At 41.8% G+C, this 144,179-nt stretch overlaps 3 protein-coding genes and 1 long non-coding RNA gene across 7 annotated transcripts; 1 reads left to right on the forward strand and 3 right to left on the reverse strand.

The window, feature by feature from the left end:
* Positions 1 to 31,268: 31,268 nt before the first annotated feature.
* LOC131489942 (serpin B8-like) lies at positions 31,269 to 49,445 on the reverse strand. 4 transcript variants are annotated; one of them, XM_058691859.1, is made up of 8 exons: positions 49,154 to 49,445; positions 45,916 to 45,968; positions 41,398 to 41,575; positions 39,738 to 39,875; positions 37,864 to 37,981; positions 36,142 to 36,284; positions 34,623 to 34,775; positions 31,269 to 32,863 (listed from the first exon to the last, which is right to left on the reverse strand). In XM_058691859.1, the coding sequence occupies exons 3-8, from the start codon at positions 41,563 to 41,565 to the stop codon at positions 32,459 to 32,461; spliced, it is 1,125 nt and encodes a 374-aa protein (XP_058547842.1). In that variant the 5' UTR covers positions 41,566 to 41,575; positions 45,916 to 45,968; positions 49,154 to 49,445; the 3' UTR covers positions 31,269 to 32,458. The 4 variants fall into 4 exon arrangements, with proteins under 4 accessions (XP_058547842.1, XP_058547841.1, XP_058547843.1 ...); XM_058691858.1 differs by having other exon boundaries at positions 45,916 to 46,074; positions 49,154 to 49,444; XM_058691860.1 differs by lacking the exon at positions 45,916 to 45,968.
* A 5,111-nt stretch (positions 49,446 to 54,556) lies between these two features.
* On the reverse strand, positions 54,557 to 72,756 carry SERPINB10 (serpin family B member 10). Its single transcript, XM_058691863.1, has 7 exons — positions 72,561 to 72,756; positions 71,940 to 72,002; positions 71,112 to 71,249; positions 69,281 to 69,398; positions 60,538 to 60,680; positions 57,472 to 57,627; positions 54,557 to 55,637 (listed from the first exon to the last, which is right to left on the reverse strand). The coding sequence occupies exons 1-7, from the start codon at positions 72,726 to 72,728 to the stop codon at positions 55,233 to 55,235; spliced, it is 1,191 nt and encodes a 396-aa protein (XP_058547846.1). The 5' UTR covers positions 72,729 to 72,756; the 3' UTR covers positions 54,557 to 55,232.
* Positions 72,757 to 80,952: 8,196 nt separating this feature from the next.
* Positions 80,953 to 96,655, reverse strand: SERPINB2 (serpin family B member 2). Its single transcript, XM_058691862.1, has 8 exons — positions 96,527 to 96,655; positions 92,337 to 92,513; positions 88,182 to 88,301; positions 86,737 to 86,865; positions 86,111 to 86,228; positions 83,550 to 83,692; positions 82,521 to 82,685; positions 80,953 to 81,937 (listed from the first exon to the last, which is right to left on the reverse strand). The coding sequence occupies exons 2-8, from the start codon at positions 92,502 to 92,504 to the stop codon at positions 81,533 to 81,535; spliced, it is 1,248 nt and encodes a 415-aa protein (XP_058547845.1). The 5' UTR covers positions 92,505 to 92,513; positions 96,527 to 96,655; the 3' UTR covers positions 80,953 to 81,532.
* A 38,850-nt stretch (positions 96,656 to 135,505) lies between these two features.
* Positions 135,506 to 138,455, forward strand: LOC131489946 (uncharacterized). Its single transcript, XR_009250839.1, has 3 exons — positions 135,506 to 135,636; positions 136,350 to 137,217; positions 137,791 to 138,455. It is a non-coding gene; the product is annotated as an uncharacterized LOC131489946 (long non-coding RNA).
* The last annotated feature ends 5,724 nt before the right edge of the window (positions 138,456 to 144,179 follow it).

Genomic DNA, 144,179 nt, shown 5'->3' on the forward strand with positions numbered 1-144,179 from the left:
TAACTGCAAGGCCTCTGTCTTTTTTTTTATGTTTTATTTTATATTTGAGAGACAGAGCGCTAGCAGGGGAGGGGCAGAGAGATGGAGACAGAATCTGAAGCAGGCTCCAGGCTCTGAGCTGTCAGCACAGAGCTTGATGTGGGGCTCGAACTCACAAACCAGGAGATCATGACCTGAGCCAAAGCTAGATGGAGGCTTAAGCAACTGAGCTACCCAGGCACCCCCAAATTTTGTAATTTTTAAAGTTGAATAGTTGAAATTTTGATGATGTCAACTAAAATGTAGAGTGAAACATTTTTAGAGGCAATGGTACATTCAGCTTTCTCACCTCTTGCCAATTTATTTTACATAAACTTCTTTTAGCTCCATCTTTTATTATGACTATTTTTAATGTTTATGTATTATTTTTAAGACAGAGAGAGAAAGAGAGAGAACACGAATGGGAGAGGGACAGAGAGAGACAGAGACACAGAATCCGAAGCAGGCTCCAGACTCCGAGCTGTCAGCACAGAGCCCGACACGAGGCTCAAACTCACAGACCATGAGATCACGACCTGAGCTGAAGTCGGACACTTAACCGACTGAGCCACCCAGGCACCCCAACTTTACATGACTCTTAAAAGTTGGGGTCTACTCATGACATTTACTCCTCCTAGTATTCACTCACTCTGCTGCCAGAGACTGAGTTACTACCTCTATTGCTTCTGATGCCGTAATTTTTTTTCTCATCTGCAGGTCTCCATGGATTTCTGATCATTACTGGACTTACGAATCCGCAAGTACCACAGCACCCCAAATCCAGCACGTTTAAAATTTACCTTACAATACCTACATACCCCTAAGTTTCCTCCATTACCAATGTTTCCAAACATAGTGGTGCCATACTCTTCTCACTCGCTCAGGCCAGAACCATGGGACACACACATGCCCCCATACACATATTTTCAGTAGGTCTCTTTGGATTCAGCCTACTGACCATCCTTCCATCCTGTCCCATTTCTACTGCACATGACTGTCGTAGTTGAGTCTATCATCGTTTATTGCCCGGAATATCACAACTGCTCTCCCTGTTCTTATCCATTGTCTACATAGCATCTAAGGTGATTGTTTTAATAAGACAAACATAATTGGGTCAAAATTCAGCTTTAATTTCTCCCTACTGCATACAGAATACAGTGCAAACTCCTTAGCATGCATATGTGATCCTCCTTATGCTCTCGGCTACAATTCAGGTCAATTGTGCAAACTCATTCCATGAAAAGACTCACTAAATCATGCGGACTTCCACTCATGGCAATGACACTTTGCTTTTTTTTTATTCTCTTTACTTGCATACCTTCTTATCTTTGTGCGGTGAACTCTTACTCACACCCCGACTCAAAATGACACTATCATCTCTTCTGTGAATGGGCCACAAGAGACAGAAGCTCCCTTCTCCCTAATGCCTATTTTATTATAGATACACGTGATCACAGCAATGACTACTCTGTTTTGGAACTCTTTCGTTATTGTGATTGCTGGTTCCCCAGTGCTCTTCTCACTTTAGAAAAGAGGATACTCAGTAAGAGGATTACAAGTAAATAATTAATAGCTGTGACGTGTATACATGTATGAGGACTTTAAATGGCTGTCTTGTTGACAATGGCTTTATGTTATTTATTGTTGTTCCTCTAACAACTTCTAAAGTGATTTTTTTCAAGTAGTTATTCATTAAATGTTTATTGACTGAATTTCTCAGGGGCCCGTTACTTCTGTGGGAAGAGAAAGAATAATTATATCTCTTCCTTTTTAGTTTTATTTATTTGTCTTTATTCAATTTCTTCACCACTGGCTTTCACAATTTTGTAGACAGTGATAAGTTGATAAAGAGTCTATGTTTGGATTCAACTAAAATTTCCTTGCTATTTAAGAGACTTTCAAGAAGAAATTAAAGCTTGAACTTTTGAAAATAAGCCGAGTTTAATATACTCACACCTCACGATCACTTTTTAAAGCTCTCGAGAAACAAGCTGAAAATATCATATAGTATGTAGAGGCTAAGATTAAAGCCCCGGTGTTTCATTCTTGAACTCTCCTGGATTATAAAACATTCTAGATTTATTGATAAAAAGTACGTGGCATATTTGCAAATTTAGTTAATTAAGAAAAAGATTATAAGAAGCCCTAAGTGTGCTAATATTGCTTTGTGTTTTGTAGATGTAGTGAAGTAACCATAATGCCCTCTAGGTTATTTGAGAGAACAGATCAACATCCTCCTGTGGTTCTTACGGCATCTCCCACCATGCTGATTAACCAGTGCTGTGCTGGTACTTGCTATAGCTCCTGTACATGATAATGATGATGATCTCTTGGATGATTATCAGCAGACTCATACATCAAATTGTCAGACATTCTGAAAAATGCTCTTTTCTTTTTTTTTTTTAGTTTTTTTTTTAACGTTTATTTATTTTTGAGACAGACAGAGACAGAGCATGAACGGGGGAGGGTCAGAGAGAGGGAGACACAGAATCTGAAACAGGCTCCAGGCTCTGAGCGGTCAGCACAGAGCCCGATGCGGGGCTTGAACTCACGGACCGCAAGATCATGACCTGAGCCGAAGTCGGCCGCTTAACCGACTGAGCCACCCAGGCGCCCCCAAAAATGCTCTTTTCTAAATGCCTCATGAGTACCCACTTTTGATCATAGTTTCCAAGCAAAGTCAGCCAAACAATGCCAAAAGACCTCTACTCACTCGAACAAAACCACCACAGACTTTAATGCCTGGAAACTGTTGAGGCCAATAATTTCAAAACCCACTCTTTTTTCTCTGGTTTGTATAAAAGCCACTTTTTAAAAAAATGTTTATTTATTTTTAGAGAGAGAGAAAGAGTGAATGAGAGTGGGGGAGGAGCAGAGAGACTGAGTGAGAGAATCCCAAGCAGGTTCCATGCTGTGAGCCCAGAGCCCAATGCGGGGCTTGATCTCCTGAACCATGAGATCATGACCTTGAGCCAAACTCAAGAACCAGACACTTAACCAACTGAGCCATCCAGATGCCCCTGAAATCCATTCCTTTTAAGGGCAACTTTTAAAAGTTTTATATCCTTCTGACCCCCAGGGCATCATCACAGTAATGAGCAAGAGTTAGAAAACTCAAAGTTAACTGATACTATTTCACCAGAAATAGTCAACAACTAGGGGAATGTGACTATCAGAAAATTGTATTAAGGATATAGCTATTACTTTGAAGGTACAGATACTTTCTTTATTTTGCAACATATAAAGAAAATACCCTTTATCTTTATGGCTTTCTGACATATTCATCGTTGTAATAGAACCCAAAGGACTCTGAAAAGAGAAACCTTTGCATGTGGAGGTAACACGTGTCCTCTGAAGGGGAAACAACCCAGACTATTCACTCTGCCATTCATCGCACCATTGTCCATTTTCGTATCACACCAACTATATTCTCATCCCCTTCAGCTACACAATGGATGGCACTCAGAGTTTCCTAATTTCAAAGGCATATTGAGTAAATAAACCTTGACAGGCTTTCAGTGCTTTAGAAATAAGGCAAAAGATTGCTATTGTCAGAAGATTAATCTCATCCTATAGCTGGAGCTCAGATCCCATGTGCACTGGAGTCCCTGAATTTAAACCATGGGGAACATATATACAGTCAAACTTTGGTTTGCAAAAATAATTCATTCCAGAAACATACCAAAGCAATTTTTCCTATTAGAAATAATGGAGGGGCGCCTGGGTGACTCAGTCGGTTGAGCGTCCAACTTCAGCTCAGGTCATGATCTCACAGTTCTTGAGTTTGAGCCCTGTGTCAGGGTCTGTGCTGACCGCTAGGAGACTGGGGCCTGCTTCAGACTCTGTGTCTCCCTCTCTCTCTGCCCCTCCCCCACTCGTACTGTCTCTCTCTCTCTCTCTCTCTCTCTTTCTCTCTCTCAAAAATAAACATTAAAAAAATTAAAAAAAAAGAAATGGTGGAAACTCAGATGATTAGTTCCATAACCAAAAAATATTCATATAAAAATGATTACAATACTGTAACATAATAAAATACTAAGGAAAATACAAAATATGAAGAAAAACGAACAAATTAACCTGCATGTACCTTTGCAACCTTTGTGGCTGGTGTAAGGGAGGCAAAGAGAGAGGAGGGTTATTGTGTAGGACGCCGTTCACTATCACTAATGGAATTATTGTTATCTATTGGCTCAACGGAATCTTCTTCTTTTTGTGCACCTTTAACAAGGAACCTATCCAATGACACTTGCTTTTGCCTCCTTTTGAGAATTTTGCAGACATGTGACATTGCATTGTCGTTAAACAGATTTGTCGCTTGCACTGCTACAGTCTTATTCGGCTGGTGATTTTTTACAAAAGTTTGCACTGTTTCCCACGTTTTACACATCTCCCTAATCTCATTTGAAGTGAGGGATTCCTCTGCCTTTTTTTCCTCCTTCTTCTCTACAGACAAGATACAGACGTAGACTTCTTATAAAATCTTGCAATTTCAGCCACTCGTAAAACTCATTTGTATTTCTCGATTTCCATAACTTCCACTGTAATCATCTCCTTCGTCTTATCTCTTTTTTTTCAACCTTTTTCTGCATGGGGGCCATTGTCTACATTCACATGAATGTTGACTACAGTACAGTATTAACAAACTATTGTCATATACTGTATTGAATGTAACTGGCAACAAGGCAGCAGAGGAAAGGGTCTAGATCTGCAGGCGGCCGGACCTAGAATGAAGCAAAGCATTCCTAAGCTTCCTCTTGTACGGAAATACAAAGGACAGTCCATAGGTGCTTTGAAGTGACAAAAAATATACTAGTGCCAGTTGTGGGCACCTCCCAACGTTCCAAAAAATCACTGATTTCTGCCAAATACCACAGCCTGAGACCAAGCATTCGAGAATGGGAGATGATCACCCACAATCCAGAGAGAGAGACAGAGAGAGAAGAACCATTGGCTAGTTGTGATCATGTGACGTTCCACATCACGTACTACTTGAATTGTAAGACATCACTCACTTATCAAGTTGAAATCTACTGGAAATATTTGCTCATCTTGCGGAACACTCGCAGAACAAGTTCCTCGCAATCCAAGGTTGTACTGTATATATTTGTAATGGTGACCTCTGGTGGTGATTTTATTTTACTATTTTTTTGCTTGTCTTTTCTATATTTTATACTAATTATTTTTGCAATTACAAACACAAAAACATTTTTAAAGTCAGTCTGAATACCAAGTAAGACCTTCAACTGTACACATGAAACTGGGACAGATGACCTGGCAACATACTGTCATTTGCTCCTTACTTAACCTCCAGCCACCCACTAAAAGTATTTTTACTGTCTTTTAACTCTAATCACCATGCAAAAGATTGTAACAGTGGATATTGATTTATGCCTGGTGTGGCCCATTTAAGCATCTCCCATAATCATTTTAAAGCAGTTAATTCATGTCTATTTACCTATCCACAGATAGATTGCCATTAGTGAAATGTGTTTGTCAAGCATTTTCCCTCCCATTCATCTTTGAAACATTCTAACATTAAAATTGTGCCAGCTGGTAAAATCTGGTGACTACAAAATACATTTTGTTTGTTTGTTTGTTTGGGCATGCCAGTTAGAAAACGCAGTCCCAATTTTCATATTGAGTTTACGTTTGAGGTATTAATCGAGTCTGTGTCCCATGGTTTGCAGAATATGAAACATAGTGTGAAATGCAAAGCTCCACCACCCATATGTAATGACAATTGGTGACCCCAGTGGAAGCTGCATTAGTAAATTTTCACTCAGCAAACCTGGAAGTGGGCCCTTCATACATTAAAGAAATAGAATAGTGTTAATCTATCTGAATCTAATCTTAAAACACACACACACACACACACACACAGAACCTCTAGGTTTTAAATTTTTTATTGGAAGGAGAGAGATTTTTCTCATATCAATTTTCTTTTTATTTTGAGGGCATTCTAATTTCTACTGTTTCAGTAATTTTGGACAAGTCACTAAACATCTGTAAGTCTTAGGGGTAAAGAGATACAGAGTTCTTCCAGGTAAAAAGAGGTATGTTTTGGGCAGGAACTACCTTCCTAGTATTTAATATTTGTACAGAGACCAGAATGATGACAGAACCTAACCAAGGGGAGAGAAAGGAGAAAGGCCCAAGGCAGGATGTGTTATTAGGGGGCCACTAGGTCAGTGGCCTAGAGCACAGGAATAAGAATGGTCAGGGAAGACATTGAAGAAGTAGGCAGGAGTCAGAACAGAAGAGTTTCTGTAGACCACACAAAGAGTTAGGATCTCATTCTAAGTTTAAAATGGAAGCCATTGGAGGGTTCGAAGCAAGGGAATCATGTGATCAGATATAATTTTTAACGTTTCTATCCTGGAAGCAGGGAGGATGGTCAGGAGTTTACTGAGGTAGGTCAGTCAAGAGATGAGGGTGGCTTGATCTTAGCTGCCATGACATAATTAACAACTAAGTACGGTAAATAATTAATAGTCAAATTTAAAATTCATTTTCAAATGAATTACATTATTGCCTGCTCATCCCAGTCCCAAAGCAAACCTCTCATCTCATTCCCAGTTTTCAGATGACCAACCTAAAACTTAGACAGTATGTGATGTATCCAGTGTCACACAAGCATTTGGCTCAAGATTCAGAATTCAGATCTAGGCTTTATGGCTCCATGACTACTATACCTGTGGCTCTATGACAACACCTAACAGTATTGATTTAACATTATCAGGGGCGCCTGGGTGGCTCAGTCGTTTGAGCGTCCGACTTCGGCTCAGGTCACCATCTCGCGGTCCGTGAGTTCGAGCCCCGCGTCGGGCTCTGGGCCGACGGCTCGGAGCCTGGAGCCTGCTTCCGATTCTGTGTCTCCCTCTCTCTCTGCCCCTCCCCCGTTCATCCTCTGTCTCTCTCTGTCTCAAAAATAAATAAACGTTAAACAAATTTTTTTTAAAAACATTATCATTGGGCCATTGGTTGCTTTACAGAATTATATCATTTAGTTGGTAGGGACTTTTAAGACTGTCTCTTTTGACACTGATTCTACGGATTGATGAAACCAAGAGTTTTTTTTCAAGTTTGCTCAACAAGTAGCTGACAAGGATGGCAGTATGTTCAAGTATCTTGGTTCTTAGACTAACATTCTTTCCACAACAGAGTAATAAATCCACTCTAGGGTGCCTTCTGTGACAGGAAATAAATAGGAATTTTGAGAGTACAGAGGAGATTTCACTTAGTTCCCAGGTATATCTGATTTACCTTGTTCATTTTTCATACATCTGTTGAATATCCATTCTAAAGCATTATAATAGATTATGGATATTTAGAAATCGATGTTACAGTCCCAGTTCTCCAGAAGATCATAATCAAAAAAGAAAGCCAGAAATAACGTAAAATATATTTCAATACAGCATGGTAAAGTCCAAAACACAAAAAGGGATAGAATTATGGGAGCACAGAAAATACAACAATGGATACTTGTGCCTGGAAGCATGAGGAAAGATTAAAAAATGTAATTTCTTCTGAAACCTTTACCAATGAGCCAATGACAAGATTGGGAAGGGTGTTCTAGGTGGAAGGAAAAGCATGGACAAGGCTTGGATTTATGAAAACAAGTAGCATGTCCAAGGGACAGTGAGCCTGTCAGTGAGGACCTGACTGGTGTATAAGGGTAAGAATGACAAGAAGTTGGGGTAGACTTTGCAGCTTTCTGTAACGAAGCCATGGGCTTTGATCTTGCCCTATGGGCAGTGGGTGCTGGAAAAACAAGAATAAATCCCCTCTCTTGACTTTCTCAAAATAGAAAAACAAAACTGTTTCCAAAAAAGTTGAAGGAATAAAGGAATAAAGCTTATCTAAAGCCTCTTCTACCAATCACATTGGAAGGTCATGACAGCAACCTTCTCAGGTTATATAATGGTAGCTCATTCTAGATTCTTTTGTGTGTTACACTGAAAGTAGTGACTTAAGAATTGTGGTTTGCATCCCCAAATCTGTATCATTCTACAGTCAGTAGATACTTTTCTACCCTTGGAAATAAAACAACCTAAAAGTACACATGGACCAGTGAGTCCCTACTATTGTTGACTATTGTTTGGTTCTCTTTTCTCCATTTTATCTCCTATCCCAGAAAAAGCCCACCCTTTCTCATTATTCCAACCCCACCTACACTACTAAATCTCAAATAGTATCTACAGGTAGTCTTACTAGGGGAAGTCAGTTTCCTGTTGGGTGGCAGTGAGGAGTGTCCTTTCCCCTTGATTGCTATTTACAGACCTGATATCCAGAACTGGCCCAGAAAAAGCTAGTGCCTGAATTAGAATATTCAAAACCAAAGAGTAGGCCAAATAACAAAGAAATCAAGCTATTAAACCAAAACAGAAAGCACGAATTACCTCCATGTGTGCATATAGAGTCTTCCAACATAACATCGGTCAAATTTTATTGCCTTTTCTATTTTACATGTGTCCCCCCTTGTCAGACTATTAGCTCATCGTGAGGAAGGAATATATCTTACTTATATCCCTATTACTGCTTAGGCTAGGGCCTAGTAGACACACACACACACACACACACACACACACATACGCACGCACACACACACACACACACACACACTAAATGAATGAGTAGTATGTAAAAAATGCATCCTGAGGTTTTTGGCTCCTCCATGGCACCATTAAGTCTTAGCAGATTCATAGGATCTCTGAAGCATAGTGTCTTAGCACCAAGAGAGTTATTAAAAGTCTTCAAGTGTAACCCTGTGCAACAAAGAACTTCTTTCTTCCCCGTGCACCTGAAAACCTAGGATGATAGAAGATTCACTACCTTCTGAGACTGTTGTTCATTCTTTAAACAGCTTAAATTGTTGGTGAGTTGTTTCTTTTATTGAGCTGATATCTCTGGCTTCCTCCCACACATTCTAGTCGTGCCTTAGGACATATAATCTCTCAGAAGATTCTTTACCATTGATTTGAGAGCCATGTCTAGGTCATATATGATTTCAGACTGAACTTGTTATTAGTCTTAAGTATTTTCGTTCACAAATCCCAACAAAGGATTAATCGAAACCCAACTGAAATGTGCTCAGTGCAACAATAGCAAAGTGATGTCTTCTTTCTTAGGATCTTACCCTTGTTTAATAAAGAAGGGAGAAAAGGCCTATAAACCAGTTAGTATCAACAATGCTCAGCGAGTTTCCACATTCTTCTTACTTCAACTCAACTTGCCTCACCAATTATGGTACAAATAGTATCATTATTCTCCTCTTACAGACATGCTAATAGATATTGTTAAGGGAGCCAATTGTCTCAGGTTCAAAAATATAATGATCTGTATTTGATTTTAGATAGATCTGACTGGAAAATTATCATAAATTAATGCATTAATTTAAAAACATGAATCCATCATTGGCAGAGAAATTGCCTTCCTCTGAGTAGGCACCATGGATTTCAGAATCAAAGGGATCTTGGCTCCGTTTCCTGGCTCTGCCTCTTCATAGCTAAGTAATCCGGAGAAAGATGTGTAACTTCTCTGGGATGTAGTATCCTCATCTGTGAAATGATGCTAATAATATCAACCTGGAAAGGTTGGAGTCAGGATACACTGGCACCATGTGTGTAAATGTTGAATACGATGCCCAGGACGTAGCAATGAAGATTATGATGAAGATAATGTCAAGATCTAGCTGAAGAAGAACCCATAAGTTTTCAGAGCCAGGTAGCACTTTAGCAATCACTTAGTCAAACTCTTTCTCTCTGTCTCTCTCTGTCTCTGTCTCTGTCTCTCTCTCTCTATATATATATATATATACACACAAACATACATACATACGTATGTTTCTATACATTTCTAATAAATTTTAACTTGATAAACAAGCAACGTCTTGACACGGAATGGCTCATGATCAAAGTGAGCCAATGGTTCTTGAAATGTGCTTTGACATATGAGTGCTTTAGATTACAAGCATGTTTCTAGAATTAATTATGCTCACAAACCAAGGTTTCACTTGGAGATATATATATATATATATATATATATATATATATATATATATATAAAATGCAGGCTCCATTCAACGTCATTGAGCAAGTCAGTATGGGTTGCCTGTTCCCCAGATCTCTGCTCCTCCCTGTAGTCCACAGAGTCCCCCAGGCTTAGCATCTCCTCACTAAGTTAGGACAGAAACCAGTCTGCAAGGCAGCCCCTGGCACTCAGCTTGTGCTCTAACCCTCGTGAGGGGTGCAGGAGAAAGAGAAGCCCGGCCTCCTCCCTTCCTCACACTCTTCCCGGTGTTCCTTTCATGTGTAATCACTAGAGACAGTCACAAGAAAAATACATCTTCATTTCTATGGGGTCCAGATGCCAGCTCATGAATGCATCTCAATTTTAAATGAACAGTCGAATAAAATGCTACCATCAAGGCTGCGTCACAGGGGGTTACAAGTCACAATGACGGAGCCCCTCCCGAGGCACCAAGCTGATGGCTCTCCCTCATGCCGCAGCCCTGCTCCTGTTAGTGAGAAGGGTAAAAAGAGCCTGTCAAAGCTGCTTCCCCAGGACATGGGGCCCTCAGGCAGACAGATGTGCTGAGTCTGAAAAGTTTTCAAATGAATTCCTTGCTCCTAGTCTGGGGCAGAGCAAACAAGGCTGGGGAGCAACATTACCAGAGCTACTAGCCTCCAGGGCAGATGCCCCAGATCCTGGATTTTAACTTCACCTTCTGACTTCCCCTGCTGCAGTTCATTTTGTTTATGTTTTTCTGTTTTTCATTTTAATACATGTGTAAAATTATTTTTCTTGGATCCTCCCCATCAAACCTATGTGCGGCCATGACATAGAATCAAGAAGGTAGGCTCCAGTCTCATCATGACTGAGTGAAGAACACATAAGATTGGCAGGGAAGGGCTGGAAAGAGCTGAATCCTGTTTCTTAGTAGCTCCCACTTTTCATTATACCACCATTTACTCTGCCCAATCTAAACAGCAGAGTGATGGGTGGAAATCATTCCTCTACTATTCTGAATTTTCTGTGGGAAACCACATCTCCCCCATTTCAACCCATTTTTAATGCTATGGTGGACATGTGACTCATATCCAGCCCATCAGAACAGACAATGTGGGCACAGCAATGTGACCCAGTCACGATCCATTGGCTACACCAGGCTTGTTCTGAGACCATTGGAAAAGAATTCTGTTCTCACATCTACAAATTTTAATCTGAAAATGTATAAGCCTAGAAATGTTGGGAGCCACCACAAGAAATCAGAGAATGAAGGCTCCTCAAGAGAAGTCAGAGCCCAGAAATGGAGAAAAAGTCTATTCTGATGAAGTCAGTTGAAAGCCTAGATCAAACAACGATTGAAACTATGATTTTCCTTTTTGCCAGTTTCTGCATCCTGTCATTAGTGAGTAAAAGAAAACCTGACTGATACTCCTTAATTTGATAATCTACATTAATAAAGATTTTGGTAAGACAGGTGCAGTGTGAAGATAGGTGAACTTGTTAGCACAAGATGTTGAAATAAAAACCTCATGGGTTACTTCCTAGCATAATCTGATTTCTCTGGCAAGCACAAAACAAGAAGAAAAATATCCAGGGAAAAGTTTGTTTTAATGATTTAGTCACTGATATGTCTTGAGCAGTACAATACAGTGCCCACCCATTTACTACTCTGATTAAATTTTTCTGAACTCCAACTCCCACCTTATAACATGTCTTTCTTTCTTTCCTACACAGTTAGCACCTTCTTTGGGTTCCCTCAAATCCAGTGAGTCGATCTGACTGACGGTCCTCCAAGCAGAGAAAATGAACACATGCCCAGTGCCAGAGGATCATGTGTTCCCCCATTACAGCTGTCACTGACACATGGGGCTGGCAGTTTCAAGCCCTATAGGGACAGAAAACCACCCTGCAACCTCTGGCTTGGGAACAGTTTCTCTAGATGTCAGAAGGAGAGAATGGTCTTTCTTCCTCACATTGATGCTCAAATATTGTCACTGCGTGCCAACATCGGCATGAGCTTCCCATGACAAAACATGCCGGAATCTTGATCCCCTTGGTGTACACATAGTCATTGTTTGAGGCACACCCAAGTTGCCAGGACGCCTGGATTAGATAGAATTTGACCACGAGACTCATATTGTGTCTAGAGATAACTCTCTTTTAAGATACACACACACACACACACACACACACACACCAAGAGACACACAGAGAGAGAGAGAGAGACCTAGGGAGTGGGGAAGAAAGGGACTTTACTTGGTTCAAAAGGTAGGTTCTGGTTCCTCTCACTGATCACTGAAAAGACTGGAATTCTCTAGGCACATGGTGGGGTGACTGTGAATGGAGGGAGGCTGAGAGGTTCTGGGCAGCAAAAACAATGCCTTTTCCAATGCCCCCCCCCCTATACACTACCACACATTCTCATTCTAGCCTGACATATATATTTTTCCAAGGCAACTGTCTTAGAACTAATTCAAGTTCTTCTAATAACCTCCAGAGCAGGATATTATTTTCTATAAGGAGTCAGCTCTCTACCACACTATACACTGGTTTCCACTAACATTAGCCTCTGCATCTGGTGGTACTTTGTGCTTCATCACCAATAGTGCATTCCTATTTTAGAACAGCATTGACATCCAGTATGCGCATGAAAGTACCTAACCCACTTTCCACCCTGTGGTATCTATGGAAATAACACATCTGCCAACCACTCTAAGATATTAATAGCAATAAAAAAAACATATCCCTGCATGCCACCCTAGGCATGCTATTTACAATAAAATAAGTATTCAAACTTTCCCAGACCACACAGTCCTTCCCCACTGTCAGGAAAGGACTGGGCTTGCCATGCATTGCTCTGATTCTGTATGATAAACAGACACCCAAAGGGTCAAACCCCACTAACAACCAACTTGGATCAGAATAGTAAAACCTACGTGCCCTAGAATGGGGGCAGTGGGAGTCACTGCCTCCACACCAAGGTTTTCTGAGCTCCCAGATGAAATGCTTCTGATATAGCATAAATGACTATAAAGTTTCACCCAGGATTCCTCATTCCACGTTTGGGAAGTAAATGGAGAACATGGATCTGACAACCAGGCAATAACCAGCCCTCAGCAGCAGCAGGACCATCACAGATTGGCTGACCCTGAGGAACTGCAGACCTCTCGAAAGTATGAGGAGAAGGGAGAGAAAACAGCATAGGGCTGGCCACAGACCCAGGAAACCAGTGACAGAGAACTGAGAGTTGTCAAGGAAATCGGTGAGGGGAGCTGGCCATCGCTCCCTACCCAGTAACTTCTGTTTCCCTGTAGAAGTGACAGAAATACAAGAGCAAACAAGAGACACCCAGGGGCACAGAAACATACGCTCCATTCAGATGGCCTCACTCTGGACATCCCGTGTGCCCTCAGGATTCTACGACTAAAGGTGTCCTTGAGACTGTGCCATCCTAAAGAATTGGATTGGAGAAATGGGTCAAAGGTGATTCTGGGACCATGGAAAAGGGGGGAAGGGTATGTGTTTAAATCACAGCAAAAAGTTGAGCGGCTGTCAAGTGAATGAGAAGACAATGAAGGCTTCAAGTGTTCTCATCCCCTGCTAGGGGCAATGAGCGCACAGCCTGCAGGAGAAAACACAACGGGTCCAACATGCAGGAGAGGCTCGGGTATGTCCTGCGTGGTGCTCTATGAGGAGATGTATTTCGTGTGTGTTCATTTGTTTTGTTTTTAGTTTGGGGCTTTGTTTGTTTGTTTGTTTGTTTTTAGTGAAACTGACAATTCTCAGAGAAGCTGTGAGGGAAGCAGAATCTGGTCCTCCAGATGGAAAGGCAGGAGCCGCACTGGGAGATGTGTGGGAGTGAGAAGAGAGGAACAAGGTGCAAGTTGGAGGGTGGGGGAGGCCGGATGGGCAAAGAGGACAGGTCTGTGCTGGAAATAGCCAGTACAAATAGAAATCAAGGGGTCCTGGGTGTTCTGTCAAAAGCACTGAGTAAGACCTACCTTTGACTTGTAGCAACAAGGAAAGTGAATCTGGGACCCCAAGATGGAAGGAGTCTTGTGCAGGAATTCAGAGCCTTCCACCCAGGCTTGAAATTGCAGGATGGAGACTGGCCCCAGCCTCCTCATTCACGGTCGATGCAACGTAAAAATAACAAAGGAAAAAAATTATCATATTTAGCACTATTATAAACCTCATTGACTACACACCAAGACTTAATCGGGTTTTCTGGAGACAATTATTTGATGGATTTAGGTATTCAGACCTTGCCCCCCTACAATGTACAAACTATAAGAGAAGGTATTTTGCAAGGTATCTATCAAATTCAAAGTATTCTTTTTTTCATATTAGAATACATTCTGGATGCAAATATTAAAATAGAGACAGGGGTGCCTGGGTGGTTTGTGGGTTGGGGCCCTGCTGTGGGGCTCTGCACAGAAAACAGTAGAGCCCACTTAGGATTCTCTCTCCCCATCTCTCTCTGCACTTCCCCCACTTGCAAGCACTTTCTCTCTCAAAAGTAAGTAAAGAAACCTCCTGGGTGGCTCTGTAGGTAAAGCGTCTGACTTCAGCTCAGGTCATGATCCCATGGCTTGTGGATTCGAGCCCCACGTCGGGCTCTGTGCTGACAGCTCAGAGACTGGAGCCTGCTTCGGATTCTGTGTCTCTGTCTCTTTGCCCTTCCCCCATATGACTCCATCTCCCAAAAATAAATAAATATTTTTTTAAATTTTTAAGTAAATAAACGTTTAAAATAAAAAAAATAAAATAGAGACAAAGATGCAGATGAAAAAATTTTAAAACACCGAAGACCAAAAACTTTCCATGAAGACAAAAAAAAAATTGTGAGTACTTTGCATTTGTTTGTTTGTTCTTTCTGTTTGCCTAAGTACTTTCAAAGCATTAAAACATCATTACTCAGGACCACATTTTCTAGATGGGTGGTAAGAAAATCCTCTAGTATGGAAGCTAGAGTAAATCGTCTTGGTTTGACTGGTAGTAAGATATATTTAAAACAAAAGCTAGGTGAGTTACTTTTAGTTATTATATGTTATGCCAAATACACATAAAGTATTTTTTTAGCTGTTCCCAAAACGAAAGGCAAAATATACTGGAATAACTTAATTCCTGCAATAAACAAAGGATATAAGATACAAAAACAACTCTAAAATAGCAGGGAAAATGAACTCATTTTAAAATAGGTCTTTAGCAGGTATAATGAAGAAGATAAATTTGAACAATTAGGAACTAATGCAGACTTTGTAAAAATTGCTATTTTCAAAGAGTAAGTGAAAAAATGGTTGGAAAACATGGACATATTTTAAGCAATAGGTCTGAATGACAAATGCCCTAGGCTATTAAGGAAATTAGTCAAGAAACTTAATTAACTTACAATGATTTTTCAAAACTCTTATAACGGATTGGATACTGGCAACATGGCACCCATCTTCAGAAAAAGATGAAAAAGAATGAGCTCAGAAATTAACGGGTGGTAATTTTTCCACTAATCATATTAATCACCAGTAAAATCATAGAATATAGCTCATGACAAAAAGATGTTGGCACCAGAATCATAACAATCATGAAATCCTGAAAAAGAAAACACAAAACAAAACAAACTTTAATCTTTTCCCCTCAATACCACTGAAATACAGAGGGGGGGGGAAATGAAATTGACAGTGACTATTGAATATGTATTCTTTAAAATAATTTTGGAATGTGAGAAATCAAACATTCACCTGCCAAATGACTTTTAATTGACTTATTCAGAAGTTCAGCTATGTAAAATGAAATGTCATTGGTGAGGGAAACTGATCATTAATCTTCACATAAAAGAAGTCTCTAGGGAGGGGTCGCAGTAGTTGACCAGTCTATGCCCTATACTCAAGATGTCAAGACTGAACATTGTGAAATTTGGTTATGTCTCAACACTGAGAGCAATTTTCCGATTTAAACGTTCATTGCATTGGGAATTTGTGGTTAGCGCTGGTATGGGTGGAAAGAGAGTGAATCTAAAAACCTCAAAGCCAGGGGAAAAAAACAGCTTTAAATGAGAAAATTGGAGACAAGTATTTGAGAGGAAACAAAGTCTTTAATGAAGATAAATGGGTGGATAAAAGCAAGTAATCAGTGAAAGAAGGATGTTCCCCAGCCAGTGGCAATCCTAATGAATTATTCACTGGAACCAGGCGAGGGCCTGCTGGGAGCTGTCCTCTCCTCACTATGCGGTTACCAGCAAAGGCAATGGCTGCACCGAGACCTGACTGCCTCCAAGCGGGGCCCAGCCTTCAGGGGAGTCAGACTGTGGCAGGTTTGGGGGGATGACCTTCATGTCGTTGACGTAGACAGTAGCCTATGTCCACATACTTAACCAGAACATTAGACACAGATGGTCCGGACTGATAAACACAGTTTTAAATCACATCCTTGTGAGGTTCAAGACTAATAGTAACTTTCTTCCCATCTCCAAACAATGCAAAGTAGACTCTCTCCACAAAACAAAATGAAACAAACCCCAGTTGCAAAATAGAGATGATTTTTTGCAAGACCTACTTAACACGGTGAGAAGATCAGTTACATAAGATAACATGTGCTAAAGTTATTCATAAATTTTATGTGCCATATACATCTGTTACGATCCCCACATTCTGGCTAGATCATATTTGTACCTGTCCCCAGAGTATGAACATGTACATGGACCCATTTAACAAACATTTATTGTGCCTCTCAATACTGTGCTACTATAACAGGTTCAAGGAGAGCGTGATAAACAGTTCTCTGCCCTCTAACTTCCCAAGGGGGAGAGTGATATTGCAACACAATGGATCTAATTTTTAAAAAAATAATTAATTGATTTTTGAGAGAGAGAGAGAGAGAGAGAGAGAGTGAGCAGGGGAGGGGCAGAGAGAGAGGGGGACAGAGGATCCGAAGCGGGCTCTGTGATGATAGCAGAGAGAGAAGTCGGATGCTTAACCGACAGAGCCACACAGGTGCCCTGAATTTTTTTAATGGGTGTCCGTGGGAGGCACACTTATTCCAGTTTTGGGTCAAGGAAGACTTCCTGGAGGAAGTGATATCAAAGATAAGAATTCATGTATACATGAAATTTAGAGAAGAGAGGTTTTGAGGAAGGAGCATAACCACCCAGAATAAACAACACATCAAAGACCTGGAGGAGACATTCACTGAAGATTTCTGAAGCTGCACACAGTCCAGTTGAGATAAACTGAATAGTGTAGCCCTGAATGTAAGGAGAGATGAGACTGGGAAAGTTTATAGAAACCAAATCTTGAATGGTCTTATATAGCATGGACTTTAGAGATTCTGGACTTTTCCCAGTGGGTGAAAGCAGGTGTTGAGGGTTTTAAGCAGGCTATGGCATGATCAGATTAGCAGTATTAAGGACTGGACTAAGGATTTAAATTAGAATTGTTGCAGTAACCCAGATGAAATATCAGAGCAAAATGTTCATAAAGTTCTACTGGAACACAACCACATTCACTTACATATTGCTTATGTCTGCTTCAGCACAACAATGTCAGGGCTGGATATCATGACAGAGACTGTTCGTCCCCCAAAACTGAAAATATTTACCATCAGGTACTGACCAAACATCTTTGCCACCCTTTGATCTAAGGAAAAAAATGTTAGGAATGGAGAGAAGGAGAAGGCATTGCAGAAATAACAAAGAGCTAAAATTGATAGGTTGTGACTGATTAAACATGGAGCAGGAAGAAAAGTCAAAGATGTCTAATGTGGGTTGAGTGAATAGGTGATAAATAAGCTATAGGGGCGCCTGGGTGGCTCAGTTGGTTGGGCGTCCGACTTCGGCTCAGATCATGATCTCACGGTTTGTGGGTTCGAGCCCCGCATCGGGCTCCGTTCTGACAGCTCGGAGCCTGAAGCCTGCTTTGGATTCTGTGTCTCCTTCTCTCTGCCCCTCCCCCACTCGTGCTCTGTCTCTCTCTGTCTCTCAAAAATAAATCAATGTAAAATAAAGAAATAAATTAAATAAGCTATATATAATAACATATTTATAAATGTTCAACTGTGAGGAAGGAATCATGCTCTCTGATAATCACACATCAGGGTAGAATACACATACTATAGAATCTTCAACCTACAAAAATGTTCATTCATATGGTTCAACACATAAATGTAATAGACCAGTATTTTATTTTGAATCAAAGTTGGAATGAATATTATTTTCCAAATATAGATGAACTTGTGCTTTCAAACCTGATTTTGTTTTTCTTGATTGAGTCTCATAGCTATTTGTGGCACTAACTATGCATCTTGGGCAAATCCTTTCAAGTCTCAGTGTTCTCGTTTGGAAAATCACTACTTCTATCACCCCAACATCTAAAGGTTCACACATTAATGATTCTGTATCATGATGTTTTCAATTAATTTGCAACAGAGGAAAAGAGCCGAAAGATGGTTGAGGTGGCCGTAAATCTGAGAAATAAAACATTGAGAGAGGGAGCCATATTTTAAGGGAGAGATTACTGAGCTAAAAAGGGAAAGTTCCAGACTAGATGCTTGGGAGGCATGTGTCCGGTCTAGTCTTCCCCTGGACTGGATACAGGCAATGGTTAGCTGGTTTATACTTTTTTTTTTTTTTTAACGTTTTTAATTTATTTTTGGGACAGAGAGAGACAGAGCATGAACGGGGGAGGGGCAGAGAGAGAGGGAGACACAGAATCGGAAACAGGCTCCAGGCTCCGAGCCGTCGGCCCAGAGCCTGACGCGGGGCTCGAACTCACGGACCGCGAGATCGTGACCTGGCTGAAGTCGGACGCTTAACTGACTGCGCCACCCAGGCGCCCCTGGTTTATACTTTTAAAAGGAAGAATATGGAGGCCTTTTTAGTGGCCTATTTCCGGACTTTCTAGTATTTCTAATGCCATGATGATTCATCTCTATTGAGAAACTCAGTATAACTACTGATTTGTTTCTCTGTCTTTATGGTGTAGAATCAGTCATTGTAGTTGTTTTGTCAACTGACTGAGGGGGTATATTGGAAAGATTGAGTCAGTCCACTACGATATAAACCTTGGTAAGCCACTTTGCTTTTTGATGTTCTAGAGACACTTCTGAAAGTTTTCTCTGTCTTACTTTTTCCTTTGCAAGTCCTGATGGGTGGAGAGAGAAGGGAAGGATATGTTGTGGTATGATACACACGGTTGATTCCAAAGGCAGTGTTTGTCTTTCAGAAGAGGAGATTGAAGTGAAAGTTGCATATACGTAGGTAGTATAAGGGTTATATTGTCTATTACTTCAGCACTTAGGCATTTGCATTTAAAACCAAGAGCACAAATATTCTGAGTCAGGATCAATTTTTCTGTGAATCAGTTGGGTAGATCCAGAGCCAAGACACTGGCAGCCAAGGTACCTGTTAAAGGAGATGATAAATTGAGTCCTTAAGTCCTTGGCAGAGGAGCTGACTTGGAGATAAGAGATAAGAAAATGAGTTTGCAACAGAATCTCTAATGATTCGTTGGGATGGAAATCAGAAGGTCTTCTGTAGTCTTGATTACATTTTTTTATGATCTTGGCAACTTATTTGGTACATCAGCATATTTTACAACTTTTCCCCCCTTGATCCCTTCACGAACGTCTTTTGCTTGAACGAGCAGTAAATAACAAGGAGAACTAGGGACAATTAACTATTATTGTAGCCCTATGACTAATGAAAACTCGTACATTGCACTTTGGGGGGAAATGTACTTATTAACATGCCTGTGGGGGGTAGGTTAATGTTGCTCTTTTAACTTTGCTTAGGAGAAACCCAAGTAGAATAACTTGCCCAAGGTTAGCCGGCTGTGGCAGTCAGAATTCCTTGAGCAGGTTTCTTCCCAGCAATGGCCGGTGAAGAAAGTCAAGGGGACCCGCAGCATCCTCCAGCAACGCCCCATACTCGAGCCACAGGACTCATCTCTGCACCGCAAAACACCACTGGCTCACCAAAAAATGTACGTATAAACTAAAAAAAAAAAAAAAAAGAAAGAAATCACATCCTGACACTCCCAAATCTTTTCACATGCACTCACACATTGATTTAATCAATCATTTTTGAGGATTTTTGAACCCAAGAAAAACTCCACGACCCAAAGAAGAAAGTTTTAATAGTGATGTGCCAATTGGCAGGTTGGGGTGCGAGTCCATTGGCCATCAAATCGCGCTGTCAGTTATTCTTTATTAATTCGACCAAAATTGATCGAACACCTGCTGGGTAGCTCAGTGTTGCTATAGCGCAAACCTTAAGGGAGTCCTGTGCTTACATGACATGGAAAAAAGGATTTCATTCTCTAGTTAAGGGTTAGCTACTAGAAAATCGGAACAGGGGTTTCACTTGATTAGATTTTCTTGACTGGTTCTGGCAACAATCTAAAGCAGAGAGGAGAGGAGAAGCTGGGTGAGTAGCCCTTTTCTGAGAGAGAGAGAGAGAGAGAGATGGTGAGAACTTGAACTTGGAGAGATGAAGACAGATTATGAGAGACATCAGTGTTCACAGGACAACGAGGCAGGGAGGCCTGAGTGACAGGATGTGGGAGGCAAAAGAAAGAGGAGGTCTAGGGTGACTTCTGGGTTTTCCAGCTTGGAGAACATGGTTGGAAGGTTGGTGCCATTTGGTGAGATTGGAATCACACGAGGGAAATCAGGTGAGTGCTGGGTGGGGTGCAGTAGATACAGGGATGGAAACGGCTTTACATTGAAATACGTGCAGTTTGGATAACTGCGGATGTCTAAGAAATAATTTCCAATAGGCAGTTTGATATACAGGTCTAAACCCCAAGGCTCAATCTGTGTAACATAAAGATTTGATAGTCATGCGGGAGTGGGCACTCACGTACCGTGGCTGACCTTGATTCTTCACCCAGCCAGGACATGATCCTCAGTGAAGGTTATCATCTTTAGAACTGAAAAACTGAACATGGTCATTCATTCGCTCTTTGACTTTGTTTTTAATTTTTTTTTTAAGCCATGAAGAAATCGAATGATCTTAGCAAGTACTGTGGAAAATACACAGTCAAATATCAACATGTGCCTAATAAACTCTGATATATTTTTTATGTGTAACTTGTAGATGCTTCCCGGTCTTTCCTCTATTTCTAATGGTTTCCCTGAGTATTTTTGACATTTGCCCTCTGCCTCATGGGAATCGTTAAGATAAAGTGACTTGTAAGCTGCAGAGCGTTACACGAAAGTAAAAAATTTGAATGGTTGTAATGATGAAGATGATGAGATTTTATATACTTTATAGACTTTATAAATCATTTAACACAATGTCTTCACGCCACAAATATCCAATCGATATTATTTGTCTTAACCCATTTCAATGGACCCAAGTACTTAACGGCATCTCCAGCACAACAAAACTAAACTGGCACTAATAATCAAATTACTAGTTGTAGGAAATCAATTCTAAAAATTCCATTCGCTTTGCATTGATTTGCCCTTGACAGTATTTTAAGGGTTTCCTTCTGGTGCCGTTATTTCTGTTTAGTGCACCAAGATGAGGCTTTTTATTTTTAATACAAGACTTGTTCGTTGGAATTTGTCTACTGAAATGCACCCAAAGTCGCTTGATATTAAGTTTTGAAAAGTAAAATTAAAAATGAAGAATTTAAGCTGAATTCTGATAGATCTCTTCCAGTTTAGCCCTAAAGTACTTCTTTAAAGTAAACAAGCTGTCGTTTGTCTACAATTCAGAAAGAAACGGCAGTTCAGTCAACTACATACAAATAGCGACACCAAGTGGTGCCATTTGGGAAATGTTTTTAGACTGCTTTTTAAACATCTGAAATTACCTGAGAAAATGGTTGTCAGTGACCAACTTAGTCTGTAATTTGGCTCTGAAATGGATGGAGTTTTTCAACTATAATTACAACCATTGCTTCTATATTGAAAATTTGTCTCCAGCCCAGACTCAGAGTCAAATAAAAAAATTCCATAGGGACAACCATGATTAAATGAGCATAATTAGTTCTGTTTGTCGTTTTGGAAATAAGGACGAGACAGGTGTTGTGCATTCTGCAGAGGTAGCTGCTGCCCCTAATGATGAGAGATACTGATGGGAAGGTTAATTGAGTAATGTCAAATCCTTCTTTGCTGCCTATTAGGCATATGATTTGCAGCCCATTATTTAAAATCTCTCAGCGAGGTTTTTTTCTCATCTCTAAAATGGGGATAACTAAACTTATTGGTATGAGGGGAGACTGGTTACAGAAGGATATGTTATCACTATTAGATAGACGAGCTCCTCTCAGTACCTTTACCAGGGGACCCCTTGCAAACTCCTCCAGGTTGCAAGGTGCTCCCTGGGAGGGTAGGTGATGGCAAGAAGCCGAGCAGAAACACCTGGGCGGGTTTGACCAATAGCCACAATGCAAACACAAACGACGGGCTCCACTATAGTCGAACTGTTATGTGCAAGTGAAAGGGAATGGGAAGCAAAGAGCATCAAGAATAGTGAGGGGACAGACCATAAAAGGTCACATCACTTGAACAAGGTAGGATTTTATCACGAAGGCACTGAAAAGTGGGGAACGGTATGAATGTATTTGCTTGCATAAATCATGACCCTAATAGTGTAAGGACTAGACTCAGGAGAGGGTGGATAATAAGCCTGGAGCAGAGGAACCAGGGAAGGGTTGGGGGCGTGGCAGGCGTACATGGGTGAGGCGTTTAATTGATTGACTATGGGGGTACCAGAGAGGTGGAAACCAGGGACGGTGCCCAGCTTTCTCCTGGTGTGCGTTGGCAGACGATATTCTATACCTGGGGAAGGAGGCGCCGAAACAGCTCTCTCTTGCTTTTTCTAAAGGCCAAAGTCTCAAGTCCTAGAGCAAGACTCAGAACGGGCCATGGGAAAGGAGGGGCTGCCAGCGCCAGAGACTCTCCTGTAGCTCTCTGCCTTCCCATTCTCCCGCACCCAGAATTGAGGGGCTGTCCCCACTTAACCCAAAACTGTTTAATAAACTGCTCTAATGTGTAAGGCAATATGCTGGGTGCTAGGCAAGGCATACAAACTCTCTGGTCTCAGATTCCATAGAGCGGGGGTGGTGTTTTGAGTATTCCTAAAATCGCTCCCCATTCAAATACTGAATCTCTGTGATTGCCCAATAAATCCCTTCTTAAATACTTGTCACCCTTATCAATGACAAAATTTGTTTATTTCTTGCACTCATCACCCATAGTATTTCTCTCTGCTATCTACCTACAGGTAAGAACATGATCCTTCCTTCAATCTCCCCTTCAGAGCAGAAGTATCAGAGGTTCTGGGTTTTCTAGAACAATCCTGATTTCAAACCTATTTCTCAGACAACACGCTTGCCCCGATTCAGGATCTGGGGGCAATGACCTAAGTGGAGGCAGTTAGAATGCTTTCCTTATGCACCTCCGGGAAGGCTCTGTGACCCACGGAGTTGGCAAGGCCTCTCCCCCCCACCACACTCCACTGGCCAGCTGTGCGCTCGGGAAGGGATAACCGGGTCAGCTGTCCCTTCTGCCTCCAGGCCCGGGACCCCCAGGCCTCTATCGGGGAAGATACACGGCGGATCTGTTGAATATAAATAAGCTTACTTCCAAACAGCAGCACTAAAGCAACAGCAGCCCCCGAGCCCCAGGCGGGTTTTCTCCTCCAAATCCTGGTCCTCTAATTGAAAGCTGCTCTATTTATGGGGAAGAGGAGACTGCCCAGAGACCTTGATTAGCACGTGAGCAGGCTTGCCAGAACCTCCTTCTCTGTCAGGAGCAGCAGCCCCGGAGGACTGTTAGCAAAGGCCTTCATTCTGTCGGGAGAAACTTCAAAGGCCCCAAATGAGGAGAGACGTGTCACTGGAAAATGTCGAAATGACAAATAGCAATATTTCCGCTGACAAAAGATAAAGATGAAACAAATGTTAGAACAGAAAACATGATTTTATTTTGCCATGCTCTCACTGGAAACTGTCATCAAAGTCTTTAACTGAAATGAAAAAGGTGTCGAAATAACAAGCACACCAGAGCCAACTTAGATTTCTAACCACGAAAAGTCATCTTCGAAATAACAAAAGCTTACAAAGTAATGAAAAATCTCAATGAAGAAAGTAAAGCTTACGGCCCCAAATAGTCTCGTGCTGCGCGTTTATTAGACAGCGTGAGAGCTGGGAGATACTTAGGGATCTTCTGGGCAAACCCTTTCTCCTTACCAAGGAGGAGACTCTGAACCCAAAGGCCTCTAAATAACTTGCTCAAGGTCGTGCAACTAGTTAGTGGCGTCCGAATTGCTAGCAACTGCTTCCTCTCCAAGCACACAGCCAATCTCTGAAGTCTTCTGGCTGCAAATCCAATCCATCTTTGCCCAGTTATTGAGGCGTCCCTGATCTGGGCTGAAGGTCAAGGTCACCAGACGCCGGGGCTTAGTATTGGTCTCACTGTCTTTGATCCACGCTGTACCGTGCTCCTTGAGCACAGACTTGCCCAGACAGACCCAGTATTCTGAGGCAGCAGATACTGAAGGAGAGAGGTGGTTCCCGCTGGCTCCCTCTCTCCCACCTTCCCGCTACAGGGTGATCGGCAATCTAGAACTGTCCTCTGGAGAATCACTAATAGTGTGAGCTTTTTTGTAAAGAAATGTTTAAAATCTGGCCTGAGAGAGAAGAGGATTTTAGTATGGATACTGGAGTCCAAGAGCAGAATTCATCTTCGTCTGAGATTTGAGAGAGAATTAAGGTAGGAGGCAGGAGGGTAGAGTTGGTGGTTAACGGAGCAACCATGCCAAGCTTCTCTGCCTGTATGCCCTCTGGCACAGATGCAGGTTGACTTGCTTTTCCAGAAAACATGAGGCATCTCAATTAAGCATGCTTTTGGAAGGGAGGCCTATTGAGGAGATAGAGTTACCTATACCTATACACAATAGTAGAAATGATGTAAGTGAGTTGCCTACACCAAGAATCGAAACTTTTCATTACTAGACAGGAATGGGCAAGCCTTACAAGGAGCTTTGAAGAATATCATTGGTTTACTCTCCAAAGAACAATACTGATACTCAGAAGAGTTGACCTGGAGGAAACAATTTAAGCAAGAACATTTAAAAATTCCAATTAGTATTCGTAGCTAACTCAAGAACTCATCATACACGCTCACAAACACACACACCCACACACAGACTGATACAAAAAAGAAATCATCAAAAGGCAAGAAAGTATGCTTATGAAATTTAAGACATAATTCCCCCCCCCCAAAAAAAATTAAGAGAAGGACTAAGAGAAAATATTCAGGAAATCTCTCTGGATTTAAGAATGGAAAAGTTGAGCTGTCCGTGATCAATTCAGAGGGCTCAGCTGTAGATGCTCATACGCTCTAGCCAGTAAGATAGGAAAGGAAGAAATAATCAAATCAATTGTACCACATTTTGTCAATTCTAAAATGATCTCAGCTCTAAAACATTATTATTTCACATATCGCCAAGGAAATAAAGGCTGTGCCAATCGCATTATGAGACAATACTTTATTTCACTTGAATTTTTATTTTATAAATATGTAAAGAGTTCTTTTAGCTGTACTTAGATGTATGTTTTATTATATTTTATTCTTTTTCATATGTAAAATTAAATATTTGCAAAATAAATTTCAAAATAACCTTGAAACCAGTTCAGAAACTGTCTCAATAGTTATGGGGCTGAAAAGCATAGATGTTCATGTTTTTTGTGGGGGTTTTTTTGTCCAAGTATTATTTATTGTGCCATCAGGAAATGTGGTATGTGGGCATTACCAAACATGTGAGCAGACAGAGCACTAGTGTCTCTAGGAATTTTTTTTGCAAACTGCTGGCACCCTTTCTGCAAGCTTTGATGCTGGTGAGTGATGGGTAATCCTATAGCATAGCTTCTTCTCAGGTTCTATAAATCATGGCTGGTGCTTTGCAACAGAATAGGGAATTTTACCCCTTCCTCTAAACCTAAGGATTTGCTTCTCTAAGATCAAATTTCACATCATTATTCTAGCTTAATAATTTTTGGCATTCACAATAATTTTTTAGCGCCAAATGATAATATGATCTTCAAAAATTAATGGCAACTATAGTCAACATAAAGATGTACAAAAATGGGTCTTAGTGTGAAGTATGGTGTAATATTGAGCTTTTTCACTGAGTTTTTACTGTTTTTTCCATGTTATTTGTCCAGTAGTGAAAGGGGCACATTGAAAATATTTTTGTCTTTTAATAGGGAAGTTACATTTATTGCGATTATTAAATTTAACAGTATTTGGTCTTATTTTTCTCAGCTTATTGTAGTTCTTATCACACCATACTATACCATGATTTCTCCATTCTTGTGTCAAATTTCTTTTTATTGTGAAATGTATCAGGCATATAACACAATGGATATACCAATGGGTATATTTAAATGTATATTTTTAAAGATTAATAGTAAATTTAATAAACATCAAATATCCACTACCCAGCTTAAGAAACTATCATGAATAACTCTGAAGCTTCCTGTTGGCCTAGCTGATCACATTCTTTTCCTGCCCTGGATTTAATAGTAGCTTGTATTTTGCATTAATAATTCCTGTATTTTTCTTATAGCTTTACTACACGTATACATCCTTCACAGCATAATGATCAGTTTGCTTACTGTTTAACTTGGTGCAAATGTAATTGACTCTTGCTATTTTTGTTCTACATTATGTTTTATGCTGATAGCTAGGATTAATTCACTTTCCCCAATATGTGGTATTCCATACAAATTTGTACAACTTCCAGAAGATATCACTCCATGATGATCTATATGAAAGGTGCTAACAATGTGAATAGTGCCCCAGAGCTCAGCAAGGTTATGACCCTGATTCTGCTAAATGCCTACAACAGAATTTATTCATTTTAATAAGTCAGCATTTTTCCTACAGGTTTTTTTTCAACATTTTTTCTTGCCATGAGGAACAATATTGCTATGAGCATTATTTTACATGTCTCTCAAACATACAGCTGCTCTAGTGGTGAACTAGGAGTGGGATATCTGATCATAGTCTATACAGATGCATGCAGTAGTAAACTGTTTTCCTCTTGCTAATTTGTCTTCATGTTAAAGGGTCTCGGTGAAAACCCAAGATGGGTAGAGGTAAAGATTTCCTCCCCTACAAAAGCATAAGATGGACTGGACTGCCATTGCTGGCTTGGAAAATGGAAGAAGGAGGAGGCCAAGAAGCTGGGAAATGTCCCACTGACCGCTAACAAGGAAACACGAACTTGGTTCCACAAAGAGCTCAGTGTTGTGCTCAGTAACCTGAATGTCCCTGAAGTGTATTCTACTTTGGAGCCCCAGAAAGGAGGTGGGTAGTCCTGCCGGCACTCTGACTTTAACCTGGTAAGACTGGGGCAGGCAAGTCAAGTCTACTGACCTACCAAACTGCGAAATAACAAATCCACATTGCGTGAGCCTCTGAATCTGGGGTCATCTGTCAAGGCAGCAACAGAAAACCAATACGGTAGGTGAACTTTGCTCGTGATAATGTTGTTGGTCCAAATGCTTTAATTTTTTTTCTAATTTTTTAATGTTTATTTATTTTGAGAGAGACAGAGACAGAGAGTAAGCAGGGGAGGGGCAGAGAGAGAAGGAGACACGGAATCAGAAGCAGGTTCCAGGCTCTGAGCTGTCAGCCCAGAGCCCGATGCTGGGCTCGAATCCACGAACTGTAAGATCATGACCAGAGCGGAAGTTGGATCCTTAACCGACTGAGCCACCCAGGCATCCTGGTCCAAATGCTTTTAAATAACTGGATCAATGTTCTTTTTAGTTAATCTTTTCTGGTTGTGTTTATCTCTGACTGATGGATGGAAGCTCAATTAAGGCCAAAACAGGTTGAGTAGGATACAGACACTTGATGATCTTCCAAGCTTCATATTATAAAAACTTTTCTCTGGTTCATCCCTATGGTTTCCCAGGGAGGCAGGATGTCGGTACATCCTAGCCCCTTTGGCCTTGTTGTTCGTTCTAGGGTAAGTAAGTTACAAAATGGCCAATCCAAGACGATGGTTGATGGTTAGAGAGGTGGATATCCACCTCGAGTTCCGTGGGGAAAGAAAAGGAAGCTGACACTTAAGAGAAACAACAAAGCCAGAGATGGGGAGTGAGCCTAAGCCAATGGAGTCCACGGTCCTAGTTATTCCTCAGGTACTTTTCTAAGCTTGATATGGGATAATAAATTACTTTTTTCTTAAGTTAGACAGAAATGTGTTTGTCATTTGCAAAAGAAAAGCAACAGTATTGAATACTTTATTGATTTCTTGCTGATACTGTGATAAATTATTACAAACTGCAAGATCTGAAACACGAATTCACTATGTCACAGTTCCGCTGGTCGGAAGTCCAAGGCAGGTAGGTCTCAGTGGACTAGAACCAGGGTACCCGTGGGGCCATATGCTCCTCTCTGGAGGCTCTAGGGCAGAATCCATTTCCCTGTCTTCTTCAGCTTCTCCATCTACATTCTTTGGCTCCGTCCCCTTTCCTCCATCTTCAAAACCAAAAACATTGCATGTCTCTGCCTTTCCTCCATGGCCCCACCTCCCTCTGACCTCTAATTCCTATTTTAATTTGCTTTCATTAATGACATTGAGCATCTTTTCATATGTTTATTGACCTTTTCTGTTTTCTCCTTTGTGACTTAGCTCTTCAAGTCTTTACCCATTTTTCCATTGGCTTACCATTTTCTTAGATTCTTTCATGAAAGTATTTTGTTTTTGGATATTTCGCTTTTAATATCTTTTAAATGTGTTACACTATCATCTCCTGGTTTGAGCCTATGTTTTTATAATCTTTACGATGTATTTTAAAGTACATTTTTTAAAGTAGGCTTCACACCTAGTGGAACCCAGTGAGGGGCTTGAACCCACGACCGTGAGATCAAGACCTCAACTTAGATCAAGAGTCGGATGCTTAACCGATTGAACCACCCCGGTGCCCCTAAAGTACATGTTTTAATGTAGCTGATTTTGTCAGTTGTTTGCCTTAATTATTGCTTTTGTGTATTGTTTAAGAAATCTATCCCTTCCTGAGAGTCATAAAATACTCTGCTGTATTTTCTTGAAAAGCTTACAAAATTTGTTTTTCATATTCTGGTATTTAATCGCTCAGTAATCAATTTTGTTTTCTTTTATATAAGGAAGTTGTCCCAGCACATTATCTTGGGTTGGCATTTCCCTATTGCCCTCTAATGCCAGTTCTATCCCATTTCCATTTTCATATGTGAATATGCTTTTGAGCTCTATTCTGTACCTTTAATCTGTTTGTCTATCCCCGTGTAAACACCACACTGAATTATTAAAACTTTATCATAAGCTACAATATCTGGTACAGAGGTGCTCTGCAACTTGATCTTTTTCTGCAGGAGGGTGCTGGGTATTTTTGGCCCTTTGCTTATTCATATAAATCTTTCTTTTTTTTTTTTTTAATTTTTTTTTCAACGTTTTTTATTTATTTTTGGGACAGAGAGAGACAGAGCATGAACGGGGGAGGGGCAGAGAGAGAGGGAGACACAGAATCGGAAACAGGCTCCAGGCTCCGAGCCATCAGCCCAGAGCCTGACGCGGGGCTCGAACTCACGGACCGCGAGATCATGACCTGGCTGAAGTCGGACGCTTAACCGACTGCGCCACCCAGGCGCCCCATTCATATAAATCTTTCAATGTACTCGTCAAGTTCCACAGAAAACATTGCTGGAATTTGGATTAGAATCACATTACATCCACAGGACAAGTGAGGGAAAACTGATGACTTTTCAACTCAAGGTCTTTCTATTCATGGTACGAAATCTCTCCATTTCTTTTGGTCATCTCTGATGACTTTCTATAGCATTTTTTAAAATATTTATTTATTTTTGAGAGAGAGAGAAAGAGAGAGAGAGAGAAAAGAGAGCACGAGCATGGGAGGGGCAGAGAGAGAGGGAAGCAGGCTCTAGACTCTGAGCTGTCAGCACAGAACCTGACACGGGGCTCGAACTCACCGACAGCAATATCATGACTGGAGCCGAAGTCAGATGCTCAACTGACTGAGCCACCCAGGCGCCCCTCTCTAGCATTTCTTAATTTTCATTGTAACAGCCTTACTTATCTCGAATTAATTATTATTACTGAGAACACTATATTTTTTAGTGCAAAATTAACTACATTTCTCATTATTGCTTTTTAGATGCACAAAAATGCAAGTGAGACTTGTCTAATAATGAGTCACCAATTATATGCTGTGTCCAGTATACTATGCCAGGCGTGGTTCCAACCTCTTTACATGCCCAGTAAGTTCTCTCAACAACTCTATGGAGTTGGATCCTGTTCTCATCATCACTTTTCATGTTAGTTCCTGGGTGTTATGCTTGGGACACAGAGGGGCCCTCCGAGGACCTTTGCAGTTTTGAGACCCCATCTGGGCCGGGTTTCAGCTATATGGAACATCAGCTGTATAGAACATTTCCACTTTACTAGAGAGAACTCCCAAGCTAACCCCTGCCCAGAGATTTGAGGCCACTGACCTCTGACCTTGACATCCTGCTTCTGTCCCCTCTGGGGGCAGAAGGATCTCAACCTGACCCCTACTCTGCTTTATTTGGAAAGCAAGGAGGTCTGGGTAAAAGTTGGCGAGTCTCCCTAAGTCACCTCCTGGCCCAGTCATAGGGACTGTCAGTGTGGAGACCTTAGAGGACTGCCCGACAGGCCTCCCCTGGCCTGGTACCTGGCCATTTGTTCATTGGTTCGGTTTCATGGGTACCTACATGTGTCAAAACCTATCAACCTGTACATTGTAAATATGGAAAGTTTTTTCTGTGTAAATTGTACCTCAATAAAGATTGCAGTTTTTTTAAATTAGAGGTGGAAATGAGATTAAAACTAAAAGATGCAGGCCTTCTAGTCCCGTGGATTAACTTTCGACCAAGTCTTCTTTGGAAAGTATAGCCCCTAAAATGAATGTGACCTAACAGAGAACGTACTCTAGCTTGATGAATCGTTAAGTAAGAACTATAATATGGATGGTTCATATTACAGTAACTGTGAACTGTGAATCCAAAACAGAAGTCAGGAATAACCAATCATTAAAAAAAAAAAGGAAGAGAAAATGGCCATCCATAGCTAGTGGTAGTGTAAATGGTAATGAACGGGGGGTTATAAATCCTTACGGCATTCTGGAGACTAATTTGGAACAAGTCTCAAGATGTGCCCAACTTTTATCTTGACAGTACTTTTTAGGAACATTTCTTTTAAAATATGAAGGATGTGAGCAAATATTTAGTATGTTCACATAAGAGTACGGTATACAACATAAATCATTTCGGTTATCTAAATTGTCTAAAAGCAGATCCAATAGAAGAAAATAGAGCCTTAGAATAGGACACATGAAATTGATGACATAATTATCTTGAGGAAAGTTTATACCAAGTAAGGGTAGGAACAGCTACCAAAGTATATGATTAACTTGTGCTAACACGTTTCTAAATTTGCATTTGCATACACAGAATAGGGAAGGATATATGTCACTCATTGTGATTTAACAGTGCTGATTTAACAGTGGTGATTATGGGTGACTCCAGTTTTCTTTGGGACTTTTCAACAGCTTCCAAATTGCTACCATAATACAAATTTATTTTTTGAGTCAAAAGAATACTGCAGGGAGGCCCGTTTGTAAGCTAGATGGGCTGGAGACACATGTGAGCACAGGTGATGAACTAGAGGGACTCTGCTCCCGGCAGGTGCTTCCTGCGAAGGTCCCTGCAGGGCAGGGAGAGGCGGGGACGGTGCTTCAGAACGGAGAGGACCACACGGCACAGTCAGAGCTCTGCCTCCAAGCGCAGGCCTGAAGGGTTATGGCAAGAAGATCTGAAGGTGTTGCCTTCGTGAGGGACTGTGTGAGACGTGAGATACGCAGGGCGGTCCGTGCGACGTTGGGGGAGAGACACTTCATCTCGGCTGCTTATCTGAGACTGGCTGGCTGCAGGGTTTCCTCTGTGGTGTTGGTCCCTGGCTGTGTGTGCAGCGGGGCTGGGCCCTGGCATCTCCACGTGGGCCCGGCAGCAAAGGTGGGCAGAGCTTCGAGGTCACTGAAGGACGGGAAAGCGTACGGAGGGCTGGTTTGGGAATCCTTAACACCCACAAACAGCGAGAGCAGACTGAGAGGAGCGGGCCATCCTCCGATAAGCAGATGTGGGCAGAGTCACTGAGGCAGAGGAGCTCCCCGAACCCTCCAGAATAAGCATGGCCTTCTCACCCCCAAATGTCACACACCTGATCCCTCAGTTTTCCCAGTGCCTGGGGAATATTCGGTAAGAACGTTCACACACTTCCCGGGTGCACGCACTTTATTTTGGCATTCAAAGCACCTTACCAATTGGGTCACAAGGAATCTGCGTTAAAGCCAGGTGGGCAGAAGGGAAGAAGTGTGCACACGGGAACCGCCCCTCCTTACGGAGAAGAGAAGCGGCCGCAGAACATGATGCTGTTGGTGCCGTGGTGCATGATGAAGAAAAGGAAAGGGTGGTCTGCACAAAATCTTGGTTCGATTCTGCAGCACCGGGCATTCCTGACCACGGCCGTGGCCGCGGCAGCCTCTGTGCCCTCTTCATTGACCTCTACGAAGCACTTGTGCGCGACCTTGGACACAGGCACATTCTTCTTTGCTGACATTCCCGAAAAGTCTGCCTTGGCTTCCTCAAACGCATCGGTCATACCTAAACCTCGAAGAAAAGACTCCAAGTCGTAACTCTCTGCCAGCTTCAATCGGGGAAGGAAAACCTGAACTTTTTCCTCAGTCATCTTTTCTGGATTTGTCCAGGCTCTGAACTTCTCGTATGTAAGTGTTTCTTCCACCTGAAATAATGAGGAGTCAAATCTTCAAATGTAAACACAACAGCCTGGTGCCCACGTCCCCACTCAGTTCCCCTCCCCGATGCCATGAGTTCTGGCCCAAGACAATCGACGGACATTTTCCTCTTGTAAACACACCAAGATTTCCCCTCAAATTCTCATCTTTTTCCCTGTTCTATGGATATAAGAGGAAAACAGCTAAAACAAAAAAAGAAACACTTGAAACAGGGGAGGTGTGTGGGGTTTTTTTAACTATCCGTACTAAACTCACTTCAAATATTTTTCGTTTAGAAAGCTCTCATGACCAATCGATTGTACTCGTGCGATGCACACTACTATGAACGAGAGAGACGGTCGGACAAAAAAGAGACAGAGCTTGGGTCGGAACTCTAACGGGTCAAAGAGGGGGAAACCGGGGACGATCTGAACAGGAAGGGAGACGTGGCTTCTGGGGAAGGGGAGCGCAGAAACGGAGGATTCAACAAGACCGTTGCTTCTGGCATTCGTGTTTGTCTTCTTGCCTGCCCTGGGGTTCGTTTCCAAACCTCCAGCCTCATCACTCATTCTGTTTGTCCACGATGAAAAAAGAAACAGAGGAGAAGACAGCGAGACTGGCTGGCTGCAGGGTTTCCTCTGTGGTGTTGGTCCCTGACTGTGTGTGCAGCGGGGCTGGGCCCTGGCATCTCCACGTGGGCCTGGCAGCGGAGGTGGGCGGAGCTTGTCCCCCTTCTCTTCACCACCTGGAGCCCAGGTGAGTGCCCCTCTCCAGTGATGGCTGTTTGGACATCAGCTCTGTTTCCCAGACTCTCCTAATTTTCTTCTTACGCAGCCACAACAGATCTCATCTGTGACGGACGCCACGGGAATCAGCAAGTGTTAGAAAGGAAGCCTTTCCCCAACCCCGGAGAGCTAGATAACACGCTCACGACTGGTCCCGCACCTCCTTACAAATTGACTTTCTCCTATCCTGAACCGTGTTCCTTTTCTCTCGTGGGAAGACGTCCCTCTCCTCCCGGCCAAGGGAAATTCTTCGCCGGTCCTTGAGATGCTTGCTACTCAAAGTGCGGCCCTTGACCAGCAGCATCAGAGACATCAGGAATCTTGTTAGAAATGCAAAATCCCAGGCCATACCCCCCCTGAGTCAAAATCTGCATTTTAGCAGGATCCCCAGGAGATTCCTATGCACATCAATGTTTGAGAAACACTGCCCAGATCAATCCTCCTCCTTTTCTAGTACTTTTGTTCAGTAATTATTGGGACCTCCGGGGTGCCCGGGTGGCTCAGTCAGTTGAGCATCCGACTCGTGGTTTCGGCTCAGGTCATGATCCCAGGGCTGTGGTATCGAGCTCCGCTCTGGGCTCTGCGCTAAGCCCAGAGTCTGCTCGAGATTCTCTCTCTCTCCCTCTGCCCCTCTCCCCTGCTTGCACTCTCTCTCCCTCTAATAAAAAACATTAATTTAAAAAATAAAAAAAAAATTATGGAGACCTCAACCAGCCCCTCCCTTCAGAATAGAGAACAGGGCTCTTCTGGAACTCTTTCTTCTTAGCTTCATCAGAATGTGTCCTCACCAACCATTCCATTCCTAGGTAGATACTCAACAGAAATGCCAACACATGTCCACCCAAGACCTGAGATGATGTTCGGCCACTCCTCATAACCCTACACTGGAAATTCCTCAAATGCTGTCTGGTCGACGGACATAAAGACATGAGCGCCGGCTGCCTGCATGGACCCTCAGGCCCACTGGCAAGGGCTTCCTTACCACGGCGAGATCGGTGTTGTCATCTGGCAGCAGAACGACCAGGCACATCTCCTTCCCCGCGTAGGGCAGCTCCAGGACCTGCATGGGCACCTCGTCCACATACCCCATTCTAAATTTAGCTTGCTTAAACATCATCTGCACGGTCTTTTTCTCCTAATGAAAATAGGAAATGTAAATCAGACTACTGAAAAAAAGGAGCACAGCTTACCAAAATAAGGGAAATCTAATTTGCAGAACCCCTAGGTACGTATAACAGGATTATGATTTCTGTGCATTATGCTGATAGATGGAAGATCTTCTTTATTACATATTAGTATTGAATACAACACGCTATTGTCCCAGCAGGTCAAATATTACCAGGCGAGGGAGGATAAAATTGGCAAATAGAGAGAGAGAAACATAAAACCCTACGTTATTTTTGGAAGAAGCCGTGTTTTTCTCTTCTGGGAAGATGCATTAGAGGAGCACTCCCAGTGACCTTATAATTAAGAATTATTTATCCAAGTTAAGGGGAGGATTAACTAATATTCAGGTTTGGGGGTTGAAGGATGTGGTTAGAAAAGACGTAGAGGCCACAGAGAGTTATATTTTTATTCTGGAAAGTTGCTCACTTATATAATTGGCTTTATGGCTTTGGTTTTCTTGGAGAGGGACCTTGACAAGATTTTCAGTGTCCACCTCTTCTAAAGCTCGCATCAAACGTATTCCAGACTTTCAAATCTGTGTGCAATGTGCTATCACCAAGTTGATGCACGTCAAATTTTCAGCTAATTGCTCCTGATAGCCAGACATTATCAGGCTCAAAAGGGAATACGGCCAAGAAAATTTTTTAAGTTAGGCTTTCAGTCTGAAGATCTGATGTCCAGCATGATGGCTGCAGTTAGTAATACCGTAGGGAATGCTGGAAATTTGCTAAGAGAGTAGATTTCAGGTGCTCTCATCACAAAAATAATACGGTAACCATGTGAGGAAAGTGTATGTTACTTAGCTTGACTGTGGCACTTCCTTCACTATAATGCGTATATCAAAATCGTCTCACACGCTGTAAACATATACGATTTTTCTTTTTAAGAAGGTCCAAAAAAATAACAAAGACAAAATTAGCCTGAACATCTGCTAACACTCTTTTTTTCTTGTGTTCGGAATTGTATGGCTCTGACTTATAAGGCAACACACAGGCATAGTTCTCACTGATATTGCAAGAAGGTGTCTATGTAAATAGAGACGGTGATGGTACAATACAAACATAACTCCAAGGGTCAGAAGAAATTTTCTTTCAATCCAAATTAATATGACCCAAGACAGAAGAATCAGTCTGACAAAGGAGGCAAACAAACACAAAACTGTCAATATAAAAATGATTTCAGCTTTTCTCTTTCCCTGTCCAATAAAAGATACAAGGGGGCATGAAATTCATTCAGAAATATAGTATGAACTACATTATTTTTTTCCATTCAATCACAATCTTTCCCAGCGCAGTATTTTAAGTCGTAGTACACCTGAAAATATATTTCCCTACCTGGTTGGTTTTAAAGGGCATTCCCCTTGTGTGCTTTCTGTCAAACTGCTCGTTCCACTTTCCTTTGAAATAGATGGCATTCACGAGAACCAGCTTCGTCAGTCGGTCAACTGTCCCAGGAGCCAGTATCTCTGAAATCTTACCTGCAAAGAATACGAGAGAACTTGATTGCTATTTGGGGGAGAGGGGAGGGGAATAAACATTGTTTCCCACAATCCTCTTGACATACGAAGCCTGGCTTGGTTGACAGCCAGGCTGGAATCCTGTCTTCCTGGCCACCTGAGGAACAGGGCGATGCATTGCAGTGCTGTGCACATACACAGGGTATTGCTCGTCCTTAAACAACAATCTTGAAGCAGGCAGGTCAACTATCGTTTTACCCTCACATTATAGATAGAGAAATTCAGGTCAGAGCATTTGCCTGACATTTGTGCCAAGGACCCATAGGTGGCAAGTGGCTGAGCTGAGAAAATAACCCAAGAGTCTTGAGTCTAATGGTAAGCTTCCCAGACATGGCGCCATAATTTTTCAACCATGCCGCTACTAGCATGTAAAGCCAGATAATTCTTTGTGGTGGGGAGTGTCCTGTGCATTGTAGGATGTTAAGCCAGATAGCATTAACCCAACTGTAACAACCCAAGTATCTTCAGCCCTTGGCAGATGGTACCCAGGGGCTGATTCTGAGAATCACTGCTCTACGCCAACCTTCAAATCTCATTTAGGTGGGGAGAAGCTTCCAAAGGATGAAGGAATACAGACCTGAAAATGGGTGAAAGCAGTCTTCCTGAAGGCATGCATGGGGTAAAGGAATTAAGGGGTGCAATACAGGGGCCCAAACTGAGTTATCCAATGAGACCGGGGACAAAGTGAACCCCAATGCCCCCTCTGGCTCTGGTATTTGGGGGAAACATATTGATGGTCAATGTGACGAAGAGGAAGTGAGTGGTGTAGGGAGAGTAGTATATGGAGAACCTTCCAGCTTCCCCTCGTGACCCATTACTGCTGGATCAACTGGAGAGCAAGAGACCACTGCACATACAACGTAGGAAAATGTGAAACGCTCTGCCCTTCCGACGGTCATTATTTCATTGGCTTTCAGTGTAATCACGGCTGCCGCCTCACATGCACTGGGCACACACCAGAAAGACTGAGCTCTGTACTCAGAGCTCTGTGGGCTCCGTGGGGACTGCACCTCCAGAGTCTGCAGTAAAGTGAGAAAAGGTCGCGCTCTGAAAGCAAACTCAGCCACAGCCACATCAGTCAGGGAGGGGAGGACTGCAGAAAAAACGAGCTATGCTCACTACCACAGGGAGATCACGTGAAACGTTGCCCTATCTCAGCTGCCACCTACACTGAATGTCACTCTACCCTCAGGGCAAGGCAAGGGTCTCCCCCTCCCCAGAAGGAAGGTTAACGGGGCCCCAAGGAGGAAGCAATTTTTGGAAATTTTCCAGCACAGTCCAGCGGGGAGAAGGTCTGAGATCCTTACACTAGGTTCACGTATTTTTTACCAATCACCACTTCGTGATCTCATAAACCCAAGAAAACTATCAGAATTGCATTGCTGGCCTGAAAATCTGGCAAACACACACAAGAAGGTCACTGGTTGCGGGGCCCCCAGGGGGAGGGAGAGGCGGGGCAACACCATGGAGGCCACAACCCCGCCAATCTCGGCTCTCTTTCCTGCAAAATGCCAGGTGCACTGCGGTGAAAATCTCTCACCTTCGGTCTTTTCTGTCACCCAGTCGTTTATGTGTCTCCTGCATTCTTCGGTGTCCTCTGCGAAGGACAACTCCTCCAGTTGTGCCTGGTAGAACTTCTCGCAGGACTCCCTAAAGGCCTGCAAACACAGGACACCGCGTTCACCCTGTTCAGCAAAGCGCCCACGAGTGTGAGCACATTTTTTCCTCTTAGCATATTTCCAGCATAAATTCCTGCACGGGCCGTCCTGCATCTTAAGACTCGTTCACGCAGCTGACAAAAATGTGTGGACCACCGGCTCCGCGCCTCACCCTGTGCCAGCTGGCAGACATCAGGGGAAAGACAAGATATCGGACCTGAGGCGGCTCACAGTCGGCTGGGAGAAACCACATCCACACACAGACGGTTAATGCTTCGAGAACACGGATGGCGGTGGGCATGCACAGAACCGCCGTGAGAGTCCCAGTCAGACACTCCAGCTCCACACTGACTTCCTGTTTGATCATCTGTCTGTCTGCCAGGCACTCTAACTTTCTTTTGCTCGTTTTCGTATCACCAGCACCAACCACAATGTCTGAAATTTGTGAATGACTGGGAGGCTCCATGGTGGAACCAGATCATCCTGAAATCTTTGGGTCCTCCCGGACTGGAATAGTCTAGATGTCAGGTCTAGATGTCAGGTCTAGATCACCGTGGGGCTGTGGGGGTAGGGAGGTGGGGATTAGGGACAACAGTGCCAAGGGCTGAGCCTCGAAATGTAAGGTAAGGTCAGCTCAGGAAGAGCCTGTACCCAGTACATGAAAACCCAAAGATAACTCACCTCACAAAAACTTGGTTTCAGATATAATGTGCCTGCAATTGGCTCCCATCCTCCGCCCATCTCCTGTTCTCAAATATTTTAGCTTCTACAGAAGAAAGAAAACGTACAGAGAAAGAGAAGCCAAGCAACTGAGGAAAGGGGAAGGCGGCTCCCTGTGTCCCCAATATTCCCCAACGACAATACTCAAAGATCAGGCCAACATTCAACAATGAACACCAACTAGGAGATTCCTGGGATCATCGGTGCTTGTCCTAGAAGACCCAGAATTCTCTCCAATGATACTCAAGTCCAGAGCAGGCAACTTCCATGGGGTAGCACCCAACAGCAGCCAGGGCAGGGAGGTATTTGAGTCTCACAGAAGAATCCGTGGAACTGCCAGCCAGTAAGATGGCCAGGTTTGCCTAGATCACTTCATTAATCTGAGGTAGCATCAATCTGCATGGTGTGCGGCATAATTTTTTGGACCTCACTTACCGCAATATGGCAGGTTTTTACTGGACTAAGGAACTTGGGAATTATATGCTTCAGAAAATAGGGACCACATGGATTTAAAAACCTGTTTTATGAACCAATTTTCATTTGAGAAAGACTACTCTGTCAGGAATGTGGAAGAACCTGGCAGGACTTGGAGAGTTCCATAGGGAAGAATTAAAATAATGGTGCAGAAGATACAGTGAGAGTCTGCACCCAGGCAGTGGTGGTGGTGATTCAGAAGAGGGGACAAATGTAAGAGGCCTTGAGAGACCAGGGGACAGCCTAACAACCAGAGGTGAGACTGGGGATAGCTGTGTAGGCACACAAGACAGTGTGGTCACTGAAGAGAGGAGTCAATGGGGAGAAGCAGGTCTGGATGCAGGAGGATGGACATACTGAGTTTGACATCCGGAAGGAATCTATCAAGAACAACTTTAAAAAGGACATAGTTCAGAGGCAAACATAAAATTCAAAATTACAATTACAGAAGTACAATTCTGAGCACATTTATAAGGCAAGAGAATTATACTTTATCTCTGTTCTTTTGTAGTTTCTATTTTATTTTCAATTTCTTTAACATCGATGTGCAAGTACAACTTACTGGAAAGAAGTCATACGTCTTCTCTCCAAACAGTCTGTTGGCAGTTCTGAGCACGTACTGAGTGCCAGATTTGTTCACCTCCGTGAGAAGTGCCTGGAAACTTTGGTGAACATCTCCACTTCCGTTCAAACAAAGAGCCTGGTAAGAGAAAACAAGGGCACAAACTTGTAACACTGCCACCATCTTGGTCCCCCAAAGAGCAATCTCCACACAAACGCCTGCACTGAAAATCACAAAGGATCCTACCTTGAAAGGAGTTTGATTTAATCCTCACACAGTCCTTTTTCACCTGGGCACTACTGACTTTTGGGGCCAGATACTTGGTTGCTGTTCTGTGTAAGGTATTTTGCAGCATTTCTGGCCTCTACCCACTAGATGTCAGTAGCACCTCTCATTTAGGACAACCAAGCTGCCCAGACAGTGGTGAACATCCCCTGGAAGGCAAAATCGGCCCTAGGTGTGAACCACTGCCCTGGTAGATTTCTCCACTTAGAAACGTGGGTGTGATGGAGACCTGGGGGATTCAGTCGGTTAACCCTCCGACTTTGGCTCCGGTCATGATCTCAAGGTTCGTGAATTCGAGCCCCACGTTGGACTCTATGCTGACAGCCCAGAGCCTGGAGCCTGCTTCGGATTCTGTGTCTCCCTCTCTCTCTGCACCTCCCCTGCTCACGCTCTGTCTCTCTCTCTCAAAAATAAACAAACATTAAAGAAGAATGTTTTTTTAATAAAAATAAATAAATAAGAAAGGCAGGTATGATAACTCAGGAGGGAATCAGAACAGAACAAATAGATAGCTGGAATGAATCCAGCACGACCCAGGGAATACAAGAATGAGCAGAAATCAACAGAAAATACTTCATCAGCAACTTCACAGAAGTTCTCCAGACCAGACTGTGACTTCCAAGTCAAGTCGTTCCTCTGCCTCCCAAGGGCCCGGGTCCAAAGCCCCCCTCCTCCAGTGAGCACTTCCAGAGGGCGCCCACGCACCCCTGCTATTAATGGGAAAGCGGTGTGCATTGGCAATGTTCTGGGACACTCACAAGGTTGTCGAAGGAACGTAAGGTACAAAGAGGTTAAAGACTATTCCCCTCAAGTGTTTGCCACTACTTGGTTTGCAGCGCAGATCCCACAGAACCCAGTTCAGACCAATCAGATTCTATATTCCCTCTAAAAAATTCCGGAGGCAGATGTCCATGTTTGTGTTACATGTTTGTGTTACTTTCATCTTGCACTTGTGCACACACAATCATACACTTTTAGAAAGAACCCATGTAACAGAAAGTTGATTCACACGGCTACAATTCAATCTGATACAAAACATTAGAAAAAATTTAAAATATAACAAAGTTGAAATCCTCGGACTTCTTGTGGGACAGAATTATAGCTTATCCTACTTATCAAAGTTTGCTGTAACATATTGATGCCTCTATCCAGTGCAAATGACATAATGACTTGATTTCTCCTGTAAACGCTAAGGGTAGACGGTGGGTCTTAAATAATTCCCATTTCTGCCCATGTCTGCTCTCTTTCCCTCACCACGGTGCCCCTCGCCACCGACCAGCCACACTGGTGGTGATCCGCTGTGGTGAGGTATGAAGAAAGCATCAGGAAGCAAAGAAGCAGCCCACCGCTCTTCCTTTGCGACAGGCAGGCATACCTGGGACATCTGGGTGGCAGTGTTTCCTTTGGCCCCCATGAAGACCATGGCCAGGGCAGACGAGATGCTCAGGGGGGAGCAGAACACATTTCGTGAGCTGTCCTCTTTACCCAACATTTTTAGTAAGTTGATGGCAAAACTGCCATTGGCTTCACAGAGATCATCCATCAGGAAAGGTCTGCACCAAAAAAAAGCACAACAGGGAGGCAGATCAGCCAAGCCCACCGTTAGGTCATCTAGTCACGAGTGCCCGTCAGAGGCCACTGGGTGTGGTCAGCAGAATATCCACGCCCCCACAGCCATCCACATGGAATCTCCCAGCCCTTCGTCATCTTCCATGGCATTAGGGACCTTGCAGATGTGATGGACTGAACCAAGGATCGTGAGATGCGGAGATTTCCTGCATTATCCAGGGGGGCTCGGTGTAACTACAGGGCCTTTACAAGAGGAAGGCAGGAGGTGAGAGCCAGAGAAGGAGATGACACAACAGAAGCAAAGGCCAGAAAGGACATGAGGCCACGGAGCATGGAATGCTGGCAGCCTGTAGGAGCTGCAAGAGGCCAGGAAACAATTCTGCCCTAGAGCCTCCAGGAAAACATGAAGCTCTGCGGACCTATATTGATGTAATTTCTTATGTCTGTCTGTCTGTCTGTTTAGAGCGTGAAAGCACAAGCCAGGAGAGGCACTGAGTGGGAGAGAGACTCCCAGGCAGGGTCCACGCTGTCAGCAAAGAGCCCAACGCGGGCCCCATCTCACCAACCCGTGAGATCATGACCTGAGCCGAAGTCAGGACTCAGACACTTAACCGACTGAGTCACCCAGGCGCCCCTCTGTAGGCCTATTATGGACTTGTGACCTCTAGAGCTGTAAAATAATAAATTTTACTGTGTTCAGGCAGTAAATTTAGGGTAAGGCGTTACAGTATTAATATGAAACTAATACCCTGGTTTATTCACAAAGCAGCCAATCGCAGGGCTGAAGGATGAATGCCACCCTCAGCAACAGGACCACTGCAGGGGCTCAGAGTCCCTTCGGGGACCTGACGACTCGCTCCCTTTGTGTCACAAAGGCCAATGCGTCTCAGTGCCAGGTTCTCAGGTTTTACGGGAATCTCTTAATCCCCACAACAATACATGAGGTCACCACAGCTGACCCACCCTAGAGACAGGGAGCCTGGGCGAGGACCATGAGCCTCTTCCAGATCCCACAGACGGTCATCAAGGAATCTGGGTCGGAACCTGCGATCTCAACCCAGAGCCTGAATTCATCATTACACAAACCCCTCACTGCTTGCAAGTTCTCTTTCAGTTTGGTCTCTCTATATAATCTATAAACAGTGTTCTGTTTATAAATAAGTCTTGGTAGGAGCCTGGGGGGCTCAGTCAGCAAAGCCTTTGACTGTGGATGTCGGCTCAGGTCACGATCTCACAGTTTGTGAGTTCAAGCCCCGTGCAGGGCTTTGCGCTGACAGCATGGAGCCCTACTGGGATTCTCTCCCTCTCTTGCTGCCTCTCCCTCTCTCTCTCTCTCTCCATCAGAATACATTTTAAAAAATAAAAATAAATAAATCTTTGTAAATAAATACATTTCTGTCACCATGTTGTGTGAAATCAACTGGATGGATTTCTTTTTTTTTTTTTTTTAACGTTTATTTTTGAGAGACAGAGAGAGACAGAGTGTGAGCAGGGGAGGGGCAGAGAGAAAGACACAGAATCTGAAGAGGCTCCAGGCTCTGAGCCGTCAGCACAGAGCCTGATGCGGGGCTTGAACTCAAGGACCGTGAGATCATGACCTGAGCTGAAGTCGGACACAACTGACTGAGCCACCCAGGTGCCCCCTTTTTTTTTAATTAAAAAAATTTTTTTTTACATTTATTTATTTTTTAGAGACAGATAGAGACAGAGCATGAGGAGGGAGGGGCAGAGAGAGAGGGAGACACAGAATCAGAAGCAGGCTCCAGGCTCCGAGCTGTCAGCACAGAGCCTGATGCAGGGCTCAAACCCACAAACTGTGAGATCATGACCTGATCCGAAGTCGGATGCTTAACCAACTGAGCCACCCAGGTGCCCCCCTTTTTTTAAAATTTTTTTTAACGTTTATTTATTTTTGAGACAGAGAGAGACAGAGTGTGAGCAGGGGAGGGGCAGAGAGAGAGAGAGAAAGACACAGATCAACTGGATGGATTTCAACACATTTTAAAGGTGGGTTTAGGATGATCTGACCTAAAATAGGGAGACAGAAAACTGGGAAGACAGAAAATTCACTTTGAATCAGGAAGACTCCAAAAGACACACTATTTTCCATGGACCATATCCGGTTTGAAATTGGGGGGAGTGGCAAGCACCCAGCAACAGAGCCCATAAGCAGGGAAACAAAATATGAATGTAAATCTCAAGTCATTAGGTGAACACTCTGAGTCAGAGGCACCAAATCTGAGTCCAACCTGACCAAGCCAGCCTTGACCTTCATCCCAGCTTATTCCTTCCTGCCTTCCTGACCTCTCTCCCTTTCCTTAGAGCATTTACTTTAAACAATGTGTCATTGTAAATTGTTTCCCTGCTCTGTTGAGATAAAAATACAGTAAAACCTTGGATTGGGAGGAACTTGTTCTGCGAGTGTTCTGCAAGATGAGCAAACATTTCCAGTACATTTCAACTCCATAAATGAGTGATGTCTTGCAATTCAAGTAGTACGTGACGCTGAATGTCACATGATCACACTGAGCCAATGGTTCCTCTCTCTCTCTCTCTCTCTCTCTGCGGGATTGTGGGTGAGATCTCCCATGCTCAGGCAACGGCATTTGGCAGAAATCAGTGATTTTTCAGAACGTTGGGAGGTGCCCACAACAGGCACTAGTATATTTTTTGTCACTTCAAAGCACCTATGGACAGTCCTTTGCTTTTCCATAGAAGCTTTAGGAATGCTTTCCTTCATTCTAGGTCAGGCCACCTGCAGATACAGACCCGTTCCTCTGCTGCCTTATTGCCAGTTATGTTAAATACAGTATATGGCAAGAGTTTATTGAAAGTCATCCTACGCAATAACCCTCCTTTCTCTTGCTTTCCTCACACCAGCCATGTAGGTTTTCAAAGGTAAGTGCAGGTTAATTTGTTCATTTTTCTATTTTCTATTCTCTTTATGGTTTTATATTATATTACAGCATTATAATAATTTTTATATGAATATTTTTGGGTTGTGCAACGAATCATCTGAGTTTCCGTTATTTCTCCTGAGGAAATTTACTTTGATATACAAATGCTTTGGATTACATGCATGTTTCCAGAATGAATTATGCTCACAAACCAAGGTTTTATTGTATTTTTTAAAAGCCTCTTTCCTGTTTTAAACCCAAGACAGTCAGTCTTTCTCAATCCCTAGAAGGCATTCCTTTAAAAATGGAATTATCAAGGGGCTCCTGGGTGGCTCAATTGGTTAAGTGTCCAACTTCAGTTCAGATCATAATCTCACAGTTCATGAGTTCGAGCCCCATGTCAGGCACTGTGCTGACTGCTCAGAACCTGGAGCCTGCTTTGGATTCTGTGTCTCCCTCTTTGTCTGCCCTTCCCCTGTTCATTCTCTCTTCTCTCTCTCTCTCTCAAAAATAAATAAATATTTAAAAAGTGGAATTAGCAGGGTGCCTGGGTAGCTCAGTTGGTTAGGCATCCAACTCTTGATTTCAGCTCAGGTAATGATCTCACAATTTTGTGAGTTCCAACCCTGCATGAGGCTCTGTGCTGACAGTGCAGAGCCTGCTTGGGATTCTCTCTCTCTCTCTCTCTCTCTCTCTCTCTCTCTCTCAAAATAATTAAATAAATTAAAAAAAAAGAAAGACATTTTTAAAACATCAACCAAGAGAATACAATAATAACACAGCTTGCATGGCAGTATGCTATACTTAACAGGTCATTAGAGGACAGAAGTGAAAGCTTCCTTCCTCTGGAAGCCTCTCCAGACCCTTCAGCTGCACAGTTTGAACCCCAGGGCTGCAGACTTGGGGAAACCGACGTGTCTGCAGCAGGCGAGTCCCACAACAGATCAGGGCCCAGCCTCCCTGCAGGCCACTCCTGGCCCCACATTCCCTCACCTCAAATTTGAGGACTTTTCAGAAAATAAACAGCTAGAAGCCAAAGGGATAGGCGACCTTCACAGCACTGGGCTGCCAAAGAAGGTGGCACTGAAGAGACCCAAAGGAGGAGAGCCTTTGGTAAACAGGAATGTGGATGTGATCCTACCTGAGCATAAGTGTAGGCTGGTGAGTGTGAGTGCGGGTGTGTGTGTGTGCGCGTGTGTGTGTGTGCATGCGTGTGTGTGGTCCGGCCTGAACAGGCAAAGGAGTGAACTGGGATATCACAGCAGTCCCAACTTTATGTTTTAACTGCACTTAATGGCAAATGCCTGCTTCTGGTTTCTTCCACCTTTCCTCTTCCTTCACTTGCACGCCATCAGGTGCTGGTCACTAGCAGAGTATTCACCATCAGTGTCTGCCCCACGGCAATGACTCACTGGGTGCACACTCACCGCAAAAGCACCTCCGGGGCGGGTCCCAGGTCACAGCGGTGAAGAGGCAGGAGCTGGAACAGGAGAACCGAATGATTCTTTCCCCCGCTGGCTCTCGGTGCCCCAACCTCAGGTATCTATTAAGCCTTTGAGAGGGCTGGACTTCAACCAAAGTGGAACCTGCCCAATAAACATGAAAAGGACTGAATTTCAATACAACATGCAACAACACCTCTGGGTACCAGTGCCACCACGGAGTTCAGTGTTGTGTCATAAAAACACAACAATGTGGAAAGATTTCCAGGTTGTAACATAAGTCGGCATTAAGCTAGTTTTTCTTTGATGAACAGGGTCAGGGCAATTAAAGACTGTCCTCAAGGCTCACAGTAAGAGTAGCAGATTGGGCAGCAAGTACGAGGCGTCGCTCTCCCCCCCCACCGCCCGGAGGGACCCTGAATGCCTGTGATCCCCTCGCTCCCTCCACCTCCCCACAGACACGTCCAAAAGTGGATTGAGCCAAACAGCATTTATGCAGAACTTTCCTTATGTGGTTTAGAGAGGAGAATGAGCAGTAGATGCCATAATTCCTGACTGGGAGCTCCCACCCTAGAGACACACACACACACACACACACACACACACACACACACAGAAACGTGTGGTCTCAAGCCAACTGTGTGCTCTGAAACCGGATATTTTACAAAGTGCTAAGGAAGCCCACGGAGAAGTGGAATGAATTCTCTTTAGAAGCTCAGGAGAAGGTGCAGAGTAGCTGGCTCTAAGGGGCTGGGCAGGGGTCTCTGTGAGGCCGTGACAGGGGAGGTGACTGCTGAGGCCGCAGCCGGGGGTGGGGCTGGCTGGGGGAAAGATGGCAGCAGGTGCATGGTTCGTGCACGTGGGGCCCAGGGAGGGGGGTCTTGGGTGACAGGCAAGGTGTGCTGAGACAAGAAGTTTGCACTGGAAAAGCCAGGTATGGTATTTAAACGAATGTCGTACAGGCGTGCCCTGGGTTTTAGGAAACTGCAGTGGCCCGCCGCTGAGCCTGGGGAAGCCGCCCACCCACCCCGGCCACAGACCAGCCACTGCCAACCACCGAGGAAACGCGAGCCCCAGAGAGCGGAAGGTGGCATTGCCGGGCTGGGTGACTCATCATACGAGGGACAGGGAGCAGGAAGGGTCAGGGCCTACGCCCAGGCTGGTTAGAAACAAGAGCACAGGCCCCACGTGGAATTGCTTATGCTCAGCCCCAGATCCAGAGACTTAACCTAATTACATTCTGGCTCTCCCAGAATCGGAATCTTAAACCAGTCAGTCGGGAGCTGCCTGACCAGCTCCAGCGAGGTCATCGACCTGACAGACCCCTGCCATCCCCTAGGGGAAAGGGGCTTTTGCGATATGTCTTCCCCGTGTAACTTCCTCGTTCCCAATCCCTTCTGCTTATAAATCTTTGCTTTTGCACAGCTCCTCAGAGCTCCTTTCCACCTGCTAGATTGGATGCTGCCCCATCCAAATTAATCTTGCTCAAATACACTTTTTTTTTTAGAAAATGCTTATTTACTTATTTTGAGAGAGAGAGAGAGAGAGAGAGAGAGAGTGGGTGCACGCACATACTGGAGCAGGGGAGGGGCAGAGAGAGAGGGAGAGAGAATCCCAAGCATGTTCCACAATGTCAGCGTAGAGCCGGACATGGGGCTTGAACACACTACACGAGATCACGACTTGAACCGAAATCAAGAGTGGGACCTTCAACCGTCTGAGCCACCCAGGCACCCCTAAACGTAACTTTTTAATACGTCTCAGTTTATCTTTTAACAGACTTGCAGCTAATTTACGCTTAGGGTGAACCACGAACCATCGGAAATTTGTATGAGGAGCCAGATGGAATGAAAAAGGTGATCCATCCCGAGTCGGATGTGTGGAACGCACCATACTGAAGACGGGCACACGTCCCAGAGCGAGAGATTGGAGCCATCAGCGCTCAGACTGCCCAAGATTCTAGGCGAATGGGAAGAAATTACTTAGAACGTACAGAGAAGGCATAGGAGAAGAAACTCACCCAGTTTTTAAGAATTGCCAGCGTTTGCAGGTAGAAAAAGGAGTCAGACAGGAGGACCAGGGATGCCCTGGGAGACCTGGGAGGGTGTGACTGGGGGGCCCAGGGAAATAGGACAGGAAGGCAGCACAGGGGCAGGGAGGCAAGGAGTGGGAACGGCAGCTGGGGAGCACCTGGGAAGTGGGGAGTCCATTAAATTAAGTACTGTGGCTGCAGATGAGGTGGAAACAGGCAAGGAAGCATTTTCTCAAGTTGAGGAAAAGCAGCCAAAGAACAGATGAAAGATGTGAAAGGGGGCGCCTGGGTGGTTCAGTTGGCTGAGCCTCAGACTTCAGCTCAGGTCATGATCTCACAGGTCCCTAGGTTCCAGGCCCGCAGTTGGGCTCTGTGCTGACAGCTGGGGTCCTGGAGCCTACTGGAACTGTGTCTCCCCCTGTCTCCTCTGCCTCTCTCTCTCTCAAAAATAAATAAACATTTAAAAAAATTTTAATAGAAAAAGAAAGATGTGGAAGAAAGAAAGACAAAGAATATGGAAGAAAAACAGATAACAAGAAAGACAAAGACTACGGCAGAAAACCAGAAAACAAGAAGGAAGGAGGGAAGCCCGGCAGGAGCGAGGAGGCAGAGAAGAGGCGGGAGGGACCGCGGAGCCCGCAGGCATTCCCCCGGGAGGTGTCGCTGACCCAGCACCTCCCCGGAGCTGGCCCCAGGCTCCATGAAACTCCAGGCCCGGCTGCCCCGGGCGCCCGGGTGTCGCTGCTGCACCCCTGCGGCGGTTCCCACGCACCCTCGCAGGGGCTCCCGCCTCGCCTTCTCCCGCAACAGCACCCCAGGCTTGGGGCACCGGCCTCCCCCTCCTGCCGGCAAATCGCGGCGCGGTGGCGTCAGCCGGCCCGGAGTCACTCCCACCCCGGGGACCCCCTCCTACCCCGGGCGCGTCTGCGCGCCGCGCTCCCGCGCTGGTGCCACCGCCCGCCTCGCCGACGCTCACCTTAGCGCCCCACGCGGCGACCCCGCGGCCGTCCGGGGCGATCGGGCCGCGCCGGCAGCCCCCCTCCCCCGTCCTCTCCTCCCCCTTCTCCTGCCCGCCCGCCTCCCTCCCTCCCCGCCCGGGTCCCGCGCCGCCGCGCTCCAGTCGGGGGACCCCCGCCGGGGGGGTGGGGGGGGGCGGGGACCGGGGCCCCGCGCGCCTCCCAGCCCCGGTACCTGGGCCGTTCCTGCTCCTGCTGTGGCTGCTCCTCTGGCCGGCTGCGCGCTTCCCGGCCGCTGAGATCTCGGGCGAGGCTTCCGGCGGGTGACTCATAGCCGACCCGGATTGCAGGGCTCCGCGTTTTGTCCGCGGGAGGAGCCCCAGCCTCCCCCGCGGTCCTCGTGCCCGGGCCGGAGCGCACTTGGCCTCGCGGGGGAGGCTGGCGCCGGGGCTGGTGAAGGTGTTTGCAGAACGCGTCCTCGATTGAGGCTCGGTTCGTTCGCCTGGGTTGGTTGGCGCAGTATTCGTGGTGGGTGGGTGGGTGTGTGTGTGTGTGTTCGCGCGCGCGCTCAAGAGCAGTTTCAAATTTGGGACGTCGCCTTGGAAATTGACTAAAAGCAAGACCAGAGGTTAAAGGTTCTTAAAGCCGGTGGTTTCCAAACCTTTTCGGTAGGACACCCATCAAGAGAGTTTTTGAGCATGCGTCTCTGGTATCCGTATGAAGTTATATGTGCCAATGTGCTAAACAGTAACATAAACGCTATAGAACATAAAAATTTCAAAAACTAAAAAAAAGAAATTTTAGAATCTGAAGCAGGCTCTAGGCTCTGAGCTGTCAGCACAGAGTCCCAGGGATTGTGAGATCATGACCTGAGCTGAAATCCAGTGCTTAAACTACTAAGCCACCCAGGCACCCCAAGTTCAGTTTATTTCTAAATTGGGATTGATAACTGTCATAAGGAAATGCTTCTCAGGAAATGGGTTGATTAAAATAGATAAAGCCATCATTGTTTGTATTGACTAAACCTTGACACTTGGTTTTCATTCACATACTAACTGTGCAGATTCCTGGTTGAAGTCTAAATGTTAAAAATCTGTTTATCCTCTTGAAAATCGTTTGCTTTTGCAAACCAAAATTTTGCAACATTATACTTTCAATATGTGAACAGGTAGAAGCCCATCAAATCTTTTCTTTTGGGAAGATTTTTACGAAGTTTACAAATTATATTTGCAAGTTTTTTTTAAGTGCCCATATTTGACAGTTTCAACATTATTTTAAAATAAATAATATTTATTATTTATTATAAATAATACATTTATATATTAATAATATATAATATATATAATAATATATATAATAATTATATATTAATAATAATAATAATTTATTATAAATAATATAAATAAATATAATAAAATCAGATATCAATGGAAAAACATCCCAATAGATGTTCTCAAAATGATCACTCAAAAGCAGTTGATTTCACATTCATAGATAAAACATGCCTTTACCTAAAGGCAGCTGTCAATCAGCAGTGTTTTTTAAAAAAAATACTTCCTAGATGTTTTACTAGTAACAGCCACTTATCACAGAAAAAGTCAGCACATTTGGAACACTAGACTTTTTTTTAAAAAATGCAAATAATTAATTAACCTCACACCAATGCCCTGTGTTGTGGAGAACCCTTAATTTTAAATGAGAAGAGGTGAATCGAAAGGCCCAATTGGTCAGAAAGTCTGTAAATGCAGAGAAAAATCCAGGTAGGTAAGTAGGTGAGCTCCGTGGGGAGCAGTACCTGTCTGCTCTGATATCTTTTATAAATATTTACAAAATTGAGATTTTACTGTTGTAGGGTCCCCTCCCTAAGGAAAGAAATCTCAAGGCCGCTTGAAAACACCCCTCACGACCTTGTAACATGAGACCACTTAATCAGACCGCCCCCCCCCCTCCCGTGGGGGACTCCCGTGGGGGACTCCCGTGGGGGACTCAGTTCTTTGGGTATGAAACCAACTGAGCCTGGGTGCCCGCAGGAATAAAGTTGCTTCCTGCAAAGAAAAGCCTCGGGGTCACGACCCTCTGTGCGAGAATCCTGCTACATTGTCAGTGAGGATTGTAACACATTCACAATGAGTCATCACAAAAGGTCAATACGTGTGACAAAAAGTATTTGATTTCCACGTCAAAAAGATGCCATAAAACTAAAAGGTGAATAAGAGAATAAGAAAATATTCTAAAAACTCTTTAAATGTCACTTAAATAGCTCAAGAGAAAAGCTGATTTAAAAAAAAAAAAGACAACAGACCCTAGTAGAAATCATGTGCCAAGGACATCAGCAAATTTGTGGCAAAGAAAAACAGTGGCTCTTTTACACCTGGAACTAATGTAACATAGTTTGCCAACTACACTCAAATTAAATTAAAAAGGAAATAAAAAGAAAGCAATGGCTAATCATACAAAAAAGGGCTAACGTCGAAGAAAATAATAAATAATTTTTGAGTACATACTATGTGCTAGACCCTATACTAGAGCTTTTCTCGCAAGACTTCATTTAATCTGGACAACTCTGGAAGGTCAGTGCCATGAACGTCTGAGCAAAGCATCGAGCCTTAACTCTTTAAGTTGCTGGTCCCTGAAGTCACACGGCTCCAAGCAACAAAGGTTTCCACCTAGTTTCCAGGTCTGTGTGACTCTGGAGTTCACTGTTTCAATCAACTGCTACATGATGGCCTTCCAAAAAGAAAGAAGTAGGGGAGAGCAGATGAAGGTTGCCTTTTTAAAACATAAAAATTTGCAAGTATAATAACCATGCATTTCCAATGCTGGTAAGGTAAGATGGGCGTGACTTTTTATTTAAAAAAAAAGTTTATTTATTATGAGAGGGAGAGAGAGAGAGAGAAGGAGCACGTGTGAGGGAGAGGCCAAGAGAGACGGAGAGAGAGAATCCCAAGCAGGCTCCCCATGGTCAGCACAGAGCCCGAAGCAGGGCTTGATCTCACGAACCGTGAGATCATGACCTGAGCCAAAATCAAGAGTCAGATGGGTAACCAACTGAGCCACCCAGGCATCCCATATGTGCATGACTTCTTAGTCTCCATCAGCAATGCTGTAAATTGGATACCAGTTACTGATTTAGAATTTAGAATTGAATTTTTAAAAAAGAAAGAAAAGAAAAGAAGGATGGGTGAAATAAGAAAGAAGAATTTGCCATGAAAACATTTATACCTTCTGAATCAAAACTGGCATTTCAAGGAATTTCACTGAAAGTAAAACTCACAGATATGGAGTAGAATATTGTGCAGAATGATGACCACTTCATCTTTGACTTTTCACGCACAGAAAAAAACCTCCAAATGCTCAACAGAGAACAGATTAGATTCTATCACATCCATGGTAGGATACTAACGTATCTTGTAGAAAAAAACAGTATTGCCACGGGAGTGATATTAAGTGTAAATTAGGAATACGGTTACATGTGAGCATAATTCTATAGACAGACTAGAAAGAAAGAAATTCTGTACATCACCTGTTTCTGGGCAATGGGGAAATTTTATGTTATTTATGTTTATCTTAGGGTTTCTTAATTTTTTTTACAGATTAATGTGCATACACTTAGCTGAAAAAGCACAGTGCTGGAGGAGATATTTGTAAAGACAATAAGTTCCTAGCCACCCCTCCCAACTCCCCAGAAGCAGTCACTCTCAAGTTGTTTGTTCTTTCTCCTGGTATCTGCCTCCATAATTCCAAATAATATGGATATATGACCATTGTTACCTAACAACTTTGGATATCTGCTGCCTTCCTAATTTAGGGGGTGAGGATTCAGTCCTCTTACACCACTCACACTATCTCACTTTCCCTGTTTATTTTATCACAACTAAATAGTATTCATTGCTAAGTTAAACAGTGTCCTATGAATGCATTCCTTTTTCATATAACACCATTTTTCCTTATTTTCATATTGCCTTCTTCCCCATTTCTTTAGTTTTCTAGGTTTTCTAGTTTTCTAGTTTTCTACGGCAAATGTGCCCCTCCTAAATGTTCTACAGATCAGGCAAACCTTGTGGATGTTTTCTCACATGCTCACTCCCATTTGGGAAACTCATGAACTCCAGTTTTCCTCTCCTGGTCTGCTACCCTGCTGGTGAGGAAGTCGTTCCTTAAAGTTTGTGGGATTTTCATTGGCAAGGTGTAATTTCAGAAGCAGGGAACAACTTTCCCTACCTTTATACCTAAGTTAACGGGCGACATATTTTTTGTCGATCAAGTAAAAAAAAATTTTTTCTCAAACATTAAGGCATACTACCTACACAGGAAATAAATCATTTTTTCTTAATGTTTAAGGATTGATTACATAATCTGTCAGATTTTTTTAAAACACCTTTAAAAATAAACTTACAAAGTTTCACAAACACACTTTTTAAAAATATTTATTTATTTTGAGAAAGAGACAGAGAGCAGGGAGGGGCACAGAGAGAGGGAAAGAGAGAATCCCAAGCAGCCTCCATACTCAGCATGGAGCCCCATGAGGAGTCAATCTTATGACTTCGAGATCAGGACCTGAGCCAATATCAAGAGTTGGACACTTAACCTACTGAGCCACCCAGGCACCCCACAAACACACTTTTACAAACATTTGAACTTCCGTAAATCTAATCAATCAGGACTTACAAATCTAGCGAACTAGACTTTTCCAAGATTCAAACATGTTTAAAAAACACACAAAATCGGGGCGCCTGCGTGGCTCAGTCGGTTACGCGACCGACTCTGGCTCAGGTCATGATCTCATGGTTTGTGAGTTCGAGCCCTGCGTCGGGCTCACTGCTGTTAACACAGAGCCTGCTTCGGATTCTCTGACCACCCCTCTCTCTACACCCCCCCCCCAACTCTCACCTGCTCTATCTCTCTCTCAAAAATAAACATTTAAAAAATTAAGTAAATTTTAAAATATACACAAAATAGTACAGTGATTGCAAAACTTATGCTACTAATCTCGTGGTCACTCATCTGAAGTTTCTAGTATGATCCTTTTTTCCTTGTTGTTTGTTTGAAAAACATTGTGTTCAATAGTCTCTGATTGTCAGTCTCTGAGAGTGTTATGATGGTCTCCCTTTATGATGTTTAAGGACTTTTGATTTCCTAGAACACAGACACAAAGGCTTTGTTTTGCTGCTACTTATCCATCTCACACGATGGATAGAGGCAAAATGTTTCATAGACATAGGATAAAATGTCATATATATTACAAATTCCTGTCTTTGGAGCTATGGCTTTTTTTTTTTTAATCCTATAATACTGAACCAGGATTTTATATCAGAAAACACATTTTCTTATACTAATGTACAGAGCTGTTCATGACAGCTCTAGTCTTTCATTTTATTAGGTGAATATAAGAAAGAAACCTGGAGTATATAATCACTCTCTAAAATGAAAATAACAGCTAATAGACTGTCCACAAACAGTTGTGTGAACGGCTTTTGACGACATTGGAAAAACACGGCCAATTTTATGAAGATTTAGTGTGACTAAGAACATCTTCTTATAACTTACAATACATATTATATCAATTAGAAATTTGTTCTGCTTCATAAAAATGTTAAAAGCAGGGATGTTAGCATGACGACACTTTTACACATGATAATTATTCTTCATGAAATGTTTATTTTTGAACACTTTTCCATTCACAGAAAGTTGCAAAGATAATACAGGGAATTCTGTATACTACTAACACATTTTCCCCGGTACTAACACCTAACATTATCATTATACATTTGTTCAAACTAAGACGGCAATTAATTGTTAATAACTAATCTCCATATTTCATTTGGATTTCACTGGCTTTTCCATTAATGTCAACATAAGTATTTTTTTCTTAAACACTCTGCGGAAAGGGTGGGAGCTTCATTTTACAGCGGTAGTTTCTGAACTATCAAAATTACACTCCTGAGAAAATTCTGGCTTATCCATATATCACCTTTGTGAAGATTTTTCTTCACTCAATGAGGCATGTGAACCATAAGTGACACTGATAATACAGTGACCAAGGAGTTCCGAAATGGTAAGACGCTCAATTGAATAACATAGCACTTCTGAAATGTAAATAAAAGTCACATCAAGACAAAATGTTAAGTGGTAAAAATGGCTGTATAGGTATGAAAAAATCACTAGAATGCATTGTTTCAAGGCTTATCGGCTAACATTTGACTGTGAAAAAGATACGAGCTATAAGCTGATTTTTATTATAATTGTGTTTTTTCCTCTTTTGGTGCACTTTCCACACTGTAAAATGGTCTCATTCGGTGAGAGAGATACATGGTTTAGGGGGAGCAGAATCTGCCGTAAAAGAGAATGCTATTGGTTCTGTTGTGCCTGATGAAGAAGAGGAATGGGTGATTCGCATTAAATTCAATGGAGGGGAGTCTGCTTCGAAAACTCACCTCACTCCCAGTGCCGGCTGAAGCCTCTGTACCTTGTTCATTTATTTCTACAAAAGACTTGTGGAAAACATTGGACAGAAATAAATTTCTGTCCATAGACATTCCTGAGAAATCAGCTTTGCCCTGGTTAAAGGCGTCGCTCATGCCCATACTGCTCAGGGTCGACTTGAGGTCATAGGTCTCTTGGAGCATGAACTTGGGGAGATACAGCTGCACTTCACACAGCTCCATCATGTCTGTGCTGGTCCACCCACTCAGCTTCTCATAGGTGATGGCCTTTTCCAGCTGCGGGTGTGGAACAAGAAGGAGAGAGTCAAAGTAGAGGGAGGAATATTGGTTGGGCGAGGCCTCGGGATAGAACATAGGTGAATTACCATCACTCCGGTTACCCTGGGTAGCAGAGCACACACTTTTGAAAATTATTTCTGTAATGAAATGCTTCACACTGTTGACCTACAGAATCTTTGTTTTGCAACTTAATAGTTCTCAGGATACAGGGGAACTAGACTTTGATTCAAAATGGCAGTACTTTTGCATCACCTGGGTGGCTTAGTAGGTTAAGCATCCGTCTCCTGATTTAGGCTCAGGTCATGATCTCACAGTTCGTGAGCTTGAGCCCCACATCAGGTTCAGTACAACCTTTGGAAGAAATTGTGTGCCAGGGTACAAAAAAAAAAAAACAAACCATATTTGTTACATTAACATGGGAGACAGTTCTTTGAAAACAAAATCTGAGATGAGATAAAATGTCACAACAATATGAAATTAGTCACTATAAGCTATGCAAAAAAGAAGCGAAGGAAAAGTAAAGAAAGGAAACTCTCCAAATCTCCAAAATCTCCAAATTACTCCATTAAGAGTAATGCCTTTTTTAGCGTAGTTTTGAGAGTGTTTATCTCCTCTTTATATTAAAAAAATTTTAAATGATAAATACATATACCTCCATATGCATAAGGATATATCTAAAAAATGTGCTTTTTAAAAAAATGTTAAGTGTATTTATTTATTTATTTAGAGAGACAGAACACAAGCAGAGGAGGAGCAGAGAGAGGGACAGAGAGAATCCCAAGCAGGCTTTACCCTGCCAGCACAGAGCCCAGTTCAGGGCTTGAGTTCACAAACTGTGAGAACGTGACCTGAGCCGAGATCAGGAGTTGGATGTTTAACCGACTGCACCACATTTTTAAAAAATAGCATGTTTGTTTCAAAACCCTTGCTTTTGCTGCTCTGAGAGTTTTCTACACCCAAGCATTGCTGTCAATTACATACTTGTAGATGGTGTACATTGTTAATCTGACAGCATATTCAGCTCAGGAACCTGCACTCTTAGGAGGAAAGGCTTATCTTACAAGCGTGTGACCCTAATGGCTTAGTGTCCACACTTGGTCTTATTTTTACCTTCCTCTCTGGCTTCACAAATCTTATGATACAATTTGGAAATCTTTTCTACCTTCTCGCAGGACTGTGGAAACGTTTAAGTATAAAGGATGTGGCACACATGAGAAGTTACGCACTGTGCAAAGAAAGCCAGGCCACTCATTGCATGAGAGACTGACGTTCAATTTAAATTTACAAATGGCTCAGAAACATGGTCTGACCAAAGTTCTGTCCACCATAATAGAAATTTGGCTGATAAACAACTTAAATCATGCTTGAAGGTGGTCTGATACAGACTATTTCTCCTGAAGACTATTTACATGATTAAAAAAAATTTTTTAAGTCTTGGCAGTCAGTGTCTTGTTTAAAAATGTATATCCAAAGCTAGATTGATGCAAGGGTTAGCCTCCAATTAGGTGGGGTTTACCAGAGGGAGAAGAAAGACCCAGACTGATTGAAAGATGGATCAATGTACACAGCTTTGTGACAGGCACTCTGTCGCTCGTGTGGCTGTTTAGCTACCCAATGCTAGAGCCTGTAGATTCCTAGCCTTTCTGAGGATAGTAATACCAAACTGACAGACTTTTAGAAAGCTTAAATGACACTATGAAGGTGAAGTCCCTAGGGCTCCGATGTGTTGGTTGCCTTCCTCTACAGGAATCAAAGAACAAGGAGATTATGTCTTATATTTACCCCCAGAGCAGTGAACACTGAAACCACCTTCACATCAGACAGACTGTACCTGATCCAGTCCTTCGATATCTTCTGGCAGCAGGATGAGCAGGCTAAGGTCACGGCTGTTATAGTAGAGTTGGAGGCCCGTGGCTTGTGGCTCTTCAATGTGAAAAGCTTGGAGTTTTGTTTTCATGGACATCATTTGCACTGGTTTGCTTATACTCTATGGGAAGTAAGTAGCAAAGATTGGTGTTCCACCAAATCTTTAAATTATTTTTATCATAATTAGTGCCCAGTAGTCTGAGATACTGGTAAAACGTGATTCTCTGCAAAATGCTGAATAAAGTTATTCAGACCTTGCTTTCTGGAAATATGTGTCCCAGTGGAAACCATTATCCATAAGTGATGTGGAAGTTTCTTTTATAACACTATTGTGGCAACTTCTGTAAATCATAGCAAGATGGATCCTACTGAACACCTAAAAAACTATATAATCTTATGTAAACTATGTAAATGTCAACGATTCAGAAACTGAATAAGGTGTATTTCACATGCAAGCCATTTGAGAAAGTAGTTTAGTGTCATCAACACTGCAATTTACTAAGAGAATAAAAAGATAATAGACTAGGAGGAAATATTTGCAAAACACATATCTGATAAAGAGCTGGTATCAAAACATACAAAGAACTTTTATAAAGTCGATGATAAAACAACCCAATTTTACAATATAGGCAAAAGACATGAACAGATACCTCACCAAAGGAAGACACATAGTATTTGAAAAGATGCTCAACCATATGTCATTAGGTAATTGCAAATTAGAATGAGACACCACTACAGACCTTTTAGGATGGCTAAAAGTCCAAAACACTGACAATATCAACTGCTGGCAAGAATGTGGAGCAACATGAAATGTCTTTCTCTATCAGTGGGAATGCAAAGAGCAAACCCCTTCAGAAGACAGTTCTTTTGGTAGGTTCTTACAAAGCTAAATGTAGTATTACCGTATGATCCAGGTGTGCTAATATGAGTGAAAAACTTATATCCACAAAGTCTTGTGCACAAATATTTATAGCAGCTTTATTTATAATTGCCAAAAACTTAAAGCAACCAAGATGTCCCTCAGAGGGCAAATGGCTAAGCAAACTGCAATACCTCCAGTCAGTGGAATACCATTCAACAATAAAGTGAAATGATCTATCAAGCCGTGGAAAGACAGGGAGAAAACTTAAATACATATCGCTTAGTGGAAGAAGCCAGACTGAAAAGGCTACATACTATACAATTCCAACGATATGACACTCCAGAAAAAGTAAACCTGTAGAGACAGTAAGAAGATCAGTGGTTGCCAGGTATTTAGGAGGAGGGATGAGTAGGTGGAGTACAGGGCATTTTTAGGGCAGTTAAACTATTCCGTATGATACTATAATGACAGATCCATGACAAAAAGCATTAGTCAAAACCCATGGAACTGTACAAGACCAAATGAACCCTAAATGTAAACTATGGACTTCAGTTAATGAAAAGGTATCGATATTGGCTCATTAATTGTGACAAATGCACCACACTAAGGCAAAATGTTAAAAATAAGAGAAATTATGTGAGTGGGGGGGGGTGTAAGGGAACACTACTTTGCTCTCAATTTTGCTATAAACCTAAAAATGCTCTTTAAAGTGTCCATTTTTAGTAAAGACAATGGTAAAAAAAAAAAAACCCTGCAATTCAGATATTGGGAAATATGTCATTTATCCATTCTATATGGAGCTAAATGGCAATCACAAAGCCCCACCCTTCTGCTAATGTAGTGGCCATATGACCATAGCTGTTCGTTCAGGATACTTCATGATACGGTGATTGTTTCGGGGATGAGCACATGAATGGCACAAAATAGAGTCTTCCCTGGGAGCCTTCTGTTAGAGCTAGCAGCAGACTTTATCTACCAGGGTTTCGAAGCTAGAAGACTGACAAAGGGGCAACCATATTCCCAGGTCGTGTGGATAAATTGTATCTTCAGTATTAGATTCCCTGGACCTCTCAATTCCTCTCAGTTACACGAACTAATGCTAATACAATTCCCATTTCACCGGAGCTAGTTTGGAGTGCTATTTTTATCACTTGCAACTGAAAATTCCTTGTGGATATACTAAGCCAGGTAACTATCCAGCTCATTTCTGGCTAGTCTATTTGATTACATGTTCAGTCCCTTCCCCATCTTTATCCCACTGATTATGTAAGAACCATCTATTGTACACATCCACGTGATTGCTGCAGTAAGTCCCTGGCAACACTGTTTATGTGAGATGAGCCACTCCAGGACCAAACAGCTGCAAACAAATGTTGGATAATCAATTCCTTTCCTGGGAATTTAAAATGAGATCTATCAGAACGGTCTCTAAAACAGAGACAGTGTTGTGAGTAGACAGATTGTGCCATTGTGGATGGGGAAGAAGAGAAAGTTAGACTTTAGCATGGTGTAAGAATGATGGGAGAAACAGAGTTGAAAAGGTAGAGACTGAGTCTTGTTTCCACTCAAGTTCCAAGGCCCAGCCACATCCCAGCCCTTGGATTCTATGAGATCTATCTGTCACCTTATATTAGTCTCCCTTTTTGTTGCCATCGGTTCCTATCACAAAAATAAGCATGATGCATCCTAACGCTAGGGGAAAACTCAATGAAAGAGATGAGATTTTAAATTTGTATTTATTTTACTTTTGGAAGTGTAAGAGTTTGGTAGAAGAGAGTATTTCTCTGGTAGAACAAGGACAGAACTTATAGTGAAGAGTTGGGGTTACAGTTCTGGTAGGTTTCTGACTTAGACATGACTCCAGTCATGTGACTCCAGCCACTTAGCCACCTGGGAAATAAATATAATAACTACCTTATGTACTCTATCATAGCCGTAGCAAGGACTGAGTGATAAATCTGTGAATAGTCTATTTTAAGAGAAAAAAAAAAAACAATGAAAGGGGAAATCCCAAGTGTGATGGATTTGGGAGCTTTTAGTTCAGCCATCCCTGTCCTGGTAAGAAGCAGAGTTGTAGGAACACATATTCAGAAAGAAGAGTGAATTTACACTAGAATCTCCTTCACAATGTCGTGTAAAAGCTCATGCTGATTATTAAGAGATTTCTACCTTGTTTATTCTGAAAGGCTTTTCTGTAGTATTTTGGACTAAGAATTGATGTTCCCAGATTCCTTTAAAGTAAAGGGCGTTCACCAGAACCATTCTGGTTGCAGAATTCACAGCATCATCAGGTAGGAGATTCACAATTTTTCCTAAAAGAGCAAGAGGACAGATTATAAATAGTATCATTGCATCCTGGCAATATGCCACACTTATAAAAATAATAATTATGGGATACTGTTAAGTGATAATATCTCATATCCACCAATGATCGAAACTGGGATGTTAGCACTGATCTAATATTACTAACAGAGCCTATTTAAATTTCATCTATTTTTCGAAGAAAGTCCTTCTTCTGGACCAAAAATCAATCCAAGATCTCAAGTTGTGTTTAAGTGTCATTTCATCTTAATCCCTTTGAATCTGGGACAGTTCTCATTCATTCTTTGTCTTTCATGACTTTAACATTTTTGAAAAAAGTTTGGTAGCATGTCCCTCAATTCTAGTTCAGATTTGTCTGATGTTTCGTCAATTGTTTCCACCGAGAAAGATATGTTAGTTCCTAACAGCCAATGCCTGTAAATGCAATCTTATTTGGAAACAGGGTCTTGACAGATCAAATCAAGTTAAAATGAGGTCATACTGGATTAGGATAGCTCCAATCCAATGACGGACATCCTCACAAGAGGAGGAAAATTTGGACATAGACACAAAGAAAGGACAAGGCTTTGTGAAAACACAGACACGGGACAGACATAAAGAAAAAATTATGTGCCAACAGAGGCAGAGATTGGAGTGAAGTGTCCATAAACCAAGGAACTTTCAAGGATTGCCAGCAACCACCAGAAGCTAGGAGAGAGACATGGAACAATGCCTTCCCTACTCATTTAGAGGAAGCATGACCCTGCTAACACCTTGATTTCGGACTTGCAGCCTCCAGAGTTACGGGAGAACACGCTTCTATTGTTTGAAACGAACCGGTGTGTGGTAATTTGTTATGGCAGCCTTGGGAAACCATCACAACCACGGAAGTGATGTTGTGTCTTTCTCAATGAACCATACCAGGAAATATATGATGTTCATATGTCCCATTAGTAGTGATATTAACCTTGATGATTTGATTTCTACAGGTTTCTCAGTGTAAGATTATGATGTCTTCCCTTTGTAATTAATAAGTATCATGTGGGGACATACTTTGAGACCATACAAATTTCCTGTATTCACCAAACTTTTGGTCACTGATTTTAGCATTTATTGATGATCTTGACTGAAACAATTATTACTGCAGTTTTTGCCAAATGGTGATTTTCAATTTCCACTATTCCTTCTACATTTATTAATTGGAATTCTACTACGAGGAAGAACTTTCCCATCTCCTTCTTTTACTTAGGTATTCAATAATTTATATCCCTATAGACGCATGCATATTTGTTTTACTCTGTGTCTTATAATTTATTACTATCACTATTTATTTTGTTTCTCAAACTCTCCCAGATTTGGCTATTGGGAACTTCCTCAGCTTGGCTCCTATGTCCATTTGACATGTTCCCAAATATTTTGAGCACTTCCCTACATTCTGGTACCACAGTATATCCTATGGTTTGTCTGGGGCTTTCTAGGAACCCTGGTTACTTTTTTGAAAGGATGGCTTTTAGAAATCAAGATGTGAATGTTAGCTATGCTGATTACTACTGGGGTATCATTGCTCAGCAGGGAAAGCTAGGAAATTCATATATTATACACACATCTGTAACTATTTTCATATCTATATAATTCTCTTTCTTCTGATCTGTTAAAGATGAGGAAATCATATTGATATCACCTGTTTCAATCCAACACTGTGGGGTTTATGCTCACCTTTGCTTTTCCTTATTTGTAGTTCCTTTCTCTGTCAACTAGAAACCTGGGCCTTATTATTCCCAATATATTTACTTATTTGCTCAATCCTAGAATATACGTAAAATAGGTTCAGAATGGCTAATCCATTCTCCTACGGAAAACAAATTTGATAACTAGGGTACAAGATTTGTATACAGTTCCCTTTTTTAAGCCTTAGATTGATTACGTAATGAAAATATTGTTTTACTAGAGCAAAGATTTGTTCAAAGAATAATTCTGAAATGGGATTGTAAGCCAAGAAAAGATGCTATTGAAGGACCGGAAGTTTTGAAGAGAAAATACAGATGGATTAGACTGATAGGTGAAGCCACAGTGTGTATGTGCATACACACACACACACACACACACACACACATACACACGAGGACTACTGAGGAAGTCCAAGTGCTATCCAGGGAGTTGGAATCTCAAAGGCCACGAGCAATGGAGCTTGTTGGGAAAAGGGGAATGTCAATAAGATTGAGGGAATTATTTCATTCACAGCAATTTTTCTTAGCCTTGACTGTGAATTAGAATCACCTGAGGATTTAGAAATACTGATGCTTGAGCCTCACTTCCAGAGACCTGAATTAATTCACCTGGAGTTGGGCTTAGGAATTATTAGATGTAGTTTCAGTAAATTTAGTTTCACCTATAGTGAGGACTGAGAGCCACCGGTTTGAAGACTTTTGGTCTATTGGCCTTTTATACCTCCCTGTGTGCCAGCAATGGGTAGCAAATATGTTAGCTTGCAGGTTAGTGCAGTGAGTAAGGACGCTCCCATCACAGTAGGGTTAGGACGTAGAGGGATTGCTGAATTGCATTTTTAAAAAATAAGGATTATATGTAACACTTGTAATAAAACTTTTAAAAGCAAAGAATAACTAAAATTAGGGGCGCCTGGGTGACTCAGTCAGTTAGGCGTCTGACTCTTGATCTGAGCTCAGGTCATGATCTAACAGTTCTCGAGTTCAAGCCCTGCGTTGGGCTCTGTGCTGTACAATGCAGAGCCTGCTTGGGATTCTCTCCCTCTCCCTCTCTCTCCCTGCTCCCGTCCCTCAAAATAAATAAATAAATAAACTTCTAAAAACGTTTATGAAAGAACAACTAAAATTAGGTCTACTAAACTTCTCAGTTTCCCTTTACTTTTACAAATGAAAAGTAGGTCTGGAAAATGATAGTAGGTGAGTGAAATTTAACAAAGCAACGGGGAAACGAAATCCAGAGCTCTGGTCTTCCATTTCGAGTGGCTTGCTGGTCAACTGACTCCAGGTAGGGGTGGGAGAGAAGGAGACACCCGATTTGTAGCCCGTGTCTGTAGTGTCAATATTCTCACCATACTGATTTCAAGCTACCAACGTGAAGTCACTGGAAGAGGGATTGGGAAGAGATGGGTACAGACAGCCAACGGGCTCTGCGAGCCTGCACTATGCCACATGCACCGCCTGCTGTAGTCCTCACAGGGGGCACATCAGAAGCACCTGTGTGGCTTTTTAAAAAACTTCTAGAGATGCCAGTAGATCTGAGGTACGACTTGGACGTGTCTTTTCAAAACAAGACAAAACAACATCTCCCTCATCTATGAAACAGACATTTCGATTTTAACAATTAAATTTGAATTCGATTTTAAATAATGTCAAAACTTAAACACGTTAGCATCTGTTTTCCTATCTTATGAAACACAGGATATTAAACTTAATTTAAAATGTCTTTGATGGTTCAGCATGGGGAGACCATCTACATTCTTTTTTTTAAATCTTCATTTTTGCACAGAAGCTTTACATTTGAAAAGTTCTGGGTCATTTTTAACCAATGACTCTATCATGTGATAGAGCCGCGGGTGCAAATAGGGAACGTATAGAGGATTGGGTTTGCACAGACTTTTCTCAAGTTGACCAAGATCCAGATGATGTAAGCTTTATTGCATTGTTCCCTGGGTTCATACGCTTTCAAGGAAACTAGCCTCTTGAAACCTCTAACCACATGTTAGAACATGTACAATATAGTTATTTTACAAAGGATGTAAAAAATGTAGTTAAATGCAACTTTAAAGTAACACACAGAGCCAAATTTGACCAGGATTTTCCTACACTCTCGAGAACTAACGTCCACCTACCGGCTGGCTCATTGCACGCGTCCTTGGTAGTTTTAGGTATTGGGAAGGACAATCTTCGAAGATTTTCAGGGTTAAGTCCTGCTGGGCACCGAGTTATTAATGTGACACTAGAGTGCCCCATGTGCCAAGCAGATGATAGATTTTGAGATTACAAACACGGAGACAAACATGGATTACCAACCCCCACTTTTAAGGAGTTTATAGACTATAGGGAAGACAAATCAGAAAACAATTGCAACATTTAACAACACTATCATTGAGTGATATGTGTGTGTCCAGCGTATGTCCCAGTGATATGTGTGTGCTGTGTATGGCCCAGTAGTCCATATGACTACTTGAAAGATGACCTATTTGAAAGCAGAAGGAAAGAAGCTTCCTTCAGGTGGCTCAGAGGGAACGCAGTCATGCCAGAGTTTCTAGCAACTTTTCTTTACGGATGTGCAGAACTCTGCCTCAACAAAGTTCCTGCCTAGCTGGTTAATTCCTTACCTTATCTGATGTTGAATAGCCCTCAAATAGCAGATGTTTGTGTTCAATATGTAAAGAGAAAATATAGAAAGATTACAGCTTTCTTCCTCTTTAGAAGAGTCCGCTTCCCCTCTCCCTACCAGACCACATAATAGGCACTGGGTTAGGAATTTGAGACCTCAGATTTAGTTCAGCCCCAGACTATCCTTAGGCCTTAGGCCCACTTCTGTCATATTGAATGCTTTTGCCTGTATAATCCCATGTGGTCCTCCTGCTAACTGAAACAGTGCACGTATTCAGTAAAGACTAGCTGACCTAGTCTTTACTAGGCTTACTTTTGAATGAATCCAAACCAGATGTAAGTTAAGTAAAATGGTCACTCTTGCCTCACCGTGGCTTTTGAGTCACTAATACAATGAAAAAGGAACTGAGAATTCAGGGCTGCCAACTTCCTCAGTTTAGTTCAACAAACAGTAACGTTCCAAACAACTGCTATGGGTGGGCCTGCCGTGTGTTAGTGATTCACCTCGAATCAGGCAGCATCATTGCACTTGGGCCCTTCAGTCTAGTAGGGGAGGCCTCAGCAGTTAACTTCAATAACAATATGGCGCCCGTCAAGGTAAACTTTCGCACTGAGTACGATGCGAACAAAGAGGAAGACGCTTAGCCAGGCCTGGGAGCCAGCAGCTTCTTGGAGGACATTACACCTGAGGGAAGCCTGAGGGGTTATCCCATGCCAACAGAGGGGCTGGGAGTGGCAGGGCAGGGCAGGATGTTTCAGATAGAGGGAAGAGCTTACGCAAATGCACGGGGTCATGAGGTGGCACAGGGAGTTCTGGAGACTCTGTGGCACTTGGAACTCCTAAAGTACAAATTCTGAGTCAGAGAATGACAAAGGTTGAAGTGGGGAGACAAGCAGAGCTCTAGGGGCCTGCTGGGCCTTTTATGTCAGTTTAGGGAGCTTGAACTCATCCTGTGGGTCATGGGGCACCATGACAGTATTGGGTTCAAGAGTCACATTATCTCCCTGGTTTAATTCACATTATAGGTACATCATCTGGGTGGCTGACAGGAGATGAGATTTGAGGGAAGCAAGAATAAAGGCAGATTATTGTATTAGCACAGATAAATGATAACCAAAGCCAAAAGCAGGGGAGGAAGAAATTGGAAGGAAAGGTGAACTGAGAAACATGTAGGAGAAGGCAAAGGAAAGGGGAGAGCTGAGAGCATCTGTCAGATTTCTGGTGTGAGCAAGAGTGTGCATGCCATCACTGAGATGGAGAACGAACACACGAGGAAGATGAGGTGTGGCAAAACCATTCTGAGGTGTGACTTCAGGTCTCTTGACTTTGAAATATGTGGGGTCCTCAGCAGGCATGTCTGGCAGGTATATATAACGAGCACCGAAGTTCCAGGGGTACGCCTAAACATTCCACATACTTGGATGCCATGCTAAGGCTTAATTATTAGTATTCATTAATAATTACATCTTTTGCATTTCTTTGTGAGATATAATGGACCGTCAACAGTTATATCGATTTAAAAGGCAGCTTGGTCTGTTGAAATGAGTTCAGACTTTGGAGCGAAACTGACTTAGATTGGAATCTTATCTTGCTCTTATCTCTGAAGATTTAAACTCTGTGATCTTGGACAAATTAATTTCTCTAAAGCCTCAGCTTCCTAATTTCTAAGATAAGGATTACAGTAAAAGACTGCTAGGTTGTCTACGAGAGTCTTTCTACTATTTCCTTTTAGAAATAGAATGCTTGTGTTGTTAATTTTAGCCATGCTGACAGGTGTGAGGTGATATCTCATTGTAGTTTTCATTTGTATTTCCTTGATGATGAGTGATGTTGAGCATCTTTTCATGTGTCTGTTAGCCATCTGGAGGTCTTCTTTGGAAGAATGTCTGCTCTCGTCTTCTGCCCGTATTTAACTGGATTATTCATTGTTTGGGTGCTAAGTTTGATAAGTTCTTTATATATTTTGGATACTAACCCTTTCTCAGATAGGTCATTTGCAAATATCTTCTCCCATTCCATAGGCTGCCTTTTAGTTTTGTTGATTGTTTCCTTCTCTGTGCAGAAGTATTTTGTTTCGATGAAGTCCCAATGGTTTATTTTTGCATTTGTTTCCCTTGCCTCAGGAGACATACCTAGTAAGAAGTTGCCACATCCAATGTCAAACAGGTTACTGCTTGTAGGATTTTAATAGTTTCCTGTCTCACTTCACACCAGTCAGAATGACTAAAAAATTAACGACACAGGAAACAACAGATTTGGGGGAGGAGGTGGAGAAAGGGGAACCTCTTGCACTGCTGGTGGGAATGCAAACTGGTGCAGCCACTCTGGACAACAGTATGAAGATTCCTCAAAAAGTTAAAAAACAGAACTACCCTACAGTCCAGCAGTTGCATTACTGGGTACTTACCCTAGTAAATTTTTGAATAGGAAAATATAATTTGAAGGGATACATACACCCCAATGTTTATAGCAGCATTCTCAACAATAGCCAAATTATGGAAAGAGCCCACATGTCCATCAACTGATGAATGGATAAGGAAGTGACGGTATATATACACAACGGAATATTACTCAGCCATTAAAAAGAATGAAATCTTGCTATCTGCAACGAGTTGGATAGAGCTAGAGAGTATGCTAAGTGAACTAAGGATCAGAGAAAGACAAATACCATATGATTTCACTCAGATGTGGAATTTAAGAAACAAATGATAATAGGGGAAAAGATGAGAGAGGAAAACCAAGAAAGAAACTCTTAACTATAGAGAACAAACCGATGGTGACAGAGGGGAGTTGGATGCGGGGTGAGTTAAATGGGTGATGGGGATTAAGGAGAGCACTTGTTGTGGTGAGCACCGTGTGTTGTATGGAAGTGACCAATCACTAAATTTTACACCTGAAACTAATATTACACTATATGTTAGGTAACTGGGATTTAAATAAAAACTCAAAGTATTTAAAATTAAAATTAAAAAAGAAATAGAACACTCAAATTTTAGGTGAGCATGCGGCTACACATCTAAAAACGACATCTTAGGGGCACCTGGGTGGTTCAGTCGGTTAAGCGTCTGGCTTCGGCTCAGGTCATGATCTCACGGTTTGTGAGTTCGAGCCCCACGTCAGGCTCTGTGCTGATGGCTCAGAGCCTGGAGCCTGCTTCAGATTCTGTGTCTCCCTCTGTCTCTGCCCCTCCCCCACTCATGCTGTCTCTCTCTCTCTCTCAAATATAAATAAACATTAAAAAAATTTTTTTGTAAAGTTTATAAAAACGACATCTTATAGGGGCACCTGGGTGGCTCAGTTGGTTAAGCGTCCTACTGGCTCACATCATGATTACGCAGTTTGTGAGTTCGAGCACCACATCAGGCTCTCTGCTGACGTTTTTTAAAATGACATCTTATAGATCTTTATTACAGCAAGTCTAGGGGGCCAACTATCCCAGTTCGCCTGGGACTGAGAGACCTTTAGGTGCTAAATCCAGGAAAATCTCAGGCAAATCAGCACAGGGTGGTTACCGAAGCATAAAGTACGCCGTGTGACTGACTTTGGGATATGAGTGAAACTGTTGTGTGAAACTCTCAGGTCATGTCCTTAAGAGCAAAGAGGCTTTCTTCTCTCCATTTCCTACTGACTATAAAATGACAAACATAAGAATCATCTTAGACGTAAATATGAAAGCCATGTTTTCAGCATGGCAGAGCTGACCCACTAGTCTGGGTCTCCGGATGGCCTCATGGAACAGACTGCTTATCTCCCTTTTGACTATTATGTGAAAGAAAAATGAGCTTCTATCCTATCATTAAGCTACTGTATTTCAGGTCTCTTTGTCACAGCAGCTTAGCCCTCACTCTAACACATGGCCTTATTTTGAAAATTACTTAAAATCACATGACATTTTTAAGGACACAATTTTGTTATTAACTACTAGCTATTTTTCTTTAGAAATCACAAATGTAGCAGTGTCCTAAATTTCCTTTTTGCATTTTTCTACTTTTTACCCCTGGACTTCTCTTTAGATTTACTGGGATATAAGAATTCCTTGTCCACTTAGTAAAAGGGGTATCTTGACTTTTAAGTTTTGGAAAAGACTAATTGAGAAAGCTGTGGATCTCAAAATCATGGGCATGAATAGAAAGACATGTTCTGAATACCTAGAACGTGACCACAGTTCTACTTACGAAATACACATACTTACACTCAATGCAAACTCAAAAAAAATACAACAATGCTTGGAGAAAGTGCTCTGTCAAGCACCCCGGTGAAAGCTTACCCTCAGTCTGGCTTTCAACCCAAGAGTTGATCTCCTTTCGGATTTGTCCAGAAGCTCCCACAAAGTCAACAGACTGTGGCTCCGCACCAAAGTATGTTTCCATGTCTTCTAAATATTTCTGGAAGATATAGGTAATATCTCCATCTGTAGAGTTTATCCGAAACTGAGAAATCAAGTCTACTGATGGGCAGGTGCAAACCCCCAACTCGTTGCCCCTTTCTGTCTTTCCATACTCCCATTTTGGTCAAAAAGTAAATACCTCCTCTCTAAAACTGGATGGGCACTGACTCGCCAAGCAGAAGCCCAGATGGGGAGGGAGACCTGCCCATGTATCCATGCCCTGTATTTATTCATGCCTATGAAATGGGGCTGGAATGAAAAGAGACAGGATTCTAGGAATCCCAGGACTGACCCCAGTGAGCAAGAGTTTTTCGCGGTTGCACTTGGCTTTCTGTAGCAGAGGTGGAGCCTAAGTGAAGCCTGAAGGGTCTGGCAGCTGGCCCCTGGGACTCTGAGTGCCCATGAGCCCGTGATGGGCCCCTGAGGAAAACTCTACATTGCCGTGCAAATTGATCAGTAGGCATGGCCGGAGGTTCAGCGGGCTTTCTGAGGGAAGAAAGCTGGCCTTTCGGCCTTTGATGTCCACCTTGATGGCAGTCATATAAGTGGGCTGTAGGGTTGCTGCTTGTGGGAGCACCTGCCTCGGGAACACAATTTACTCCTCAGGACAGCTGTCATACTTCTTATTTTTATTACTTTATGTAGGAATCGTGTGCAGTAAAAAAAAAAAAAAATGAGTTAACTCAGCTTCCAGAAATCTAAATTCTGTAGAATTTATAATCTGGTTAAAAAAAAAAAAATTGAAGAGTCACAAGGCACCATTCTTTGTCTTGCCTCATGGCTTCTGATCAACCTGTCTGAGCACATCCAGGGCTGGTGGACACTTTAAAAGATGTATCATTTTGTATCTCTGTGTCCTTCTCATCTCTCAGTGCCCACCGGACTCAAATACCTCCTGCTTCTGGATCAAACCCGAATGCACACGACTACCAGTAGCAAATGTCTTTAAGACCTTGTTTGGATGCTTTCATGCCTTTCATAAGAATAACAAAGCCCAAGTCCTGAACTTCCCAGAATTCACTGACTATGGTCAGGGATAGCACTACTGGGTACCACAAGGTACTTCATCTCTTACATTGTTATCCCTCTACCCTATCTGATCTCCTTTCTGTTTGCCCACTGGGCACCCGCTCTCTTATGAGATGGGCTCTGAGGAGCCTTTGAATCTGAAGCAAGGAAGAAATCATGGTCTGCGTTGAGGGGTCTAGACCATCAGAGAAGGAGAGAAGTTGGTATTATTCTATATTAAGAGTGTTTCCTAAAGTCTCAAAAGTCATGTTGTGAAATGACTTGTCTGATCCCGAAGTCAGCTTTGCTCTTGAGGCCGCAGTCTGCAGTCATACGTCCAGGACAAGTACCTCCTTTGGTGTCTGCAGATTAAACCTCCTGAGTTACTCCACTTTTTTGTTCCACTTCCTGTGAAACAAATGCTAACCCAGAGATTAGACAAACCACGTTTCATGTTCACAGGCTGTTCCTCGAGTGTACCCCTTTATTCTAGACGTAAAGATCTGATCGCTAGATCTGGTTTGAGACTGATTATTGGTTTCTGTTAGACACTTACGGGTGCTCCAAATGGTTGTTTACCAGAAATACTGACCACATTTGTTAACTTTGTCCCTGGGATCTCTAGAGAAACGTACAAAGAGTTTACTGATTGGTCTCACATGGCTCTTTCTTTCCCACCAGCTTAAAACATGTTTGCACTTACGGTGTGAAATGGGTAAGTTTGCTCTCCATATATCGCATTGGCTGTTTTAAGAGTGTAAGCATTGCTGGGATTGTTGATTTCTGAGATGAGTGCCTGGAAGTGAGAGTGTATTTCTTCATCCTTGCCCAAACCGAATTCCTTTAAAAGAAAAGGGATTAGTCAAATAAAAATGTCCAACAAAAACTGTCTATATATGAACAACCTGTATTGAACTGAAATGATTTGGTGCACTGCATACAAAAGTTGAAACTGATTGCATGATGGACAAAAAATGTCTTCTTTAGCGTTATCAGTGCAAGAATTTAAAAGTTTTTGGGGCTTTGTTTTCTTTGCATTTAGTTTGGAAAGGCAAGAACAAGTTTGAATATGGGGCAGTTTTGAAAGGGAAGAAAAAGGTGGAGAGAGAAAAAGGGAAAGAATATGACCCTTCCAAAAAGTGTACACATTTTTGTATTTTGGAAATTTTTCTATAATTTTCTGATATCTAAAAATTTTTAATATTTATTTGTTTTTGAGAAAGAGAGAGAGAGTGAGAGAAACATGAGTGGGGGAGGGGCAGAAAGAGAGGGAGACAGAGAATCCAAAGCAGGCTTTGCACTGTCAGCGCGAAGCCTGATGTGGGGCTCAAACCCATGAACGGTGAGTGAGATCATGATCTGAGCCAAAACCAAGAGTCAGATGCTTAACTAACTGAGCCATGCAGGCGCCCCTATGCTACTTTCCTAAGAAAAGTTACCTATCAAAGGGTGCCGAAATTTGCCACAAAAAGACACGTGCTTCAAGTGTTTTCTCCTTGATCATAAAATAGATATTAAAAATAAGACATACCATCTTTCTTTTCTTTTCACTTTCAGGACAAGATTTGTTGTCCTGGTCTCTGAATTGAAGCACCTGTCATTTGAACAAAAAGGCAATATGTGAACACACTTTGCAAAGATGTAATCCTATGAAATACTTATCAGTAAATACAAGTCAGTCATTCCCATCCATACAGATAAATAAAAGAGATTAAGAGCTCATTTTGATGAGCACTGAGTGATGTGTAGAATTGTTGACTCTGAAACTAATATAATACCATATGTTAACTTCGCTGGAACTAAAATTTTAAAATAAAATAAAATGAAGTATGAGCCATAACTTCTTGAAATCTATTAATAATCAAAATTAAATTGTTTTTGATGTTGAACCAAACTTGATAATGTTATTGTTTCTGTCTGATCTTGCTAAAAAACACAGGCTCTTAACATGGTTTCTCAAGCAGCAGTTTTCTAAGTGATTCTCTTTCCAAGACTTCTTTTTATGGCCTAAGGAAATGTTTAAGTTTTCTCTTTTGTTTTGAAGGATATGGCCGTACAATGGAAGCTATTTGGATTTCAGGAGGCAAATGATGATAAAAGTCAAAGAAACCATTTGGTTTGAGGGCCACAGAGGATGGTCTCCCCTACTCACCTGGGCTATCTGGGCTGCAGTGGCACCCTGGGTGCCAAAATACACCATGGCCAAGGAGGTTGAGATGCCCCAAGGAGAAAAGAAAATATTTTTGCCCTCAGCAGATTCAGCTATCTTTTTGCTAAAATCCAGGGCAAATCGGTTGATTGATTTCACTAGAGAGTCCATTGGGAAAACCTAAGAAAAATAAAGTAGGGATGGAAAACTTGTTAATCCTCTCCACTTATTTTACTTCTGAAAAAAGGATTTGTTGGCAGACACAAATATCTCCCTTTAATCACCCCTTCCTGCAATGACAAAAAATAAATATTATCGAATTCGATTTTATATAGTATATAGAATGCATATATTTCTATCCATTATGTACACATATGTTTCCATTCATCCTTATATGTGTACCTATTCATGACAGCTGAATGAACTGTAGGAAAATTCCACACCAACACTATCCGTTTACATACTAGAAAACTGAAGTCCAGGGGCACCTGGGTGGCTCAGTGGGTTAAGGTCAGGTCACGATCTTGTGGTTCGTGAGTTCAAGCCCCGCGTTGGGCTCTACACTGACAGCAGGGAGCCTTGGGATTCTCTCTCTCTCCCTCTCTCTCTACCCTTTCCCCACTCATGCTCTAAATAAATAAATAAACAAATAAATAAATAAATAAACTTAAAAAAAAAAAACAAAGAAAACTGAAGTCCAGAGAGTTTAAGAGAATTGCTCAAATTTTAGCATGAAGGCATAACAGAGAACAATAGGATGCTGTCAGTTGGCGGCTCCGTGTTGAGAAAACCACAATGAAAGAGGTAGTGGAACCAGGTCTCCGGCGCTGTTAGCCTTGTCCTTCTTTTCAATGCACCACGTGACTGCTGACTTTCCGCAGTAGATGAGAAATCACTATACATCGTTCCAAGACACTTTATGCTTTTTATCACTTACCTATCGCCCATATTTGTACATGTTTTAACCCTATTTACTCATTCACGCCGTTACGTGTGACATTCCCAGTTCCTGGAATGCCTTGACCCTCCTTGACTCTATTAAAATCCAATTCTGTTCGAAGTTTCTCTTTTTCTTCAGAAGCTTTAAGGGTATGTCCCACAACCTCATTTTTTGCCCCTTGCTTGACATTTCTCACACCACTAGCTCTGTCTTCGTATGTTCAGAGCTTTCCAACTCCAGAGGAAGTTCCTTGAGAGTGAAATTTTCTGTATGTCCAATGACACCTTGCTCCGGACTTCACACAAAATGGATGCTGACAAATACCTGTTTATTACTTCTTTACAATGTTCGTTGTTTGGCCTCCAGCCACCATACTTTCTTCATTTAAACTTGAAACCACACACAATTTAGTGGGAAATGCTCTTAGAGAAGTAAGGAACTCCAGGCTCTTTGCCTTTACTCCCACTCACTTGAGAGTCTCTGAAACTGGTCTTTTTGAACAAAAGAGCTCAGGTTTTCTCATTTTTTTTTTTAATTACATTCAACCTCTAAATTTCACCTCGAATTACACTGACACTGTAAGTCTTTTAAGACTTGGGTTCTATCAAAGAAATATCTACTTCAATCTGTTGTCATTTTATAGCCAAATAATTTCTCAAACTGGTTAAGTGATGAAACATAAATCAAATTCCTAGACCTAGAAATTCCCAGTAGTGCCAATGACTGTATAGAACTTCATCTTACACTAATATCACCTAGCCCTCAGAACTTTAGAAAGGCCAGGAGTTCTCGCTGGTCAAACAGCTGAATCAAGGGAGAGGCATGTGTAGGCAAAGTTTTGGTTTCATCATGAATTGGATTAACGGTGATCCCATTGAAATCCCTCCTAACCGTAGGCTTACATCTAATTCCAGACTCTGACTCCTGCCTCAGTTGTAGCTTCTGCTTACTGCTGAAGATGATGATAATCCTAGGCTAATATTACTTACCTAAAGAAAAAAACCACAACCTTGGGGTTGCAGTAATTTGAAATTTGCCAATGTCTATTTTTTTCTTGATAGATCCATTGCCATCTTGGAAATAACCTCCTTGGTCTCTTTACAGCTGTGTTCATTCAAATGATGCTCTGTTTACTGCCTCTATATCAAGCTTTATCTCTTCAAATCTCATGAATTACGTTCATATGAAAAATGCTTGACTCTTCCAAAACGTACTGACCATGAAGGGAGGAGAGAGTAATATCTTTGGGCCTGAGATCTTTGTCTTTCTACCTATGGTTTACAGTTATTCTAGAGTTTAATTCTTTGTAACGAATTCCTGAAAACAATAATTTTATCTAATGAAAGAGCTAATTTCTCGTGCAAAGTTAATATCTAGTTATCTTCAGCTTCATTAATTCTCTTGTTAATATCATCATTAATATACGAGGTATAGCCCAGAACATTAAAGAACAATTCCTGCCATTTTTTTAACAAAAAAACTTGTAGAAGTGGTAATCCATTAATGAAATTTGACCCAAGAGTAGAAAGTACCTTCTGAAGGAGGCAGAATTTTAGGATGATATTTTACAGGAAATAATTGATCCATACAGGGGTTAGACAATGATTTTTTTCAGGGAAGAGTATAAATGTGTAGGTCGGAATCCTACTATGCTATTTTCAGAATAAATTATTCTTCTGCAGTTTTCAAGAGTTATAGCTGTATCAGCTTACATGTATATAAATATATAAAAATGTAACACATGCATTATATATGTTAAATATGTAAATTTCAACCTGTCAAGGGCTTAGAGAAGAAGCTGGAGAACTATGAAAATAATAAAAAGACAGTGTCATTCATCAAAATATCACATCATAGATACACACAGTCCCAAAGAACCTCCCAGTCCCCTCTAATCCAATTGCCTTGTTTTATCTGCTAGGCAACTAAGGCCCAGAGAGGTTCAATGTGCTGCCCCATATGCACAGCCAGCTAAGAGCAAAGCTATCACTGCAACCCCATTCTCTGGACTGTGAATGCCATTGCTTTTGTCATCTCATTGTCTTTAAGATTTTAATGGTAAGGGGCACCTGGATGGTTCAGCGTCTGACTCTTGATTTCTGCTCAGGTCATGATCTCATAGTTCATGGGATCAAGCCCTTCGTCAGGCTCTGCGCTGATAGTGTTGAGCCTTCTTGGGGTTCTCTCTCTCCCTCTGTCTCTCTCTCTCCCTCTGTTCCTCTCCTGCTGTGCCTCTCTCTCTCTCTCTCAAAATAAATAAATAAACATTAAAAAAATATTTTAATGGTAAAAGGGAGAGATTGTGTGATGAAAGAAGGTGAACAGGAGGAATAAAGGAGAGAAGACTGTGTGAAGGAGGACGGTGTGGGAAAGATCCTCGCCCTATTTTCCATAAGAGGATACTCAACGCTCCTTGCCTTCCCGGTGATACTGATGATACTGCCTACTTTGTGGGGCTGTGTCTACCGGAATCCACCACTTCTATATTCACCCAAAGCCATTTTCTAGGGGAAGCAATAGTTTGGGGTGTTTCATGATGAGTGCGTAGTGGAAGATTGGGGCTTAGACTCTCCACGGAAGAGAAGGAAGCTAACGGTTCCTAGCGTGTGGTGATCAGGATGGGATGTTGACTGGGAGATCAGGGACGAAAGCCAGACCGTTAGTTCCATACATTAATGAGTGGCCTCAAATACATGTTGCCAAGCCTCTCTTCTAGAAGGGTTAGAAGGGTTGGGGCTCAATTATTCTAACAGTACTCTATTTCTCTTTGCCTAGGTTGACGGATACAGAGGTCGTCCATCTAGAAATGTGACTAAAGGAGATTCCGTTTAGTTTCACCATTCCTGGTAAAACAGTACCTCCTTTTAAATGAATGCTCTCTCTCCCCCTTTGCCCTCTTTCCCCTACAAACTTTGAAGCAGATTGGGGTTAAATCTGTCTGACTCGCACAGAATTCTTGAAGGGATGAAGCTTTCTTTACTTATTATTTCTGTCTGAGGGAGCTCTTGATCATTTGTTACTTACCTAGGCACTTCAGCAAAGAAGGGGAAAATAAATAAACACTTTAAAACAAAGAAAGTTTTACCATACCTTGTTTTTCTTCCACACGAGCAGAACTGGCAAGTGACTCCTTCTGTAAGCGATTGTGGCTGAGTTAAGTAACTTATAACTGTAGAAATCTTCTTTAAAAATTCTAGCACCTCCCTTTTCTTAGCCCCACCCTCTGATTCACTCTCAGAAACCCAGACACTCTTCCTTTCAAGTTTATCTTGGCCTAGAGCTCAAATAAAAAGACAGAGCTAGATGATTATGGTTTTGCCTGAATTACTTAATTAGCCACATTTTCCACGTCTGTCCGCATGTAGAGACCTGAACGCTGACAAATTGTAACCCACACTTTCCTTGCTTAATCTCTTCTCTAGGCTGCCAATTGGCAGCAAATATAGTGGTTTTCTCCAGTAGTCTTCTTAATTAAAAAAAAAAAAAAATAGAGGGGCACCTGGGTGGCTCAGTCCATTAAAAATCCGACTTCAGCTTAGGTCATGATCTCACAGTTTATGAGTTTGAGCCCCACATCAGGTTCTCTGCTGTCAGCATGGAGTCCGCTTCAGATGCTCTGTCTCCCTCTCTCTCTCCCTGCCCCTCCCCGCTCACTCTCTCTCTCTCTCAAAAATAAATAAACATTTAAAAAATTGCAAGAATTAAACATTTTTTAAATAGAAAACTCCAAATTAGTGGAATGGTAATGGGCAGTAAAACAGAAAATATTATGGGCGAAATATTTGCTGTTAAATCGTCAAAGCTGCTTTTTTTTTAAGGTGCCGTGTGTGAGAGGCAGCCAAGGAACATTGGTCCTCTTCTCCTTTGGTGTGTTGGTGTGGAACCCGGGCATAACTCCAACACGTTGGATGTCCATTCTCCCACCCCAGGGACAAGGGGACTGGATTAATGTTTTAGATACCGTCACTGAGTCAGATGCTGGTTCATCATTTTTTGATTATCTTTTACTTCTTCCTACGAATGTCCCCTCACTCCTCCGTATTTATTCCACAGGGAAAACAATAGTTGTTGTCTCATTTTCTACCGCTGTATGCCTGTGCTTGGCAAGGTGGTGAGAGGAATGGAGAGCAGGAAGGACAGGGGGAACATTCCAAAGGGATCGAAGGAGAGAAGGAGCCTCTCTACTTATGACAGATTTGGAACGTCCTTCATGCACTTTGCGTTTGTATCTCCATGGGACACACGTCTCGTGGGAACCTGGCTCAGCGTGTAACATTTGAATGTTAGTGGGGAACCCAGCACCGAGTTTTTCTCTGGACTTCACTAGAGAATGTGACTTGCAGTGGGAAATTCCGTGGTGCCTGCCCGACATGTGCTGAGCAGATAGTATTATCCACTGGTGCCTCCAGACTATTTTCAGCTGAAAGTATCACATGGAGGCTGGAGATTAAGGGGGCTTCTTTATCTTGACTGACAGCGGTTCACCAGAGAGTGACTTGGGCTGCGTTAATGCACAGCGTGGAGACTGGCTGTAGTTCATGTTGCACTAAATGCATCAATGTGGATTTTGCCAAACTGGCCAAGAAATTGTTTCATCTTCAGCAAAAGTCACAGACTAAGTTTTGCTCATTTGTTTCTCCTAACCCACCTCCAGATCCCTTTGCCACTTACCTCTCAAATTTCATATAGGTATACTCTCCCCGTCATTAAAATAATGGTTGTGCGTTATTCTGATGCCTGCTTGGGGGTGGGAAGGGAGAGAAAAAGAGGTAATAGTCTCCTTAGTTAACAATACAATATTATTAACCCAATTTTGTTTGTTGTTATTTATGGCCTGCCCTATGTATATGTGACGACACGTACAGACATTTCTAGTAGGGATGGAGAATAGGAACCATATGAATGGGCAACAAGAGTGAGAGGGATAGTTTTTGCTCTGGGATTTTTATGATATTTGGCATTTAGACCATATGAATGTATTAGATATTCCAAATAATTTTGAAACAGAAAGAACTCCTGATGCATCATTCTTCTTTTTTTTAATGTTTATTTATTTTTGAGAGACAGCATGAGCGGGGGAAGGGCAGAGAGAGAGGGAGACAGAGGATCTGAAGGGGCTCTGTGCTGACAGCAGCAAGCCTGATGTGCGGCTCGAACTTTCTACCTGTCAGAGCATGACGTGAGCCAAAGTCAGACACTCAACCGCCTGAGCCACCCCAGATGCCTCAATATTACTCAGATAGGAATCCAGGAAGAGCACAGATAGAGTGGGCAGAGACAATGAGTGGATAATAGCTATACTATTCCCTTTGCTTTGCTCTAAGAGAATAGTATAGTATAAAGACCGGGTGGCTTAAACAACAAACATCTTTTTTCACTTTTCCTACTTTCTGGAGGCTGGAGGTCTGAGATCAGGATGACAACACGGTTGGGTTCTTGGTAAGGGCTCTCTTCTTGATGGCTGTCTACTCTCTGTGTCCTCATATGGTGGAGAAAGGAAGCTCTGATCCCTTCATCTCCTCATAAGGACACCAATTACATCATGGGACTCCACCCTCATGACCTAATCTAACCATAACCACTTCCCAAAGGCCCCATCTCCAAATACCATTACATTAGGAATTAGGGTTTTAATATATGTAAGTGGGGGTGTGGTGGGACACAAACATTCGGTCCATAGCAATGGCCGAGAGTTTTCCAGAACCGATACAAGACACGAGTTTCCAGATGGAAAAAAAATGTGCCGATGAACAAGACAAACATTTGAGAACAATTTTTTAAAATATTCATAATGCAATGAAATATCAAGAACATCGTCGGAAACAGAATGAAAGTTATGAAAACTACAAGGAACAAGAATAATCTTGACATCAACGCTCCCATCAGCAAATCTGGTTCTAGAAGACAATAAAAATCACACCCTTAAAGTGCTGAAGAGGGCTTTGAACCTAGAATTTTATGTCCATATTCTAACTTAATAATGAGAGTGAAACCTGAAGACACAGTGATTCAGAAAGCTACTGCTTTCTTGCTGAATTATTGGAAGCACACAAAAGAATGAACTTCAGCATAAGAGAATGCAAGAGGTAAGAACCCTTAATTTTCTTTTTTTTTTTAAACGTTTATTTATTTTTTTGAGACAGAGAGAGACAGAGCATGAATGGGGGAGGGTCAGAGAGAGAGGGAGACACAGAATCCGAAACGGGCTCCAGGCTCTGAGCTGTCCGCACAGAGCCCGACGCGGGGCTTGAACTCACGGACCGTGAGATCATGACCTGAGCTGAAGTCGGACGCTCAACCGACTGAGCCCCCCAGGCGCCCCAAGAACACTTAATTTTCAATAATGTCTGATTTAGAGGAAGTAAACCACTGTTCAAGCCTTTAAAACTTAATTTTTTATAATTTTCTGGGATTCTACATTTTTAAAATTATTTTACTGTATTTAAGTAATCTCCACACCCAACATGGGGCTCAAACTCACGACCCCAAAATCAAGAGTTACACGTTCTACTGACTGAGCCAGCCAAGCGCCCCTGGGATTCTACTTCTGACAAGCTGACAGTGTAACAGTTTTATTTCTGACAAAGGTAATGATCACCAACACTAGTATTTATTAAACACTGTACACGATCTACATTCTTTTAATTGCTTATGATGTATGAATTCATTTAACCATCATGGCAACCTTATGGGAAAGCCTTACTTTTTCTAGTTGACAAGGAAAGAAAACCAAAGTATATAGAAGCACCATTCCAGGCCCATGGTTAGATGAGTCATAAGTGCCAACACTGAGATTTTAGGTGTGGACAGTCAAGGGCCTGAGGTAACCTGTTTAGCCACCATGTTCCAGTGGGTCATCGGTCCCTGTCTTCCAATACAAGCAGGGGGCTGCCTGGGAAACATTCCCAGGATCCAGTCACGTTCCTGCAGCCAGACTCTGCCACCAGCTCAGACTCCCCAAACTAGACCTGCCTTAGTTCTCAGGACTTAGAATACATTCTGCTCTGAGTAAGACCCACTCAAAAGCTTTCAGGGCTATTTTGAAACAAACACCCCTAAAAGAAGCCATTTGTATTTCTCCTCCAGCCCATTTCCCCTCCTCCGAACTCTCAGCTCAATGACCTTGACCTTGGTTCTATGTCTGAACCACTGGACTTGGTGTTTATTCCTGATATCCTTGAGTTTAAATGTGAGTATCCCCTAAGCACCAAGCCTCAAACTCTTCTGAATCACTGTGCCTTTGACTGCTATGAGAAGGCATCTCAAAACCATTTTTCACACGATCCCACCCCATTCCCAACAGTGGGGCTCCTTGCAGGATCAATTCTCCCCTTGTCTCCTTTATTGTGTGGGTTTTTTGGTCCCCCAAAATGAGACATGATGCTTGATTCCTGGGAATTGAGGTATAACGGTCTTATGGTCTAAAAACCTAGTGGAAGGACAACAAACAAATGGTTGTGTGGAGACATGTTTATTTTTTATATATTTGCAGTTTCACATAAGTTATAGACACAACCATGTGATACATTAAGGCTGGAAATGCACATAACATACATTTTCCTGTCGTTCACTGCTTTCTTCTGGGTATTTGTTATAAAGGGCATAGAAGGACTACTACTCATTCTTCATTATACAAATGAGCAAATCCATTTTTTTTAGGTAGAAAAGTAACTGATCACCTGCTTCTCTAACTATATCAGCTTCAGCAACTGGCGGTGAACAATAACAAAAACCATTATATAAAATAATAAATAATACAGTAAAAGTCAACGCTACAAAATAAACTAAATAGTAAGGAAGAACTAAATGGAACATCCTTCCACTTAGAGACCAAATGGTTAACAGGGTTGCAGAGTTATGGTTGACAGTGGTCTAGTTATTTCTGTACTTATCATTAGCGTGTAGTAGAAGTTGTTCAGAGGGGAAAAAAAAAACCAGAAATAGGTAGAAAAAGTCTCTAAATGGCAACTAACAGCAATTCTGAGGCTTACAGTTCATACTACAAAATACTGTGCAGAAACAGAACTTTTCCACTTTAGGGTGAGACAAACCTGCCAAAAAAGAGAATGTTCTTAGTGATTTTGTGCAGGATAAAGAAGAGAAAAGGATGATCCGCCACAAACTGTGGGCCACCGTGGCCAGTTCTCCCTGACATCGTGGCCCCGGTGCCAGCGGCTGCCTCAGTGCCCTCCTCGTTCACATCCACGGTGGCCTGATGGAACACTTTGGACAGAAACAGGTCATTCCTTTCAGACATTCCAGAGAAATCGGCCTGGCTCTTGCTGAAGGCATCCTCTAGGCCCATGCTCCTGAGAATGGATTGGAGCTCATAACGCTCTTCTAATTTGAACTGGGGCAGGTACACTTCCACATCATCTTCGGCCATCGTGTCTTTACTGGTCCACTTAATGAATTTATCATAGGTTATTTCCCTTTCGAGCTACAAATCCACACATTAAAAAAAAAAGTCAGTAAGTGCTCGCAAAAGAAGGAAAACAACTTAAAAGTCTAATGTTAAAAATCAATGACTTTAGGGCACCTGGGTGGCTCATTGGTTAAGAGTCTGACTTTGGCTCAGGTCATGATCTCGTGGTTCATGAGTTCAAGCCACACTTTGGGCTCAGCTCAGAGCCTGGAGCCTGCTTGGGATTCTGTGTCTCCCTCTCTCTCTGCCACCCCACCCCCCCCCACCTCCGGCTCATGCTCTGTCTCTGTCTGTCTGTCTGTCTCTCTCTCTCTCTCTCTCAAAAATAAACAAACATTTAAAAAAAATCAATGACTTTAACTTTACCACATTGTGGGTGATATAAAAATTCAATACACTGGTAAAATTTTTGCAGGAAGTTAGCCTGTGTGACATATTTTAATGCTCTGAATGAAAGTTTGTGACGTGCACATTTATTACTAACCAATTTATGTGTCTGTGAGAAACTGTATACCACTTTCTAAGGTGCAGACATGTTTATCAGGGAAAGTAAGTTTAGCTCCAGAGGTTTAAACCAATACAAGCTGGAACAGCTTACCAACTCCAAGCCAGTAGACATATTCCCAATTTCATCTGGAAGCAACAGGAACATGCTAACATCTCCAGTGTATGGGAGTTCTAGAATCTGAGTCTTTAGGTCCCTTATGTATCCAATGTTCAGGTCTTCACGCAGGTACATCATCTGAACAGGTGTGCGCTGAGTCTAAAATTATTAAAAAGCAAAATAAGGAAGTTGATATTAAGATGTCAAGAGTTTTACAATTAGACATAAAAGAGAATAGATTCGGCTTAGGTGTTGAGGAGATATATTCTTAAAAGTCAACAAAACAAATTATTTGTATGCCCTTATAGTTATTTTTAAGATGGACAATAATAATAATTATAATAACACTAAAATATTTGTTTAGTACCTGCCATGGGCCAAGAATTCCTTGAAATCTCATTGAAACCTTACGATGGCCAAGTGTTATTGATCACAAAAATGGAACACATGGAAGATAAATAAGGTCTTGTCTGGTCAGTAGTAGAACCCTAGTGGTGGAGCCTACATCTACATCCACGATTGTATAATTACAAAGCCCATGGTCTCCACCACTATTCATATGGCCTCTCAGAAAATTACTGAGTGATACTCAGTAGTTTGAAAGAGTCAACCCACTGTCCAATGTGCATAATGTATGACGAGCAAGTCAGTGTCATGTGACCAGCTTCCAAACGTCCACTCAATATATCCCCCAGGCATCACTGTTCTTGGCTACTACTGAAAACTGCCAAGGCTTCACTTAACTTTGTGACATAAATGACAGAATGAATGTGGTCATTAACAAATAAACAGAGAATTCCCTCAAATTATTATAAAATTGGGAAAAAAAAAATCAGCCCGAAGGATGGTTTGGCACTGTGACAACATAATTCCTAGATTCACAGCCACTGAAGGCAATACTTGAAGAGAAACAGTTTATGCAGACTGTTCAGTTCATGCATGGTCTTTAAGTTTTCTTCCTCTGTCTTGGCTAAGATCCTAAAACATATTTCAGGAAAATTCATAATTCATCTTGTCTCATACCGCATTCACACGGAAAGGATAAAGCCTGTTTAATTTCTTCTCAAACGGAGTTTTCCACTTTCCTTTGAAGTAGACAGCATTCACCAGGACCATCTTGGTGTCCCTGTCTACAGAACCTTCAGGTAACAAGTCTGGGATTTTGCCTATGGAAAACATGACACATGTTAGGTTTCATGACCAAGAAGCGTGACCTTACTATGATTTGAAATCCTTGGAGTCACCATCAAACTCGTCATCTACAATTGTCAAACTCTGCAGAGGTGATGGCCTCAAGCTCAAGTTTTTCTCCCAATTTATTCAAAGCATAAATAAAGCAGACCACATTTCTCAGAAGGTTTGCAAATTCCAAGAGAAAATGGAGGAGTAATGCATCGAAAATTTAGAATGACCATCAAACTTGGAAAGACTTTCACCTCCTTTGTTCTCTCAAAGTCTCTCAAAGTTTGGTGCTCCTTCTAGATCTGGTCCAGACAATCAATGGGTCTGATCCATGGATCCATTCAAAAACTTTTTTTTTTTTTTTTTTTAAAGTCCTGCTAGACCTTCACTAGGAGTCATACAGAAACAAGAGGAGAAAAAAAGAAATACTGCCCTGGTGGGGCTGAGAATATTGGAAGAGGCATTCAAAACCAGCTGTCAAACAATGTGTAAGAAACTATGAGATTGCAAAGTCCCATGGCAATGCAGAGAAGGGAATACAAGAGTGTGCCCGGGAAGGAAGGTTCTCAGAAATTGGAACATCCAAGGATGGCTTGGCATTGTAACAATGTAATTCTTAGATTCACAGCCACTGAAGGCAATACTTGAAGAGAAACGGTTCGTGCTCTTCCAAAAAAGAAAAACTTCCACATGTCTCCTGAATTCTGCAGTTTTTACTTTCATTTCTGTTAATCTTCACGTTCTCTGCTTCCTGTGTGTCTCCAGTTCATCACTATTTTAGAATAGTAATTTCAAAATCCACAATAGAAATGAATAACAGAAGTAGATGGACTATTTTCAGAGAAACAAAAATATTTTTGAAATTCTACAGAGCTTAATTCATATGCTTTTTCCCAGTATGGGAGCCGGGAAACCCAGCCACGCCAAACTATTGCCGGAAACAATGTTTTACACACAAGTCACGTGAAATGTTGTTTTTTGCCTAAGTTACCAAACAAACTCTTTAAACATCCAAATGAAGAATTCCAGAATGAGACTAGGGATCAAAGAAGAGGAACCCCCAGCTTCACCACTCACTGATAGTGAAATCTTGAATGAGTTGATTAACGTCTCAGGGGCCTGGAGTCTACAACCCTAAAGGGGTAAATTTGGATAAGTTATCTCCAAGGACCTTTCCAGTCCTAACAGCTCATTAATCTATGAAATACCAAAACAGCTCTGCCTTCATAATAATCTCTGTTTTTCTTCTTAGAAATCCATCTATATGTTGCTATTCAGTAATTATTTGTTTAAGACTTATAATTCTACGTGGAAATTTGGAAGAATGAAGGCTTTCCATTATCAGCCAAAGACTGTGCTAATTTTTGCGAGGACACAGGAGAGGTGGACATATTGGCCCTCCCCGCAAGTATGGTGGTCTATGTGGGATGGCAAAGTTAACAAACTCAAATGCATTCGGTAACAGTTCAAGGCTGTACAAGGCAAACCTTAACAGGCATCATGAAGCTGACAAAGCACCAAAGGAGTGGAGAAGAGGGGGAGATGAGAACGTGGCTGGGAGATGCCTCTAGGCAAGGCTAGGACTTTGGTTTGCCACTTAAACTCTGAAGTTAAGGAACGCATAAAAAGTAAGCATGGCGGTAGGAATGAGCTCGAGAGCCAAGAGTGGTGAAGCACAGGCTGTTGGATTAAACTAGAGTCTGGGTTCTGTTTCATTTGCCATTTTCAGCCTCCTTCGCATGTTCAGCGCCTGGCACATAATATGTGATGGATAAATACCATTGTTGACTGAAGGATTGAATTCAGGAACAACGGACGGAAGGTTTAATTAAGTTTGAGTCCTTGTGACGAATACAAAGTGAGGCAGGAGCCTTCACAAAGAATTGGGGGCTTGAGCTGCAACAGCAGAAGTGGTTTATCAGGGACCAAAGGAACTTCACGGCAGATGGACTCTGAATGGTGAAAAACAGTTAAAATAGTTTTCTGGCCCCTCTCTTTCTACTGCCGATGGTCTCACACCGGTTACTCACTGGAGGGTCACATCTCTTTTCTTTGTTTTTGTCCACAGTAGACACAGAGCACAATGATTTCAGTTCTGATTATTTCCTACATTGGAAAACATGTCTGTCTGCTGTCACAGTCCATCCCAAGGTCACATCAAAATCAGATTATTTAAGTACCGAACTTACATCTTCCATTAGTTAGACCTCAACTATTTTTCTCACTTAAAATGCCACTCAGCTAAACAAGAAAAAGGTTACATTAAGCAAATAACTAAGATTGGGTGAATTTTAAGGGAGTTAGGGCTAAGTATAGGAATGATTTTTTTTTTTTTTTTTTTTTTTGGTAAATAGATCAGAGTTTTATAAGAGAAGAACAGAAAATAATTGCTTTGGTTTTACCTTTGGTTTGAGTCTTGACCCAGGAATTAATCTCTTTTCTGGCTTCTTCTGCACATTCTAGGAAGTCAAGTGCCTGGGGTTCCGTAGAGTAGTATTTATTGGACAGTTGTATATATTCCTTTAAAACAAGAAATGGGCCAAAGGTTACATCGAATATATACCGAACAAGTCTTAGTATAATTGTAAATCACGAGCTCTCCTATCAAGACTCAGGGGCCTGAGTAGGTAGGGGTAGGGGTGGAGGGGGATGGGGGGGTTGGGGGCTGGAAGAGGAAATGGTGTGGATTATAAGTGCTCTGTTGACCCTCTTCCCCACACTCATTTGCCCTCCTGCACTGTGCGTTATAGACACTAGGTAGGAGGGAAAGGCTGGGCTTGTGGTAGCAGCTCTGGAAATCACTGTCCCTCTATATTTAGGACTCATTCTGCACACGAGGCTTTTGCAGCCATGGGAGGGGTCATCCAACAAGGGGAGCCTGCCACGACCAAGGGCGTTCAGGAGCCTTAGGGAGCTTGCGTGGAACTCTGATTCTCTCCACGACTACAGATTCTCTCAGACTACAGCTTTGAAAGTGACCTCATGGCATGTTGGGGGCCTTGCAATTTCAATTACAGGTTTCACTTACTTCCTTGAATTTCGCAGACTTCTCTCCAAACAGCTTATTGACAGTCTCCAATAAATACCCCCCTGTGGATGCGTTGATTGCAGAGCTGAGCGAATGGAAAGATGAATGGATTTTATCTCCAGCTTGTGCCTTAAACAGAAAAGAGGGACTCTATTTATATAACACAGGACGACTAAACAAGTTATTTCTTAAGCAAACATTTTTTTTTCAATGCAACAATAAAATGCTGTATTAAGATATACTTTTTTCTGACGCTTTAGAGGAATCTCTGAGGAAATACTTTTGATGCAGTGCATTAAAACTAATGAGGTAATGTTTCACTTGTTTCAAATTTTGCTGCGCCTACAGGTTGTACTTAACCGTGAAGTGACCGACATCTTAAAGAAAGTGAGGCTTCTTTTATGATTTCCTAAACTTCCAGGTCTCTAAGGAATTTTATTACATTAACATTTAAAATCTAGACGGGATCTAGAAAAAGTTCATATAATGCCTGAAAGTACCCATTTTACAATTAAAGGGCAGTTTGTGCAGTGGAAAATCTGGGTTTTCGGAAGCCTTGAAAACAAAGAGGAATTCTGATCCTCAACCCCGAGTTTGTAAGCATGATGATAGACAATGGGGCTTAGTCGCTGCAGCAGCCAAGCCCGGAACCCTGCAGATGGACTGTCCCAGGTGTCACGGGAGACCTGGCTGAGTCTCCATATTGAAGGGGGTCTCTCCACTGCCTCTAGCCCATAATTCCTTGGGCAGTGGACAGATGGAGTACCATTCCCAAGAAGGAAGCTATGGGAGGTATCTCCCCCGCCTAACTCACAAGCGTGATTATGGAAGTTGTTTATTCAATAGGAGCACATCTATGCCCAGTTCTTGTAAGTTAGCTGGATAGCTTGTGTTTAAGGAAATAGAGTACTGAGAAAAGATATTAGTCTGAGATAGACAGATGATAAATAGATACATACACACACACACACACACACACACACACACACACACATTACACACATGGACAGATGATAGATAGAGGGGTCTGGAGGGAGATCTAAGTGTCGATGGTCTCTCACAAAATCACTGGGCACGACCTACCCCACTCCTCAAGTTTTGGTCACTCCTTACCTTCTCCTACCTGGAACTCTGCATCCGTGCATGTGTATTCTAGGAGTTGCTACCTCAGTTTCAGAATAAATTACACATGCCCAGCTCCGGGTGTGATCAAATTTAGACTCAGTCTTGGCCTGAAAGTCATAAAGTATAGCTTCTACCCCGGCCCTGCCCGTGCTTCGCGGTGTGCCCGTAGGATATTTATTTAAGGGTTCTGAGTCTCAGTTTTCTTTCGATGAACAGGGGAAGTTGTACTAGTTTCTTTCCTTGTCTAACATTGTGACTTTAAGACAAGAAGATTCCAGAAATAAAATACAAAAGAAATTAGGAACCAGTGAGTCAGATACCTGCAAAATAGCCTCAGGATAAGGGCCCTTCTGGATCTGCTGCATGAGTTCACAGCCCGTGAACTTCTCCGGGGTCACTGCAGGGACGTCATGGGCTCCAACTTTGTTAAACTGAAACACCTACAATTGGAATTAGAGGGAATAGATTTATGAGTATATTTTCCTGCTAGATTACTTGACCCGTAAACCAGTGGCAATCAAATACCTCTTAGTGGTCCTGTCTGTTTCCCTGCCTTTGCGTCGGGGAACGAGCACAGATACTCTTTATACAAAATATACTAGAATATATATTGTATTATAATATAAAAATAATATATATTTTTACATAATATATAAGAAATTTCCCTCATAGAAAACAGCCTGAGTTATTTTATATTAATCCATATGCTGGCCATTTTGACAACAATTTGTTACTATGGATATGATTTATAACCTCTTCACGAAATCATCTAAATTATCATCCAGCCCATAAGTTGCCTTGATAAAAAAATGCCAGTATTTTGAAGAAAGTAATAAAGTTAATTCGTGACCTCCCTTTTCAACGGCCTTATGTACTACATACTTTTAATCTGTCAAAAACTACAAGACAAAGTCAGTTTGAGCATAAAAACAGCTAATCTTAACAGGTATCGCCTAAAATACTCACACATACCGTATTACACATAGAAATGAACATCCAGGTGGGGGGCAGGTGACAGGGGTCAGTTGACACTATGAACCTCTTTATGTTGTAGGTGGCAGATCCAGATATCACAGTGAAGCTGGCAGGTGCAGACTGGCCCTCTATGAAGCTGCCTCAGACTCCTTCCCAGCATTACAACTTTCCAGCCTGGCCTCTCCAGGCTCAGCACCCCCAGGCTGGCCCTGTACCCAGGCCTCCCGCCAGCCTCCAACAGCCCTTGGGTCCCACTGGTCCTGCGGCACATCCCTTGTGGGGCCCACGGTGAGGAGGAACTGATCTGGTAAACAGACTGATGGTGGGGACTCGGCTACCAAAGGAAAGGCAGGCTTATCCAGCCAGGGGGTGAGTGTCTGGGTTGGAAGGAAAGGTGGCAGGGGTTGTGGGATCTTTCTCTGCTCCTCAGATTCTACACCATAAGTCCTAGCTGACCTTCTGAAGAGAAGTGGTCCTACTCTGTCCCTGAAACAGCATTTCTGGTTTTCATCCCTCCTAGGGAGGGTGATGCTTAAATCAGGAGTCTCCTGGGTAGCACTAAAGCCTTCCTGAGACACTGCAAAGCCTTCCTGAATCATTGCAAAAGCCCCTGCAGAAACTGGGAAATGGGAGGGGGGACCCTGGGCCGTGCTGAGTCATGGAGTAAATAGGGAGGCAGGCACACTGCCCAGATAGGCAGCTGAGCCGGGGCGGGTCTGTGGCCTTATCCTGAACAGAAGAGCTGGAAGAGAGGCACCTGGGTGGCTCAGTCAGTAGAGCGTTCCAACTTCAGCTCAGGTCATGATCTCACAGTTCATGGGTTTGAGCCCCGTGTCGGGCTCTGTGCTGACAGCTCAGAGCCCAGAGCCTGCTTCCGATTCTGTGTCTCCCTCTCTCTCTGCTCCTCCCCCACTCATGCTCTATGGCTCTCTCTCTCAAAAATAAATAAACACTACAAAAAAAGTAGAAAATAAAAAGAGCTAGAAGAAACACTCCTTGCTTGCATGCCGGTCTCACATAGATGTGTGCTACCAGAGTTCATCCTTTCGATGTCTTCCTTTCTTCCCACTACAACACCACCGTCTTTACCAGCCGCACCAATTCTCAACAATGCAGCCGCTTCCTGCCCCTGCTTCCTTATCTGCAAAATGAGTATGGTGATCATAGACTCTGCCTCATAGGATTGTGTAGCATGGGGGCAAATTCATAAAACGCTCTTAGAAAGGTGCCTCGCTAAGGCACTAATAAAGCATTAGCTGTTAGACCAAGGACTGCCAGCAGCTGCTTTTCATGTTATCTCTAATCTGCACAACTGTCTTGCAGGCTGGGTATTTCCATTCTCATACCGTAGATGAGAAAACTGAGGTGCAGGGACTTTCAATGCCTTTCCTCACACACCTCATAAAGAGTGGCAAAGCCACCGCTCAAACCCAACCTGGCCTGTCCCCCCAAGTCCTTGCTTCCTCCTCCAAGCCAACCAGCCTATTTTTCTTTTTAGTAGAGAATTAACCAAATTTGCCTTTAAAGTTTAAAATCCGTACATGCAGCGGAGTTACAGGAAAACATAAAATCCTTGCATAGACCCACGAGCTTAAAGCTCTTTCCCAATACGGAAAAGCTGTACTGTGCCCAGAGTGACCAGCAAGTTCATTTGCCTTTGGGATCAAAATCTATTTTTCCATTTTAACAACGTAGAGTACTTACTTCACTTATCATTTTCCCTCAAAACATATCGCTTCTGATCCCTTCTTCATTAAAAAAAAATTGAGACCCAGGGCGCCTAGGTGGCTCAGTCGGTTAAGCGTCCGACTTCAGCTCAGGTCATGATCTCGGGGTCCATGAGTTCAAGCCCCGCGTCGGGCTCTGGGCTGACAGCTCAGAGCCTGGAGCCTGCTTCGGATTCTGTGTGTGTCTCCCTCTCTCTCTCTGTCCTCCCCAACTCGTGCTCTGTCTCTCAAAAATAAATAGACATTAAAAAATTTTTTTTTAATTAAGACCCCGCCGTTTTCTAAAGTTTGCAACGCAGCTCACGGTTTTTCTTTTTTCAAGGGGAAGAAAATTAAGAGGAAGAGGTGTTGCCAAATGTTGCTGGTATCAGAGTTGAGCAACCGAATTTTGTTGAAAGTCTTGATGGCTAAACTACCAAGCACACACAGGGAGTGATGGTTTTTTTCTTCCTTTCCTCCTGCAGTGAGATTGGCTAACACTCTTTCTGTGAACCACCTCAAGCAAGGCCCAAGGTAAATGGGTCACTGTGCACCAGAGGACGCATCTGCACTCAGCCATGGTTCTCATGGGAAACGCGAACATGGCCAGGGGCACTTTGGCGTGACTCAAACACAGTCCGTGCTTGTGAGAAAGTGGAGACTGGATTTCAAGCACACAATGTCAAGGTTTGTGTGTCTGTGAATCTGAAAGAATCTTAATTGCGTGATGACCGTATCTGGCTCACGGACCGAGGATGTCTCAGGAACATGTGCCTTTTAAAAGTACCGAATTCATCCCGTGGGAGCGCCGTGGTGCGGGGTTCAATGTATTTCCAAGGCCCTTGACTCAGCGAAAGTGTCCCCTGACTGAGCTTATGTCCCTTCACCAAGGACTGAAGCCAGCGGCCTTGACGTAAATACCTCACAATGCTGCTGCACACCCTGCGGACCTCGATTTGGAAAACGGAGCCGTCGTGCCACACCCCATTTTGTTGACATGACCCCACGGGGTGGATAACGTGGCCGAGGCCCTGTGATGTCACACGCTCCCCTTGTCTCTCCAGCAGTGTGGTGACCAACTCTTCATGACACTCTCTTAAAACCACTGGAGGGATTCTTTGATTGTGTGAGGAGCGGACACATCACAGCGGTAGACCATTGAAAGAGCCTGATCTAGGGGCACTTGGGCGGCTCAGTCAGTTAAGCCTCCGAATCTCGTTTTCAGCTCTGGTCACCGTCTCATGGTTTCATCAGTTCGAGCCCCGCATCGGGCCATGGGCTGACAGCGTGGAGTCTGCTCGGGATTCTCTCTCGCTCCCTGCCCCTCCCCCCGCTCGCACTGTCTCTGTCTGTCGCGAAACAAATGAACAAACTTAAAAACAAAACAAAAACCAGAGCCTGATCTAGGAGTGAAGAAACCGCAGGAGACCCTGGGAGCTGCTGGGCTCACACTGCCTTGTCTTCCAACTGTAAAATGACACTTGTCTTAAAGCCAAATGAGATAAAGCACGCAAAATGCTTTGGAAAGTGTAAACATTATGTTATAAGACACCGGATGTTGTCACTGTTTCCAGCCTTGCACGAGCAGAAACTCTGGTGCGCCCTCTGCACTCGACTCGACGGTTGTGAGTTTCCGTGGTTTAGCGGTTCTGCAGATTTGAATCTAGGCCACTTGTGTCGTAAGGGCACGTTACAATTGTTGCAGTCAAGCTACCTCCGAACCATGATATTGCGATTCTATCATTCCACTCAGGAATGACCCAGTCCTGGTTTGGGGCTTTCACAAACACTTACCCTGGCCATCTGGTCTGCAGTGTTGCCCCTGGCACCCAGGTAGACCATGGCCATGGTGGATGAGATACTCCAGGGGGAGAAGAAGAGATTCGGGGTGGTGCTGGTGTTTGCCAGATGCTTGAAAAAATTGAGGGCGAAGATCGTGTTTGCCACATAAAGGTCTTCCATTGTTTCAGCCTAGAAGGAAAGTGAGGAAGAAAAAAAAAAAAAACAGCTCTAAAATGTGACTCAATATTTTGGGTGATATCAGCAGAGTAGCACAGGGTGTACCCTGCACGGGACAGGGGCTCCCTCTCTGCTCTTCCTTTATGGAACCACATGAAGTAGAGGCCGGAGGGCGTCATGCTCGTGTGACCTGTGCAGCCACAAAGGGCTCCGTGCTTGGTGAGATGCTCTGCTCTCACCAGCTTGAGTAACTTACTCATAAAATAATGAAACTTAGTCATTTTAAACAGGGGGTTCTGCATTTTCTTTTTGCATTGGATCCTGGGGATGATGTGGCCGATCCTGAGATGTAGTGAACAGTTAAAAGATGAGTAGTGATACCCCACACAATAATAATAACAATAATAACAATAAACAGCGTCCATTAGATTCTTACTATACAACCGATGCTGTCCTAAACATTTTACCAACCATTGAATTCTTGCCAAACCCCGTTGAGAAAGGCATTGCTATTCATGTCTTACAAAGGAAGAAACTGCTGCCCAGAGCATCAGAGAAGTGACCAGCGTCCCTCACCTGGGAGGGGCAGGACTAGGCATTGAAGCCAGGTGGGGTGGCCTCCACGGTCATGCTCTCAAGCTCTGAGCTGCATCCACAAATATACAGCACGCACAGAAGCAAACACACACATATTCAAATGTGTGCCACATGCACACTTATTCTTGTTGGCCCCAGGTTGAGACTGTCAATCTTCTTTCAGATTCCCTGCTTCTAGAAGCGGCTTAGAGTCATTGTTTGAGGGTTGGTATTTTCACCCAGCTCCTACCTCCCGTCCCCCCGACCACCACCACACACACACCTACATCTGCAGCCGGCTATGAAACAGCTCCCTCTGCTAGGGAGTTCAGTATGGGGGTGCTGGAACGGCCACCTGCTTCTCCTGACACCCTCTAGCAGGAAAGACCATTGTAGGCAAAACCATAGAGATCATCCTGGGAGCATGAAACACGCACGTGCACGCGCGCGCACACACACACACACACACACACACACACACCCTATCACCACCTGAAGATAAAGGACAGACACACCTTCCGTGACCCAAGACTCCGTGTGCAGAGGAATGCATGGACACACCCGAGGTGTGTAGGTATCTGTTAGTACTGGCCAGTGATCATTTCTCGACTGTGTATTATGCTCTCACGGTGGCTTAAAACACACCCTATAATTAACCAAAATATATAAATCTACCACATGACGCTGACACTCACGATCCCACAGGAAATCTTCTGTGATGGTGGCTTCTCAGAGCTGAGGAGGGGCTGAGGGTAGGCCCCAAGGTGAAGGACATCCTGCATCTGTAGGCTTGGCTCACTCAGCAGGCTTCCGAACAAGGGCCAGCACTCACTTTCCTCCCAAACAAGGGCCAGCACTCACCTTCCTCCCCATCCGTGGCTGTCTTAGGTGACCACTTGGGTCATGAACCCTTCTTTTTAAGAAAAGTATTGCCATTTTGTTTCAAGGTTTCTCATTTGTATTTTATCAGGACACAGTTGTAAATTAAGCAAAAGTTGTCCCTGAAACTGTCACCTCTTCTCATTCAATCCTCACAGGATCTGCAAAAGGTAGATACTTTGCCTTATAGGTTACCTCCTGATGCTGAGACAGGCTAAGAAACTTGCATAAGGTACTTGCAATGGTGCAGGGATTCAAGCCTAGGTCTGCTTCAGAAACCCACTCGAGCCAATGCCCCCCACTGCCTGTCCTGCTGGTGATGAACTGCACTGTTGTGTGTAAGAGTTTGGGCAAGTTACTAGCTTGAGAAATGCTAGAAAGAGGAAATGAAAATAGGAAAGTAGTGAGTCTGTTATGCTCCTAGAAGGAGTATTAAGTTAAAGAAAGAAAGAAAGAAAGAACGAAAGAAAGAAAGAAAGAAAGAAAGAAAGAAAAAGAAAGAAAGAAAGAAAGAAAGAAAGAAAGAAAGAAAGAAAAAGAAAGAAAGAAAGAAAGAGAAAAAGAAAAGAAAAACAAAACAAAAAACCTCACTTTTGTTTTTTCTTGCTTCATCACTGAGATTAGATTAATTTGGGTGACTCAGAAATTTGTTTCCTCTTCCTCCTACTGATGTAAAACCATCTGTAAGTTAATTAGGCTTATTGGGCAGATGATTTTTGTAAATTATATCAATAATATTTTGGAAACAAACTGAGAATTAGCATAATAAATAAAATATTTCTCTAACCTCGTATGAAAAATGTAAATAAGGCCCCAGAGCCAGAAAAACGAACTGTAGGCTTCTCCTATATCGAAATCTTCATAGTCTCCTGTGTAGTAGGTCACTTTGACACTAACAAAACTTAAGTGTAAGTTTAAGTGTCAAGACAAGCTATTGGAGAGGCTTTTAATGCCAAGTTAGATTTCTGGCGACTTTATAAAGAAAAAAAAGTAAATAAGGACAAAATTCAATTGTCCCATATGCATTTGCTTCTTTTAAAAAGTCTAGCTTTTATTTTTTAGATAAAGTGCAATTAACCGCACGTAACATAAAACAGTAATATGTCACGTCTATACTGCCGTTACTAAATTCCTTCAGAAGCGTTGTTTTGTTTAATTTATGTAATCACTTGCCCAGGAGAATCTAGTAATATCTAGTTACCAAAGGATAAACATGCAGTTTGCCCAGCTAGTGAGCTCCGAAGCCACGAATCTCAGTCTTCTGATTCCGAGCCTGGTGCTTTTCAAATGGGGTTTGAGAAGCTTTTAGCCTTCTGAATCTATCAAGGCTTACAGAGAGTGCGTTTCCTCTCAGACAAGTCCATGGCTCACATTTGGGAGGGAATCTGCCCAAGACAATGTCAAACTGACATCCCAGAATGACATCAAATAGCATAATTGCCCCAAACAGGTAACACCTGTTGGAATTTCTTAACTCCCACAATTTACAGTTTCATTACCTTCCAAATATCATGCCGCTAATTAAGGTTTAATATTATCATGGAGAAGAATAAATGGAGAGCATATGTGGGGCTGGGCTCCGTGACATCTGTGTCACTTCCTGCAACACACGTTGACAAGTGTGCACTGGGACTCGGCACACGAACCAAGAGGTGGGGAGGGGCCCCCAGGCACACCATCACAGCCCTCTTCCCATGGACACTGGATGCCAGATCTGAGTTTGCTGTGGCTTGTGAAACAGTTTTGCGACTACAGGGTGGGAGTACTTAGAAATTGACCACAAACATCAATGCAAACAAAGAGAAAACAGTAACTTTCAGGAAACCTCCCACCCAAACTTATACATTCCCTTCCCAACAAAATCAAAAGCAATTCCTGTTGTTTGGTGACTTTCATAATGAATGTCTGTTTATGGTTATTAAATTATTTATGAAACTATTACTTCCACCAATCCAACAACTAGTTTGGCTAATTCTTCTCTTTCACTAAATTGACCAATTATAAACTAAACTTCAATAGATAACACTCTGGTGTTCAACTGACCCAACCCAGTTTGCTTCATTTCTGGTTTCTGATCGTTATAAAGACCGTCATCTTTTTTAAAAAATTTTTATGATATTTATATACAATTTATAGTTTACCTTCCTTGCCTAAATGAATATATGTTAATCAACCTAACTCTTTCCATCAAATTCAGTGCCAAAACCCTACTTAGTAAAGAACATCCATATTCTAACCTGTTCGATGAATTTGGCATCATCACCTGCGTGTGCACTTTGGTTTGGTTAATGCTACACAGGCATTTGCTGGCTCCTGAGATTCAAGATTAAGTCTTAATTTAGTGCCATATTAAATGTCAATTTGGTTCAATATTAAATGTAAATTTAGTTCAAATCTTAAGTGACAATATTTTCACTTAAAAAAATCTAAACGAGACATGCCCCTACATTTTTACTCTTTTTCTAAAGACATCCCACACTTTAATTTTCATTATATTAGTAATAGCAGCAGGAAAGAAGAAGAAATGAAACCATATTTCATGGAGATGGCCATGAAAATCAGTGAGATACCTGGTAATTCCCGGAGGCACTCCCGACAGGAAACAGTCCTCAGCGAGCTGTCTGAGTACACACATGGAGAAGGCTGGTTTTATAAAGCTCTGCCCCTCCCACAGAACATTTTTTTTCCCCTCTCTCTCCCTTTCTAATCTGTATCCTTTGAGTGATTCAACATTTTACTCAGAAAGACATCACTATTATAAAAATGCTTGTTTGCTAAGGCACCCTTTAAGAAATTTGTTCTAGAGGATGACGTCATTCAGAAACTTAAGAATTTTGCAATACCTACACATGCCTGTTAAAATTAGCTGAAGTCTGTCAGCCTCAGGTTCAAGTGTCCCCCTCTACACATGCGCCCAAGGACAGTGCCGAATTCTACAACGTCCCTCTTATCTTTGTGCAGGAAAGGCTGGTGGGTCTTTGCAATATTTAAAGACAATGCAATCCTTTTTCTCTCTCGAGTGTAAGCAGCCCCCAAGCGACTCTTGGGCATGGAAAGGAAAAGAAAAACCACTATTTTTCCTCCTTGGAGCTTATTTTAAACTGTCTTAAATTTCTCCAACTGTAATTTCCTAAATGATTCTGGTTCCACCCTAGTCCCCTGTCACCAGCCACACCCAAAGAACTTTCTATTTGCCCATCTTTCCAACGCAAATCTTATCTTCTATTATACAGATAAAATCCACTGTGTACTTGAAATTGACTTTTAACTGTAGAATCACGATGTTGAAAACTTGATTGAAGAAAATCACTAGGTGTTTCGATACAGCCAAAGGAATTTGAGGAACAGAAACAGATAAAAGACACAGTGAAAGATAATTTGGGTCTAAAACTGTTCGTAGTGCTGTAGCTTTTTGAAAAGTGCAACACACTGTGAAGGTGGCTTCTCTTCTCTTTGCTTTCCTGTTACGTATGGAAATCCCCAAGAAGGGATGAGTGGAAGTAAAATCATATCTCTTCTCCGCTGCTATGGGGAGCTCCATGGCCATGCGTGGGAGCTGGGTTGACAACCTGCATGCCGATGAAACCAAGACTATGGATTTGAGCCCCGTGTGAGCTGCTTATCTTGTCTGTGGTTCACAGAACCAGATCGACCCTCACCTCATCTTGCTCGTTTGAGTCTCTGGCCATAATGAGTGGAGGTGCCTTAACCCAAACCCCTCGTTATTATCAGAGGGACAATGGGATAGGCGTATTCTTCAGAATCTGTGTCTGGCAGCCAAAAGCTAAATTATGTGATTTTTTTTTTTTAATTGCTGGAAGATCTCAGGTCACTTGAAAAAAAAGCTGGAATCCCACACTCAACAATGATCTTTCAACTCCTAAGTGCTCCCATTACATCAAATGAAATTTTTGGGTAGCCGTTGACACTTTTCCAAGTTATTCTTCTCAACAGGAATGCCTCCTCCCTTCTCCCCACTGACCCACATCTGTGAGGTTCTACTCACATCCCAGAGATTCCATGAAATCCAGTTTGATTTCTACAATCTTCAGTGAACACATGCTATGCAGAACTGTACCTCTCAGAGCTACAACACGAAAATGTATTATTCATTGATTCACCATCTAATCGTGGGTGTTCTAAGTATTTTATTTGAGTGAACTTCTATTCCTCAGTAGATTCCACACTGGATTCCCCTTTAGCAGCAAGAACAGTGCTGAGCATCAAGTCGGTACTTACAAAATATCTTTTGACTGAGTGAAATGTCAAAATTTTCGAGAAAAGCCCTTTAGTGTGGTGAACAATGATAGGGATCCTGAGAGACTCAGAAAGCTCTAATTTGAATGTTCTTTCTGCCACTTATTAGTTGTATAATCTTGCACAAATTTCTTTCTCAACCTCTGTGAGCTTCAATTTCCTAATAATGCTGGTACTGTTCATTGCCTACACAGAAGCAATCCTCTTTGCTATTCTTCTCCCTGATTTTGTTTAGGTGTCAAGGGATTCCTTTATCTCAGGGACTAGTTGTTGGCCAAGGGGGATAGATATATGACCACATTCTGGTCAGTGAGGCTTGGGAGAAATCTGCTGGGGAATGTCTAGGCACATTTTTCCTTCCTGATAAGAAGGAGGCATGCAAAGAGATTTTCCCTATCCTATCCCATCCCCTTCTACCTGACTTTGAGCCTGACTGTACGAGGATGTGATGCCAGGAGATGCTCCCGCCATACATCAGCTACACAGGAAAGCCAAGAGGTTTGCAGAGATGCCAAAGCAGGGTCTTAACACCAGAGCACTCCCAAGTCAGTTCTGGAAATGACCTACCTCTGGTCTTCATTCTTGTTGTTATTGTTACATGAGATGATAAATAATAAGTCTATATTATTTAAGCATTCCTAAATGGCATAGACTTCTGTGAAGAATCAACGAGATCATGTCTGCCAGATGCTTAGCGTATTATCTTTCACACAGTAAGTGTTCCACAGGGTTAGCTAGTATAATGGAGTGATTGTTGGTGGCCAGATTTGGAAGTTGCCTTCCTGCCTAGATTAGAGAAATTTTATGAGCTCAGTATAAACAGAAACTATGGTCACACATCAAACCGCTGGAGGAAGCATAAAAGGCAATTTGTGATAAAAAGCCAAACTGAGTGGCGGAAGGATTGATAAATGTGTGTGAGGGCCTCAAGGAAACAATAAAGAGAAATGAAAAAAAAAATGAAGATTGAAAGGGGAAGGCACTAGAATTGCAGAAGTGGGAAGCGAAGACCGTTGAGCAGTTGTCTGAGATCTGCTTGGTGCAGCCGGTGTTGTAGGGGAAGGAGAGAGAGGAGAGGGGACCTGATATCAGACTGAGCTGAGATCTAATCTAAAGACATCCCGCATGAACTCTGGGGAAGGGAAGTTGCTTGTAAAAAGTGGAAGAAGAAGAAGGAGGAGGAGGAGGAGGAGGAGGAGAAGGAGAAAAAGAATCTGAAAAGTCTAGAAGAGGGAGAACCAGAAGGCTGAGACCCCTACCAGGAGACCACTGAAATAGTCCAATCAGTAAGTGGTTTAGAAGACCAGAGCTACGACACAGTGACTCTTAGCATCATCAAATCAACAAGGTGAAGTCTCTCGAACCTGAAATTGTACTTGCAGCAGCTGTATGTCAGATCACTTCTGTGGAAGTTGGGAATAAGGAAACAGCAGATTCCTTATCTTATCCTCCAGGAAAATGTGTGAGATCATCATATGGGGAAAATAGGATGCAACATTATACATGCAGTACAACCTCAACTATAGAAATAAAATATGTGCAGAAAGAGGACCTGAAGGGAGTGTGCCAAAATATAAAGTGACTCTAGTAAGTTTAGAGATGATTGTCAATTTCTTTTTTTACTTTAAACAATTCCCCCCATTTTCCACAATAGGCGTGCATTACTTTGACAACCAGAAATACGTGATCAAAGTGTCTATATCAAGGTGTATCTTTTCTTCCCGGGAGCACTACAGTGAAATATGCAGAAAGGACAAATAAGATCCAAAATAAGAAAACAACTGTTTAATAAAATTCTAATGTTCTACTTTGGAGATTACAGGCACTGTGTTTTTTGCTCGGAAACACCTGTCCAACTGTGACTGAGGGAGCTGCCCTTAACCACCACTCAGTGTCTGTCTCCCCGTACGTGGTAAGTACCATGACTCTATATCCACGACCGTCTTCCCCAGTGACGGAGACAGGCATTTGGCTCAAATTAGAGTGCTCACTAGGTGTTTGCTGAATGACTTCTTCATGCCCAGCACCTTGCAATGTTACTTCTTTTCTCTTTTCCACTTTGAATGAACAACCACTGGTGCTTCCACAGTCACCCTTCCCGTGTGATTTGCCGGTTGCTGGGAACTATCTCTCCACGAGCAGCAATGTCACCACTGAAATGATCCAAGGCGTGATACGATTGCAGGCCAAAAGGGAAGTCCCATTCTGACATAAAATTCCATCTAAGAATCTTATCTTACCAGTGACTTTCCATGAAATATCTTGAAACACTGTTTTTACAACGAAGATCGTTAACATTAATCAGCCCTAGTATTTCTTTTTTTTTTTTAATTTTTTTAACGTTTTTTTAATTTTTGAGACAGAGAGAGACAGAGCATGAACGGGGGAGGGGCAGAGAGACAGGGAGACACAGAATCGGAAGCAGGCTCCAGGCTCTGAGCCATCAGCCCAGAGCCCAACGTGGGGCTCGAACTCACGGACCGCGAGATCCTGACCTGAGCTGAAGTCGGACGCTTAACCGACTAAGCCACCCAGGCGCCCCAGCCCTAGTATTTCAATAGCATGGTGCACCCTAGAAACTTCAGTAGCTGTCACTGTAAGCAGGAGCAAATGAACGTGAAAGTAGCCACTTCTTTGGTGTTACTTTGGGGCCACCTTGACTAAGACATCGTGCGGTATATACTTTTTGAAATACCTTTGTCAGAGAATGAACACCTCCTTCTACAATTAGCAATAAAATTCGTCTTGGCTCTAGGAGAAATAATACATGTTTCTAAATTCCTGCAGAAAGCGTTTTGACAGAGTGGGGAGAGGTGGCCAGGAAAAGGAGTTTCGGGCTGTGTGAGGAAGAGAAGCAAAAGACCGAGGTGGCTTTGAATGAGTGAGCCAAAGCCACAGAAAGGGACAGTATCCTCATCCAGGGCAACAGAAAGCAAACCTTGCCTATTTTAAGGTATTGCCCTGGGCTAGCCACAAGTGTGAGAAAGTCTGCACGCAAGACAAGGTCTGTTAGGGAGTGTAACACTTCAGTCAGGGTATTTATCTTGTTGCCAAGTGATAACCCCAACATAGATACCACGGCTGGCAGGCTGTGGGAACAAATATCCAGTGTTCTGTGATTCAGCTACTTGAGAAAAGCAATAACCTTCCTACAACCTGTCATGCCAAAAGCATGCAGAGAGAGATCAAATTTCCAGAGCAGCCCCCGAATGCATTGTGAGTCATGAATTCACTCATTCTACACACCAGATGAAACTCTGTGCTTGTGGTGATGCATTTCCGTCAAGGATCTAATGATACAACACTGGATCCGTGTAACCTGTTACCCTTGTGGATTATTTTTGGATAAGTGGATTATTTATATTACCTAACAAGTCTTAATTTAGTCTCTTTTATCTAGTGTGTGCTGAGTACATCTAGGCCAGTACTGTATGCCTAGGAAAAGTAACACATTGTTTTTTAAAGATACCTTAAAGTTTATTTATTTTTGACAGAGAGAGAGAGAGAGAGAGAGAGAGAGACAGAGCATGAGTGGGGGAGGGGCAGAGAGAGGGAGACACAGAATCTGAGGCAGGCTCCAGGCTCTGAGCGGTCAGCACAGAGCCGGATGCAGGGCTCGAACTCTAGGACCGCGAGATCATGACCTGAGCGGAAGTTGGACGCTCAACCGACTGAGCCACCCAGGCGCCCTGGAAAAGTAAGACATTTTAATGGTAATTTTCATAAAACATACTTAGAAGGTAAAATAATAATAATAATAAGGACATAATCAGAAAATGCATTCCAAATCCAGATGTCGATTACTTTTGTTTTACCCTCTTTATGAATTTGCGTATCTTGTTTTTTCCCCCATTAAGAGTACATAAAAAGACCAGAGACCAATTGACACTTACTACTAAAATACATAAATGATTTAGACACAGATTTCAGATTTGGTCCCATATAAAATGACTGGAAGAATCCCTGATTTCTAGAAACGAACTGCCAAAAAAAAAAAAAAGTAGATATACGGGGGCACAGTGATGCATCTTATCACAGGGTGGGGTCAGAGTACCTACGTCGCCTTCAAATGAAGACAGCCTTATTTAGACTTGTGTCAAAGTGAGGAGAAGGAGGGGAAATGATTGCTCAGTTCTCCCTCTGTTAATTAGTCATAATTCACGGAACGCGTGGACAGGAATACGGGAATGTAAGTGGGATGCATGGGTGACGAGAGCAGAAGGGATGGAAAGGAGACAACAAAGGCTCCTGCAACTCCGTCTTCAACCTCGACCTCTCCCGGGATCCCGAGATGGCCGAATGAAGACTCCTAGTGGACACCCGCCCTTGAACGCCTGTCTTTATCCATCCATCCCTGACCTCTGTCCCCCTGTTCCTCCTCACCTGCTTCCCATCTGCCTATCAGATACCCAAGCCAAAACTGAAGCAACATCCTTGATTCTTTTCTTTATATCCACTTTCACATCTATCATTTAACTAGCCCACTAACTTTAGTTTTGAATATTTCCTGAGTTGATGTGCTCTTCTTTTTTCTCTGAAACTATTACTCTTTGGTCTCCGTCATCTCCGCATCTCTAGTGTCTTGTCGCTTAAGCCGTAAGCAGCATCTATTTAATGTAAATCCGACCTAGCTATGACTCTTCTGAAAATTCTTCATGGGGTCCTCAGTAAACACAAGACAAAGTCCAGTCAGAGTCTAAGTCCATCTGTGATCTGGCCTCTGCCTTCTTTTCCAATAACATTAATTTAAATACTGTGAAATAAGTCTTTAATACCTGGCACTTAATGCTCAAATTTGTTAGCATTAGTGATCCGCTTTATTGCTGTACTTAGAAAACTCTTAAGTTCTATTTTTACACATTTGTTTCCCTGGTAAGGCTCTTACGAACAGAAACTGTGTATCTCAGTTTCTATTCCCACAATTTTAATATAATATGTGCTCACTTAATGTTTTTGAACTGAATTGAAGACAAACTTGTATTCTAAGTTTGATCCTCCTTAGCACTACTGAGATAGCCTCAAAGTGTGGCCTTCCTTCTCTTCCTTCCTCCTTTGCTATGAAGATAGAAAACTTTATCTTCTGGGACAGGGAGCCATTAAGGGTGAATCCCATCAAATGATGTGAGTTGAATGTGAGGATCCTGGGTCTAGGAGTTTGGAGAACTTCAGCGGCAGGTGCTGAGATAGGACTCCATCAGCAAAAGAATAGAGACCTTGATCGTGACTAGCTACAATAGACACAGAGAGGGTCAGGCCTGTGGCAGGGAAAGTACCTCGTCTACTCCAGGGTTCAGGTGAAGGCATCTTAGGAGTTGGGGCCCCAGGAGCTGTAAGCAGTGCTCAAGTATCAAGCACTAGGAAAGGAGACTAAAAGCTAAGAGAAAATGAGGGTGGGGATGGGGGTGGTTAAGGACACAAGGGAAGAAGGCTACTTCATTTGCCTCAGTTTTCTAAGTTTTGGACATTTGACTACAAACAGAAATATATAAACTTTCAATGAGAAAAAATTTTTTGAAGATGCTGCTAATCACCATGCTACTAATAGAATTGCAAGAGTATTAACTTCAGGGAAAGAAATGATTTAAATGATTTATGTTTTTGACATTGAAGTGAGTAGGCTAATGAGATCATACAAAGATCAGAACATCTCAGATTTCCATCAGGTCAGGGCTTGTGATGGCTGTGTGTGCGTGTGTGTGTGTGTGTGTGAGAGAGAGAGAGAGAGAGAGAGAGAGAGAGACAGAGAGGGAGAGAAAGAGAGAGAGAGAGAGAGAGAGAGAGAAAGAGAGAAAGAGAGAGAGAGAGAGATTTCATTCCAGACTTAATCTATCCTTTTACAGTGTTTGTTTTTTATCTGAAGTCTGAGTCAGATGAATTATCTGAATGAATTATCTCCCAAAGTATATCATTTCTCGGTGATTTTTGCCCTTACCATGCTTCCAGCACTGTTTCAATCATACTTCTTAGTCATTTCAATATTTTTACCCATATGCTTGTTGCCTTAATATGAAAGTGCTTCTGTCTCTTTTCATACACAGGCAAGGTGTAGTATTGTGTTCCAATTTAACTTTTCTATAGTAATGACTTCTTAGAGTGCAGAGGCTCTTTGATTTATCAGAACTGGCTATGGACTGTATCAGTCTCATATTTCATCAAGTGATGCTAAGAAACCCAAATATGTGGAGGGATAAAGAATCAATCCATACCATTTATTCAAGGAAAGTTCTAGACTTTTCCACAACACTCAAGGACGCATATCTTTGTGGCCAATTCCTAGGGTTACAAATGCTTAACAACTCTTACTCCATAACAAGTTCCTGTTTTCCTGGACATGAGCACATAAAACCCATTTCAAAATTTTTTGGAAAACTTTACCATCAAGGAGGAATCTTTGGTCATCACACTTTTTTAATGAAGAGTCATGAGCATTTAGCCTGACTCAAATTGAAATTATGTTGCATGATATTCAAATATAGCATCATGATCTCGAAGCATAAGATCCTCTTTCTTCTTATATTAATTTGGAGAGTTAAGCACATATCCTGCATTTCCAAAATTTCTGCTATAGTCATATAAAATATAATAATGTTCATGAATTCCGTCAGCTCTGGATAAAACTGAGAGATATAAAAGGAGTCTCGCCTTCTACATGAAAGACTAAAATATTTTTTGTTATATATGAAATAATGTAGAAAAAGTGAAAGGCAGAATGTCTACTCATAATAAGCAATTGATATTATTATTATTATCATTATTTTTACTGCTGAAGTGCTGTTGGTAATTATCTCCACTTGAATGTTATACTGACATCTGATAATACCCAATATGATCTTGGGTAGGTCATTTCACTTTGGGGGGCTTCCTTTCCTTTTGGGCTCCCCACATTATGATGGTCCCATACAGCTTATAAAATATTTCAATGCACATGATCTTATTTAATATTTTCAGTGATTGTTTAAGTAGGATAAGTCATTGTCTCACAGGCAAGAAAACAGAACAGTAGTCAAGTGATTCGCCTCAGTGTTAATAAATGGTAAGAATTAAATTAAACCCAAATGTTGTAGGTCGATGTTTGTTCCACTGACAATAACTTTGATGTTCTTTCCAGTTTTGACATGTATTATTCTATGTTCCTGTGGTTGTTTAAGAAGCTATTAGAAACTCAAGGACAGAGACCATGTCATATTCACTCTTGAGTTGCCCAGTGTTTCACAATGTAAAACTGGATCCTCCTTTGTCCACGCTGCCTATGACAAGGCATCATCCAGCATCCCACCGTACTAATGGCTGGGCTTTGCTCTGCATTGGTTGCTGTCAGAAAAGGGAGGAGGTGTAATTCCTTGATTGGTATCTCCATAAATCTTATTTATAGGGAAGATAAAACTGTAAATGGTAAAGAAGTAGCAATCAATCATTTTTGGGTGAGAGACAGGTGTGTTTGCTATTTAATGGACAGCCGAGTGAACTTGCTTTTGCCTGTACTTGAACAAAATTATGACATGGGCTTATGTTGTCTCATTTTTGCGTGGTCTCGGAGTAACTTGTCTGAGACTGGGATTCTGTGACAAGGTTTATGTCTAATAGAATGACATGACCTGGCTGCTGTGTCAGACCAGTTTCTGAGTGTCAGAGCAGAGGATGCTTCCCCCCACCCCCACCCACTTTCTGACTGCCAAACAACACTCGTTTCTGGAAGAACAGCTTCACATGAATGGAAAGATTATGTAATGTGCTGAAGACGTTACAAAAAAAAAAAAAAAGCATCTCATCCTCGTAGATTCAAGCTGACTTGTTTAATTAATTTCTTTTAAGGGAGAGGCCAATTCCAGATATCGCTGTATTTTCTTGGTTAGTTGGTTAAACCGGGAAGGGATGATCCTATTTAATACATCAGATTTTGGTCTATGGTGTCATTTTTGTAACTTATTTTTAAAATTTTAATTAAAAGCATATGTAATTTTTCTTCTCGGATTTCTCACTCTGGAAAGGAATTCTTTTTAACTCCTTTAGCTAATTCTTTTGGTATTTTCCTCCATATCTCTCCTAAAACTGCTTAAGAAGTAGCCATATAAGCATGGTCTTTAGAGATTCACGTGTGCACATCCCCCATCCTGCCATATATAATAATATCTAAATTTTTGTTACATTAATATTTGCTTTTTAATTATTATGACTAAGTGCATGGAATTCAAGTTGGGCCATATTCTATAGTTGTACTTTTTGCACGTTTTGTTTTTCTAGAGTTCTTAATTATCTTGTCTTTTAAATGTATCTAGGGGAGGCTGGGTAGCTCAGTTGGTTAAGTGTCTGACTCTCGATTTGGACTCAGGTTATGATCTCACAATGCTGAGATTGAGCCCCATGTAGGGCTCCATACTGAGTGTGGAGCCTTCTTGGGATTCTCTCTCTCTCTCTCTCTCTCTCTCTCTCTGTCCCTCCCCCACTCACACACACTCTCTCTCTCCCTCTTGCTCTCAAAATAAATAAATAAACATTTTTAATGTATTTAGTTTATATATACTTATTATTAACTCAACCACAAATCTCTCCCAGCAAGATAAATCTTATTTTATACATTTAATGAGACAAGAAAAAAAAAGCAGGAGATATCACACTCCCAATTACAAGCTATACTATAAAACTGTAGCCATCAAAACACTTTGACACTAGCATAAAAACAGACAAACATATCAATGGAACAGAATCAAGAGCCCAGAAATAAACACAATAATACATGGTCAACTAATATTTGACAAGGGAGCCAGGAATACTCAATGGAGAAGAGACAGGCCCTTCGATAAATGGAAAATTGGACAGTCACATGTAAAAGAGTGAAATGAGCCACAGCTTATACCACTCACAAAAATTAACTCAAAATTGATTAAAGACTTAAATAGAAGACCTAAAACCATGAAACCTCTAGAAGAAAAACATAGGAACAAAGTTCCTTGACAAGGATCTTGGTAATGATTTTCTGGATATGACACCAAAAGTACAGGCAGCAAAATAAAAAATAAACAAATTGGACTACATCAAACTCAAAAGCTTCTGTACAGCAAAAGCAACCATCAACAAAGTAGAAACACAACCTACATAATGGGAAAAAGTATTTGCAAACCATATATCTGATAAGAGTTAATATCCAAAATATATAAAGAACTAATGACACTCAATAGCAAAAAAACAAATAAATAAATAAAAATAAATAACCCAATTTAAAATGGGCAAAGGACATGAAGAGACATCACTCCAAAGATATATGAAAGATATATGAAAGGCAGATACATGGACAGATGTTCAACATCACTAGTCATTAGCTGTGCGCAAATTAAAACTGCAGTGGATACTACCTCATGCCCGTTACATGGCCATCAAAAGACAAGAGATAACAAAGGTTGGTGTAGATGTGAAGATAAGGGAGCCCTTGTCCACTGTTGGTGGGACTGTAAATTGGTGACGCCACCATGGATAATAGTATCGAGTCCCTCAAACAATTAAATATAGAACTACCATATGATCCAGTAAATCCACTTCTGGGAATATATCCAAAGGTAATGAAAACACTAAATCGAAAAGACATCTGTACCCCCATGTTCATAGCAACATTATTTACAACAGCCAAGACATGGAAACCACTTAAATGCCCACTGATGGATAACTGGATAAAGAAGTTGTGTATGTATATAATGAAATATCATTTAGCCATAAAATAGGAGGAATGGCAGGAGTATTGCAATATGGATGGACCCACGGGGCATTAGGCTAAGTGAAATGAGTTAGATAGAAAAAGGGAAATACTATATCATCTCACTGATACATGGAATCTTTAAAAAAGAAAGAAAAAACTCATAGGAAAGGATATCAGACTTGGGTTTACCAGAGACAAGGGTTGGGGAGAAGAAGGACTTGAAGAACATGGTCAAAAGGCACACACTTCCAGTTGTAAGACAAACGAGTACTATATGTAATGCACGTGAAGTATCTAATCAATTTCATTTTCTTAAATAACGATGCTCAGAGCCTCTGATCTGGTTCAGACCAAATAGTTGGTCTCAAGGCTCCTGAAAGTCTGTCCTCTTGTGATGACCTAGAATCTGAGGATTGTGGGTTTTTCTGGTGTTCTTTTTTTTTTGTTTTTTGTTTTTTGTTTTTTTATGTCTCTCTGGGATTGGATTCTCTTTATCCTACATTCTTCATCATCTTTCTCTTGGTTCACTAACCCAATGTTGTGGAGCACATGTTCCATTAGCAACTTGAAAAAAGTGGCACAGGGAGTAACTTTTTAGATCTCGAATACTTCAAAATGACTTTTCCTTCCCCTTTGCTAAATTATTAGTTTGGTGTTGTATAGGATTCTAGGCTAAAAAATATTTTCCTTCTGAAATACCAATAGGCATTTTCTGTCATAGTCTAGTATTTAGCCTTGCTAGTAAAAACTCAAAAGTTGTTCTAATTTCTGATCTTTTGTCTATGACGTTAACTTTGATCTCTGGAAGCTTACGGAATTTCTGTCTGCAATGTCCTGAAATTTCATAATGGTGGACTTACTCTTGTACAATTCTACTGGTACTCAGCCTCTTTTAATCTGGAAGCTTATGTCATTCCGTCCTGAGAAATTTTTCTGGAATTATTTATTTTGGTTTTTTAAATTTACTTTTTGTTATATTTCTAGTACAATATTTAATGCATAGAAGGAATAGTGCCATTAACTTCTATTTACTATGTATGTCTTCCCATTCCATCCTCTACCTTCTGATTCCTACGTGAAGAAAACACTATTCTGAATTTTTATTCATCATTCCCTGGTTTTATTTGTATATCCTTATCATGAAAATACGAGAAAACAATAGGTTGTTTATTTTCGCTTCTTTGTGAGCTTTGATAACATTTGGCACTATCTAGGGGAGGCTGGGTGGCTCAGTCGGTTAAGCGTCAGGCTTTGGCTCAGGTCATGATCTAGCGGTTTGTGAGTTTGAGCCCTGTGTCAGGCTCTGTGCTGACAGCTCAGAGTCTGGAGCCTGCTTCAGATTCTGTGTCTCCCCCATTCTCTGCCCCTTCCCTGCTCACGCTGTGTCTCTCTGTCCCTCAGTAATAAATAAATGTTAAAAAAAATTGGCACTATCTTACACGTACTGTAGCATAGTAGGGGGCAGCAAATGTGTTTGGTAAAGGGCCAGATAGTAAATATTTTAGTCTTTGTGGGCCATCTGGTCTCTATTACCATTACTCTGTCACTGTGGTGGGGAAACAGAAATGAACAAATGGGTGTGGCTGTATTCAAATACAATTTTACTTGCAAAAGCATGTGGTGGGCCATATGCTGTAATTCACTGACCCCCGCCCTAGAGAGACTCTGCATAGGTACACAGATAATGCAAGAGTTTCTCCAGGGTCTTCTGGATTTTGGTTGTTCCATTCTACATTATGTTTCTAAAACTCAGGTTGTTTCTAGGTATAGTTCTTTTCTTTTTTAATGTTTATTTATTTTTGGAAGAGAGAGAGAGAGAGAGTGTGTGAGCTGGGGAGAGGCAGAGAGAGGCGGACAGAAGATACAAATCGGGCTCTGTGCTGACAGCAGACAGCTTGATGCAGGGCTTGAACTCATGAACCGCGAGATCATGCCCTGAGCTGAAGTCCAACGCTTAATCAACTGAGCCACGCAGGCATCCCAGTATAGTTCATTTTTTCCATGGAATAGCAATGAGTTGAATGAATTAAAATATTACAAATTATTTACGCATTCGCCAATTTCCTAATATATATTCTCAACAGCACTATACAAAGACATCCCCGTCACGCACCTCTCCAGAGCTTGATATTGTCAGATTTCTTGATTTTTGACCATTGAGCACGGTTAAAATGGTATGTCATAATTTGCATTTCCCTGATTGCCAAAGAAATTGAACATTCTTTCATAAGACTGTGACGATGTGGATTTCCTCTCTTGTGAATGTGAAATCCTTATTTGAAATTTATTTTGGTCAAGGAAAGTTTGGAGAAACATTTTTTTTTTCTAATTGATTTATTGGAGTTCCTTCTATATACTGTTGATTATATACGTTGCCAAAATACTCTAATTTGGCACTTGAAAGTGTTTAAGATATGTCTTGATACTGTTAAATATATCTGTATTCTCCTTATGTGCTTAACATTTTGTATCTTTTTAAGGAAATTTTTTCCATCTCATAGTCGGGAAGATATTCTCCTGTAGTAACTTCTAAAACTTTTGTTGCTAGAGATAATTAGGGCTACTTAAAAAAATACAGTAAAACCTTGGATTCCGAGTAACTTGTTATGCGAGTATTCCTCAAGATGAGCAAACGTTTCTATAAATTTCAACTTAATAAGTGAGCCATGTCTTGCAATATAAAGAAGACATGGTGCTCAACAGCACATGGTCACTACGGAGCCAATAGTTCTTTAAACCAACCCGTGTTGATATACAAGTGCTTTGGATTACAAGGCATGTTTCCAGAATGAATTATGCTCGCAAACCAAGGTTTTACTGTAACTGATTCTAGGCCCGGGGCCGGAAATACAGGATGAATACGAGTATCTTGTTATGGCAGAAAGCAAAGAGGCCATTAAAGACTACTGGGGTCATGTCAAAAGGACCCAGAAGCCAACGTGAAAAAGTTCCCACTGACCAAAAATAAGGCAATTTGAGCATGAAAGAAAAATTAAAATGGAAATGAATTTAAACATTTCAAATACATTAAAATTTATGAGTTAAAATGATACTTAGAGGAATTATACATATGTATATATACATATGTATATATATGGTGGACTTATTTGAATTAACCAACTACAAAAGGAGAAAATTCTAAATCAAATAGAGAAATTTAAAGAATGTTGGGTTTTTTTAAATGATATGGAGAAGTTATTTTTTTAGTTATGATAAAAGGTATTGTGTTATGATTTTGAAGACCCATCACCTTTAGTAAGAGACACTTAAGTATTTGTGGGTAACATGAGATGATGCCTAGAATTTGCTTCAAAGCCATCAAAGTTGAGGGAGAAAGGGAGTAGAAGAATGGGTGAGCCAGGAGAGGCCATGGGTGACAATAACCAAAGCTAGCTGGTGAGTATATGGAGGCTCATTAAACTGTTCTCTCTGCTTTTGTATACATTTGGCATTTTCTGTAATCACAGGAAAATAGAAATCAATAGCTTCATGCCCTAAAAGGCAGCTTTCAAATCCTCCAGAGGCCCATGTGAACCAGTGGGTAGAGGGTGAACCATCTGCTCTGTGTGGTCATTCTCAGGCCTGGGTGTAGTATCTTGTGTTATCTGGCAAAAGAGCCTAAGGCAAAGCTTGCATGTTCATGGGTCTTGTACGGTGCAATTCTGGGGCATCCAGGGGGAAAGAGAAGGAAAGTGATACAGAGGAAGAAGGGAAGCTAACTTCCTCATTGGCCAGAGCTTACAAACCCAACCAGGTACTCATCCACCCAGCGTATTCATCGCAGAGAAGCCGTATGGAAATAGCATACCTTGGGACAGTCCTTCAAAGTGAACAGAGAGGGATTCCTCTATGGGTTTATCTCTTCTGTCCTGTCTCTGGTCCAAGTTGTTCTGTGGAACGTTAACTCTTTTAGCTTCTGAACTGTTTTCCAGCCCCTCTGGACAGCTGCTGGGAGAAGCATCTAAAGCATGGAAAATGCTTTGATGTTCTTTCATTATTAGATACCGCGGGAGGGGGCTTGATCTTACCCTGCTTAGCTCCCTTGATTGTATGGTCTGTCTCCAATCTCACCGAGGCTACGGTTGAGAGAAAAACGGCCACCCATGTAATGATGTTATGGAAATATAGACCTCTAAACGAACATGATGCGCTTTGACCCAAAATAGAGGGGTTCGGGCATCAAAGGGGGGGGGAGGTGGTAGGGTCCCCTCCCTAAGGAGAGAGGAAAAAAGGGAGAGAAAACTTCAAGATAACCTGGCTGTGCGCCTAGGTGACAACATCCCTCATGACCTTGTAAACTGAGACCACTTAATGAGACTGCATGTTTATGTGTGTTACCATTTACGGGAGACAAAGAAATAGAAAATGTATACAAAAAACTATGCCACGTGACGTTCGGTGCTCAGTTCTTTGGGTATGAACCCAACTGAGCGGTGCCGGCACGAATGAAAGTTTCTTGCTGGAAATTAAAAAGCCTCAGTGTCACGACCATCTGTGCGAGAATCCCGCTACATCGTTTGTAGATACCTGCTAGTCTGCTCCTGATTCAGAATGGAACATCAAAAAGCTAACCGGAAACTCTGCTCGGAAGGGAGCCTGGCCAAAAGGGAGAAAAGTGTGGAATGTAGGGTGATCAATCTGGGCTGTGTCTTTGGGAGATCCCCAATATTACTATCTTTCAATGCCTGGAGAAAACTGTTCTGATCTCCTAGCTGCCAGCTAATGGCTGTGGGATTTCTGGGTCCTACGGAGACCTATCCAACTCAAAATTTAAACTTTTCCTTACTCTTCTCTTTTCATTATGGCAGCCTTGATCTTAGCTGTGTCTGGCGTTCGGTTGTCTACAGGCTACCACCATCAGTTTTGCTGTCTCTGGAGAATCAACTCCCAGTCACCTGCCTTCCTTACTAGAGGGGGAGGGGCGGCATGCTGATGCACGGACCGTGGGAGAGGATCGGAATGCCAGACTGAATCTTCAGCAGACTACCAATCGGTCCACTGGTCTATTTTTGGCTCAAGCTTCCATCCCTAAGGTACCTGGTGCCGCTAATTCTTCAGCCTTTGGAGACATGCTGTGGATACATTACATTTATTATCAGTCTTCCTGATTGCTCACTTTCTAGGATTCAGGTTTCTTGGTTCTCCTAAGTCAACCGCCACCCACAATAAGCAACCTACTTTTTGCCTCCTAAAAGTTATTGCTGTTACATTGTCTTCAATTCCCTTTGCCTTCCTAGCTCACTGCTTTAAATCAACAGCGGTCGAAACTACGATGTTCGTGTGTCATTTTAGAAATATCCTGAGGTTAAACGACTGTGTGTCATCTGAGTCTGTAGCCAGATGGCCCTCAAACTGTGCTGCAGGCAGCCCTCCAGAGATGGTGTCCCCTCGGAGATGGTGTCAGCTGACTGACTACAGTGTGACTTTAATGGCAGGAAGTTTCAATGTTGCGGAAGAGACATTTTTGTCCTGTTGGGGGCCTCCTGGTGACCAACATATTTTACCCCAGAGTATTCTCCTCATGCATGACTTGTGCCATGACTCCTTTAATGATGCATAACTGAGTCAAGTGATTTACCTGCTGTGACTTTTCAATATGCTTTTCAAGCTTAGATTGTGGAGTCAACTCTAAATCTTGCATTATTTTATATTTTGCTCTTTCCTCTGTCAGTGCCCAAACCTTTCCTCCTCATCCTCTCCCCACTTCCCTCCCCAAAAGATCCTAGTTCCTGCTGAAATAATGGAGACTGAAGAGTCTGGAAATTTGGGACCTGCAAGCCTGGTGTGATAGAGCTCCAGGTAGGGAAGCGAGCACTGCCCTGCCCGCAGTCAGGAACGCATTCTCTTGCCCCTGGTTTCAGCTGCTAGGCCAGAGGGCCTTCAGACTAAGAACTTTCTAAGCCCACCATGTTGCAGCCCAGATCGTGATGCTTATTCCTGCCAGTTTAGGAGGTCTGTAGATCATCTTTTCTAACATTCTGGAGCCAAGACCATTGGAAGTTAATGTGCATACCTATCTCCCGGAGATCTTATTAATATTTGGTTTCTGATTAACTAGTCTTCCATTGGGCCTAAGTCTCCACGTTTCTAACAAGTTCCTTGTTGGTGGATTCCATTAGGCCAGATGCTGTTGGTCTGAGGCCACAGTTTGAGTAGCAAGGTTCGGGGTGCTCTTTTCTTCTTTTTGACCTGTCTACCACCTCCCCCGCTGGTGGGTGGGGGACACTGTTGGTACCTTGCCCACCTGCTCATCCTCTAGCTTCTGTCCACTTGCTGATACAGGCTTGCAACGGAACATTCAGAAAATTTCCAGTGGGTGGTAAAGCCATGTCTCCAGTAATGAGAGCTGGAAGTGCCTGTGAGTTTTACATCTCCCATGGGAGGCCCATAGCCAAATAGCTGCCCGATGTGAGAATACAGAAGCCCAGCTCCTGTGTCCTGAGTGTTATGTTCTAGAGCTCCCTGCGGGATCAGGTGAGTCTGGGACTTCCCCTGAAACTCCACCCTGGTGTGGCTTCTTCTCCTTCCTCATCCTGCCTCCCCTGAGCCCTTCCTGGTTTCCCCTGGAGGTCTCTCCTTAAATAAATCAGCTCTCCAGGAATCCTAGGCTTGAGGTCTCCTTCTGAGAGAATGCAACCTAAAACGGGTGGCCTCCTCCAAGAGAGAGATTAATAAGAGAAAAACTCCACGTTAAGAAACTGTGTGCTTCTCTGTCCCAGCACCCAGCCTAGCACCCAGCATGTAGGAAATACTTCATCCATTTTAGTTTGATAAAGTTCATTTATATATCTGGACCCGCAAGATGGGAGTCCCTAGCCACTGGCCTGGCCCACATCACAAGGTAAACCAAAGTCAACCTGCACTTACAGGAAATGCCTATCAAGGAAACCTAACCCAGACCAATCACGATGCTGCCATTCAGCTCTAGGTAGCTTACTTTACCCTAGAAAATCCCCTTATAAGGAAATCCCCAGCTTCCTAGCCAATCATGTCCTGTTTCCACATTGCCTCTTCTAATGCTCCATAAAACTCACTCTTGCCCCCGTTCCAGAATGGCCCCCCACTGCCTGTGATCCATACACTGGTTCCCTTGAATGAAGGACATCAAAGTCTTTCCTCAATTGTTTTCGTGTTGCTTTTGGTAAGCTGAATGATTTGCATGATTGAGTCAACTTTCTCAATAAAGTTGATTTAAAACCTTACGTGACTTTCTGATCCTGTGGTCATGGCAGAGCCTGAGCCCTCCTCCTACAGGAACACCTGCCCAGACAGGGTTGGCCCATTTACTCCCACACCTCTAAACCTCTCAAACACTACTGGGATCTCCAGCGGTATAGAAGCTTCAGCCACAAATGTCCCCAGATCCCACTCTTTTTACATAGACCTGTACTGAAGACCTTGGTCGTTGGCAGGCCTGCCTCAACCATTTCGCTCCAGCCTTCACGCCCGCTCCAGAAAAGAACCCCAGGATATCTAGTAAGTTGCCACATCAACGCAGAGCTGCTGACCCAGCACTCCTCCTTGATAATATGGCTTTCTAATCATGAGGAAACACAGGAAGATCACTCCACACGCAAACCCATTTCCTGCATGTTGGTCATGGCAGCACATCATGCAGCTGCTGAATCGTGTGGCAACCCCACGGTGCACGTATTCTTGCAACATGTTTGGAATGCAGACCCAGCAAACACGCACGTGGAAGGAAACATCGTCATTCTAAGGACAATGAATCTGCATGGAAAGTTTTCAAGCAGATGTTCACAAGATCTTCTATTTTTTATGGTCCCTTCAAGTTCCTGCATAGCTTAAGAAATGAAGCCGAAAGTCAACGCGTATCACGGCCCATGTGGACACAATGCAAAAAATACAATTATAGAGGTAGTTGGCCACAGAAACACCCAAACATAAAAACGCAGAACAAATGTTTCTCAAGTAACAACCTCCATCTCCGAGGAGAGGTTTGAAGCATTTTATTTTGGCTTAGAAAAGAGTGAAATCTGGGCACCTGGGTGGCTCAGTTTGTTAAGCGTCCAACTTTGGCTCAGGTCACGATCTCGTGGTCTGTGAGTTCGAGCCCAGCATGGAGCTCTCTGCTGTCAGCTCAGAGCCTGCAGCCTGTTTCGGATTCTGTATCTCCCTCTCTCTCTGCCCCTCCCCTGCTCATGCTCTGTCTGTCTCTCACACACACACGCAAATAAATAAACATTAAAAAAAAAATTTTTTTAATGAGTGAAATCAGTGTCAAAGGATGTTTGCCTAAAACACTCTCCCACACACCTGTGTGGCAAGTGATTCTCTCTGTCTTACATTTTGCATTACTGTTCATTCTTGGCTCTTCATGCAGTTTTCTCATTTAATGTTTTTTGGGTTTTGGTGGTGTTTATTTGTTTTTTTTGTTTTATTTGTTTTTTTGGTTTTTTGGGTTTTTTTCGGTAGCCTTGGCCCACATTAGTTCATTTCTAATTATTCTTTCACGCTTTTATAATAGACTATGAAACCTCATTAGTGTGGAAACAAACAACAAAAAAAAACCTGACACTGTTCCTTGCTTCCAGTGGGATTCAACACCTTGCATACAAGGACAAACAGATGGCATCCTGAGATCATTAATAACACGCTCAGATCTGGTGATGGTCCCTCAAAGAATAAAACCCTGAATAAGCCTGGACCCCCTTAAGAGAACTTTGCTATGTTGACACTTGAAGCCCTGCTCGTGAATAGGACAGGTGTATGAATGTGGTTTCCTCACCATGAGTGGATTCACGTAAATTCAGAAAACGTGGTGAGTTTGCACATTATTTCCTTGGGAAGCTTAAAGCTAACTTATTCTCTCCCTTTCTGAATGTCTGTGCTCTGGTCATTTCCTGAGGTTCCACCCAGACAAAGCTGACCTGAGTTAAACACTTAATGCCAGGAACATGTGGTTCATGGTGTGCCTTGTGCCGACAGTGTAGAGACCAGAAATAACCAATTCCACCCTTTACTTTCATCTCCTGGGAGAATATTAAAGGGTTTCCAGTTGGGAACCCAGAACATGACCTGGTAAGTCCCTTTGCCACTCTTTTTTTTTATGTTCATTTATTTTTGGGTGGGCAGAAGGGGCAGAGAGAGAGGGGGACAGACAGAGGTTCTGAAGTAGGCTCTGTGCCAACAGGAGAGGGCCTGAGCCCCATGTGGGGCTCGAACTCACTAACAGAACAGTGAGATCATGACCCGAGCAGAAGTCAGATGCTTAGCCAACTGAGCCACTCAGGCGCCCCTGCCATGATTTTCCCAGCCCAGTCCCCTCTTCGCCCAAGCTCCCCGCTCTGCTGTCCTTCTTTCAGCCCGGACCTCTCGCTGGACAACAATTCATTCGGACCCTGTCCTCACCTCTCTTTGGTCAGCCCTAAAGGACTGTATAGGTTCATTTACCCTCTGGCCTCTTTTCATTTCCTCTTTGTGATATGCATTACTCAGCATCTCCTGCCTGGAAGCAAATCTGTGAAGCAAGAAAGCTCCCCACCTAACAGAAACAGAGAGAATAGAGGGAAACAGGGGTGGAGGGAAGTTGTGAACACTCATTCATTGACAATTTATTGTTGTAATTAGTATTAAATTTTTTTTGCTTTATTATTTAATTTATGCATTTGATTCAATAAATCAAAAGTTTTTAATCCGATTTACAATGAGGGTTTACATTATCTTTATTGGAGAGTGTTTTATTACTGTCTTAAAACTCAGCCAAGGGCACACACAGCTGTGTAAAGTATCCGCCACTCCCGACTCCCCACCTCACCCCACCCAGCTACTCTCACTCGTTCAAACATGTTGATTCCTTCCTGACTCTCAGTTTCTGCCTCCATATCCCAGTTTTTTTTATCATTGCTTTGGGCCTCCTTTGGCTTTGGCAATCCTTAAAGTTCCTTTTTTGCTGTTTTGGGTGGGGAGGGGTGGGTGTAAAAAGTTGCACATCTGACTTCTAGTGCGTCTTGCTCCTTGTTCTTGCTATAACCATTTCCGGGGCTGAGAACTTCCCCTAACCCTCCAGCACATACCTGGTTCCTTCCCCCCCAAATTCCAACAGGCAATGGTTTACTTGTCTGTCTTGCCCTCTTGGCCATGATTTTACAGTGTATCATATTTATCTTTGCTTTGAGTAAAGCAAGCATTCGGTGACCGTTGAGTGAATTTAATTCAACTGAGCTATTTTTCGTGGTGCTCACTCAAGCCCCCCCAGCCACCCAAAGCCACCCTCCACATCCTTTGCACCGCCATTCCGGCACCTTCTCTGTGAGCCCTCTAGGAACCACTGCTTCTTCCTTCCCACCTCCACCCACAACCCCCTTCCATCAATGCTGGGCTGAAGGACCCACCTCATTTCTGCTTCCCCTACTTTTGTACTTATATACAGACAATATGTTTTTCCAGCGAAAAGAGCACCAGCTTCGATGTAATTAATAACAATAACAATAATACCACAGTGACAAATAACAGTTGTAGAGTAGCTACCGTATGCATTCACTGTACTGAGTGATTTACATGTGATCTAATTTAATTTATACAGTAACCAATGCATTTAGTACTATTGTTACTCTGTTTCAGAGGAGAAAACAAGTTCAAAAGACATTAAGGCTACACAGATAGTAAGGATCAGAGCTGGAACTCTAATACTCTCTGGGCACGAAGTTAAAGGTGTTCAGATGCCTGGATTTGGGTTTCGGGGGGTGGTAGGTGTTAGGAGACACCCCTGAGAGCCCAAGATCAGCAGGGGATGTGCCTCCAAGCCCCAAGAGCATAACACACCATCTAGTTCCACACTGCTCTACTCTGTTGACTACACCACCTTTAGTTAAGTCTCATTAACTCCACTGAAAATCCACCATCAACGCAATGATAAAAGAACAGCGTGATAGCTAAACCCACAGGCTACAGAGGTAGATAGTGGATTCCAAGCCTGGTTTTGCCACTTACTAGCTGTGTGACTTTGGGCAAGCTACTTAAACTTTGGGGTACCTGGATGGCCCAGACAGTGAAGTAACCGATTCTCGATTTCAGCTCAGGTCATGATCTCATAGTTTGTAGGATCGAGCCCCACACTGGGCTCTGCACTGACAGTGCAGAGTCTGCTTGGGATTCAGTTAGGTCTTGAACCCAGTTGGAATTTATTTTTGCATATAGTTTAAGAAAGTGGCCCGGTTTCATTCTTTTGCGTGTTACTGTCCAGTTTTCTCAACACCATTTGTTGAAAAGACTGTCTTTTTCCAATTGCATATTCTTTCCTGCTTTGTTGGACATTAATTGACTTTATGGTTGTGGGTTCATTTCAGTTTCATTGATCTATGTGTCTATCTTTGTGCTAGTACCATACTGTTTTGATTACTATAGCTTTGTAATATACCTTGAAGTCCAGAACTGTGATGCCTCCAGCTTTGCTTTTCTTTTTCAAGGATGCTTTGGCTATTTAGGGTTTTTGTGGTTCCATACAAATTTAGTGTTATTTGTTCTAGCTCTGTGAAAAATGCTGCTGGCATTTTGATAGGAGTTACATTAAATGTGTAGATTGCTTTGGATAGTACAGACATTTTAACAATATTTATTCTTCTAATCCATGGGCATGGAATGTCTAAAGGAGTTCATGACCACTAAACCATCCCTACAAGAAATATTAAAGGGGCCTCTTAGAGTGGAAAGGAGAAACTGAAAGTGACAGAGACAAGAAAGGATCAGAGAAAATCTCCAAAAACGGTGACGAAACAAGTAACAAAATGGCAATAAATACATATTAATTATTACTCCAAATTACTCTATTAATAATTACTCCAAATGTAAATGGACTAAATGCTCCGGTCAAAAGACATAAGGTGTCAGAATGAATAAAAAATCAAGACCCATCTACATTCTGCCTACAAGAGGCTCATTTTAGACCTAAAGACACCTGAAGATTGAAAGTGTGGGGACAGAGTAATATTTATCAGGTAAATGGATGTCGAAAAAAGTTGGAATAGCAATATACATATCAGACAAGCTAGATTTTAAAACAAAAACTGTAAGAGATAAAGAAGGGCACTATATCATAATAAAGGGGACAATCCAACAAGAAGATCTAACAATTGGAAATATTTATGCACCCAAAATGAAAGCACCCAAATATATAAAACAATTAATAACAGACATAAAGGAACTAATTGGTAATAATACAATAATAGTAGAGGACTTTAACATCCCACTGACATCAATGGACAGATTATCTAATAGAAAATCAACAAAGAAACAATGGCTTTGAATGACATACTGGACCAGATGGACTTAACAGCCATATACAGAACATTCCATCCTAAAACAACAGAATACGCATTCTTTTCAAGTGCACGTGGGACATTCTCTAGAATAGACCAATACTAGGTCACAAATCAGGCCTCAACAAATACAGAAAGATTGAAATCGTACCATGCATCTTTTCTGAACACAACATTATGAAACTTGAAGTCAACCACAAGAAAATTTGGAAAGATCACAAATACATGAAGGTTGAAAAACATGCTACTAAACAACAAATAGGTCAACCAGGAAATCAAAGAAGACATTTTAAAAATACATGGAAACAAATGAAAATGAAAACACAATGGTCCAAAACCTTTGGGATGCAGCAAAAGGAGTCTTAAGAGAGAAGTATAGAGCAATACAGACCCACCTTAAGAAGCGAGAAAATTTCAATAAAAAGCCTAAGCTTACACCTAACGGAACTAGATGAGGAACAACAAATTAAGCCTAAATCCAGCAGGAGGGAGGAAATAATGAATATTAAAGCAAAAATAAATGATATATAAACTAAAAAATAAAATAAAATAAAACAAAACAAAGCAAAAACCCCAGTAGAACAGATCAATAAAACCAGGAGCTGGTGCTTTGAAAAAGTTAATAGAATTGATAAACTTCTAGCCAGACTTATTAAAAATAAAAGAGAAAGGATGCACACAAAATCACAAATGAGAAAGGAGAAATAACAATCAACACCACAGAAATACAATTACAAGAGAACATTATGAAAAACTATATGCCAACAAATTGGACAATCTGAAAGAAATGAATAAATCCCCAAAACTATAAACTACCAAAACTGAAACAGGAAGAAATAGAAAACTTGAACAGATCAATAACCAGAAAAAAAATTGAATCACAATTCAAAAAACTCCTAACAGACAAGAGTCCAGGGCCAGATGGCTTCAAAGGTGAATTCTACCAAACATTTAAAGAAGAGTTAATACCTATTGTTCTCAAACTATTCTAGAAAACGGAAAAGGAAGAGAAATTTCCAAACTTATTCCACAAAGCCAACATTACCCTGATACAAAAACTAGATGAAGATTCCACTAAAAAATAGAACTACAGGCCAATCTCCCTGATGAACATGGATGTACAACTCTCAATAAAATACTAACAAACTGAATCCAACAATATATTTTAAAAAATCACTCGCCACAATGAAGTGGGATTTATTCCTGGGTTGCAAGTGTGGTTCAATTATTTTAAATCAGCAACATGATACACAACATTAATAAAAGAAACAATAAGAACGATATGATCATTTCCGGAGATGGAGAAAAAGCATTTAACAAAGTAAAACATCCATTCATGATTAAAAAAAAAAACAAAAACAACACCTCAACAAAGTAGGTTTAGGTTTACAGGGAACATACCTCAACATAAAAAAGTCATAGATGAAAAGCCCACAGCTAATATCATCCTCAGTGGGGACAAACGGAGAGTTTTTCCTCTACAGTCAGGAACAAGACAAGGATGTCCGCTCTCACAACTATTATTTTTTTTTTTTACGTTTATTTATTTTTGAGACACAGAGAGACAAAGCATGAACGGGGGAGGGCCAGAGAGAGAGGGAGACACAGAATCCGAAACAGGCTCCAGGCTCTGAGCTGTCAGCACAGAGCCCGACACGGGGCTCCAACTAACGGACCGCGAGATTAGGACCTGAGCCGAAGTCGGCCGCCCAACCGACTGAGCCACCCAGGCGGCCCTCACAACTGTTATTTAACATAGTACTGGAAGTGCTAGCTACAGCGATCAGACAACAAAAAGAAATAAAAGGCATCCAAATCACCAGGGGAGAAGTAAAATTTCACTAGTTACAGATGACATGATACTGTACGTAGAGAACCCAAAGACTCCACCAGAAAATTGGCCGAACTGATACTTGAATTCAGGAAAGTCACAGCATACCAAATCAACATACAGAACTCTCATCCATGTCTATACTCCAATAATGAAGCAGCAGAAAGAGAAATTACGGAATTGATCCCATTTACGACTGCACCCAAACCAATAAGATACCTAGAACTAAGACTAACCGAGGTGAAAGACCTGTGCTCTGAAAACCGCAAAACAATGGTGAAAGGAATCGAAGATGACACAGAGACATGGAAAGACATTCCATGCTCATGGATTCGAAGAACAGATATTGTTAAAATGCAGCTTATTGTACAGAACATGCCAATAAGTTTGTAAAAAGTATACACTTTTTACAAGGAGATCAAGGAGATATGAAAATTTTCTCATTAGTTAGTGCGGAAGTAAGATCCTCACTCATACGCTGCCAGTTCCAGCATCTGTCTGCCTCCTTCTACTAACTCCATGCTCTGTAACTTACTAGTAGCTGACATTGGCTCTTGGTAGTTTAAGTGCAACACCTGTCCTCTAGGGGTCAGTCTTGTTCCAGAAGAATCATTCAAACTAGGAAATGCGCTACCTCACTTTGTGGGAAAGTAGCCTTAAGATGTATTGGAGGGTGTGTGTGTGTGTGTGTGTGTTTAGTTTTGCAACAAATAAAAAGACTGGTGTGTTTTAGTATGATAGCCTCCTGCCCTACCATTCTCAAAAAAAAAAAAAAAAAGCATTCCCCTAGAGTAAATATGGTGACAGTTAACATTTGATGGGAGAACTCTTTAGAGAAGTCTAAGAAGGATATAAAATTAGGAACTCCTGGTTCTATGCAGGTGTTAAACCAGAAGTACTTTGGAAAAAGCAGGCACACGTAGTTATTCAGGTTATTTTCTGCCAGAAGGGAATGTTGGGACAACTTAGTAAAGAACAAGCATTCATTGAGGGTCAACCGTGTATTGGGACAGTGATAGGTACATTATACGTGCCACCATGTTAATCCTTACAACAGTGCTCCAAAGCTGGCACTAGTCTTTCCTATTTTCACTGGAGAAGCAGAGAGCCAGAGAGGCAAAGTAAGTCTCCAAATTCCCATGGCACTGGAGCCTGGCTTCAATCCCTGGTCCTCTTACCTTCAAAACTTAATTGATTACCACTAAAAGATATTACGTTTTAATTTTAACGAATCTTCTCAGGCATTAACCCAAACGTATTGTTCATTAATATAAATTTCTGGCCATAGCTGAAGTTTGGGGCCACAGGGTTTTTAAGGGCTACTGGTATCCCCCTGAAGGGCAAACAGAGCCATCGGATATGTTATTTAATGACTACCAAAGGAAGTGATGACCAGTTGTTTGAATTCGTGGATGACAAGAATCTAAGAGGAAATATGTTCCTCTTCTGTAGGTAAGATAATACATTCAGAATATATCAAATCCAAAAATATAAAATTTAATAGGGATAGATTTTTGAAAAACCTGGCAGAGATTTGCAAGAGCAATATAGAGGGAGGATTTAAGCATTTGAACATGGGGCAGTATTTATGAAGGTGTGGGTCTGCAATTCCCACATCCTATAGGAGATCGCCCCAGACTAGAAAGGGGTTTACCCATGACTCCCAATGAAGCTATTTGGAGGAAGCTATTTGGAGGAAAAGGGGTAATTTAGAGCAAATATTCTCTATGACTTCCCTCCTACATAGATACCCAGGACAAGTGATGGAATTTGGAACCAACTGAGACCCTGATCAACCAACTGAGACCCACATCAACACAGAGGGCCTATCAATAAAGGCATCCATGATCCTAGAATGCTTATTTCTTAGTTCTTCATGAAGCCAAGATGATGTCAAATTGCCAGTTCACTTAGTTAATCAGCTCCATATACTTTATACAGTGTAGGATCATAATGCTCAGGGAATCTGGTCATAGTATCTAATTCTTCCCAGGTCAATCTACAGATAGCATGTTCTAGTCAAGAAAAGCCCCTTATTGGATCAGCCTAGCCTCTAAAATCCTCATTCCTGAGTTGAGGGCTTTGCCCTCAATGATCTTAATCTCTTTATTCCTTTTTTTTTTTTTTTTTTTTTTTTGAATCCTCAAACTTGGCAGGATTTCCATTCCTTCTCTGAGGCAAAGGTAGTATTGCGGTCAACTAGAAAATTAAGAACAGTAGGGGTTGTTAGCAATGTCTGGAGACATTTTTGACGGTCACAACTTGGGAGGAAGTGGTGCTATTCGATTATGTAGAGGCGACGACTGCTACTAAATCTATGTCGCTCTCAATGTGCAGGACAGTCAACCACAACAAAAATTCATCTGGCAGAAAATGCCATTAATGTTGCGGGTGAAAAAACCGGAGGTAGAACCGGCAACCCTTGATGGAGAACCATTTGAGAAACTACAGAAGCAGCAAAGAAAAACACTAGGGGTCAGTAAGAACTCACGAAATGTCCCTTCCTAAGTAACCTTCGGCCTGTTAACAAGAGTTTCAAACTGATTCCAAAACATTTTTGTATGTATTATGGGAAGTAAGTAAATATATTGATGTTTCCGGGAAGCAGGTCTCTCACTGTGGGAGAGCGATTTGCAAATAAAACATGGAGCAGGGTGAAGACAAACCCTGCAGGGCTGGATTTGACACGTGGCTACCAGTGTAAATACACGTCATGATGTGACATGATACGATACGCTATTAATTATATTTGTTATTACATTTGTTACATATCATATCACTTCATGGTACTTTTCTCTCTCTGCCTACCGAAATGTCTTAGAAATGAAGATACCCATAAAGCAAGGAGCACTTTTGGCACCCAAATCTTGTTTTCTAAATACCATTCTTTAATAAAAGGAACTAGAGCTTCTCAAAGAATTGGCTGATTTGGGAAATTAGACAGGGAAAGTACAGAGTGGTCCTGGGATATCTTGTAGGACCAAGGGGTAAGGAAGTGCTTCAAACATGGTGAAAACATGTCGCAATAACTTGGGATCTGCCTTGAGGGGGCTTCAGGTGGCCAGATTTAGGGCAGTTTGTGCCTGATAAAGAAGAACAAGCTAATGTATATAATATCTAAACTAATTTAAATGTGGTACAAATTAATGAAAGAGAGACAATATTATCATAAGGAAAGTAACTCCTTTTAAAAAATATTTGTTGGTGTGCCTGGGTGGCTCAGTCAGTTAAACATCTGACTTTGGCTCAGATCATGATCTCATGGTTCATGGGTTCGAGTCCTGCATCCATTGGGTGAGCTCTAGCCCTGCTTCAGGTAAACACAAGCCCTGCTTGGAGTAAGCCCCACTTCTCTCTCTCTCTCTCTCTTTCTCTTTATGCCACCTTGCTCATTTGTGCTCTCGAAAAAAAAATTTTTTTTGTAGAATAGTCATAGGGGTATAGGGAGGGCTCTTTTCTAGAAAAGTATATATATTTCAATCAGGAAAAATGAGATATTGTACAAGTTATAGTCCATAGCTTTCATGGTCCTTTGTTTAGAAACATTTCCTAAATAGAACACTTGTTAAATTATATTTCTCAAATATTATTCTCCATATGGAAGTATATGGTTTTCTGCTCTGAAATTTTAATTACTCCCATAAAATTATTTACAAGTGTTTACTCCTGATCCTTTGGCCTAGATGTCTTGGTCTAAGATAGAGCCAGGTGAAGCTTATTTTAAGTGTTCAACTTAATGATTTATTCATCATTTTGACAGATTTTCTCCCTTCATTCCTTGTTCTCAATTTTTCAATGTCAAGATCAAGGAGATTCATTCATAAGACATTTCATTTCAAATTCTATCTTTAATCTCATGCCAAATTTTTCTTAAAACAGCAGTACCTATCTGCTAGAACAGAGTTGCACAGGGAACAGCCCTCAAGCATTCTAGAAGGAGAGCTGTGTGAGGGAGCTGAGGTTTTCTTGTGCAATGGAGTCTCCTTGTTGCTATGTTGAAGGTGGAAGGAGAAATCTTTGGGCGGCGCTCAAGCTACAGGTGGTGGCTGGCTTATTGACTCAACTTCATGAATATTCTCAATTCATGTATAGATCTAAGTATAGCTTTCCAAGGTGAAGCATAGAAGATATAAATTTTGATGAAGAGAAATGAAATATTTTCATCAAGTATGAAGTAAGGAATTCCTCTGAACCCATTGTTTGTGCTCCATGGTCACTTTTGCCTGTCTGTGTATATTCCACATACATTCCAGACTCTTTTGAAAGAGACCTTCTTTATTTGATGTAAAGGCATTTTTCTTTAATCTATCTTATCTACCAGGAACCATTGTTGGTTTTTTCAAAGCACTTATTTTCAAAAACAGATGCTTGTTAAAAGTAATTCCAAATAATATTTAGGTTTCTGATTTTAAAAAACTAGTAATTGATTTATGGATGTATTCTTTTTTCTTTTACACAGATATTTTCTCCTCTTAATGGGTACATGATTTTCTGTTTTATTTTGACTTGTCCTCATGAGGCAGCTGGGATTCACATAATTCTATTTACAATTGCCATCTTTGGATGTTAAGAAATTTAGTGTACCCATGGGTGGTAGTTTCTGTATATGATTCTTGGTGTGTCCTACATGCAACATGCTTATCTCTTTATATCTCTTTCCAGGAAATAGAAATTGCGATCTAATTTTTAAAACAAATTTAAGTTTATTTATTCTTGAGAGAGATAGCGACAGCCAAGTGGGGGAGGGGCAGAGAGAGAAGGAGACAGAGATTCTCAAGCAGACTCTGCCCTGTCAGCACGGATCCCGATGGGGGGATTGAACTCACAAAACTGTGAGATCATGACCCGAGTGGAAACCAAGAGCCAAACGCTTAACTGACTGAGCCATCCACGCTCCCCGCGATCTGATTTTGACTGCATTGTTTCCTTCTATCAAATGGATGTTATCCTGTTTAAAATAAAATATATTAATCAAAGGTGTCAAACTACTTCTATATTCAGTAATGATTTTATGATTAAAGTTAAGCTCTCGCACATGATAGTGGAAAGAAAAACGTCTTATTCTCATATTATGTTTGACATCAATTAGTATCAGTTTGGGGAGAGAGTTAAGTCTATAAGGGAATTAGTAATACTCTAGTAAACCCAGAAAAAATTTACTTCCCCAAAAGAAAAACAGAAAGAAACATGCTGACAGAATAAAAATGGAAGAGCAGAAAGTGGCAAAGAATGTCATGAGACGAAGAGTATGGAAATTGTGTGTGAGGGTTGCAGTGACGTAGTTTGGAGGGAGAAGGCAGAGGAATTTGAGGTATAAAATAATGAGGGTACAGAAAAGACACAATTACAGCCCCCCATTATCCAATCAATATCGAAATGCAAGTCTAGTGAAAAAAGTCAAAATGGTTTGAATTTGAAGAGAAAAAATCATCAGTGAACCAGGACACCTGGTCAGATAAGTGATGATATAAGCCAATGTAGAATTTAGAAAGTATAAGCAATGGAACCATTTGTGGACAAATCCACGCATTCAGCAAATTCATTTATGAGAGAGATACTAAAATGATTTAGATATCTCTTCTTTTTATCACACTTTTTCATGAGCAGAACCAAAGTCACCATATTTAAAAAAATGGCCAATTAAGCTTCTTGATTCCATTTGTTGGGAGAGGAAGGGTTGGCATTCCATAACCAGAGGGCTCCCTCAGCAGAACTGGCTGCTACACCCTCCAGAAGCATATCCCTGGCAAGAAAAGGCTTCAGGAGGGGGAACTGATTGTCTTGTTTCCATTAGAGATACAATGGCTTAATATTCAGCCTCTGTACATTCTGTTTGAACTAAAGGTTAGGCTCCTAGAATGTTAGAACGTTATGTTCATAGAAAACAGTTCACAAAACTGTGTGAGTCCCTCTTTCCACTAATTACATTTTTTCTTTTCTTTTTCCTTTTCTTTTTTCTCGTCTTTTTTTTTCTTCTTTCTTTTCTCTTCTCTTTTCTTTCTTTCCCCTGCATAACTGATTAGGGGCAAGGATATGAAAGTTGAAAAGGAAGAAAACCCCGCAGCATTAAAATGGAAAAAACCCATAGTTAAAATGTCCCAACATACTGTATGCTTTGCTCTCCACCTTTTATTTTTTACTTCCTTGGCTTCTCCGGCATTAATTGTCTTCTTGTACCTCTTTGGCTGCCTCCAACAGCACTTCATATGGAAACTATGAGGACTCAAAGGTCAGCTGAGACAATGGAAGCTATTTACAACAAACTCTGGGAATGTGTTATTAGCGTGAACCAACCCACATGGGTTGTGCAAAGTGACGCACTGGAAAACACTCTACGCAACAGTAAACTTTTAATAGCGCAGCATCACCAATATTTCCTCAGTGGTTATATGTTGCAGAATTTTATTCAGTCCTGTGAAAATATAATTGCTATATCCAACCTAAAGCAATTAAAATCTAAATTGTGAGGTAGTGGAGATTGGGAAACAATCTCATTACAATGAATCCGCATCACTGGAATGACTCACCTGATTCAAAGTTACCCATCAAATGAGTTAAGGGAAGTGGTTAATATTAGATTTATTATATCAGCAAGTTTAAAGGTAAATGGCAAAATGAAAAAAATAATGTTCTGTCATAAACAAAGGGATTGAACTAGTTGTGAGTTGGAATGTGTCCTCAACTCACTTAAAAAGAGAGATACAATTCGAATTTTAAAAATCTGAGAAAAGTGCTCAAAACTGTTTCTCTGAATCATTCCCACCAGACAAAACTAGAAATTCAGAATGACTGCAAAATGACACCACTAGGGTAAGTAAGGAATTGGCATTAGATAATCAAGCCTGCAGACAACATGGAGAAGGAGTAAGCAGAGAGAGAAGTAGGAAGAGACACAACAAAAGAAAGCATGACCCAAGGAACATTCTTTGGGGCCCTTGTGCAGGGCCCCAGATAGCTGTGCATTTTGGCAGCCTGTAATTTTTTTTTTATTATTTACAATAGAATTATTTATTTATTTATTTATTTATTTATTTTTTAATTTAAATCCAGGTTGGTTATCATATAGTGTAATAATGATTTCAGGAGTAATTTAGTGATTCATCACTTACATATAATACCCAGTGTTCATCCCAAGTGCCCTCCTTAATGCCCATCGTCCATTTAGCCCATCCCCCCACCCAACATCCCGCCAGCAATCCTCAGTTTGTTCTCTGGATTTATGGTTTGCCTTCCTCTCTGTTTTAGTCTTATTTTTCCATCCCTTCCCCTATGTTCACCTGTTTTGGTTCTTAAATTCCACATATGAGTAAAATCATATGATACTTGTCTTTCTCTAACTGACTTATTATTGCTTAGCATAATATATTCTAGTGCCATCCACACTGTTGCAAATGGCAAGATTTCATTCTTTTTGATTGCCTAGTAGTATTCCATGCTGTATAGTATATTTTCTACATATACCACATCTTCTTAATCCACTTATTAGTCAATGGACGTTTGGGCTCTTTGCATAATTTGGCTGTTGTTGATAGTGCTGGTATAAACATTGGGGTGTGTGTGCCCCTTCAAATCAGCACTTCTGTATCCTTTGGATAAATACCTACTAGTGCAATTGCTGGGTCATAGGGTAGTTCTGTTTTTAATTTTTTGAGGAACCTCCAAACTGTTTTCTGGAGTGGCTGCACCAGTTTGCATTCCCACCAGCAGTGCAAAAGTGTTCCCATTTCTCTGCATTCTCCTCAACATCTGTTGTTGTTCAACACCTGAGTTGTTCATTTTAGCCATTCTGACAGGTGTGAGGTGGTATCTCATTGTGGTTTTGATTTTTATTTCCCTGATGAGGAGTGATGTTGAGCATCTTTTCATGTGTCTGTTAGCCATCTGGATGTCTTCTTTGGAAAAGTGTCTGTTCGTGTCTTTTGCCCACTTCTTGACTGGATTATTTGTTTATTAGGTGTTGAGTTTAAAGTTAACAGCTTATCAAGCCCTTCCTTTAGACTCTCCCAGCAGCCTAGTGAAGGAGGCCAACTTGGAATGTGCATTCTGCACAGGAAGGAGACTGAACTCTGAGAAGCGGATGCCTTCCCCCCAAGCCCGTCAGCTTCTAGGTGCACAGAAACAGGATTTCAACTGAGATCTCCCGACACCAAATCCAGGGCTCTTTCCATTCCATTCTGGAGAGGGACTTGCGACAATGAGCCCCTAAAGGCCAGAAGAAAGAAGAGCGTGATGAAGAGGAAGTGAGACATAAGAACTGCAGTTACACACAGAAAAAAAGAATGCACATAAAATAAAGCACACTTGCCCATGAAATGATTTCAAGTATGAAACTTCTTTGGAAGCTTGCAAATCTTCCATAAATGTTATTTCTAAACTGTGCCCATTCCTGCATGAAGGAAAGGAGGAATAGACTCCTTTTTTTTTTTTCCTTTCTGCTTCATTTTGTGTCACAGAGGCCCCGGTTCTGAGTCCCACAACACAAAGCAGTAAATAGGGCAGGGTTTATCATGGTCAAGGGCTGAGGTCTTGTATCAAACTCTCTGGGTCTGAAAATCCAGTCTGTCACTTTTCACTTGTGTGTTAAATTACTAAGCCTAAGCCTCAGTTTCCCATCTGTAAAATGCAGAAAATATGGCTCAGTCGTTTAAGTGTCCGACTTCGACTTGATCTCACGGTTTGTGAATTGGAGCCCTGTATCGGGCTCTCTGCTGTCAGCACAGAGCCTGCTTCGGATCCTCTGTCCCCCTCTGTCTCTGTCTCTGTCTCTCTCTCAAAAATAAATAAACGTGTAAAAACATTTTAAGTGGAGAAAATAATAATTCCTTCCTCTAAGAGTTTCGCTCTGTGCCGGGTACGTACCCATGCCCAGCGAAGGTTAGCTCCTCACTGATACCATAGCTCAGCTCTGCAGATGAGGGAAACAAGTTTTGAAGAACTACCTTGGTAACATAATCACACTGAACAACATTGTTTCTTTGAAAAAAGGCATTCTGAGTTTTAGCAACCTATAAACGAGGTTCTGAGTAAGTTGAAGGCTATCAAAGAAAAGAAATGGTGTTGATCATAATTTTTTAGTAAGTACAACTATTGGTGGGGCACCCGGGTGGCTTAGTCGGTTAAGCGACAGACTTCGGCTCAGGTCATGATCTCACGACATGTGAATTCAAGCCCCACATCGGGCTCTGTGCTGACAGCTCAGAACCTGGAGCCTGCTTCGGATTCTGTGTCTCTCTCTCTCTGCCCCTCCCCTCTGTGCGCTCTCTCTCTCTCTCTCTCTCTCTCTCTCTCAAAAATGAATAAACTTAAAAAAAATAAGTACAATTAACAGCATGCTGTAATTCGTTTAATCAGTGTAAGCCAAACCAAGGAAGAATGGGTTGGGTATTCTACATGAGATAGCTGAAAGAAAAACATTGCTAAGAAGTATGGTTTATCTGTTTCAGTTGCAACTATGTTAAATGCTTTCTTCCAGTTCGTACAATCCAGCTAATTTAAAGAATCAGTTATTTGAGCATAAATTCATTATCCCTTCCTTAAGCGGTGGAGAGTCTGCCAAAGAAGGGAATCATCTTAGTTTCCTAAAACTAAGGGGAGGAAAGGCCAGTCGACCTTGAAGATTTCAGGATTTTCCACTTTGCATGTTTGGCTGGTAAATGTTCACTCTGAACCACCCTCAGTGACCTCTAGCACGACCTTATCGATGATCTTGGAGGCCACAGGGCCTCCTCCTGCAATTATGCCAGACAAGTTAGCCCCTGAGGGGGTCAAAGACATCAGTCATTCCCAAAGCCGCCCATGTGCAAGTTACACCCTCGTGACACCCGTCAAGTCTGAGCTGGGGCAGAGGCAGACCACAGCAGTCTCTTTCACGGTCACTGAAACTATTAAGTGTTTCTGTTTCTCCTAAGCAATTTCCGTGGTAACCTATGGGAAAGAATGCAGGAAGCAAAATGTGAAAAATTGTGTTTAGACAAAAACTGTACCCAAATGTGAAGCATTCTAAGGGCTGGATGTGAGGCTATGAATAGGCAAGGCTACTTTCCCTAGCCATTTTGGAAAGCAGGTTCTATAAGAACAAGAGGGAGAAGTGCAGCCGTGTGCACGAGCTGCAACTGAAAGCCCTGGAACCTATGCCTAGACACACCGTCCAAGACTCACTTGGGGGGCAAAAAAAAACAACTAAATCATCATAGGGAATTCCTACTTTCTTCCTTTTGTGATCACTCTATAACGAGCACAACATGTATTATAATTGCACACTTTCTGTAAGTGCCTACCGTTTTCCCTCGTCCACATTCAGAGACATCTTTGGAAGCCGAGATCTTCCAGTGTTGACAACATCAATTCGAATTCTAGACTGACCGACTTACGTTTCTACCTCAACTCAAACCAACATTCCCATTAGTCAGGCATCCATAGAGACTGAATTTAAATCACAGCAACATCGGTAAAGGATTAGAATCAAATAATCTGAAATTTGAAAAAGACCGTCAAGGAGCGCTTCCCACAGCATTAGTGACACCAATCAGCACCCACCGGAGAAGCCCTTGTGTTGGTGGTCCGCCTCTTTAGAAAACAGCCAGGCTCCATGGTGGCACAGCTCAGCCCTCAAGAAAGGCCCTTCCCATTTGGACCATAAACCTTCTTCCTTGTAATTCCCACCTATTGGTTTTGGTTTTCCCTCGGGAGCCGCACATTATCCATTCCTTCTTCCAGAGAGGCAGGAGATATTGTGACACAATGAACACACTCCCGAACAAAGTGCCCCTTTATTCATTCATTCTTAACAGAGCACCTTCTCTGGCTTATCCTCATTCCAGTTGTCCTTACTAGGAGAAGGCTTAAGTGTTCCATGACTCATCTAGACTATGTTGGGGATGGAGTCTATCAGGAAGTAGGCAGACCAGACACTAAACAATGCAATTTCAAGCAGAAAAAAAAATTTTGTTCTGCAACTTACACCCATTTGAGAAACCAGGGCTGACTGTCCATATCCATGAAGATGCATTAATGTTAGGTACCATAACAGGAAAAAATTGTTTGACTATAAAGACCAACTAATTCCACCCGCATTCCCTCTTCAAGATCATTTTATCCAACTGCCATTGTGCCTCCGAATCTGCTTCCATCTCAGAGCTCTTAACATTATTCTAAAATGTTCCGATGTTACAACCCAGGTCAAGGATACTGAAGTACGCCACAAAGCATTGTCAATGTCATTGTGCACCTTATATTAGATGGATGCCATTTCACTGACCTTTCATAAGATTATCAAATTGAAGAGCTCAGAGGAACCATAGGAATAATTTACTGGACTGTCTTCATGGTGTGAATGAATCAAGGTTTGGAGAGGTTAAATGACCATCTCACAGCTCGATAGTGAGTTTGTGGCAAAACTATAGTCAGATTCCAATGTTGCCACCTATAAATTCAACGTTGGTTTTATTTTCAATCCATGAGTTAATCTGCATTCTGGCTTCTACTAAGTTATTTTTGAAATCCAAAATTTCATGTTTCAATTTATATAATTGTTCAATGCAGTCTAAATATTCCTATTAAGTGAGCATAGAAAAAGAAGAGATGTGGTAAATAAATCATGATTTTAATCCATTTAGACCATACATGGTAGAAATCATATGTAAATAGAGGCAGAACTATACAAAATTCAAGTATGCAGAACTAGGACCAACTAAAAAACAATATACATTTGTCATATTTGAGGCATATTTTGAAGTAAAATGAACAAATTATTATAGGATGTTATGTCAATGACAAAGGACATTTATCTTTCTTTTCAGCCTCTGAGGGTGTACTTTATGCCATAACTACATAATTAGGATAATCTGACAGAAGAATTAATGCCATCAGTAATTAGTGTCAGATATCTTGGGTTCCAAGATACCAATTCCTTTTTTATTACCGATATCAAAATTTCATTAGTGTTGTCGCTTTTAATCATAAACTATGTAAAATGTATTCTTTTTATGCTTCAACCAGGCTCATCTGAAGCGTGACTGAACATGTCACAAATTAACATTTGAAAATTAGAAGCCTAAACCCTTGTGTATGAAATAAACTCATATATAAAATATATTGTATGTTCTCCATATAGCAATATCTAGCTCAATATATACATTATCTCTTGTTTATTTTCCTACAGTTTTGATAATACAAACAATGCTAGAACAAATTAAATGAAGGAAGGAAGGAAAGGCTTCTCTACCTTCCTTCTGCAAACATGCTTTGTTTTAACTCAGAGGCATGGATGGGCTCCTTCTGCCAATAGTCCACTTGCCATGTGGACTTGACTGGACATGTTGATTTCTGACAGAAGTGTTTGAATGTGTAAATGGACCCCTGTTTCTTGTTCACACTAGGGTGAAATTAGAAAACACTTGAAAACAGGGGCCATATCATCCCCACTTAAGTATCAGCTGAGGTTAGACGAGAGGGTCTTGGGTTTGCATTGGACATGCAATTTCAGAAAAACAAACAAACAAAAAGATTCAAAGACTACTCGTTCCACCATTTGGATAAATTGAATTTTTTGCCTTTCACTGACTCTGACGATGAGACCATGGTCAGAGAGCGGGTGCCACAGCATGTCACAATCACCCTATGGGTGTGAGGGACAATGGCGCAGTCCATGCCCTGGTCAGAGCTTGCCCTGTCTCCTCCACAAGATGGTCCCGAGCACACATTCATACAGACATACTAATTTTAGTATAGTTGGCATCAGAAAAAAAATGTGTTTGCTATATTTTGTAATAAATAAGAATTCTGGGCAATGAAGTTGGGTCTTAGTAGCCCACCATAGGTAACAGTGGTCTAGAAGATCACATCTTCTAGAAAGTTATAGACCCCCTTACATAAATGAAGGAATGTATTACATTGTTTCTGTAGAAATTACCAATAAGAAAAAGGCATTTAACAATAAATCTCATAAAGATAAGCCATCTTCAGTTACCTTCTCAAAAAATAGTACATTTACATATTTTGAGCACTGACTATGGTCCAGGCACTTCTGTCTGGGTAGCTTTTGGATTCCATTATGAAATCAGTCTGACATTAATCTCCCCTCTGTACTTATTGTTCAAGGAAGGAAATAACCTTTCTTCTTGAAGACTGTCTCTTTCTCAACTTTTTTGACAGTGTCCATTTCATCATCTCGTTTGTCCAAACCTCAATGTGATCATTTTAAAACAGCATGTGCAGGAGTTTCACTATCTAGATCTATATTCTAGACTGAAAGGGCATGTGAAATAAATACCCTGTTTTATTGCCTTAAACTTTTAGCCCTCCTCCTCGTGGACTAAACATGAACTGCCATTAAAAAAAAAAAATGAAAAGAGAAGTAAGAACTATGCATACCTTTGTGTTTAAGGAATTTGCAGTTCTTGTTAATTCATTCAAGCATCTACAGTGGGAAACAAAGAATTATTTACAAAGGCTGTTCAAATGCTGCTCCAACAGACCAGATGGTGATATAGGAAATCAATTTCTTGCTATAAACGTTAAGCTGTTTACATTTTTATGAACTTTCTTTTCTTCATCACCTCTTTCTTTTATCTGTTTCTTAGTCTTGTTCCTCATGGGGGAAAAAAGGTATTATTTCAAAGAAGAAAGGTGAGTTTGGAAAACAAAACCTTTCATGTACTCTGAAACAGGAGTGAATGTTACTGTGTTAGAGATGTGTTGTAGGCACTTACGTGTGTGTGTGTGTGTGTGTGTGTGTGTGTGTGTACCTTTATAATCCCTGTGATAGAATGCAAGATGAAGATTTTTTTAAAAGTTTTAGGAAGGTGCTTAAAAATCATTTCGGCCTTATTCATTTTTGTTGTCACTTAACTGTGTTCATCCCTACATTCCCAGTTGTGAAACATAGTAGGAATCCCATAAGTATTTGCTGAGTGAAGAATGAAATGATTGTGTGAATTAATGAAGGGATCTTAACATCATTTGTGGGCAGTTAATATCATTGGTTACTCACCAAGCATGCAAAGATGATGATTAAATTAATACAATAGATAATTATTGTCAAATTATTTTCACAAACTGTATCTGATTTGATGATCACAGTATTCCTTGGAGATTCCAGTAGCTTGTATCATTTTCCCCACAAAAGTAAGTTTCTTACTGTCCTACTGACTAACCCAAGGTGTAATTGTAGTTTCCTAAGACCTTTATCAGAAGACAGCTGAAATAAAACATTGGAATGCTCTTCATATATTTAAAAGGTTAGTAGAAATGTGATAAAGAGGCAGTTGATATAGGACAAATATTTCAACTTTCTTAAAATACACACGGAAGAGGATATAATTTTTGTGCATGTCTTTAAGACAGGAAAATGAGCCAGTAAAGGGCCAATGGTAATGGAGAGGTAGACTTTAGCTGAAGGCAAGGAAGAACTTTCTACAATGTGGAATTTTCTGAATGTTCGTTAAAAAGTTACCTCACACTATTAAGCTCTGCCTTGTTGGAGGACTTCAAAGAAAAGAGCCACCTCTTGCCTGCTGGCTTCCAGATGGAAGCGTAGAGTGGAGAGTGGGGGCTGAATGACTCCTGGTTCTGAGCTTGCCTGTCAGTGTCCGACATCATAGGACATAATATTGCATAACTCATGGACTCTGCATGAATGGCGCCCCCTGGTGTAGCTTCAGTGCCCAGCATCCTCCGACTCCTCAAAAGAAAGCACCATTGTTGAACCTGGAACTCTTGAGCGTCCGCCTCTGTCTTTGAATGTTGTAAGAGAGAATCATTAAGAGGATGAAAATATGAGGGATTTTCCTCCATTCTGTATGTGAAGCAGCAAGAAAAAAAATGTGAATTCTTTAGTTCTCTGCTAACTCAGGCTGCTTGGCAGAAGAGGCAATAAATTATTTCTGCTCCAGACTCTGCCTGACTTGCGCCCTCAGCACAGTGGGCCAGGCCGTCTCCGGTTGCAAAACCTGAAGCAAGAACAAGGGTAGATGAAGCCGCCGGCGAGCAGGCTATCCCTCATGTTGAAGGAGGGGTGACAGGAAGAGGTGACTCTGCACATACTCATCCCATGACAACTTGTGAAGAGCCCTCAGCATCCTCAGGCACGACTATTTCTCCCTGTCCACAAACAAGTATTGACTGAACATCTATGGTGGGTAAGACAGTTGGGACCTAGTCTTCCAATGCACAGAAACAGAACAAAATTGAACACGAGAGCTTTTACAGGTAATTTTTCTTGAGTTGAAATGTCATTAAATTCAGAATTTGACTCCAGCTTTTCAAATCCATTTCCACTTGAAATCCTGACTGGGGAGAAGCTTTGTTAATCATTTGAGGTAAGCATTCCCTCTGTAATAAGCAGAGAGATGATTAAGGCATGTTGACTGAGGCCTACTAAGAAATGTTTCTTCCAGTCACCCCAAACTATTGGTTGAATTAAGGCACTCATGATCGCTCTGAAAATTTCATGGCATAGATTATAAATCCTTGAAAATATTCTTTATGTGAACCTCAACAGGAAGGGCCTGTTGGGTGGGTGGGGGTGGAGGTGGGGACTCTCGGTTCTGTAATGGCTAAGGCTTACCTGGCTCAGTGTGCCTGTTTGGCCTCAGATGCGTTCCCTTACCCCTGGCCCCTCAGAACAGAGCTGTGGAAAACCTTACCTTCTGAACCCTTTTTGAAAGAGCCAGTTTGATAGATAACCTGAAATGAAGGTGGACATTCTCCTATGTTTACAGAGTGGGGCAGCTATGAAATCTCCTGACAAGTGCTTGATATCCTCCCATGATTTTCTTCTAGACATGGCTGAACGTGCCTTTGTGACATAACCTCTTCCATCTGCCATGCATCATGGCCTCCGGCCCCAAAGAGCACTGCAGCCAGGATGGAGAGGAGACTCAAGGGAGAAAAGAAGACGATCTCATGGTGAGGTCATAGCTCATCTTGTTAAAGACATCAAAGCAGAAGGGGGGGCCCGGGTGGCTCAGTCGGTTAAGTGTCCAACTCTCGATTTCAGCTCAGGTCATGATCTCACAGTTCGTGAGTTCGAGCCCTGCATCGGGTTCTGCACTGGCGGCACGGAGCCTGCTGGAATTCTCTCTCTGTGTGTGTCCGTCCCCTGCTCTCTCTCACACACTCTCTCTCTCTCTCAAGATAAATAAATAAACCTTAAAAAAAAAAAGACATCAAAGCAGAACCGATCATTCCTTCACTGAGTTCTGGAATACAAGTGCACACACAACAAAAATGCACATGCAACCAGCACTATTTAGCAGTTTATTTCACGTTAGGCAAAGAGTTACTTCTATCTCATGAAATCAAAATGCTCTAAGAGGGGCTTTATGGAAGCAAAAAGAACACAGATTTGGAACAAAATGCCTTTCCATCTCTGCCACAATCTAGCCTCATGACCCTAGGAGAGTTACTTCAGTTCTCCTGGTCTCTCCTTTCTCTCTGGCAGTGGCTAAGCGACCGCTTTCTCGCAGGATTCTTGTGAGGATTAAATTATGTAATAGCTGTAATGTAGCCAGGACTGTGCCTGCAGATAGTGGGTGGTCAGATAGGTCAGTGACTATTGTCATTATTGTTGTTGCCCTTAGTTTAGTGTAGTTCATTTGGTTAGGGTAATGACAAACAGGACAAGGTTATAGCTTTGATCCCAGTAGACACATGACCTCACTGAGTCTTTCAAAAGTGCACAAAAGGGACTGACTGAGTGAGAGGGTAAGGACACACGACCAAAAACCCATTTGCCTCACTGGAAAAACATCTCAAAGTACATACCTCCCACAGTGGGATTTCAGCTCAGGTCCTGATCCCAGGGTCATGGGATCAAGCCCCACGTTGGGCTCTGTGGTGAGTGTGGAGCCTGCTTAGGATTCTGTCTCTTTCTCATTCTCTCTCTCTCTCTCTCTCTCTCTCTCTCTCTTTGACCCTCTCCCCTGCTCATGTGCTCTCTCTAAAATAAAAAATAATAATAAAATTTGTTTTTTCAGTCCTCAAATATTTGAGAAAGACGGAGCTCCCTGCTCTAGGCTGTCGGGCTGGAAGACCTTACTTTGACTTGACGCTTTCATGTGGCCACTCACAACCACAACAGGGCTTCAAAGCTCTGAAGCTCTCCAAGGGAGTTATGCAAAGTCAAGTAAATGGAGCATTCTTAGATGAAGGACTGTCTGTCATTCCTTCTTCATTCACTAAATTCTCCCTTCCCCTGGGCAATGTCTAGAGAAATGAGGTTAAATAACAATGGGGAGGCTCAGGAGTTTTGCTTCTATTGGTGCTTGGTGGAATCAGATAATGGGACCCCATGTACTGTGTGGGGCTATTCTGAAGAACCACTTGGAGTCTGGGCCCCCTGGGATCAGTGTTGGAACAAGGATGAATGAAGACCCGAGGGTGCAAAATTTTGGGAAGCACTCACTTTACTGTGTTGACCCTCTGCTTGTGTGGCCCTGTCCCTGGCAGTGAGTACGTCCTTAAGAAGGAGCCACCCACTGAGCAAAATTTCAGGAGGCACGGGCACTCAGGGTCATAAAGTCGCAGGGCCTGCACCTAAGAATGAGTGCTTCCTTAAATTTTGCTCCTTTGGGAACCTTGCTTGCCTGTCCTTGCTCCTGGCCCTGCTTGGGACACCAGGTCAGGGTTTTGGATACAGGAGGCTGCAGGTCTGTGTTTCTGGTGGCTGTACTGTTCTATTATTATACTACAGACACCTTAAAGGGTTTCCATTAAGATATCGGAATCAGAGTGAAATTCTCCCGTTGTCTGCTGTTGATGTCAATGGAGTATCTTACCCTTAGGAAAGTCAAAGTGTTTTAGGAAAATGCCTTCTTTTTCCTGCACATTTTAAAGGGGAAAAAACTCAACGTGGTACATTTCCTTAAAAAACATCTGAAAAAGAAAAATATAGTTGCTGAGTTTGAGTAAAGATATAAATATCTTTATATTTTCCACCGAAGTATTTAACTTATACAACATCGTCTTGCCAATATCCGGGGGCCCAGAAGCAATTTTCCCAACCCAGGGGTGTGGTTCCAATAAAACAGCCTTAAGAGTTCCTACACAGAGAGGATCAAGTTTAAACAATTTGGCTAGCTAGGAAGCTGACGTTTCATAGGGACCAGAAATGTTCCGACTTGCTTAAAAGCTACCACTCTGTTCCCATCAACAGGGATGTAAAATCCTCTAAGACACCAGTATATTTCTGTATATTCTGGGGATTGATGGGGGGAGAAAAATATGGGTCAGATGGGGTTCAAGTTTACAAGAAAATAGAAACAGATGTACAGGCTAAGATCTGTTTCTCAGAGTTTGTGAGACACTGACCCATTGGGTTTTTTTCCTCCCTCATTCAACTGTTTGAGAAATCTACCTCCTGGTAACCTTTCATGGCCACCCTACAAGCAAAAACAGTCCTCTGGCTATACCAGTTAATTCTAACTGGATCCACAGAATCTGACAAATATGATTGCTGAAAGGATAATTAGCTGAAATGGCCAATCACGGGTCTTGATAACAGAGAGCCTTTAAATCTGACAAACTTGAGTTCTAATATGAACTTTGCCTTCTGCTACACGTGTGAGTAACTTCCTTAACTTCTCTGAACCTACCCATAAAATAAATCTCTGAGTGTAAAATAGGAGTCACCTGACCAGGTTGTGGTGAGTGTGAAATATAGATAAAGCCTCTGAATAGAAACATTATTCAATACTCTTATCTCCCTCCCCCCTTCTAAGGATTATGGATTTAACTCAAGGAAGAGTCATAGATTTGAGAAGGAAAGTATCAGGTCCCCAAATTAATTCTACAAATGGGGAAACTGAAGTGAGCCTAGCGGGGCTGCATAATTTACTCAAGTCCACACAGCTAGAAAACATCCAATTCACCAGGAACACCCAGTTTTCCTGACACACTGGCCAGCATCTTACCCTCTAATTTACCAGATAGATACACAACGTAGAAAAAGAAGATCTAACGTTGGCACCACAGAGCACAGTTTCTTCGTACGTGTTGTAGCCATCTACGAGCAAATTTCTCACTCAGCCTGCGTTCAGTCACCATGAAAGTCCTTACCTTAACCTGGGAATAAAGATGGGTGACAGGAATGGCTCTCTCCGGTGTTGGAAAACATGACATCAAAAAGCTCCCTCAGTGAGTGTGAATAGTGGAAAACAGAACCACAATGCCTTGTTTTACATTTGTGCCTCCCTTCCACCAGCCCCCCCGCCCCTCAAACCACGGTGCTTCTCACTGTCCTTTGATTACAACCAAATACATTCTCCTGTAGTTTCTCAGACGACTCATCAGCAGTTATAAACATCGTGTCAAAGAAGCTACGGTTTACTTTGCATTTATACCTTGTCTTCAGATGGGCTGAAATTCTGTTCTGTGTGCCCACAGCTGTGTCTACAACACAGAGACAAACACAGTACTCCAGTACTCACCACCCAAAGTCTTCTCAGAATTTGGTTGCACAAGTCATTTTTCTTTGCATTGTGAAGTGATTTAAAGTATTTATGCAAAGGAGTAGAGAATAAGCCAGCTGATGTATGCAATGTAAAACACACTGCTTCTCTGGTCAACGTAGTGACTCAAGAGATATGGAAAATCTTTTTTTATTATTTAAAAAAACATTTTTAATGTTTATTTATTTTTGAGAGAGGGAGAGAGAGAGAGAGAGAGAGAGAGAGAGAGAAGAAGAAGAAGAAGAAGAAGGAGGAGGAGGAGGAGGAGGAGGAGGAGGAGGAGAGAGAAGGAGACACAGAATCTGAAGCAGGCTCCAGGCTCTGAGCTGTCAGCACGGAGCCCAATGCGGGGCTTGAACTCACGAACCATGAGATCATGACCTGAGCTGAAGTCAAATGTTCCACTGACTGAGTCACCCAGGTGCCCCAAGATGTGGAAAATCTTAATGAAACATTTAATGCCATGGATTTTATACAATAAATTGGGTGCTACTTTATAATTACAGAATATATTAGATGTTCAAAAATTAAATGTAATGTGCGTATATTTATTACATAGCACCCTCTGGCTATGACAATAAATTACTGATGTTTAAAAGGCAGAGTGGAGGCATTTTTGTCTTGGGAACTGGAAACACATTTCTTTCCTTGACTCCTAAGATGAGACATGATGAAGGAAATGTTGTTCTCTCTGAAACAGAGGCATCCAAGGATGAAGTAACCCTTGTTGAGTATTTCAGACTTCTCATGGCAAATGTAGCCAGGATTCCCACAGGGAGAAAGTTACAGATCAACTATAGCTCCAACTCAGAGGAAGACCAATGTGGTATAAAATCAGAATGTGAGACATGAAGGGAACTTAAACAGGGTTTCTTCAGAGACTTTTAAACCCCAATGAAGAAATACTCCTTACACTGTGATCCAGAATAGGTATTCAAAATGGAAACAAGAGTTGCGCAAAAAATACTTCCCCTTAGGACTAATGACTCATTCTGATATTTTCTTTTCTATCCTCTCCTTTTTGATGTTTTAAACACTGGTAGCAATTCACTAAATTGTTTTTGCAACCCACTAATTGGTCCCATCCCACAGTTGGAAAATGCTGATCTAGCCCAACTGTCTCATCTTACACAAGAGGAAATAAAGCCCTAGATAAGTTTAATATAACTAAGTATGCATTTAATACAGTGCTTAGACTAGAATGGATTCGTGTTTTCAAATTGTTTAGTAGAGGGAAGTAACTTAAATAAAAGATGATAATTCTGGGTGTTTGCGTTCAACTGCAGATTTTACCTATGTATTGGTACTAGGCTTCCCGGTTGAGTTCATTCATTTCATCTAAATTCCCTAACACCTTTTGGCTTTGATTTTACCCCTACAAATTAAACCACTATAGTATAAATGCATTCTTTGCTAAAAATAAGGCATACATTTTTGCCTTTTTCATAAAGAATCACCGCAATAAATTATTATCTCACACTAATTAGGTGCAATTAGGGTCAGATCCAGCCATTTGTACCAACTCCTTTCACACATAGAAAAGCTTCTGCTTTTTAAAAATGATATCCAAACTACAAATATGTCCAGAGGAAGAAGAATATAACTCATGGAAGAAAAAGATTCAAGTTCAAGGCAATGAAAAAGAAAAAGTAAAAGAAAAGAAAAAGAAAAAGAAAAAGAAAAAAAGTGGGGGGATGGGGAGCAGGATTTAGGTCCTTTGTATTTCCATCACATGACCCCTGATTTGTGCAGGTAACATAAAAATAGACACAAATTAGAGTTGTAACAGGAAACAAATCCAATAGTTCCCTTTATACAACTTTATAGTGAACTGATAGAAAATTTTATAAAATTATGGCACATCCAGGAATAAAAACTTGGATTAGTGTCTTCGCAAAACCGAATTGTCAAACACCCATCATATTAGATTAGTGTCAGTGTTTGGCTTCACCCTAATGAGTGGGAAAAGAAAATGGCACACGATCCAGTAGGAAACACCCCTTTGTTCCCTTGGGTTCTCAGATTCTCAGAAGGTAAAGGGAAGAAATGAAGCAACTTAATGACTTATGACAGATGAGGCATCCTGGATGCTCAGACTGTATTCTCAAGAGTCCACTCACCTCCCTGAAGCACTCCAGGCTGCAATCCTCCCTTCGGGGTAAAGACTCATTTAAAAGGGATGCAGGAGACGTGGTGTCCCTTGTTGAGGAGTGGAGAAGGGCACAGGGACTCTTGAGAAAGAGAAAAGGGTCAATATTCATGCCCTGGAGAGAAATGAACTTCCAAATGACTGTTAAAATCTTCTTCAGTCTCTCAAAGAAATACATCTTGAAATATTTTGTCTGCCAATACAGACAACTTGACTTCTCTCATGTAGAAGGATTTGAATTCAAGGAGGAGAAGGGGTCCCAGTGAATAAAGAAGTCTATCAACTTCACAAGACTTTCATCATCTATAGATGATGTTCAGATAAAGTATCTGCTGAACAGATATTTTAAAAGAAAAAGTAAATTATTCACTGGTTGGCTAGTCACAGAACCATGGGGCTCTTTGCAAAGAGTTGGCTGGGTGTGTTCAATGACTTCCTGTGCTGTTGTTAGCTGTAAACACTACTAACAAAAGGGCATGTACTGGTTTATCTTGCATATAAAGCCTCTTCTCTATAAAGAGTCTGATTAACAGATAGGAGTGAGGCTGTGTGTTCCTGCCTATTGTCCTAGA

Source organism: Neofelis nebulosa, chromosome 11, assembly GCF_028018385.1.
Source record: "Neofelis nebulosa isolate mNeoNeb1 chromosome 11, mNeoNeb1.pri, whole genome shotgun sequence".
NCBI classification, from domain to species: Eukaryota; Metazoa; Chordata; class Mammalia; order Carnivora; family Felidae; genus Neofelis; species Neofelis nebulosa.

Bases quoted from the DNA above. Each gene is read 5' to 3' on its own strand.
- LOC131489942 (XM_058691860.1), bottom strand. From the start codon at position 41,565: ATGGATGATCTCTGTGAAGCCAATGGCAGTTTTGCCATCAACTTACTA. The intron at 37,982-39,737 runs GTAAGTTGTACT...CTGTGTTTGCAG, and splicing joins AGACGTATGACTTCTTTCCA to GCCTTTAGGGAGTCCTGCGA. The intron at 36,285-37,863 runs GTGAGAGATTTT...TATTCTTTGCAG, and splicing joins GGTGACAGAAAAGACCGAAG to GTAAGATTTCAGAGATACTG.
- SERPINB2 (XM_058691862.1), bottom strand. From the start codon at position 92,504: ATGGAAGACCTTTATGTGGCAAACACGATCTTCGCCCTCAATTTTTTC. The intron at 83,693-86,110 runs GTAAAACCAAAG...TGTTTTCCATAG, and splicing joins GGTCAAGACTCAAACCAAAG to GCAAAATCCCAGACTTGTTA. The intron at 82,686-83,549 runs GTATGAGACAAG...TAATAATTTTAG, and splicing joins ATCCTTTCCGTGTGAATGCG to ACTCAGCGCACACCTGTTCA.
- SERPINB10 (XM_058691863.1), bottom strand. From the start codon at position 72,728: ATGGACTCTCTAGTGAAATCAATCAACCGATTTGCCCTGGATTTTAGC. The intron at 69,399-71,111 runs GTAAGTGCAAAC...TATATCTTCCAG, and splicing joins AAACTTACCCATTTCACACC to AAATATTTAGAAGACATGGA. The intron at 60,681-69,280 runs GTAAGCTTTCAC...TTGCTCTTTTAG, and splicing joins GGTTGAAAGCCAGACTGAGG to GAAAAATTGTGAATCTCCTA.